General features: G+C 46.0%; 3 protein-coding genes across 8 annotated transcripts in view; 2 read left to right on the top strand and 1 right to left on the bottom strand.

The window, feature by feature from the left end:
* uba5 (ubiquitin-like modifier activating enzyme 5) overlaps positions 1 to 13,516 on the top strand; it is a 21,930-nt gene extending 8,414 nt beyond the window's left edge. For all 4 annotated transcript variants that reach the window (XM_070880292.1, XM_070880294.1, XM_070880293.1 and 1 more), the window contains 9 exons: positions 1,011 to 1,120; positions 5,589 to 5,675; positions 7,707 to 7,791; positions 7,928 to 8,032; positions 9,448 to 9,575; positions 9,783 to 9,918; positions 11,251 to 11,329; positions 12,691 to 12,797; positions 13,183 to 13,516. In XM_070880292.1, coding sequence (XP_070736393.1) covers positions 1,011 to 1,120; positions 5,589 to 5,675; positions 7,707 to 7,791; positions 7,928 to 8,032; positions 9,448 to 9,575; positions 9,783 to 9,918; positions 11,251 to 11,329; positions 12,691 to 12,797; positions 13,183 to 13,269 — 924 coding nt within the window. In that variant the 3' untranslated portion in view covers positions 13,270 to 13,516. The remainder of the gene's footprint in view (positions 1 to 1,010; positions 1,121 to 5,588; positions 5,676 to 7,706; positions 7,792 to 7,927; positions 8,033 to 9,447; positions 9,576 to 9,782; positions 9,919 to 11,250; positions 11,330 to 12,690; positions 12,798 to 13,182) is intronic.
* Positions 13,517 to 28,291: 14,775 nt separating this feature from the next.
* On the bottom strand, positions 28,292 to 103,738 carry nphp3 (nephronophthisis 3). The gene is made up of 28 exons (XM_070880291.1): positions 103,140 to 103,738; positions 101,352 to 101,722; positions 98,590 to 98,715; positions 96,144 to 96,294; positions 92,283 to 92,435; positions 89,729 to 89,862; positions 86,016 to 86,176; positions 77,386 to 77,542; positions 73,650 to 73,724; positions 73,299 to 73,478; positions 70,086 to 70,189; positions 69,510 to 69,624; positions 68,239 to 68,382; positions 67,656 to 67,753; positions 58,630 to 58,732; positions 53,517 to 53,599; positions 52,791 to 52,929; positions 51,319 to 51,483; positions 50,363 to 50,463; positions 49,727 to 49,849; positions 41,385 to 41,574; positions 39,893 to 40,134; positions 39,280 to 39,355; positions 36,694 to 36,821; positions 35,155 to 35,395; positions 33,352 to 33,477; positions 30,239 to 30,354; positions 28,292 to 29,091 (listed from the first exon to the last, which is right to left on the bottom strand). The coding sequence occupies exons 2-28, from the start codon at positions 101,670 to 101,672 to the stop codon at positions 28,911 to 28,913; spliced, it is 3,933 nt and encodes a 1,310-aa protein (XP_070736392.1). The 5' UTR covers positions 101,673 to 101,722; positions 103,140 to 103,738; the 3' UTR covers positions 28,292 to 28,910.
* A 168-nt stretch (positions 103,739 to 103,906) lies between these two features.
* Positions 103,907 to 125,408, top strand: ssr1 (signal sequence receptor, alpha). Of its 3 annotated transcripts, none has more exons than XM_070880289.1 (9): positions 103,907 to 104,099; positions 112,074 to 112,192; positions 113,929 to 114,037; positions 116,522 to 116,649; positions 116,989 to 117,123; positions 117,214 to 117,290; positions 119,371 to 119,449; positions 120,499 to 120,592; positions 124,363 to 125,408. In XM_070880289.1, the coding sequence occupies exons 1-9, from the start codon at positions 104,015 to 104,017 to the stop codon at positions 124,425 to 124,427; spliced, it is 891 nt and encodes a 296-aa protein (XP_070736390.1). In that variant the 5' UTR covers positions 103,907 to 104,014; the 3' UTR covers positions 124,428 to 125,408. The 3 variants fall into 3 exon arrangements, with proteins under 3 accessions (XP_070736390.1, XP_070736389.1, XP_070736391.1); XM_070880288.1 differs by having other exon boundaries at positions 103,911 to 104,099; positions 113,929 to 114,052; XM_070880290.1 differs by lacking the exon at positions 103,907 to 104,099 and adding an exon at positions 106,093 to 106,350 and having other exon boundaries at positions 113,929 to 114,052.
* The last annotated feature ends 18,771 nt before the right edge of the window (positions 125,409 to 144,179 follow it).

Raw genomic sequence — 144,179 nt, 5'->3', positions numbered from 1 at the left:
TTATAGATCTCTCGACCGAATAAACAATAAGATGGCAAAACCATTCTGCACAAATTATTGGTCACTTTTAAATGTGCCGCAATAAATCTCACCTGTGCATGTTAGGCATGAGATTTTATGTTTTCATATTTCATGGTCATTATATCACTTTTTTAAGCCTTTGAACATTTGTTTGGAGATTAATTTGAGTATGAATGTTCTAAACCAGCGCAATACAATAATCCCAGCATTACAACAACAAATCGTATTTATATAGCACCTTTAACGTAGTAAAATGTCCCAAGGTGCTTCACAGAAGCGTTATCTGACACTGAGCCACATAACCAGATATTGGGGCAGGTGACTAAAAGCTTGGTCAAAAGGTAGGTTTTAAGGAGCATCTTAAAGGAGGAGAGAGAGGTTTAGGGAAATAATTCCTGCGCCTAGGGGCCAGGCAGCTGAAGTCTGGAACCTTCACCACATTTAAAAAGTATCTGGATGTGCACTTGAAGTGCCGTAACCTACAGGGCTACGGACCGAGAGCTGGAATGTGGGATTAGGCTGGGTAGCTCTTGTCGGCCGGCGCGGACACGATGGGCCGAAATGGCCTCCTTCTGTGCTGCAAGTTTCGAAGATTGTATGATGTTCAGTCTAAACAGAATACATTATGAAGACCCCACTCAAAATGCTGACAACTCGCTCGAGACTGCACCACCCCTGAGTTACGCGAGCTGGGCACCCATTTATATTCCATGGCTCCTCCTAATGCTTGATGTCGTGGAGTTATTGACTAATGCTGATTCAGTACTGCTGGTACTATTGGTGAAGCCCAGTGCTGTACACAGAGCCCGAGCTGCTCCTTGACTGCTGACTAATTGCAATGTTGCATTACCTTGCTGAAGCTGAGACGTCGATAATAATGGTGCTTGGATAGTGGGTTTAAATAATAACAAGTAAATTCAATTATTGGTTAACTTAAGCCGTTGGTTGGACAGTCAGAGTGAATTTCTGTTTTTCTTTCTAACTTTAAGCTGTTGCTGTTCGATTACGACAAAGTGGAGCTGGCCAATATGAACAGACTGTTCTTTCAGCCTCACCAAGCTGGACTGAGCAAAGTGGAGGCAGCAAAGTACACACTGAGGTAAAGCCACTCATCGTTCCCATCATCACAATCCCCTCTGGGCTGGGAATCCAGAGCTGAATGTACGCTATTCATCTACAAAAAGTGTGTGTTATGTTGGCCCAGAATTTGCGGGGGATCACAATCATGAACAAACTGCATTCACTGTAATTACCTCCGTAACCTGCCGCAACTTCGGGGTCTGGTGCGTGTGCAGCCTAAGGGGAAATCCTGAGGTTGTGGTCTGTCAGTCACTGCTCCTGCTCCGGCATGGGGTGCACTGTTACCACCCGTCCCCTGACACTGGCCACAGCCTGTCCTCCTTCCCCCTCCCCCCACACGGGCCGCCCTGTGTCCTCTCCTCCTCCCCCCTCCCCCCTTGATGCGGACCGCGCTGTATCTCCCCCCCCCCCCCCCACAGAGTCGGCAATCAGTGAAATCTCTCATCAGGAAAACTGATGAAACCTTCAGCTCATACCGCTGTTAAATTCTTCACTAAACGTTAGACCCGAAGGTATTCGGTGTAACTGGGATTTTAACAGCGTATTGACTGCTAAACAAAGGTTATGGCCCTGAAAACTCATTTTAATTTTGTACAATGTCAAATTCATCCATTTTAATAACAATTAAGATTTTTAAGAAACTTAAAAATATATATATATATTTTAAGTTTTTCCGTCTGTATTTCAGGTTTGCCTTCTCCCCGTGTGAGAGCCCCAATCATTGTTTTACTCCCTAACATTTTTAAAAAGCTAGAATCCAAGGAGCTTACCCACTTCTTGGTCTGTGAGAATTCTGCATCGTGATTGGCTGCTTAGACAACCTGTTGACGTCACAGTAGCTTGCGTTAGGGATTCCCCATTAACTTGTGTTCATTTGAATTACTCATGGGAAAACCCAAACGTCTGGCCACAGAGATGGCGAGATCATTGCGGGAAGCTTACTCCGGGGCCAATGGCGAGTGCCTTTGCTTTACCACTGACCGCAAATTCCGGGCCAATTTGCATCTGTTCCGTTAATGTGAGAATGGAAACGCTGCGTTGAGGGTAAAAGATGGACCCCCTGCTGGCTCCATTGCCAACTACAGCACCTGGTGTGTCAAGCCACACAAGGCAACAAGGCCCCAAGTCCGATTTCCCCCGGGGGTGCCGAGTCGGTCACGCTGTCAATGTTTGGGGAAATTCGGTGCAGCATAAGTGTGTGAGACACGCTCACACACACATTTCCTCAATTGGATTTACACTTCCAGCAGGGCACCGGCAGCATTCATCGCAATACCTCCTGACGGAGCGTCCACACCTGGAATGTTAACGTCTGGATTCTCCCCAAATGCTGTCTGAGTGCTTGAATGTTTCCGCCATTTTATTGCATATTGTTTGAAAGAGCTTTTTCATATTCTGTAGAAAAGGGAAGGCTGAGGGATAACCTGATCGAGGTCTTTAGATAATGAAGGGGTTTGGTAGGGTAGATCATCATCATCACAGGCGGTCCCTCGAACGAGGATGACTTGCTTCCACGGGAGTGCACAGATGCCTCAATGAAGGACCCGATGTTCCAGTCCAATTGAGAGGGTGGAAGATACCTGTGGGTGGATTGTTTTAACGTGGGGTGACCGTTGCACACCAGCCACCACACGGGCTTGACAGAGCGAGGTCTTGGTCCAGGGGCGAGGGTTAACCAGGACGACTGGAGACCTGCTCTGCTGCACGGACCCAGTGCACACACATATCGCAGTGTGGGCTGGTCCGTGCTGCCCCTGGGCCCTCGCCTCTTCTGGGCCCCGTACCCTCATTCGCCGCACCTTCGCCATGATGTTCCAGGACTCGACGCTCCAGCTCTGTTTATAGCCCCGACCTGCGGTGGTCTCTCACAGGTCAAGGGGGCCTGTAGTGGTAGGGTAGATATAGAGATGATGATTCCACTTGTGGGGGAATCCCAAAACTAGGGGTCATAAATATAAGATCGTCACTAATAAATTCAATGTAGAATTCATGGAAACATAGAAAATAGGTACAGGAGTAGGCCATTCGGCCCTTCGAGCCTGCACCGCCATTCAATAAGATCATGGCTGATCATTCACCTCAGTGCCCCTTTCCTGCTTTCTCTCCATACTCCTTGATCCCTTTAGCCGTAAGGGCCACATCTAACTCCCTCTTGAATATATTCAATGAACTGGCATCAACAACTCTCTACGGTAGAGAATTCCACAGGTTAACAACTCTCTGGGTGAAGAAGTTTCTCCTCATCTCGGTCCTAAATGGCTTACCCCTTATTCTTAGACTGTGACCCCTGGTTCTGGACTTCCCGAACATTGGGAACATTCTTCCTGCATCTAACCTGTCCAGTCCCATCAGAATTTTATATGTTTCTATGAGATCCCCTCTCATCCTTCTAAACTCCAGTGAATACAAGCCCAGTCGATCCAGTCTCTCCTCCATATGTCAGTCCTGCCATCCCAGGAATCAGTCTGGTAAACCTTCGCTACACTCCCTCAATAGCAAGAATGTCCTTCCTCAGATTAGGAGACCAAAACTGAACACAATATTCCAGGTGAGGCCTCACCAAGGCTTGCCTTTTTAACACACTTTGCCCCTTTAGAATTTTGCTCTAATGTGGCCCTTTTTGATTTTTGTTCTTTGCCTTGGGTTTCTCTGCCCTCCACTTTTACTCATCCCCGTTCTGTCTTTTGCTTTTGTTTCCCTCTGTCTCCCTGCATTGGTTCCCATCCCCCTGCCATATTAGTTTTAACTCCTCCCCAACAGCACTAGCAAACACTCCCCCTAGGACATTGGTTCCGGTCCTGCCCAGGTGCAGACCGTCCGGTTTGTACTGGTCCCACCTCCCCCAAAACCGGTTCCAATGTCCCAGGAATTTGAATCCCTCCTTGCTGCACCACTGCTCAAGCCACGTATTCATCTGCACTATCCTGCGATTCCTACTCTTGACTATCACGTGGCACTAGTAGCAATCCCGAGATTACTACTTTTGAGGTCCTACTTTCTAATTTAGCTCCTAGTTCCCTAAATTAGTCTCGTAGGACCTCATCCCTTTTTTTACCTATATTGTTGGTACCTATATGCACCACGACAACTGGCTGTTCACCCTCCCTCTTCAACAAGTCCTGCACCTGCTCCGAGACATCCTTGACCCTTACACCAGGGGGACAACATACCATCCTGGAGTCTCGGTTGCGGCCGCAGAAACTCCTATATATTCCCCTTACAATCGAATCCCCTATCACTATCGCTCTCCCACTCTTTTTCCTGCCCTCCTGTGCAGCAGAGCCAGCCACGGTGCCATGAACTTGGCTGCTGCTGCCCTCCCCTGATGAGTCATCCCCCTCAACAGTACCCAAAGCAGTGTATCTTTTTGCAGGGGGATGACCGCAGGGTACCCCTGCATTACCTTCATTCTACTGCTCTTCCTGTTGGTCACCCATTCCCTGTCTGTCTCTGTAACCTTCATCTGCGGTAATTCACTAAACGTGCTATTCATGGCATCCTCAGCATCACGGATGCTCCATAGTAAATCCACCCACAGCTCCAGTGCCGCAATGCGGTCTGTCAGGTGCTGCAGGTGGATGCACTTCCTGCACATGTCGTTGTCAGGGACACTGGAAGCATCCCGGACTTCCCACATCGCACTGGAGGAGCATAACACGTGTCCGTGCTCTCCTGCCATGACTTAACCCTTAGATTAACTTAATTTGGCAGCAACAATGCTAAAAGGTTACTTACTGATAAAGAAAAGAAAAAGAAAAACTACTTGCCAATCACTTACCCCCTTGGCTGTGACGTCACCCTTCGATTTCTTTCCACTTCTTTTTGCCTCCCTGCTGCAGCTGCACCTGCTCCGCCTCCCCGACGTCCCGCTCCGCCTCCCCGACGTCCCGCTCCGCCTCCCCGACGTCCTGCTGGCTCCCGACGTCCCGCTGGCTCCCGACGTCCCGCTGGCTCCCGACGTCCCGCTGGCTCCCGACGTCCCGCTGGCTCCCGACGTCCCGCTGGCTCCCGACGTCCCGCTGGCTCCCGACGTCCCGCTGGCTCCCGACACTGTTCCCTGACTGTTGGGCCTTTCCAGGAGAAATTTCTTCACCCAGAGAGGTGAGAATGTGGAACTCGCTGCCACAGGGAGGGGTAGGCGAAAAGCAGAGATGTATTTAAGGGGAAGCTGGATAAACACACACAGGAGAAAGGAATTGAAGGATATGGCGACAGAGTTAGATGGAGGGGTAGGAGGAGGCTCGTGTAGAGCATGGACCGAGTGGCTTGTTCCTCTGATGTAGACTTTATTCTGTCTAAAGAACAGAGCTGTGAAAGTCTTGTACAATCTGTAGCCACTGTTTATTATCAACCTGATCCTTAACTCTGCCACAGGCGAGTACTTCTGGCAGAATGTAAGCAGTGGTGTTAGTTATAACGGTGCTGAAGCAGTTATTTTACAGCCGATACAGAGCTGAATATGAATAATCTCCACCTTGTATTTACAGGAACATTAACCCCGACGTTCAGTTTGAAATTCACAACTACAATATCACAACAATGGAAAACTTCCAGCATTTCATGGACCGAGTCAGGTCAGATTTACCATTCGCAGCCATTCCCCAGATTTACCCTGTACCCCCACTCCCCAGATGTACCCTGTACCCCCACTCCCCAGATGTACCCTGTACCCCCACTCCCCAGATGTACCCTGTACCCCCCCCCTCATGCACAGCCGGCCCCAGCTCAGAGGGAGACCATTGGGCCCACTGAGCCTGTGCCGGCTCTGTAAGAAAGTGACCCAATCGGCTCCCCCGCTCTGACCCCACAGCCCTGCAAATGTATTTATTCGAGGGATGTGGGACTGAGTCACTGGTAGGCCAGACCGGGTATGGGTGGCTGTTTCAATAACTGAAGGATGTTCATGAACCAGGGTTTTTTTTTTGCGATAATCCGGCAACTTCCATGGTCTGTTTCTACTGCCAACCAATAAATAACCAGATTTTTAAAAATTCGATGCAGAACTTGCCGCGGTGGCATTTGAGCTGACGATCGCTGGACTGCTGATCCATCCAGTACCTGCTAGTCCCACTCATATTGTAGCTGGTAATGATACAGCTGTTGTGGGCTGCAGCCGCCCCCTAACGCTGTTATTCCTCATTCTCACTGGATGCATTCACGCTGAGTGGGCCTGCCCACTTGTCTGGGCCAGCAGAGCTGATTTATGGCTACTGAGCTGCACATCCACTCGAGCATTGCAGAAGGAATGGCAGCAAAGGCAGATGTTCTTCTGTTCGAGTGCTGCGCAAACTGACCGAGAGCAGGAGAAAGGTTTTGCCCCGAGGGGTGGGGCGGAGGGGGCCCCGAGGGGTGGGGCGGAGGGGGCCCCGAGGGGTGCGCGAGGGGGCCGCGAGGGGGCCCCGAGGGGTGGGGCGGAGGGGGCCCCGAGGGGTGGGGCGGAGGGGGCCCCGAGGGGTGGGCGAGGGAGCCCCGAGGGGTGGGGCGGAGGGGGCCCCGAGGGGTGGGGCGGAGGGGGCCCCGAGGGGTCGGCGAGGGAGCCCCGAGGGGTGGGCGAGGGGGCCCCGAGGGGTGGGGCGGAGGGGGCCCCGAGGGGTGGGGCGGAGGGGGCCCCGAGGGGTGGGCGAGGGAGCCCCGAGGGGTGGGGCGGAGGGGGCCCCGAGGGGTGCGCGAGGGGGCCGCGAGGGAGCCCCGAGGGGTGCGCGAGGGAGCCCAGAGGGGTGCGCGAGGGAGCCCAGAGGGTGTGTGAGGCTGCACTGCTGGAGTGCGTGAGTGAATGAAGCAGAGCCCGTGACCAATGTTCCCGTTGAGCTGCACAGTTGCAATGCGGTATGGAGCTCCTGTGCAGACTACTCACCAGCTTGTCGATCAGAATAACCGCCCATGCACCAATATCTGAACGGCCCACCCCAAACACAACTACAGGGAGCACTGACCATGATAACATTGAAGAAGGTTAGTGAGATGGATGAAAGAGATAATTGGAACAGAGCGGGTAATGGGATTAGGAGCACTGCTCATGTGGAGGATAAACACCAACACAGACTGGGCCAAGGAGCCTGTGTGTCCATATTGGATAAACCAGGCGAGACCCACACACCTGGGCCTTTGGGCAGTATTGTAGAACCACTTCACGAATCAAATCACCAGCTCACTATTGGGAAATTGGGCCGGTTTTGGCTTCACTTCACCGTTTGGTTGGGTTAACCCTAACCACCCCCAGAGTGTGGGTTTCCCATTCCACGCCTGCTGCTAACATTAATCCTAAATGAGTGCCAGAAATAACTCCCTCCCGGGAAACCCTTCCTCTTCCAAACTACCCAGCTGAAAGTTCACAATTCTGAACTTTGCACCGGGACATATTCAGCTTTTGGATCCTTTAATTTTCTAACCATTTCAACAACAACTGTAGCGCATTTAATGTTAGAAATGTCCCAAGGCACTTAAAACGTTCCCTGGATTTTTGCCGAGAGTTTTCCCGTTGCTTCCTGTTCACGCTCTGCAGCGATTCCCCCTTTATACTGTGCCTCTTTCTGGTGAGAGTAGGCGTGTCTCCAGCTCTTCTCTGCCGAAGGATTAACTCGGTGCTGTGATTTAATTTTCATTAGGAGCGGTGGATTGGAGGAAGGAAAACCGGTGAACCTCGTTCTCAGCTGTGTGGACAACTTTGAAGCTCGCATGGCGGTTAACACAGTGAGTTGACGTTAAACTGTTTCAAAGATTCACAGAACCTGGTGAACTTAGAGACTTTAAGAACAAAATGTTCCTATCAAACAAAGTGAATGATTTGTTGTGGAATTGAGCGTGATGTTTCCTGGTCTGTTTGCAGGCCTGCAATGAGCTGTCGCAGGTGTGGATGGAGTCAGGGGTCAGTGAAAATGCAGTGTCGGGACATATCCAGCTCCTCATTCCAGGAGAAACTGCCTGCTTTGCGGTATGTCCGGTGCTGGTCTGTTAACGTTGTTACAAATAAATCTTTACCGGGTAAAATAGTTTCACAACTTCGGGCATGGAGTTGTGTTTCGCTGAGGACTGGGGAGATTTTGATGCTGATTGCTTTACCAAGATGTATGGCCCATGTTGAGAGAGATTTATATTGAAACTCCGATATATAATAAACACAATCAGAGACTCAAATGTCAACGCTTCTTCCTGGAAACTTTAAACTGATTTGTTCAATCTGAAGGGTCTCCGTGTGATGCCATGTGTATTGCTATCATCATCATAGGCAGTCCCTCGGAATCGAGGAAGACTTGCTCCCACTCTAAAAGTGAGTTCTCAGGTGACTGAACAGTTCAATACGGGAACTACAGTCTCTGTCACAGGTGGGACAGACAGTGGTTGAGGGAAAGGGTGGGACTGATTTGCCGCACGCTCCTTCCGCTGCCTGCGCTTGGTTTCTGCATGCTCTCGGCGATGAGACTCGAGGTGCTCAGTGCCCTCCCGGATGCACTTCCTCCACTTAGGGCGGTCTTTGGCCAGGGACTCCCAGGTGTCGGTGGGGATGTTGCACTTTATCAAGACTTTATTGCAATTATCTAACGGTAAATGCCAACAAAACGTAGCTTTAAAATGTTGTTGTGTAATACAGCCCCACAATCCCCCGAGATCTCTGCTCTCCTCCAATTCTGACCACTTCAGCCTCCTTGATTTCAATTGCTCCACCATTGGTGGCCGTGCCTTCAGCTATCTGGGCGTAAGCTCTGGAATTCCCTCCCTAAACTTCTGCGCCTCGCCACTGCTGGAGTGCAACGTACCTGCCCAGCCGCCACACCGGGGGTCTCCCAGGCCCCAGGAAGGGTCGAGGAGAAGGACACTAAGTCATTCTGAGGGAGCATTTCGAAGTGAATTGATCACCTCTGGAGATTCTGGGGCCCTTTTCCTGACCCTTGGCAGGATTCACACCAGCTCTCGGATGATGCGAGATACACCGAGGCCTTAAAGGGACTGAATGGGCGGAATTTCCTGGGGAAATGCAAGAACTTGTGGTGCCGTGACCGAGGGGAATGGGCAGGATGTTTGTGCAGGGCCTCACCAACGTTGCAAATGGGGTGCAGGGATGGTGTAGAGGGGTTGCGCCCCAAGTTCCCATCGTCTCGGTGGTAATCACCTTTTCTGCCTCTACGGCCGTTGGAATGTCCGGATCTTTGATTCTGATCTCAGGACCATGAATCTTAATGAATGAACTGCACGCGTTGCGTTTTTCCACGGTGAGCCTTATTAATTGCAGTTATGGGCGATGGGTGGTGTTGGTCGTGTTTAACGGATCACCGTGGGTTTAAAGCTGGCGTTCCACCCACTGGCGATCTGGAAGATGTGTGAAATGCTGTGTTGTTTGTTGTGTTGCAGTGTGCGCCCCCACTCGTGGTCGCTGCCAACATTGATGAAAAGACACTGAAGCGGGAAGGAGTGTGCGCGGCCAGCCTGCCCACAACCATGGGCATAGTCGCCGGACTTCTGGTACAAAATGTGCTGAAGTAAGTGAGTAAATAATGGAATTGTGTGTGACAAGGGCAGTGTTACACAGTCGGCCTGGGTCCCAGATGTCTTGTGGTCCTCACAAGGAAATGCCCCAAACTTTTAACGTCCCGGCCAACAAACTGGCTAACAATAAAGTAAAGCAGATTGAACATCGTTTTATGCCTGGCTGTTTAATGAGTAACTCCGTGTTTTGTTTTTCCAAGGTATCTCTTGGGCTTCGGTTCTGTGAGTTATTACTTGGGCTACAATGCACTGCAAGACTTCTTTCCCACAATGGTTATGAAACCAAATCCGAATTGCAATGATGGAAGCTGCAGACACCAACAGGAAGAGTATAAGGTGGCCCTTCTGTTTAATCAGCCCCTGCCCGGGTAACTCTTCCAACCTTTCTTTAAATAAGGTGTGCCGTATTGACAGGCTGTGGTACCACTCCACATCCATACACGCACGTCCCTTCGCTATTTATTTCCTTTTGGTTTCCCTGGGCCTCAGACATCACGTGTTTACGAACTCCTGACCCCTCCACGTTGTTCTGAGCCAAACTTTAGAAGACCCGTGAAAGTGGCCAATGGCAGACTGTCCTTCAATGCTTCTCCCCTGACTGCTGTTAAAACAAAGAGAATAAATCTTCCATCCCAATAATTAGAAACAAAGAAATTAGGTGCAGGAGTAGGCCATTCGACCCTTCGAGCCTGCACCACCATTCAATGAGATCATGGCTGATCATTCCCTCAGTACCCCTTTCCTGCTTTCTCTCCATACACCTTGATCCCTTTAGCCGTAAAGGCCATATCTAACTCCCTCTTGAATATATCCAATGAAGTGGCCTCAACAACTCTCTGCGGCAGGGAATTCCACAGGTTAACAACTCTTTGAGTGAAGAAGGTTTTCCTCATCTCGGTCCTAAATGGCCTACCCCTTATCCTTAGACTGTGTCCCCTGGTTCTGGACTTCCCCAACATCGGGAATATTCTTCCCGCATCTAACCTGTCCAGTCCCATCAGAATCTTATACGTTTCTATGAGATCCCCTCTCATCCCTCTAAACTCCAATGTATAAAGGCCCAGTTGATCCAGTCTCTCCTCATATGTCAGTCCAGCCATCCCTGGAATCAGTCTGGTGAACCTTCGCTGCACTCCCTCAATAGCAAGAACGTCCTTCCTCAGATTAGGAGACCAAAACTGAACACAATATTCCAGGTGAGGCCTCACCAAGGCCCTGTACAACTGCAGTAAGACCTCCCTGCTCCTATACTCAAATCCTCTCGCTATGAAGGGCGACATTCCCTTTGCCTTGTTTTGTTGCACTCACCAAGTTGCGGAATATCAGCGTTGGGGAATGGTGCACTTTCTGTTACTTGGCACCCGGACCCCACAGTCCGGTATAACAGGGCGAGAGACAGCATAACGTTCTCTCTGCTCGGCCCCTCCCTCCTCTGTGGCAGCATTCATCCCCCTCCCACACCAGCTACTCGGAGTGAGATTGCTAACTCTGCCCACTGGGAGCCGGAGTGAGATCTCTCACCGCCGAGACACTCACCCCACCCCTCTGGGTGTTGAGCCCCAGTACCAGAGGTGAAAAGGAAAGTTTACCCCCGCCCCCCCCCAAAATAACTGATGTAGGTTTAGCACTTTCGAGAAGGTGACTAACTGATTTGTGTCTCTCGGACAGAAAACAACAGCGACACGCCCGAAGGAACAACCGGCCGAGGAGGAGGAGGAACAGATTGTGCATGAAAACAACGACTGGGGTAAGTTCAGTTTGAATGTGGCTTATTTTACTGATGTAAACATTTCATTTCATTCTCAAGTGTTCACGACAGCAAGTGGAGCCCAGGCACTTCCCCTGGGAGGGGGTGAAGAGGTATGTGATCTCTGGTGTGTCTCCCCTCTGGGCTGCAGAATGTTGTGCTGCAGATGGCCCGCGGATGGATGTAACTGATGGGGGGGGGGGGGGGCACAGGAAAGTGGGATGTTGGAACTGCACTGGACCCGAGAGTGTCAGAGATGCAGTAAATCACAGCGGCTCTGGCCTTGGCTTTTCCAATCCCTTCCCTCGACACAAACCTCAACTCACCCTGCGCCCCCCCCCCCCCCGCTGTGCCCCACTCCGCCCCGCTCTCCCCCCCCGCTGTGCCCCGCTGACCCCCCCACTCCACCCCGCTCTCCCCGCTGACCCGCCCCCCCGCTGTGCCCCCCCCCCCCCCCCGCTGTGCCCCGCTCTCCCTCTCCCCCCCCCCCCCCCCGCTGTGCCCCACTCCGCCCCGCTCTCCCCCACTCCGCCCCGCTCTCCCCCCCCGCTGTGCCCCGCTGACCCCCCCACTCCACCCCGCTCTCCCCCCCGCCCCCCGCTGACCCCCCCACTCCACCCCGCTGACCCGCCCCCCCGCTGTGCCCCGCTCTCCCTCTCCCTCGCTGTGCCCCGCTCTCCCTCTCCCTCTTCCCCCCCCCCCCCCGCTGACCCACTCCGCCCAGCTCCCCCCGATGACCCCGCTCCCTGAAGCCATATTAATGACACTTATACATCAGTACATGCTCATGGCCCTGGTTCCCCATCACCGAGGTACTGAATACAAAATCCCAGCCACATTTACAGGTCCATCCATGGGCTCGCCCACCCGACCTCTGCAGCAACTCCCACTGTGTGTCCTCTCTCTGATGACGGAGCCATTGTGGTTCTGCATTCTGGGATTTCCTTAATTTGCTGCATCTTCCCCCACCTTTAAAAGCCACCCACCCAATCTGTGTCCCCGTAATCTCTCCAAGTTCCTGATCAATGTATTACTAACGTCATTTGTGATGTCTCTTGTGGCGTTTATATCAGAATAAGTTGTGAGGGTGTTGACCCATGAAGACCACTATCTTCACCTTGGGGAGGACAGTGCCGTGGATTACACATCCGTCTCTTCCCCATCTCGCCTTCCTTTTCCCCCGTCTCACTCGCGCTCTCTCTCTCTCTCTCTCTCTCTCTCTCTCTCTCTCTCTCTCTCTCTCCCTCCCTCCCTCCCTCCCTCCCCCCCCCCCCCGGCTCCCCCTCAGTAACTCACTCCATGGATCGCGCTGGCTGTTGTACAGATCGGGGTAACTGTGTTGTGCTTCTTACTTTGAGCAGGAATTGAGCTGGTGTCCGAGATCTCAGAGCAGGAATTGAGGGCGGCTTCAGGCCCTGTGTTTGACCTTCCGGAGGGAATCACAGTCGCTTATACTGTGCCTGACAAAGTACGTTCCATTGTTAATACTGTCATGACACGACGTGGCATCTTTACACTGTAAATAACGTTAGATAAATGTGTACGTACCGTATACATAGGATCAAAGAAAATGATCCTCGAAATAAAACTCTGGGACAACATTGAAAGAATTTTAACAGCTCAGCAATGTAGATGTTGTTTGAACAAGCTGTAGTTTATTTCCATTTCCTTTCCCTTCCCGTATGCCCACCCCCCCTGGCCAGGGGCCTTTGGGTGTGAGGTTGGACTGGGTACCTGTTTTCGGGCTCCTGCCCCTTGCTGTTCTGCAGCCAGCTACTGAGAAGTATCTGGATTATCTCGGCTCTCCTGACCTCACTTTGCTTTCGCTGTTTGTGTGTCTACCTTATAACCAGGAGGAGGAGGCCGAGACCATCGGCAACACGGTGCCCGAGACACAGCAGAGTCTGGAGGATTTGATGGCTGCCATGAAACGCCTTTAATAGTTTCACCGTCGATCGAGGTTACTGATGTGATGCAAGTGATTAGACCTTTTAACACACAGGCCTTGCCAGCTGACTCGTGCTATTAACTGTTGTTAAATATAGTAAATATAATTAAAGCACCCTAGGTGTAAACCCGAGAGTCGTTTATCCTCGAGGACCATGATACATTGTCAACTCTTTGCATTCCTGCGATGTTGGTGTAAATGTACGAATGTATTTAATTAAACCATGCAAGCTGAAGCGATGCTGTGATCTGCAGATGTTTAAAATCCTTGAAAGTTCGTACCTTTAATGTAAATAGAGCTATAATATCGTGGAACCGCGATTATCCACACTCAGACTCTGTGGGAGTCGGGAGATAGACAAGACTCCGTTAGTTAATGAGCAGTTTAATTCCCTGTACCTCGAGGTTGTGGGTCCAGTGGAAGAAGTATTTGATGTCTGGATATTGGAACCTGGCAGAATTCACTGTCCTCGCAGCTCTCAGCTTTAGCTTTGGGCCAGGACACCAGCAGATATGGCCGTTCCGATCCAGGATTGGGCTGATGGAAAATGTTATTTTTAAAAAGGGGAAAAAACCAGTGATTGCTACCCACACTTGATAAGAACTTGATCGAGTAATCCGAATACATCAGTCGGAAGTTAAAAAACACATGGTTGGACTGTGTATGGGGACTCTGCCAAGTTCCAATATTGGGGCAATCCACTTTGATCAGGAAGGGAGATGCTGAACAGCAAAGTCATCGAGATTAAAGGGATTTGTTTTCTCAAGTCTCGTGCTCGATAGAATTGTCGGGGTAAATATGTTGATGAAGTGAACACAATGAGCGAATCTCCCAGGACATGTCTGTTTTGGCTAGTGCCCTTTGGTGAGGCCTTATTTTTAGTGTAGTGACCTATAACTTCGAAGTGTAGATAATGGTTAGTCTGATCTATACAGTTTCTGGTACATTTATCCAGTTCGAAGAAAGAGCATAAGAACATAAGAATTAGGAACAGGAGTAGGCCATCTAGCCCCTCGAGCCTGCTCCGCCATTCAACAAGATCATGGCTGATCTGGCCGTGGACTCAGCTCCACTTACCCGCCCGCTCCCCTTAACCCTTAATTCCCTTATTGGTTAAAAATCTATCTATTTGTGATTTGAATACATTCAATGAGCTAGCCTCAACTGCTTCCTTGGGCAGAGAATTCCACAGATTCACAACTCTCTGGGAGAAGAAATTCCTTCTCAACTCGGTTTTAAATTGGCTCCCCGGTATTTTGAGGCTGTGCCCCCTAGTTCTAGTCTCCCCGACCAGTGGAAACAACCTCTCCGCCTCTATCTTGTCTATCCCTTTTATTATTTTAAATGTTTCTATGAGATCATCCCAACGAGTAAAGACCCAGTCTGCTCAATCTATCATCATAAGGTAACCCCCTCATCTCCGGAATCAGCCTAGTGAATCGTCTCTGTACCCCCTCCAAAGCTGGTATATCCTTCCTTAAGTAAGATGACCAAAACTGCACGCAGTACTCCAGGTGCGGCCTCACCAATACCCTGAACAGTTGCAGCAGGACCTCCCTGCTTTTGTACTCCATCCCTCTCGCAATGAAGGCCAACATTCCATTCACCTTCCTGATTACCTGCTGCACCTGCAAACTTAAACTTTTTGGGATTCATGCACAAGGACCCCCAGGTCCCTCTGCACCGCAGCATGTTGTAATTTCTCCACATTCAAATAATATTCCCTTTTACTGTTTTTTTTCCCCAAGGTGGATGACCTCACACTTTCCGACATTGTTTTCCGACATTGTATTCCATCTGCCAAACCTTAGCCCATTCGCTTAACCTATCTAAATCTCTTTGCAGCCTCTCTGTGTCCTCTACACAACCCACTTTCCCACTAATCTTTGTGTCATCTGCAAATTTTGTTACACTACACTCTGTCCCCTCTTCCAGGTCATCTATGTATATTGTAAACAGTTGTGGTCCCAGCACCGATCCCTGTGGCACACCACTAACCACTGATTTCCAACCCGAAAAGGACCCATTTATCCCGACTCTCTGCTTTCTGTTAGCCAGCCAATTCTCGATCCATGCTAATACATTTCCTCTGACTCCACGTACCTTTATCTTCTGCAGTAACCTTTTGTGTGGCACCTTATCGAATGCCTTTTGGAAATCTAAATACACCACATTCATCGGTACACCTCTATCCACCATGCTCGTTATATCCTCAAAGAATTCCAGTAAATTAGTTACACATGATTTCCCCTTCATGAATCCATGTTGCGTCTGCTTGATTGTACTATTCCTATCTAGATGTCCCGCTATTTCTTCCTTAATGATAGCTTCAAGCATTTTCCCCACTACAGATGTTAAACTAACCGGCCTATAGTTACCTGCCTTTTGTCTGCCCCCTTTTTTAAACAGAGGTGTTACATTAGCTGCTTTCCAATCCGCTGGTACCTCCCCAGAGTCCAGAGAATTTTGGTAGATTATAACGAATGCATCTGCTATAACTTCCGCCATCTCTTTTAATACCCTGGGATGCATTTCATCAGGACCAGGGGACTTGTCTACCTTGAGTCCCATTAGCCTGTCCAGCACTACCCCCCCTAGTGATGGTGATTGTCTCAAGGTCCTCCCTTCTCACATTCCCGTGACCAGCAATTTTTGGCATAGTTTTTGTGTCTTCCACTGTGAAGACCGAAGCAAAATAATTGTTTAAGGTCTCAGCCATTTCCACATTTCCCATTATTAAATCCCCCTTCTCATCTTCTAAAGGGACCAACATTTACTTTAGTCACTCTTTTCCGTTTTATATATCGGTAAAAGCTTTTACTATCTGTTTTTATGTTTTGCGCAAGTTTACTTTCATAATCTATCTTTCCTTTCTTTATTGCTTTCTTAGTCATTCTTTGCTGTCGTTTAAAATTTTCCCAATCTTCTAGTTTCCCACTAACCTTGGCCACCTTATACACATTGGTTTTTAATTTGATACTCTCCTTTATTTCCTTGGTTATTCACAGCTGGTTATCCCTTATCTTACCGCCCTTCTTTTTCACTGGAATATATTTTTGTTGAGCACTATGAAAGAGCTCCTTAAAAGTCCTCCACCGTTTAGTCTGTGTTTCCAGTCTATTTTAGCTAACTCTGCCCTCATCCCACTGTAGTCCCCTTTGTTTAAGCATAGTATGCTCGTTTGAGACACTACTTCCTCACCCTCAATCTGTATTACAAATTCAACCATACTGTGATCACTCATTCCAAGAGGATCTTTTACTAGGAGATCGTTTATTATTCCTGTCTCATTACACAGGACCAGATCTAAGATAGCTTGCTCCCTTGTAGGTTCTGTAACATACAGTTCTAAGAAACAATCCCGTATGCATTCTATGAATTCCTCCTCAAGGCTACCCCGTGTGATTTGATCTGACCAATCGATATGTAGGTTAAAATCCCCCATGATTAATGCCGTTCCTTTTTCACATGCCTCCATTATTCCCTTGATTATTGCCTGCCCCACCGTGAAGTTATTATTTGGGGGCCTATAAACTACGTCCACCAGTGACTTTTCCCTCTTACTATCTCTAATCTCCACCCACAATGATTCAACATTTTGTTCATTAGAGCCAATATCATCTCTCACAACTGCCCTGATATCATCCTTTATTAACAGAGCTACCCCACCTCCTTTCCCTTCTTGTCTATCCTTCCGAATTGTCAGATACCCCTGTATGTTTAATTCCCAGTCTTGGCCACCCTGCAACCACGTTTCTGTAATGGCCACCAAATCATACCCATTCGTATGATTTACTTTATTTCAAATGCTGCGTGCGTTTAGGTAGAGTGTTTTAATACTAGTTTTTAAACCATGATTTTTAGTTTTGACCCCTCCTGCAGCCCCTTTATATTCATACATATTGTCCCTTCCTATCACCTTGTGGTTTACACTTACCCCAGTGCTACTCTGCTCTGTTGCCTCCTGCCTTTTGCATTTTTTCTTGGAGTCCTGTCCATCTGAACTCTCACCCACTCTAACTAGCTCAGAGCCCTCTCCTGGGTTCCGAATACTCCTCGCATTGAGGCACCGAGCTTTCATGAGAGACAAAGAGTTTATTCTTTGCAGCTAATACATAATTTACAGCAAACACACATTCCTTTAAGGCACAAAAACCCCACAGGAAAACTGGTCCAACCGTGGCTAACGAGAAGTTAAAGATTGTATTAGGTCAAAGGAAGAGACCAAATGTTGCCAAAAAGAGCAGTAAGCCTGAGGACCGGGAGGATTTTAGAATTCAGCAAAGGACGACCGAGATTGATAAAGGGAAAATGGAATGAGAGTAAACTAACACGAGGCATAAAAACAGACGGTAAAACCTTCCATAGTTACGTAAAAAGGAAAATATTAGCGAAAGTAAATGTGGGTCCCCTACAGGCCGAGGCAGGAGAAATTATAATGTGGAGTAAGGAAATGGCAGAGAAATTAAACACCTACTTTGTGTCTGTCTTCACGGAAAAAGACACGAAAAACCTCCCGGAAATAGTGGAGTACCAAGGGAGAATCAGAAACTGAAAGAAATGAGTATTAGTAAAAAAATATTACTGGAGAAATGAATGGGACTGAAAGCTGATAAATCCCCTGGACCTGATGGCCTACATCCTCGGGGTTTGAAAGAGGCGACTATAGTGATCATCATCATCAGCAGCCCCTCGGAATTGAGGAAGACTTGCTTCCACTCTAAAAGTGAGTTCTCAGGTGACTGAACAGTTCAATACGGGAATTACAGTCTCTGTCACAGGTGGGACACACAGTGGTTGAGGGAAGGGGAGGGTGGGACTGGTTTGCCGCACGCTCCTTCCGCTGCCTGCACTTGGTTTCTGCATGCTCTCGGCGATGAGACTCGAGGTGCTCAGTGCCCTCCCGGATGCACTTCCTCCACTTAGGGCGGTCTTTGGCCAAGAACATGGCAAATGGGATATAATGTGGAGAAATGTGAAGTTATCCACATTGGTGGGAAAAATAGAAAAGCAGAGTATTTTTAAACGGTGAGAGATTGGGAAATGTTGGTGTTCAGAGGGACCTGTGTGACCTTGTACACAATCACTGAAAGTTAACATACAGATACAGCAAGTGATTGAGAAAGCAAATGGTATGTTGGCCTTTAGTACAGGAGGATTTGAGTATAAGAGTAAAGACGTCTTACTGTAATTATACAGGGCCCTGGTGAGACCACATCTGGAGTATTGTGTACAGTTCTGGTCTCCTTACCTAAGGAAGGATATATTTACCACTGAGGGAGTGCAACGAAGGTTCACCAGACTGATTCCTGGGATGGGGGGATTGACCTATGAGGAGAGATTGAGTAGATTGGGCCGATACTCTCTAGAGTTTAGAAGAATGAGAGGTAATCTCATCGAAACATACAAGATTCTTACAGGGCTTGACAGGGTAGATGCAGGGAGGATGTTTCCCCCGGGCTGGAGAGTCTAGAACCAGGGAACCAGGGGTCACAGTCTCAGGATAAGGGGTCGGCCATTTAGGACTGAGATGAGGAGGAATTTCTTCACTCAGAGGGTGGTGAATCTTTGGAATTCTCTGCCCCAGAGAGCTGTGGATGCTGAGTCGTTGAGTATATTCAAGGCTGTGATCGATAGATTTTTGGATATTAAGGGATATGGGGATAGTGCAGGAAAGTGGCGTTGAGGTAGATCAGCCATGATCTTATTGAATGGCGGAGCAGGTTCAAGGGGCTGAATGTCCGACTCCTGCTCCTAATTCTTATGTTGTTATGTTCCTGGATCATCACAGGTGGGCCCTCGAATGAGGATGACTTGCTTCCACGAGAGTTCACAGCTGTTTCAACGAAGGACCCGATGTTCCAGTCCTGAACTCTAATTGAGAGGGTGGAAGATACCTGTGCGTGGATTTTATTAACATGGGGTGACCGTTGCACACCAGCCACCACACGGGGCTTGACAGAGCGAGGTCTTGGTCCAGTGGCAAGAGTTAACCAGGACGACTGGAGACCTGCTCTGCTGCACGGACCTAGTGCGCTCACATATCGCAGTGTGGGCTGGGTCGTGCTGCCCCTGGGCCCTCGCCTCTCCTGGGCCCCGTACCTTCATTCGCCGCACCTTCACCCACGATGTTCCAGGGCTCGGCGCTCCAGTTCTGTTTATAGCCCCGACCAGTGGTGGTCTCTCACAGGTCAGAGCGGCCCACGATGGCTCTGTATCCACTTTATCAAAACCTTTCATAATTTTTAAAAGACCTCGAATAGGTCACCCCTCAGCCGCCTTTTTTCTAGAGAAAGATTTGCCAAGGAGTGCTGGACGCTGGAGGAACCCAATCCTCAGTACCATGGGGAGATGGGCAGAAGGCTGGAGACGCCCGGTACTCAATGCCTACTGCCCACCGCAGCTTGGGTTCTCTGAAGCATTGCCGAGGAACTCGGCCAATAACCAACATAGAAGCTGAAACGTGGAAACAGGTTCTTCACTCAACTAGTTCATATCGGAATCCACACGAGCTCTTCGTCCCTTATCGCATTTACTCCCCATGTTCCCATTGGTGTTCTCATTCCCCATTTCCTGTGGCCACCTATCCAACATAATCTTTAACGATGCAGTAAAATCTTTAACAAAATGATCAGTACGAAATGCTGGCCTTAACTTCACAGACGTGTCCTTTCTCGCTGTACTTATTTACTACAAAAGGTGTCACTGTGAGGCGGTAAGCATCAGGTGTACAAGATTGAACATTGTTCACCTAACTGGGTTTTCGAGGACTTTTGGGAAAAAGCCTTTCGAAGAGAGAGATTTGAAATGAAGATTTTGGAAGATTGATTGGATTATATATTCAAGAGGGAGTTAGATATGACCCTTACGGCTAAAGGGATCAAGGGGTGTGGAGAGAAAGCAGGAACAGGGTACTGAGAGAATGATCAACCATGATCTTATTGAATGGCAGTGCAGGCTCCTGCACCTATTTTCTGTGTTTCTAAAGCAGAATAATGATTAGCGGTGACTTAAATCAGCACCTCATCGAATGCACTGCAGTGATGTGCTCCTACCTGACACAAGTTGCATCTATTGGAGTTAAAGGCAAAGCTCGCAGCTTGACCAGAGAGCTTGTTGCTACCATTTTACACTTTGAGCTCGAGTACATCCTGTAACCTTGACAACGGAATTTTAATCTTCCTGTCAGATTAAATCTAATTGGTGTTGAGCTTGAGAGGGAGATTTCCACGATAGGCCGCAATCCAGCGATGATGCCAGCAATGAGTCCATAGTCGCATGACACGGACCACCTTTATGTTCAGGGATCGCTTTAACTTTAGAGCCAAGCTGTGGGCAGTGAACAGGTGATCCCGGTAAATGGGGCGGCTCCTGCACTGAACAAGCCGACAGGTAGGTCCTGTTTTTTTTGGGAGGGGAAAGTGCGGGATCCACAGGGAAGGTGAGTTTGGGCTGACAGCAAGCCAGAGGAGCGGATAAATGCGTCTCCTACCTCCACACAATCCGAGGGAACTCGAGTGAAAATCGGCCTTTTTAAGGACAGCTGGTTTGGCCGCTCAACATCTGGATAACCTGGGGCAGAATACTTCACCCATTTCGCCACCAAATTCGCCTGTGTGAAATAGAAGCGCTCGGAATATTGAAGCAGCATTCTGCCCGTTATTTAAACACTCGCTTGCACATTGGGTCAGCTGAGCAAGTGTCCACGGTCCCTACAAGGTTTTTCTTTGGTTTCTACTACCAAATGTTACTTGGTTATTCATCACTGATCTTTCTGGATTTCCTTAGCGCAGTTATTTTCCACATTTATTTAAAGTCTTCAATTGTATGAGGTGCTTTGAGATGTTTAAACAATGTTAGTAAGGTGGATTATAAATAAAAGTATTTCTCTGGTCTATAGACAATGTTTTATCATGTAGGTTGACAATGTTTACAACCAAGACTGGCTCTGTACACGTACCTTAGACTTTCTGGCTTGTTTGTTCTTGGGTTTGAAGACAAGTTCGAACACTCTGATGCTTCTTTTCACATATAGGAGCTTGGTTCAAATCAACTGATAATTCAGCACTAACTGGTCAATCGTGTTCCAATGATTAAGTTATATCTCTAGTTTCACAGATAAAACAGTGCAATGAAAGGAGACTGTTCGCAGCACATCATTTCCACGGGGGTTCTCCTGATCGCTCACCATAACTTGTGGTAGTTTGAGGTCAATCATCACAGCCCCAGGACATCGCTGCAGGAGTTCCTCAGGGCAGTGTCCTAGACCCAACCATCTTCAGCTGCTTCGTCATAAGGTCAGAAGTGGGGATGTTCGCTGATGATTGGTCAGTATTCAGTTTCTCCAATAATGGAGCAGTCCATGCTCACATGCAGCAAGACCAGGACAACATTCAGGCTTGGGCTGATGTGTGACGCAAATGTTACTTGCCACTTAAGTGCCAGGCAATGTCCATCTCCAACAAGTGCGAGTCAAACCACCCTTCACATTCAATGACATTACCATTGCCGAATACCCCACCAGTCACATAAATACTGTGGCAACAAGAGCAGGTCAGAGGCTGGGTATTCTGCAGTGAGTGTCTCACCTCCTGACTCCCCAAATCACAAGGCACAAGTCAGGAGTGTGATGGAATACTCTCCACTTGCCTGGATGAGTGCAGCTCCAACAACACTCGAGAAGCTCGACACCATCCAGGACAAAGTAGCCCGCCTGATCAACACCCCATCCGCCACCTTCAACATTCACTCCCTCCACCACCGGCGCACTGTGGCTGCAGTGTGTACCATCTACAAGATGCACTGCAGCAACTCGCCAAGGCTTCTTCGGCAAACCTCCCAAACCCGCGACCTCTACCACCTAGAAGGACAAGGGCAGCAGGTACATGGGAACACCACCACCCTTGTGTGTAGAGGCGTTTCCTAATTTCACCCCTGAAAGGTCTGGCACTAATTTTCAGACTGCCCCCTAGATATAGAATCCCCAACCAGAGGAAATAGTTTATCTCTCTCCACCCTCTCTGTTCCCCTGAATATCCTGAAAACTTCCATCAGATCGCCCCTTAACCTTCGAAATCCCAGGGAATACAATCCCAGTTTGTGTATCTCCCCTCGTAACTTAACCCTTGGAGTCCGGGTATCATTCTGGTAAACCCATGCTGCTCTCCCTCCAAGACCAATATACCCTCCCTAAGGTGTGGGCCCAGAACTGCTCACAGTGCTCCAGGTGTGGGCCTAGAACTGCTCACAGTGCTCCAGGTGTGGGCCCAGAACTGCTCACAGTGCTCCAGGTGTGGGCCCAGAACTGCTCACAGTGCTCCAGGTGTGGGCCCAGAACTGCTCACAGTGCTCCAGGTGTGGGCCCAGAACTGCTCACAGTGCTCCAGGTGTGGGGCCGGGAACTGCTCACAGTACTCCAGGTGTGGGGCCCAGAACTGCTCACAGTGCTCCAGGTGTGGGGCCAGAACTGCTCACAGTGCTCCAGGTGTGGTCTAACCAGGGCTTTGTACAGCTGCAGTATAACTTCTCCCCCTTGTAGTCTAGTCCTCTGGATATAAAGGCCAGCATCCCATCAGCCTTTTTGATTATTTTCTGTACCCGGACCCCAGGTCTCTTTGTACACTGTGATTTTAGCCTTTCACTATATACAAAGTGCCCTGTTTGATCCTTTTTAGGTCCAAAGTGGATGATCTCACATTTGTCTACGTTGAAATCCATTTGTTAGTTTTTCCGATTCACAATCTATCAATCGTCTGTTGTAATTTTATACTTTCCTCTACAATGCGGCCCATCTTTGGATATATGACTTTCTATGCCATCATCTGTCGTTATAAATAGGGTGAATAATTGAGGCTCCAACACAGATCCCAACACTACTCCATGCAACAAGGACAGTAAATCCAATTCAAGTTCATTTATGATGGTATAGTATTTAATAACTATTTTCAAATTGTAGGATAACATTACATCTGTACAAAAATCGACATAATTTTGCTTATTGGCATTTTGCAATAAATACCTATCTGTTACTATTTCCCTTTTTATGACCACGGTTTGCTCTGAGGAGAAATGCCAGAATGCCAAGATATGTGGGTCAAAATCCAAGCTGTTGCAGGACTTGCCGGATCAGATGCATTACATTTTAATTCAAACTTCTGTACAACAGACAAGGACAACTTACATTTATATCAGGCCTATAACGTGACACAGGGCTGGGTTTCCCCGATTCCCACCTGCATGGTGAGCACTGTGAGCAGTTCTGGCCCCACACCTGGGAGACGGTGGGGAACCGGCAAGTTCAGCTTTCTCAGCCCACTCTGGACTGGGGGTTTAGACCACAGCATGCGGCAGGGTGCCCGCACGGAAGGCAGAGCTTGACTGATCCGGCCACAAGGATCACCACCCCGAGGCCGAGGTCACCACGTAAAGCCAGCGGGAGTCCCGAGCCCCGGGATCCTCGGCTGCTGCAGTGCAACCTGCAAACAGGCCTCAATACATGTACACTGCCAACCCTCCTCCTGGCAGCAGGTTGGCAGCCTGCCTCCCCCCACCTCCTCCCTCGCCCCTGCCCCGCTCCTCCCTCCCCCCATCTCCTCCCTCGCCCCTGCCCCGCTCCTCCCTCCCCCCACCTCCTCCCTCGCCCCTGCCCCGCTCCTCCCTCCCCCCGCCTCCTCCCTCGCCCCTGCCCCGCTCCTCCCTCCCCCCGCCTCCTCCCTCGCCCCTGCCCCGCTCCTCCCTCGCCCCTGCCCCGCTCCTCCCTCCCCCCGCCTCCTCCCTCGCCCCTGCCCCGCTCCTCCCTCGCCCCTGCCCCGCTCCTCCCTCCCCCCACCTCCTCCCTCGCCCCTGCCCCGCTCCTCCCTCCCCCCGCCTCCTCCCTCGCCCCTGCCCCGCTCCTCCCTCCCCCCGCCTCCTCCCTCGCCCCTGCCCCGCTCCTCCCTCGCCCCTGCCCCGCTCCTCCCTCCCCCCGCCTCCTCCCTCGCCCCTGCCCCGCTCCTCCCTCGCCCCTGCCCCGCTCCTCCCTCCCCCCACCTCCTCCCTCGCCCCTGCCCCGCTCCTCCCTCGCCCCTGCCCCGCTCCTCCCTCGCCCCTGCCCCGCTCCTCCCTCCCCCCGCCTCCTCCCTCGCCCCTGCCCCGCTCCTCCCTCGCCCCTGCCCCGCTCCTCCCTCCCCCCACCTCCTCCCTCGCCCCTGCCCCGCTCCTCCCTCCCCCTCTGCCTCCCCCTCCCCCCCCTGAGTGAAAGGGGAAAGCGGTCGGGTTTTACATTTTTACAATTTTTACTTCTGCCCCCCCCCCCTCACTCCACCAATCCACCCGTTCTCACCTGTGAAAATTCCAGCCATAATATTTCACGGTAATTCAGTTCGAGATCAGATTCAACAGCAACCTGCATTTATATAGCGCCTATAACGTAGTGAAACGTCCCGGGGTGCTTCACAGGAGTATTGAGACAAAAAACTTGACACCGAGCCGCATAAGGAGATATTGGGCAGGTGACCAAAAGCTCGGTCAAAGAGGTCGGTTTTAAGGAGAGTCTTGAAGGAGGAAAGAGAGGCGGAGAGGTTTAGGGAGGGAGTTCCAGAGCTGAAGGCACTGCCACCGATGGTGGAGCGATTATAATCAGGGATGCTCAGGAGGGCATCTCGGGGGCAGGGGAGATTTAAATTGCAAGGGCCAGATGGTTGAACACACTGCCACTGAATGTATATTACACAGTATTTACAGCACAGAAACAGTCCATTCGGGCCAAACTGCTCCACACGAGCCTCTCCATCTCACCCCATCACCATATCCTATTAATTTCTCCCTCGTGTTCATCCAGCTTTCCCTTAAATCCATCGATACTATTCCCCTCAACCCCTCCCTGTGGCAGCGAGTTCCACATTCTCACCGCTCTCTGGGTAAAGAAATTTCTCCTGAATTCCCCATTGGATCTTATATTGATGACCCAGTGGCACCCTGACAAGTGGAAATATCCTCTCCACGTCTAACCTAGCAAACACTCCCATTGTTGTGCTCGCCAAGTCACGTCTCTGCCTTCTCTTGGAGAGTAAAGAGCTCAGAATGTCCACTCTTTCCTGATGGGTATAATCTCTCAGTTCCAGTATCACCTTTGTAAATTTTTTCTGCAACTTCTCCAATGCTTCGGCATACATTTTATAATATGGAGAGAACTGTTCACAGTACTCAACGTGTGTTCTAACCGAGGTTCGATGTTTAATATAACTTCTCTGCTTTTCAATTCTGTCCCTCTAGAAATGGACCCCAGTGCTTTGTTTGCATTTTTCAGGGTCTTGTTAACCTGCGTTGCTACATTTAGCATTTGTGAATGTGTACCCCGAGATCCCTTTGTTCCTCCACCCCATCTAGACTCTTAGTTTCCAATCAGTCTGTGGCCTCCTATCAAAACGCACCACTCCACACTTAGCTATACGGCAGTTCATTACACAGCCATTCTGCAAGTTTATTCTTGTCGTTTGTTGCAGTCCTCAGTATTAACTATACCCCAGTTATTTCTCAGTTATTATTTCTGGCCCATAGATTGGTGATCATGGGCTGTATATTGAGCCCCTGATATTGCTCAGACTGAGCAACAAACAGTATACAGTTACCCTGGGAATATTCTGTAATATAGCACACTGGTGGGACTAATTTGCCGCCCGCTGTTCAGTGGTGAATACATGTGTTCGATTAATAACCAGCCCAAATACTGATCCTTTATGTAGACTTGGAGCGTATGGTTCCAAATAGTTACTTTTGTCTGATCACACTCAGCCATGAGGTACAATAATCTTCATCAAAATAGGAAGGCGTGTGGTTTCAAGTATCAATATTTTTTTAATCCCTAGCAGGGGAGATGAAAGGTCGGAACGATCGAGCTCATTCTATAATTGGTTTATTAGATTAGACAAAAGTTTATTTTAAAAGCTGTATTTTTTCCACTGAACTCGAAGAGGAAAGCTTCACCCGTCCCCGCCACATTGAACGTAGAAATCCCAGAGCTCCCAGTGTCTGGGCTCAACCATTTACTGCCTTGTTTAAGAACTGATTAAATCTCTCCAATTCTATTGTATAATCCAGGGATTTAAGTAACAAATTGGAACCATATGCATCGAGTTTGTGACGTTCTGCTGAGCTACAGCCCAGGGGTCTGGATTCCTGCAAGGGTCAATAGGATTGACTTTCAGATGCTGGAGAAGCTGAATCCAGCACGTGTAGGTGCTGGTGTAAATGTAGAGCAGATCAGCGAGCAAATTGTACCTTGTTAATTATTCACGCCTTGCGGTGCAGTTGTGTCCTTGTATCCAGTTAGCTTGGCAGGTGTGTAACCCTTCACCTCCGTTGCCTGCACTGGGTTTTCAATTCATCATCTGTTTGTAAAGTTAAATACAGCATTTTGACATTTATACCAGGAGAGATGAATCCAGTCTGATTACTAATTACCATCCCAAATTACTGAAGTAAACGAAGAAAATAATTGTGCACAATCTCAGCATTTCACGTCACTCTGGTTCCTGTGTGATCTCCAAATGGCATCTTATTCAGATCTTCCCTTATCGTCGCTGGGTCACAATCCTGGAACTCTCTCTCTAACAGCACTGTGGGAGCACCTTCACCACACGGACTGCAGCGGTTCAAGAAGGCGGCTCACCACCACCTTCTCAAGGGGCAATTAGGGATGGGCAATAAACGCCGGCCTTGCCAGCGACACACGTAGCCCGACAATGAACTGATGGTTCTACATTGGGGAGACCAAGGGCAGACTGGGTGAGCGCTTTGCGGAACACCTCGGTTCAGTCCGTGAGTGACCCTGAGCTTCCAGTCACCCGTCACCCTCCGCTCCACTCCCACTCCGATCTCTCTGTCCTCGGTCTCCGACACTGTTCCAATGAAGTTCAACGCAAGCTCGAGGAACAGCACCTCATCTTTCGTTTAGGCACTTTACAGCCTTCGGGACTCAACACCCAGTTCAACAATTTCAGAGCGTAACCCTGCCTGTCTTTGGCTCCCTCCCCCTCCCCCCCTATCCTATTTTTTTTCCTCTGTCTATAATGGCAGCTGGTCATGACTACACCATTCACACCCTATCCAGACTAACCTTTTACTAACCTCTATCATTACCATTTCAAGTCAGCCCATCATCCCTCTTGTCTCTCTAATCTCTCCTGCCTTCCACCCGATCACAGACCTTCCCTTTTCTTCTTCCTTCCCCTTCCCCTCCCCTATCAGTGTTTAAGAAGCTGCTTTTTTCGAACATTGGACAGCTCTGACAAAGGGCCATCGACCTGAAACATTAACTCTGTTTCTCTCTCCACAAACGCTGCCTGACCCGTTGAGATGTCCAGCATTCTCAGTTTTTATTTCAGATTGCAGCATCCACAGTATTTTGCCTTTGTGTTTGAATGAACTGATGGTACTGGATTCCCAAAGAGAAACCTATTGTTCAAATTTATAGAACTGAAGCAAAATAGGGCAGTGCTGTGGCACTTAAGTGGACAAAACAAATAAGGCACACGAGCACTGATCAACTCTTCTTTAAACCAGCAGCTTGTTGCACTCTGGCCCTTCAAATCCACACATCAACCAGCTATGTCCACCAGTCCTGGATGCCCGCTGTACCGGAATGCCAGGATTATTACAATATGAAAATAAAGCCCCTGCCTCGGAGCAGTCCTGAGGGAGTGCTGCACAGTCACAGGTAACATCGCCCACATGCGACACCAGTAGCGCAGCACCCTTTAGACCAGAGTTGGAGGAGTGAAGGATGCGAGCGGGAACAGGGGTAAGGGAGTGAGATCAGGGATCGGTCTGGAGACAACATGGAGGATGTTGGTCAATGGACTGAAGGATGGAGAGTCAGTGGGTAAACGATAGACTGTGGAATAGATGGAGGCAGTGCAGGTTTGGATGAGTTGGAGGTATTGGAGGATTGGAAAAGTTGAATCTTAAGGCGACAAAGGCACAGATGAGGGTTTCAGTGGCAAAAAGGGTGAGATAACATTAGTGAGAAGCAGATCTTTTAGTGCTGGATTTAATATTGAGGTTCTGACATACTGCCAGTGTTGATTCACTAGATTGCATTGCCAAGAGTTGCTTCATCAGCATAAAAATCTACACCCAGATCATCAGCGTGAGCTACATTCCATTCCAACCACAAGTTTAAGATTCCTTCCAAAATGTTTTCCTTATGAAGAAAGAATGGTAATACTTGTTGCTTCAAGTCTGAAAGACCTTTTGAAACAAATTTATCTTCAATATTAAAGCACTGATATCCAGAATCAGCACTGGTACAAACTTCAAAAGGCACACAGACAATCTCGCTCCGTTTTATAGTAATTTACAAAGTATGTTCTGCTAATTGGGAACATGAGTTAGGCAATTCGATCCCAGTGATTGACCAAAAGGATTACATTTTCCTCTCGATGTACCAGAGGCATAGTGCTCAACCCCAATTCTTCATTCTGATAAATCTCTTCATGTTACACAAATAAAATAACATAATTACTTCCATTTCTTGGGAAATTTCCACATTAACCTTCCACACAAGTCCGTCTTAGTCTTGACGGGACATACTGTGCTCGAGACAACGGTTCCACGTCACAGCCTGTGTTTCTCATGTCCGTTGCTATCTGCCAGTCACCTGTATCCCAATTCCAGGTAAGGATTAGGAGCAAGAGCATTCCTTAAACTGAAAGTGTCTCCATAGGACGAATGCCTTGAAAGAGCTTTTCCACCGACCATCGAGGCCTCTGCTTCCTTAATATCCATTGCTCTCTTGTATAACTCTGCAGCCTTTTCAAAATTGGCCTCCTCATAACTGTAACATCAATTACAAGGTAACATCAGCCTTGTACTCTGGGACACTAATGCAAAAGGGTTTCTGCAAATTACTCATTTTGCTCACTTTAACATTGCAAACATCAAATTAAACCAATCTAATTTTGCAAAATGTTTTACAAGTCTCTGACGGCCCTTTTCTCAGGTGAATGGTGTTACCAGACCACACGATGCCACAGGGGCTGGTCACAGAGTCACACCCAGCATTCCCCAGTCTCCAACCTTCGCTGTGCTGTTACAGCAGGTTAAGTGCAGAGATCGGGCACCATCGCACAGGGAGATGGGGAACAGGTCACTGAGTCACTCATCGCCTGCTGCGTGCTTCAACACTGACCTCTGGCAGTGGCTCAGAAGGCCAAAGCCCTGCCTCCTTGGCCAGAGATGGGGGTTGATGACACCCAAGGAGAGACAAGAAGCGGGGGGAGGGGTAATATTGAACAAATCAGCAACTTAACTTTTTTATTTAAATTGGTTAAAGCAGATCAAATAGACCAGATTGCATAATATTTTAAACATTTTGAAGCATTGTGTAGGCTGAAATTAGTTTGAAATTTAAAATATTAAAAACACCAAAATTACATGAACACCTAAAGCAGATTAGGTGTTTTTTTTTTAAATGGGCTTTTGGCGGGACTTGTGTCCGGCAGAAAATTCATACCAGAATTTAGTCACAATGTTCCCTTTTTCTACCTGGCCCGCTCTTCCCGCTCTCAGATTGCTCGAATGATCAGCCCGACCGCCGGTACGTTGCTCCAGATTTTAACGCATTGTGCATGACATCACGGGTTACACAATATTCTGACCCACCAATTTCCGTCCACTGTGCCTCCCTCACAAAACAGTCAGGATTTACATACCCTCCACAAACGCTGGGTCAGAAGGCCCAGCCTGACGGTGGCCAACCGTATACAAGCCATGAGCCTCTGTAAAACCCTGTAGCTTCAGCACATAGTGCCGCACCATGTTTTAAACACCTGAAAGTAGCTTGGTGCCACACCGTGTGTACGTGGCACAGCACAGACCAGGGGCACTGTCGGCATTTAAAAAGCAAACATCAGCGGGATACATTGCTGCTGCTGACCGGTCAGTGACTGGAAGACTGAGCTCAGTGCCGCGGGAATCCTTACCTCAGCACGGCTAAATTCTTTAGTGTCTCTCCCACTCTGGGATGGCAGCGACCCAGGCTGTCCTCATAGATTTTCAGAGCTCGTTCGTACAGCGGCAACGCTTCACTGTGCTTCTTCTGTGGAACAGACATTTAACGATTATTTATTAACATTTTTTTTACCGTGAGCTTGATAACTTTTACATGAAAACAGTTCACACTTTTATTAATTTACATAATTCAGTATATCTTGCGATTGAACAAATTCATGTCTTTTAATCGGAGACATTCTGCTTATTCCATACACTTAATCTTTCACTCTCCCCAAATCATCGATTGGCACAAAACATGTTCTCAAACATTTGCATTGTCACAAGGACCGGCCATTACAGTAAATGGTCAGGACCACCCGGATCAGCTGGAGCCCTGTCCGAGCCCCAGTACCAGATGGAGCACTGGGCAGTAGTCAGGGGGTGCTGCATTGTCAGAGACAAACTTGCAGCCTTTCCCCAGTCCCACAACAAGTTTGTTGACTTTAACCGAGCCATTCAGTTATATCGCCACCTGCTCAGGCCAAGCAGGGATGGGCAATAAATACCGGCCTTACCAACGATGCCCACATCCAGAGAATGAACATTTTGAAAACTTCTATTAGATCCCCATTAACTCCCACTGGGAAAAGGCAGGTATTCCGAGCTTTTCTTCACAATTATAATCTCTCCTTTCTGGTACCACACAAGTGAACCTTTGCTGCATCTTATCCATGGCTCTGATATCCTTCCTATAATGCACTATTCCAATGGCCTAACCCACTTCTTGTACAAATTCATAATTTCTTTGCTTTTGCATTCAGTGGGGTACCACAAGGTTCTGTGCTGGGACCCCAGCTGTTTACATTGTACATTAATGATTTAGACGAGGGGATTAAATGTAGTATCTCCAAATTTGCGGATGACACTAAGTTAGGTGGCAGTGTGAGCTGTGAGGAGGATGCTATGAGGCTGCAGAGTGACTTGGATAGGTTAGGTGAGTGGGAAAATGCATGGCAGATGAAGTATAATGTGGATAAATGTGAGGTTATCCACTTTGGTGGTAAAAACAGAGAGACAGACTATTATCTGAATGGTGACAGATTAGGAAAAGGGAAGGTGCAACGAGACCTGGCTGTCATGGTACATCAGTCATTGAAGGTTGGCATGCAGGTACAGCAGGCGGTTAAGAAAGAAAATGGCATGTTGGCCTTCATAGCGAGGGTATTCGAGTACAGGGGCAGGGAGGTGTTGCTACAGTTGTACAGGGCCTTGGTGAAACATAGAAAATAGGTGCAGGAGTAGGCCATTCGGCCACACCTGGAGTATTGTGTACAGTTTTGGTCTCCTAACCTGAGGAAGGACATTCTTGCTATTGAGGGAGTGCAGCGAAGGTTCACCAGACTGATTCCCGGGATGGCGGGACTGACCTATCAAGAAAGACTGGATCAACTGGGCTTGTATTCACTGGAGTTCAGAAGAATGAGAGGGGACCTCATAGAAACGTTTAAAATTCTGACGGGTTTAGACAGGTTGAATGCAGGAAGAATGTTCCCAATGTTGGGGAAGTCCAGAACCAGGGGTCACAGTCTAGGGATAAGGGGTAAGCCATTTAGGACCGAGATGAGGAGGAACTTCTTCACCCAGAGAGTGGTGAACCTGTGGAATTCTCTACCACAGAAAGTTGTTGAGGCCAATTCACTAAATATATTCAAAAAGGAGTTAGATGAGGTCCTTACTACTAGGGGGATCAAGGGGTATGGCGAGAAAGCAGCAATGGGGTACTGAAGTTGCATGTTCAGCCATGAACTCAGTGAATGGCAGTGCAGGCTAGAAGGGCCGAATGGCCTGCTCCTGCACCTATTTTCTATGTTTCTATGTTTCTAATGTCCCTGTACAGATATAAAACCATGATCTGAAATTCGTGTTATTTATTAACTAACCTCTCTCATATGGGATAAAGATTTCCTGTGTGCTCGGTGTAGAAAAATTGTAAACCCTTTCGTTATAATCAGTCCGCACCTCGCAGGCACAGGGAATCTACCCACACTATTACTTGCTTATCGTAAAATGTGGAAAATGTGTTCAAACTCCAGATATGCACTCCCGGCTGGTGAGGCTCTGTGGCAAGTTCTAGCCGGGTTAATCTTCAGCTTCCCCCCCACCCCCCCAAGATTCCCTCTCCCCCATCTCAAAAAAAAATGGGCCAAAAGTTTAGCACCTTGCTCCTCAGTAACGCAGCCAAGTTCAGTTGGGTTTGCATTCAACAAGTGTCACTGTAATAAAGATTTGGATCTTGCGGTAATCAGTATTTGATTCAAAACTGCCTGAAATCCACTTTCATTGTTCACCTTTCTCAAGTTTTACATAATATAGTACAAACCGTTCTAAGCTTTATAACTTAAAAGACGAGATAGGACAGTGACCATATCAGCTGAGAGTATAGAGGCGATAGGAGAGTAACGGGCAGGAATACCGTACCAGCTGACAGTACAGAGATCGGAGAGTAACGGGTGGGAATATCATACCAGCTGAGAGTACAGAGACGATCAGACTAACGTACGGGTATACCGTGCCAACTGACAGCACAGAAGAGATCGGAGAGAAATGGGCGGATATACTGTACCAGCTGAGAGTAGAGACGATGGGAGAGAGACGGGCGGGTATACTGTACCAGCTGAGAGCAGAGGCGATAGGAGGGAAGCGAGTGGGTATACTGTACCAGCTGAGAGTAGAGACGATGGGAGAGAGACGGGCGGGTATACTGTACCAGCTGAGAGTAGAGGCGATAGGAGGGAAGCGAGTGGGTATACTGTACCAGCTGAGAGTAGAGGCGATAGGAGGGAAGCGAGTGGGTATACTGTACCAGCTGAGAGCAGAGGCGATGGGAGAGAGACGGGTGGGTATACTGTACCAGCTGAGAGTAGAGGCGATAGGAGGGAAGCGAGCGGGTATACTGTACCAGCTGAGAGCAGAGGCGATAGGAGGGAAGCGAGCGGGTATACTGTACCAGCTGAGAGTAGAGACGATGGGAGAGAGACGGGCGGGTATACTGTACCAGCTGAGAGCGGAGGCGATGGGAGAGAGGCGGGCGGATATACTGTACCAGCTGAGAGTAGAGCACAGCCAGGTTCACCAGGGCAGTCGCTACACTTGGGTGCTTGGGGCCGAAAGATTTCTGACGAATTTCAACTGCCAGCTGACATAAAGGAACCGCCTTGTCCAACTTCCCCTGGAAATTTAAACCAGGATTAATGTGACAGGAAAAGTTTTCAACATTCAGGGCAAAACATTACAACTTTACAAGGAAAGCTGTTTCTGTCTGTTACTGTTTATGGGCTCGAAGGTCTGCTGTTAGCTATTGTCATTTTTGGTTCCTGAAACCCTCATCATTTGGAAACAAATGATATCACACATCTTACAACTTAAATCCACCTGCTATTACATAGACTAATAGGAGTATTAAATAATGTTTTCATAGTTATGGTTTAGCACTGCAATTTTATACTGTAAAATTCTATTAAAATCGCAGGTTATCTAAATGTTGCATTTCTGCTCTCACCCGAGGACGTTCCAAAGTGCTTCACAGACAATTGATCACTTTTGCAGTGTACTCAATGTTGTTATGTAGAAAACACAGCAAGCTCCCACAAACAGCAGTGAGATGAATGTGCAGTTAAGGAGTTTCTGGTTGTTGAGGGATAAATATTGGCCGAGACATCAGGAGAAGTCCTTTCTGCTCTAATGGCCACCCGAATAGGCTCAATTTAACAACTCATCCAAAAACCACGCGTCTGACAATGCAGCACCCCTACTCTGATTATGTATCCATCTCCTGCAGCGAGGCCTGAGCCTACGACCCGACTCCAAGGCGAGATTGCTACCACTGACTAATAGCTTTTTGTTAACCAAAGGTATTAAGGGATATGGGCCAAAGGCAGGTATATGGAGTTAGATCACAGATCAGCCGTGATCTCACGGAGTGGCGGAACAGACTCGAGGGGCTAAATGGCCTCCTCTTGTTCCTGTGTTCCTAGAATATATCATAGTTATTTTCGCCATTACATTTATCAGGTAGCCTCTATAAATGTTAAGATGTAAAAGAATACGTGTTTACTTATCACTAGGAAATAATGATGCTCTTTAATTTTCTGACCTTCAGTGTAATATTAAAATAATCATTCATTCGTAAATCGGATTCATTTCTATTCTAACTAATGTAGAAAGCCAGTGTTGCCACAAGTTACAGAATGTTCAACAATGTAGTTGTGGCTAGGACAAGCGATTAGGCCGATACTCTCTGGAGTTTAGAAGAATGAGAGGTGATCTCATTGAAACATACAAGATTCTGAGGGGGATTGACAGGGTAGATGCTGAGAGGATGTTTTCCCCCGGGCTGGAGAGTCTAGAACCAGGGGTCACAGTCTCAGGATAAGGGGTCGGCCATTTAGGACTGAGATGAGGAGGAATTTCTTCACTCAGAGGGGGGTGAATCTTTGGAATTCTCTGCCCCAGAGGGCTGTGGATGCTGAGTCGTTGAGTATATTCAAGGCTGAGATCGATAGATTTTTGGACTCTCGGGAAATCGAGGGATATGGGGATCGGGCGGGAAAGTGGGGTTGAGGTCAAAGATCAGCCGTGATCTTATTGAATGGCGGAGCAGGCTCGAGGGGCCGAATGGCCGACTCCTGCTCCTGGTTCTTATGTACTTCTCACTCAGGAACTGGCATTTGTACCACAATTTTATATAAATTTGTAGTATTTGATAAGTAAATTGCGCTGTTTGTACGATATGTCCTGGCATATTGTGCTGGGCAGAATCAGCGGCCCTAATTGTGGGAAACAAGGCGGGTGTTTAACAAAAAGATTTCCAGCCTTACATTGCCAAACAGAGTTTTGGCAGCCTCACCCTCTTCTTGTACAACACTGCCAGATGTTTGACGGTGTAAGCCACGGAGGGATGATCAGGTGCTAGGGCTCGGCGGCGAATGTCCAGCGCTCGCTCGTACAGCCCCTCAGCTTTCTCCTGCTCCATCTTCTCATTGTACAAGGCTGCCAGATTATTGAGCGACTGTGCGCAGTCAGGGTGCTCACAGCCCAGAGTCTGCTCCCGCATTTCCAGTGAACGTTTGAAGAACATTTCCGCTGTCCTACATTGAATTTGAAAAAAAGAATCTGAATTAACCCAGGCCTGCAGCAGAATTCCCAAAGGGGCTTGGGTGGGAACATTTCCACATTCTTGCTTCTATTTAAACAAGCACTTCACCTTGGAGACTTTGCTCCCATTTTTTTCACAATTTTATTGTATAGGATACAAATTGCTGTTGAAGATATAAAATACCGTGCACAATACTTATCCATGGTGTCCGGCACTTTATAATCATTGATTCACACAACTGACTTTGTCAAAGCTTTCTGTAAACAATCACAATGCATCCCATTCTGCGGCAATGTTGAGGTCCCAGCTCTCGGGAACACCCCGCTCCCAGGAACATCCCACTCCCAGCTCCCGGGAACACCCCGCTCCAAGCTCCCGGGAACACCCGCTCCCGGGAACACCCCGCTTCCAGCTCCCGGGAACACCCAGCTCCCGGGAACACCCCGCTCCCAGCTCCCGGGAACACCCCGCTCCCAGCTCCCGGGAACACCTCGGATCAATAACAATGACGGAGAAATATTGCATTAAATCATTTTATGGGGCTGATATCAGTAATAGCCTATTCAACAACTGCACCTTGCCTTTATAGTGTCCTAAAATTGTTAGCAGGAGCAATTATTAAACAAAATGTGACACTGAGCCACATAAGGAGATATTAGGGCAGATGACCAAAAGCTTGGTCAAAAAGGTAGGTTTTAAGGAATGTATTAAAAGGAGAGGTTTAGGGAGGGAGTTCCAGAGCTTAGGGCCCAGGCAACAGAAGTTATGGAGGTGGAGCGATTATAATCAGGGATGTGCAAGATTTCATTACATTTTAATGTGGTGCTTTTTCATTTCATTTACCAATTTATTTGTTAAAAATCATGCGCAGAGGAACAATACTTGGCTCCATACTGAAAGTACTTTATCACCAGACTGCGAGAGCATGAGAGGAAGTTGAAGAGACACAGTGCAGCTCTTTTCATGAGCAGTACTGACCCGGAGCGATGGACACACTGCACTAAGCTGACAACTGGAAGCTGTGTTGTGAAACGGGAGGATTTTCAGCACTCAGTGTCAGGACTAACACCTCTACTCACCCACATGCGGAAAACACCAACAAATATTGTCACTCATCCAGATAACAGAAGGTGTCTACAATTTGAGATATATATCGATTATTAGCATACATTGTGATATAAAGGGACTGACGAGAAGTTTGATCTTAAAATAACCAGGGACTAACAGTTATTCTGATATTCAGCAGATGATCAGTGAATGAGCCATACGTTGATAAGATTGTTCACTTACTCGATGTTGTTCTGCAGGTAGTACAGCACCCCCAGCTCATTGAGCGTCCGGGCCGTGTCTGCAGACTCTGTCCCAACAGTCAGCTCCTCCAGCTGTACAACACGCCGGCGAAGAACAGCAAAACCGTGCTGGGGAGTGAATGCAGCATTGTGTCAGTGTCACTACCATCAACAAACCCGCACGCTTTACAGTGCCAATCGTACCAATCATCAAAACCCCTTTGCAGGGGATAACCCTTATTGCAGCCACAGCTACCCAAATCACTTTCCACTAAGGACAAAAAGCAATGAATAAGTAGCGAGAGAGGAGAACAAAGGCAGCTTGGGGTGGGGCTGACAGCAGGGAGGGGGTGGCAAGGCAAATGGAGCTGGGCAGAGTTCCAAGTGGTGGCTAACAGCCTGGCAGTAACGGCAGAGCGGAGGGAGTGTCCGAGGGGCAGAATGTGTATGGGTACACAAGATTAGAAGAGATCGCTAAGGTCGAATGAAACGAGGCCAGGAGGAGCTCTGAAGAGGTTAGCTTGCGAGGTCATGGAGAGGAGGGCTGATGGGCATGGGGGACTTTATATGGGTGAGAATGTGGAAGACTGCCCAGATGTGTCCTACATGGAAAAAACGTGATAAATCTAACCGTTCCAATTACTGCTCCATCAGCCTCACCACCATTATCAGGAAGGAGTTATCAATAATACCACTGAGCAGAACCTACCCACCAACGACCTTCTCACCAATGCTCAGGGCAGATTCCACTAGAACTGCTTGGCTCCAGACCTCATCACAGCCTTGATCCAGATATGGACACAAGAACTGAATGCCGGAGAAGAGACGAGAGGAGCAGACATTGACATCAAGGACCGCTAGCAAAATTGAGGTCAGTGGAGGAGAAACAGAGAGAGAAAGCCCTCCAGTGCTGAAGTCATACCTAACACAAAGTAAGGTGGTTGTGGTCATCACAGCTCCTGAACTTCCTCAGAGCAGCATCCTTGCTTCAATAACCTTCCATAAGGTCAGAAGTGGGGCTATTCGATGATTGTGTAGTGTTCAGCCCCCTGATAATAAAGCAGCGTGTGCCAGCCTGGAGCAGGACCTGGGACACACCCTGTCTTGGGCGGACAAGGGGACATTTGTGCCACATAGTGGCAGGTAATGATTTTCCGAAACAAGAGAAAGCCTAGCCATCTCCCTTTGATCTTAAATGGAACCAGCATTACCGAATCCTCCACCAGCAAATTTTAGGAGTCACCACCAACCACAAGCTTAACCGCATCAGCTACATCATCATCACCATGACTGGAACAGCAGGCAGAGGCTGTGATCAATAGTTCACCTCCTGACCCCTGAAGGCCTCTCTACCATCAATAGGGCTCCAGTCAGGAGGCGTTTGACTGAATACTCACCACTCATGGCAGCTGCACCATTCAGGCAACACTTGAGCTCGACACCAACCAGGACAGAGCGAACTGCTTCTTCATCAGCACCCCTGTCACTACACCTCCAGCGCACCGTGGATGTCGTTTGTACTATCTACAAAATGCACCAAGCTTACTTTGACAGCACCTCCCTTCCCTGTAACCTCTTCCACCGAGAAGAACAAAAGTGGCAATGTCAGGGGAGCACCACCAAGTCATACACCATCCTGACTTGGACACGCATCACCATTCCTTCATCGGTGCTGGGTCAATATCGGAAATTCCCGACCAAGTACCATCAGAAGGATTGCAGCGGTTTCCCAGCAGTGTATGGGCAGAAGAGGGGGCTAAATTATCCAGGGTCTATCCTCAATCATCCACTGCCTAGTAAAATGGGTGTATGGTGCCAGTCGTGCTGACTGCACTGCAACGTGTCAAGATTCCATCTTTCTACGAATGTATTTACCTGTCTGTAGTGAGTTGACTAAAGACTCCAATCCCCATCACTATTGCTGTTGTTACAGTGATGAAGGAATGGCTTCCTCGAGAATAGTGTCCTACCTGACCAGATCAGTGTATGTAGGGCAAGGGATGGGGGCAAGATTCTCTCACGGGGGAGGGGAGTGAAATCGAATCATCATTTCAGATCAGATTGGGGACCAAGAGCTTCACCTGAGGATCTGAGTGGCGACTGAATTCTTTTCACATCAGCATTGTTGATGTCAGCAAGAGAGGCCCAGAAAAGTCGTTTGTACAAACTTTGTAAATAATGGTGCATTGAACTGTTAGCTTTATAACTTAACTGTACCATGTTGGTCCCTGTAGGTTTAGTGACGTTCTAAATAAAAACGGAGTTTCTCTGAAGTTACACTCTGTTTGTTGGTTGTGTTTTTTTGATCGGGATTTTCTCCCTTTTTCTGCGGCTTTGAATAAAAACTGAAATCGACTGAAAAAACCCTGATTCTAAATTGGCAATAAAAACTGACTGCAAACAGGGCCCTGATTATAATCTACTTGCACCATCACCAAGGAGAAAGCTTCCTTTCAGTCCATAGCACATACTGTACAGATAAAATACTATGCCATTGAAATGTTGTACTTTACATGCCTCTGACATTTATGGGCAGACAGTGCACACTGATGATGTAGTTGGACCGGTTACAGCTTTCATCCCTTACCATGTTCCCTTTCTGTCTGGAAACCTTCTGTCTGATCTTCATGGATCGTTTTCTTAATGGCTCCACTTGTTCATACCTTAAATGATAAGACAACAGTGCGTGTAAAACTGAGCGGCAGGAAACCAACAGTACCCCGTCTCGGGGATTTTTGCCACAAAGACTCAGAGTGCTGCAGATTAAAACCTGGCCATCTACCGTAACAGCACAACACCCCCACCCAGGCTTCAGCAAAGGCATTCAACATTCACCAATAAATGACTACTTCTAAATATTGGGAAGGCTTTCAACTTATGATACAGAGCACTACGCATGGAGGAGGAATCTGGAGGGGAGGTTAGAGTTTGACTTTGGTAACAAGAATTTCTGCAAGGAAATTAAAATCTTCTGGAAATATTATAATAATGGCTTTGAACTACTTAACAGCAGCAAAATGCAACTACAAACGACTCTGTCAATGTTCCCGTTAAGCTGCGTCATGCACCAGCTTTGAAATGGAAAAATCCGTGCACGCGCGACAATTTGAATGGGCAGTGCACGCAATAAAAATTACCGAGAACATTTATCATTTAAGATGCAATTTAAAAGGTGCCCTACAGGACCATCAAGCACTTACTTATTTTGCTTTTGATAAAGCATTGCGAGAGCATCCAGCTCCTGAGCCACCCGGAGGTGCACCGGGCCATGGGCGTTCTCACTGATTTCCAGCGCTTGCTTGTACAGCTGCTCAGCATTCCCAAACTTCTTCCACTGCACATACACACCGGCGAGCTGGTGCAAGGACTGCGCCACGCTGGGGTGATCTGGATCCAACGCACTCTCACGGATCTCCAGGGAACGCTGCAAGGGTGCAACAGCCTGCACACGAGGGAAGTAGCAAACAGTAAAGTATTTTGCTGTGATCCAGCCGTATTAATATCCCTGGCTGTGACGAGTAACATTTACCAGGTTCATTTACCATGCAAGGATGGCCATATTTCCAGCAGGCAAGTGAGAATTACAGGCTGTCTTTTGGCATTACAGCATTAGAATGAATGTTTTATTGGACAGCATCGAGTCTAACAGGAGATTGGCCAAAAACATTATAACCAAGATGCTGCTACAATGGAACAATGATTACTAGCATTTATACAGCAACTTTAATATATTAAAAATGTTGTAAAGTGTTTACAGAGGCAAAGCCAGACACTGGGCAGTGATGGGAGCAAGGGTAGGAGAGGTGAGGAGGAACAAGATCTGTGAATCTTGTAGATGAGGACAAGGGGTTGTGGATTTGATGTCTGGGGGACATGGAGCCCATCGAGGTTGGTGAGGAAAGGCTGATATGGAAAAGGGACTGACTGTGGGATATAACGCAGACACAGCCCACAGGGTGGAATGCGGGAGCTTGTGAGGAAATTATTGGAGCAGTGTGGAAGGTGTGGCTAGGAGCTCGAGAAGCAGTGATGGGGAGGCTGGAGCAGAGGATAGACTTGGTTGTGGGGTTTAAAGTTCAGGTCGGTAAGAGAGGTTGGGCGTAGTGTGGGTCAGCCTGAACGGGTAGCAGGGTGGGGGAATGGAATGGGGGGGGGCGGTGAGGAGAGGATGCAGGACTTATTCTGTCAAAAAAACATTTGTATTCGCAAACAAGGTGATGAGAAATACTGTTTTTGAAAGAATCAATCACTTTTGACTCTTCACTCTGTCTCTAGCCGAGGGATGCTCGGGCTAATGGTTTTGCCCCAACTGCTGAAATAAATCAACTGAAGCTTCTGCAGTAATCAGGGTCGTGTGGGTCAGAGACACAGGCCAGCAGTGACTTCCCAGTGAGTGGCTCTCCAAATGTTGCACCAGGCCATTTCATTCATTAAACCACCTCGAACTGAACTCACTCCACTCTCCAAAGTGACGATTGTGCTTCAATCTCACTGGAGGTCACCACAGAGCCAGGATCCTCGAAGTGATACCTACAGTTTGGACAGAGTTGATTCCCATTTAGATTAGTCTGCGTTTCGATTTAAAATATTATGGCTAAATGACTTGGATCCAGGGTAAGGTTACTGTGGCCTCGAGGTTGCTCGTGAGCTTTTGCCCTCGGCCCTCACCACAACCCGGCTCATTAGAAGTACCTGACTCAGGAGGCCCAAGTCTTTCAAAAAGCGTCCGAGCGTTTCATACAGATCTGCCAACCGTATGATCATGTCTTCTCCTTCACAGTTTTTCTCATACTGCTTTAAAGACTCAAAGTAAGCAGCGGCCATGGAAGCTTTATCCATTCCCACGTACTGCCAGTAGTACAGCAGCTCAGCAAAATGGCCCCTGCAAAACAACACAAACATTGTTTAAACGACGGACAAGACAACTGCACCAAACTAACGGGAAAACATTTCCGATCGAAGTACAAAGGATGAAACTACTTGGTGTAACTCAGTACGTACAGACAGTTGTGGAGAAAATTACATGTCAACACATGCAGCACTATTTCACTCGAACTGGCACAAGCATTGGAGAAATGGTTTTTAATTTGATTCATACAGTGCAGTGTGGTCTATTACATTAGGCACCAACAACATGCGACAAAACGGAAAACTGTATTTCTAATTAGAAAATAAAAGTGAGTAATGGACAATCGTCGGGCCTGTGATCTTAAAATTCATACTCGGATGGTGAATGCACGTGAACTTTAACCTCGGTGTGTGCTTGTTGGTAAAATGGTAAGCTGAAAAGATTGCGTAAACGTTCTCTGATCATTGCGAGTGCTTTATTCCTTGGTTACTAAATGGTGGCAGATGTCACAGACGTGAAGTGCATTTACCTGCATTGGGCGAGTATAAGGAACCTGCTCGAAAAACAAACCAACTGAAGCTTCTGCAGTAATGAGGGTCGTGTGGGTCAGACACAGGCCAGCAGTGACTTCCCAGTGAGTGGCTCTCAAACGTTGCACCAGGCCAGTCCATTCATTAAACCATCTCGAACTGAACTCACTCCACTCTCCTAGTGACGATAGTGCTTCAATCTCACTGGACGTCTCCATAGAGCCTGCTTTTTCCAAGTGATACCTACAGTTTGGACAGGGTTGATTAAGAGTCCCATTTGGATACACAGGGCCATTACTGAAGAAGCTTCAGTTGGTTTAGCTACAGCATAGCCACACTGTGGCCAGTCAGCAATATCTGATGGACAACAATGATGTGTGCCCCATCATTTATTCAGTGTTGCTATTCCCAATGTTCAGTCTCCAGGGGCGGTATATAACCAAGGAAGAGCAGGCTCAACTTCTACTCCTATTTCCTATTTCTTATGTTCTCTTGCTGAAAATGTGTACTAGAATAGTCCATTCAAGACATTTGTTTGGTATTACATGAATGAACCAGGTTAATTAAACCTTCATTTGCTGCACAGAAACCCAAGACTGGGCAGACACAGTCAGCTACACAGAACTGAAGTTAATTTGCCTCCATTTAGGTAGCAGTGCATGACAAGCATGCGTTAAATAGCAAGGGTTATCTTTTTCTTTGTCCAGAAACTTGGTTGAAAAATAATTTGCAGAAACGAGTAAGAATGAGCATGCCTTTAACCCACCCAGGTTACAGGGCAAAGTGCCAAGATAGAGAAAGGTGTGGTGTTAGCATAAAGACCTTCACATTATCAATACGGAACCAAAATTTCACTTTTACAAACCGTCAATGGGTCAGTAATACAAATATTTTGTATTGGTCTTCACGGTAGAAGACACTAAAAACATCCCAATAATGGATAATCAAGGGGCTATAGGGAGGGAGGAACTTAACACAATCACTATCACTAATGAAGTAGTACTCGGTAAAATAATGGGACTAAAGGTGGACAAGTCCCCTGGACCTGATGGCTTACATCCCAGGGTCTTAAAAGAAGTGGCTGCAGAGATAGTGGATGCACTGGCTGTAATCTACCGAAATTATGGATTCTGGGGCGGTCCCAGCGGATTGGAAAAGCGCAAATATAACGCCCCTATTTAAAAAAGGAAGTAGACAGAAAGCAGGAAATTATAGACCAGTTAGCCTAACATCTGTCGTTGGGAAAATGCTGGAGTCCATTATTAAGGAAGCAGTAGCAGGATATTTGGAAAAGCATAATTCAATCAAGCAGAGTCAGCATGGTTTTATGAAAGGGAAATCCTGTTTGATAAATTTGCGGGAGTTCTTTAAGAATGTAACGAGCAGGGTGGATAAGGGGGAACCAGTGGATGTGGTGTATTTGGATTTCCAGAAGGCATTCGATAAGATGCCACACAAAAGGTTACTGCACAAGATAAAAGCTCACGGGGTTGGGGGTAATATATTAGCATGGATAGAGGATTGGCTAACTAACAGAAAACAGAGAGTTGGGATAAATGGGTCATTTTCCGGTTGGCAAACAGTGACTAGTGGGGTGCCGCAGGGATCAGTGCTGGGTCCTCAACTATTTACAATCTATATTAATGACTTGGATGAAGGGACCGAGTGTAATGTAGCCAAGTTTGCTGATGATACAAAGATGGGAAGGGAAAGAAAATTGTGAGGAGGACACAAAAAATCTGCAAAGGGATCTAGACAAGCTCAGTGAGTGGGCAAATATTTGGCAGATGGAGTATAATGTGGGAAAGTGTGAGGTTATCCACTTTGGCAGAAAAAATAGAAAAGTAAATTATAATTTAAATGAAGAAAAATTGCAAAGTGCTGCAGTACAGAGGGACCTATGGGTCCTTGTGCATGAAACAAAAAGTTAGCTTGCAGGTACAGCAAGTAACTAGGAAGGCCAATGGAATGTTGTTCTTTATTGTAAGGGGGATAGAGTATAAAAGCAGAGAAGTCCTGCTCCAACTGTACAGGATATTGATGAGGCCACACCTGGAGTACTGTGTACAGTTTTGGTCTCCGTATTTAAGGAGGGATATACTTGCAGTGGAGGCTGTCCAGAGATGGTTCACTAGGTTGATTCCGGAGATGAGGGGGTTGACTTTTGAAGATAGGTTGAGTCGGTTGGGCCTCTACTCATTGGAGTTCAGAAGAATGAGGTGATCTTATTGAAACTTATAAGATTATGAAGTGGATACAGAGAGGATATTTCCACTCAGGAGAAACTAAAACGAGGGGACATAGGGCTAGAACCTCCACTTTTTTTGCCTGTGTCCCACTTAACGTCCATTTTACCGCTGAGATGATGTATAACGCCCATATATCGCCCATTCTGGCACAAAATGGAAACACTTGGGCTTTTTTAGGAGACCTATCACCGAGCGTTATTTTCCCAATGGGCTTAACGCCTGGATAAAATATCACCACCCGCCCACTTTTTTTGGGGCTGAATCAGCAGGATGGGCGAATTCAACGCCCATAATATCACCGAGCGTTACTTTCCGCACGGAATTAACGCCGAGATTCAATATTAACGTCCACCCACTGTTTTTTGTCGTAAAGAGCATTTTTACCCAAACTAGCGGCCGTGAGATCGGCAAGCGTCACTTTCACCACCTCGCACACATATCGGCCACAATATCCCTCGCTCAAAAAACTGCCCAGAAAAAGTGGAACTAACCGGAACTAATCACAGCGTTATGGACGCCATGTTGTAGATCACATGTTGCGTCCTTTAAAAGGCTGCTGTGCTTCAACCTCGGCGGAGTTCGGATATACTCTGCAGGTCGTTGGAGTTGATGTGAACATCTGTAAAAACATCTTGACCACACAGTGACCGATTGGAATTGAAGAGGTCTCTTCGTCGGGGCATTCCTTGTTTGTGAGCAATCGGTGGAAAACAGAGAGCTACTGCAATGGGGCCTGTCCTTTCTCACCCTCTCTTGGTGACCAAATACATGTAGCAGAATCGACATCGCCGAAGGTACGCTCCCCAGCATTATGTGCCCAATGTAAGACGTGCCAGACTGATGAGGAGGACCAGACGTTACACCAGACGTAAGTACAAGGAGAAGCATTCTTACCTCGACTTGCCCGACACCACCTGCCTTCGGAGACTGTGCTTCCACAAAGAGGTTATCACTGAGGTATACCAGCTGATAAGGGCAGACATGCAGCCTGCCAGCACCATCAGAACTGCACTGTCCGTCGAGGTCAAAGTCACCGCGGCACTGTCGTTCTATGCCTCGGGTTCATTTCAGGCCACAGCTGGAGACATTTGTGGACTTTCTCAGCATGCCACACATCGCTGCATTAGGCAGATCACTGAAGCCCTGTACGCACGCAGGAGGGACTTGATCAGATTCCCCATGACCAGGGAGGCTCAGAGTGAGAGGGCTCTAGGATTCTCCAGAATTGCAAACTTCCCCAAGGCGCAGGGAGCAATAGACTGTACGCACATCGCGATGCGGGCACCTTTTCAGGATGCAGAGGTTTTCAGGAACCGCAAGGGATTCCACTCCAAGTGTCCAACTGGTTGTCGACCACCAGCAAATTATACTGGCAGTGAATGCTCAATTTCTGGGCAGCATCCATGATGCGCACATCCTGCGTGAGAGCACTGTACCTGACTTGTTTAACAATGAGCCACAAGGGACATCTAGATAGGAATAGTGCAATCAAGCAGACGCAACATGGATTCATGAAGGGGAAATCATGTTTAACTAATTTACTGGAATTCTTTGAGGATATAACGAGTATGGTGGATAGAGGTGTACCGATGGATGTGGTGTATTTAGATTTCCAAAAGGCATTCAATAAGGTGCCACACAAAAGGTTACTGCAGAAGATAAAGGTACGCGGTGTCAGAGGAAATATATTAGCATGGATCGAGAATTGGCTGGCTAACAGAAAGCAGAGAGTCGGGATAAATGCGTCCTTTTCGGGTTGGAAATCAGTGGTTAGTGGTGTGCCACAGGGATCGGTGCTGGGACCACAACTGTTTACAATATACATAGATGACATGGAAGAGGGGACAGAGTGTAGTGTAACAAAATTTGCAGATGACACAAAGATTAGTGGGAAAGTGGGTTGTGTAGAGGACACAGAGAGGCTGCAAAGAGATTTAGATAGGTTAAGCGAATGGGCTAAGGTTTGGCAGATGGAATACAATGTCGGAAAAGGTGAGGTCATCCACCTTGGGGGAAAAAAAACACAGTAAAAGGGAATATTATTTGAATGGGGAGAAATTACGACATGCTGTGGTGCAGAGGGACCTGGGGGTCCTTGTGCATGAATCCCAAAAAGTTAGTTTGCAGGTGCAGCAGGTAATCAGGAAGGCGAATGGAATGTTGGCCTTCATTGCGAGAGGGATGGAGTACAAAAGCAGGGAGGTCCTGCTGCAACTATACAGGGTACTGGTGAGGCCGCACCTGGAGTACTGCGTGCAGTTTTGGTCACCTTACTTAAGGAAGGATATACTAGCCTTGGAGAGGGTACAGAGACGATTCACTAGGCTGATTCCGGAGATGAGGGGGTTACCTTATGATGATAGATTGAGTAAACTGGGTCTTTACTCGTTGGAGTTCAGAAGGATGAGGAGTGATCTTATAGAAACATTTAAAATAATGAAAGAGATAGACAAAATAGAGGCGGAGAGATTGTTTCCACTGGTCGGGGAGACTAGAACTAGGGGGCACAGCCTCAAAATACGGGGGAGCCAATTTAAAACCGAGTTGAGAAGGAATTTCTTCTCCCAGAGGGTTGTGAATCTGTGGAATTCTCTGCCCAAGGAAGCAGTTGAGGCTAGCTCATTGAATGTATTCAAATCACAGATAGATAGATTTTTAACCAATAAGGGAATTAAGGGTTATGGGGAGCGGGCGGGTAAGTGGAGCTGAGTCCACGGCCAGATCAGCCATGATCTTGTTGCATGGCGGAGCAGGCTCGAGGGGCTAGGTGGCCTACTCCTGTTCCTAATTCTTATGTTCTTATGTTCTTATGTAAGGTCAATGCTGGATGCTTGGTGACAAAGGATATGCCCTCACCATCTGGTTGATGCGTGACACCCACACCGAGGCCGAGTGGCAATACAACGAGGGCCACAGAGCAACTCGCAATATCGTGGAGAAAACCATTGGAGTGCTGAAGCAGCGCTTCAGATGCCTGGACCACTCAGGAGGCGAGCTCCAATACCACCCTGAGCAGGTAGCTCAATTCGTGGTGGTGTGCTCCATGTTACACAACTTGGCTATCAGGAGGGGACAAGAATTGTCTGATGAGTCTGACAGTCCACCTCACCAGAGAGGAAGAGGAGGACGAGGAGGCAGACGTTGACATCGGCCCAGACAATCAGGCTGATGCTGAAGCCATGCCCCCGCCCCGCTGTAGACCGCATGAATGGGCCCATGGTGGCATGATAGCTGCAAGAGCCTTACATCAGGAGCTCATCAATGATCGCTTTGCCTGAAAGAATGTTGGTGTTATTTACAAGGCTGACACACTGCTGGGTGTGCAGGTCATACATCAATGGTGGGCATCACCTTGGTAAGTGTCATTATACCCTTTGATGTTAAGGAATCACCAGCGTGTAATGGTGCAGCTATCTGAGCCAATGAGCTGCAAGGTTTTGTAAAATAAAAAACATTTAAACCGAACATTAGACTGAAATCATCAGTATTTCTGTACAAACCAACCCTTTCCTCCCCACCGCGCTTCTTCTCACCAATCTACCCCTTCCTCTTCCCCTCCTGACCCCAAGGCGCCTGGCCAAGGAGCTCCTCAGGCGACGCTTCATTGTGGGTGGTGGGGGGGCGGGGGGAGGAGGGGGGAAAAGGGCTGACGGCCGAAGTGCTGCTTGGACGGATACGGAAGAGGACAGTCCCGAGGTGGGAATGTGCTCCGAGCCATAAGCAAGATGTTGCTACTGGCTCTGATGTGTGGTTGGCAATGGGGCTGCGTCACCTTGGGGTGTATCGCGGCGATCCGGGACCACTGGGAGCCCTCTGCCACCAGTGTACCTGGCTACCAGCTCCAGGGTCTCCTCCATCCCTTTCATTTTATATCTTATTTGTTGGACAAAAACTCGGTGCCAACTATGTTCTTGGTGCTTAGTGGTCTTTTTGCTGCTGGTGAATCTCCGTCGTGCCTCCCACAACAGCCAGACAAGCACACACCACAGCCACACACACCTTCAGTCCCTCTCAGCTCCCTCTCTCTCTCCCCGTCTCCTCTTCTGCGCATGTCATGATGACCCTTGACCTCCTGAATCGCGGGAATCGAGCGTTACTATGCCGTTGCTAAGGACGGCGACACTTTACGGCAGAGGGTCAGGAAAATTTAAGGCTACTGCCCATTTGATATCGCTCGTATTAACGCCCATTTTCAAAAATGTAAATTAAGTGTTATGAGAATGGGAGACAAACCAGCGATCTGAAGAGCCTTTTTTACTGCCCACGCCAGAAATAACGCCCATTTTTGGGCAATAAGCACAAAGTGGAGGTTCTAGCCCATAGTCTTAGAATAAGGGGCCGCCTATTTAAAACTGAGATAATTTCTTCTCTCAGAGGGTTGTAAATCTGTGGAATTCTCTGCCCCAGAGAGCTGTGGAGGCTGGGTCATTGAATATATTTAAGGTGGAGATAGACAGATTTCTTGAGTGATAAGAGAGTGAAGGGTTAGGGAGAGCAGACAGGGAAGTGGAGCTGAGCCCATGATCGGATCAGCCATGATCTTATTGAATGGCAGAGCAGGCTCGAGGGGCCGAATGGCCGACTCCTGCTCCTATTTCTTATGTTCTTATATAACACGTCAGCGCTGCGCAGAGAGCCCCTGATCCCGGCCCGAAAGGAAGTGGAGCTTGCGACATCGCGCTCCGCTTCCTGTGAGGGACGGTAACCCGGGTTTCGCTTCCAGGGTGGGACTCTTGCAATGGGCGTAGTATATCTGACCCTGGAGAGGTTACTGCCCCAAGCCGGGGCGACGGGGAATTCCGGCTACCCTAGTGTCCGTAATGGTGACCATGAAACTGCCGGATTGTTGTAAAAACCCATCTGGCTCACTATTGTCCTTCAGGGAAGGAAATCTGCCGTCCTTACCTGGTCTGGCCGATATGTGACTCCAGACCCACAGCAATGTGATTGACTCTTAACTGCCCTGAAATGGCGGCTCACCACCACCTTCTCGAGGACAATTCGGGATGGGCAATAAATGCCGGCCTTGCCAGCGATACCCACATCCCAGGAATGGATCTTTTTAAATATAAGACAGAATTGCTTTATTTTTGTCACAAACACTTTCATATGAAATTAACCAGTTTAAATGAAATGGGTTAAACCTTTGTTCAAGTAGAGGACAGAGGAATTCCATATGATTATCACTTTCATTGCTGAGGCTTCACAGCAGATTTCAAACCAAAGAATTGTAAAATGAACCAAACTTCCTCGCTAATGGTGGGCTTCCCAACCGCTTCCCACCTCCCCAACTTTATAGACTTAATATTGCAACCCTGGTTTTAAGAAATCCCCAAAGTAAGGATCCCACGAGATGCATTTCTTTTCTCAAAAAAGCGCTATTGGCCGAGGTGCCAGCTTTCCTACCTCTTGTACAGGTTCTGAGAGACAAAGAGGTTGAGGAGGCAGTTGTGCAGCTTGTGTCTGTCTCCCTGTTGCTGGAAGAGCCAGGGGAGCTCATCGGTATCTCGCCAGGTTACTCTGCCCTGACTGAAAAACATAAGCGGCATAAAAATCACACAGAACATAGCTTGTACACCAAATAAAGGTCGTGGAAACCACTCATCGACTGGTGTTAATCCATGCAGCTACAATCTATTACCAAGATAATGTTATATTTATATATATTACAGTAAGTCAGGGTAGTTACACAGCAGTTTGGTGCTCAGAGTTGAGGGTTCCTGTTTGAGGTTCCACATGTGGTGGGATTGCAATCTCACGGTGGAATTGGGGGTTGTGCTGTACTAAGGCAAACCGAGTATTTCCCTGCAAGGTCGGAGCAACAATGAGAGCGCCAGCGACTATCGTTTACACCTTGTAGCAGCTGGTTACAAGGAACATTGGGGAAGGTTTGGAACCAAGTCGTCTACCCATCCCCACCGTGAGGACCATCCAAGGACAGGACAGAGGGATTTTTCTTTTAAATGGAAAAGGAAGACATTTTAAAAAATGATGAGCTGAGTTACTAGAAATACTACTAATACTCATCGCACTAATAAATACCTCATTTGCTTTGAAAAATACTGCACCAGTTTTTCTCTGTACACCGTGATAGTATCCTTTGCTTCTTTCTCCATATACTGCAATCTCACTGCTTCCCAAGCCTTCAAACAAATCATAAGGTCATAAACATAATACACTAAATACTGTAGATGATTAACCTCACCTACAGTGATAAGTAGTGGAGGGATAACCCTCAAACAAGGTGACCACACAGGAAAGGAGCTGCTCAGTAGGCAGCACTCTCGCCTCAGTCAGGTCATAGGTTCAAACGCCACGCCAGACACTTGAGCACATAATCTCGGCTGGTATTCCAGTGCAGTGCTGAGAGTGCACCGCACTGGTGGAGGTGCCATCTTTCGGATGAGATGCTAAATTGATGCCCTGTCTGCCCTCGCAGTTGGACATACATGATCCCATGGCACTATTCGAAGAATAATAGGGTCGTTCTCCTGGTGCCCTGACCAATCTTTATCCCTCAACCAACATCACTAAATAAAAACTGTTTAATTGGCCACTTATCGCGTGGCTGTTTGTGGGATCTTGCTGTGCACAAATTGGCTGCTGCATTTTCCGACATTACTACAACAACTTGATTGGCTTTGCAGCCACAGAGCCGGCACTGATACGAGAGGCTGACTGGTCTTCTGTGCCGTACGTGTGTATGAATTCTATGAAAAGTGCTTTGGAACATTGTGAAGTTGTGAAGAGCACTACGTAAATGCAAGTTCTCTCTTTTCTGACGAAAGGGTTATTCCAGGTGCTGAGATCTTGCTGCATTTACTCCAAGTGGCTGCGTATTTCCGAGTTAATCGTCTGTTACTAAATCTGCCGTATGATTATGGGAGTGACTAGAAACCCCGCAGTTGTTTCTCTGGCCTAATGCTTTCAGAATTACACAAATTAGCACCGTTACTGTTGCACACACCATGAATGCAATTCGAATGAACTATTCTGACCTGAAGATGCTGAAACTTCAGCAGGCCACAGCTGTACGTTATCACACATGTGCACTGCAAGCTATGCAGAAGGGAGGCTAACACAGGCCAGCAAAGTTCTGGGCAAATCTCCAACAGTTCGCCTTCACTCACACCATTGTGACTCACATAGACCAGACACAGAATCTGAGAAGGAATTAAAAGAACGATATTAGAAAATACATACTCAATGGGTCTGAAATGTACACACACCCATGGGACCCCCGCAAGTTCTGGGTTTAGGTATGTGAAGCACATGCGCCTAAACCTGGCACTTGTGTACAGTCAAAAAATCTCGACAGATCGCACGCATGCGAAGGAAAAGGGCCTCCCTCCGCGGGCGGAGAGTTGGGCTATTTCAAAATAATACATTTTTGTATAAAATATTTAATTAAATTGCATTTTAATTAATTTTAAATATGTAGTGTGATTTTAAACATTTATTTTCAGCGTATGTGTGTTTTGGGGGGTTTCCCATTCATACTCCGTACATAGGAACTCACCGTAAGTATGAATGGGGTTCTCCCACTCTGATAGGTTGGGACGGCCCACGTGATCCCAGTGATCCGTACGAAACCCGTACGCTCCTGGGATATGTGGGTCCCCATGCTGGCCTTCACGGAGAGCCCCAGGGACCGCTACTCTCCAAACCTCGGGATCACCAGGTACTTTTGTAGAAATTATTCCGGTCGGAAGCCTCCGACTGCAAATTCTGGGCCATTATTTAGAACAGAAAAGACTTTGGGTTGTATAGAATTCAAATACAATATTTGTTTTAAAAACTTAAAATGTACTTCAACCATTCAAAACTGCTCTTAACCCAAATTCCTCATGCTCATCAGAGAACAACCACAATGTGCTTCACAACCAACTTAATCACTTTTGTATCCAGGGAAGCTTTCAGGCTATGTTGCATGGCAACTGACTCCAAAACACAAATAGTTTTTGGGGGAATACATTTAATCTTTTTGCACTGATCCCGATATTCCTTAAGGATTGCTGACTCAAGTTGTGACATTAGCTGGTCACCCTTTTGCATCTGACACAAACTGTCAAAACGTGCTTGAAGTGCTCCGCACAGTGCGTTTCAGATCAATCTTTATTGATTGCCGGTCTGTCGTTGCTTCTTACAGGTGGCAGCTATGAACATTGTATTGAAATACTTGAAATGTGGATTACACCAGTGTTAAAATATACCCAGCACTATTGATAGCACGGTATTACAAAGCTCCATAAATTTGAGGAAACATCACTATTTATTCAGATATTCAATTTGTTTCAATTCTTAATTCTAATGTGGGGTTTATTTTTTACATTATAATTTATACCAAGAAACCTTACCCTTTCCTGTGTAACTATTTTTTTAAGCTTGCAACGATCTAACTTTACATATACTTTCTCAGATTGCAAATGAATATGCTGCCTATTGCTAAAAGTTGCAGTATTTCCCTCACCTCTCTCATCAGCTGTCTGTCCCTGTCAGTAGGCTGCGACTGCTGTACAGACTGCAGCACAAGCCGATACAGAGACACAGTATCCGGACACTGAAAACATTGTTGGAGAATATCGTCGATGTCTCCCAGGCCTTTGGCACTAAACAAAGACAAGTACAGTTAAGCTGAGTGTCGGCACCATTTCAGTGTTTAAATATGTTGAGCTTTTCCTGAGTTTACAGCAAATGCAGCAAATTCTCTTTTACAACAGCAACTTTGGGAACCACACGAAGTGAGGATATGCTCTGACCTTGTGTGCACAGTATATTCACGGACATTAAAGAATTCCACCACAGAATCCGTCAATACTTGATACTAAATTTGTACTGGGCCCAGCAGCTGTAGAAGTTGAGCAATAGAAGGAGTACAAAAACAGTGAGGGGGAAGAAATAAAGCAGAACTTCTCAATGTCCCTGTTGATGAATTGTACAATGTCCGCACTGCATCTACAGAGAGCAAGCAAAGCTCAAGGTGATGAGTTACAAGGCAGACGTGACTAAGATTAAAACTGAGCGCTGGACTGTAAGAACTGGACCCATGCAGATGCCTGTATTTGTCTCAAATTTAAAACTGGTTGCAGTAGAATTTCCCACTCATGCAAGGACTAGTGAAATTTGAAAACACTTTACGGGACAAATATTGCACAAAGACAAAAAATATGTAAACATGTAAATGAATGCCTCTCACCCTGTGATCATTTTGGCCAGAAGCGTAACGTACAGTGCATTGCATGTAGTCGCAGATCGACAATGTTTCTCCAGCTTCTTCTCCTACAATTCATTAATGATATTCACACAAAACAAGTCAGCAAACATTTCATTTCCTCACCAATGTTATCCCCTCGTCCCCTAAAAGGATGGCTCCACAGTGGCCAGTTATTGTTGGCTACATCACCCAATTGATGTGCAGGCCTATACAACATGTTCATAGCAGGCTTCTCGGAGTCCAATTGGGTCGTCAATTAAGCATAAGAACATAAGAAAAAGGAGCAGGAGTAGACCATTTGCCCACTCGAGCCTGCTCTGCCATTCAATATCACGGCTGATCTGGTCTTGGGATCAGCTCCACTGCCCTAACCGCTAAAGCCCCCACAAACACAAACTGCAGCATTGAGCAGCATTCCTCGTGCTGCTCCGACTGAAGGCAGCCCTCCCGCACAGCCCTGGGATCAGCCCCGAGATCAGCCCCGGGATCAGCCCCGGGATCAACTCCAGGATCCCCACGGGATCAGCTCCAGGATCAGCCTCGGGATCAACTCCAGGATCAGCCCCGGGATCAACCACGGGATCAGCCCCGGGATCAACTCCAGGATCACAACGGGATCAGCTCCAGGATCAGCCCCGGGATCAGCTCCAGGATCAGCCCCGGGATCAACTCCAGGATCACCACGGGATCAGTTCCAGGATCAGCCCCGGGATCAGCCCCGGGATCAGCTCCGGGATCAGAACCGGGATCAGCCCCGGGATCAACTCCAGGATCACCACGGGATCATCTCCAGGATCAGTCTCGGGATCAACTCCAGGATCAGCCCCGGGATCAACCACGGGATCAACCCCGGGATCAGCTCCGGGATCAGCTCCGGGATCATAGAAACATAGAAAATAGGTGCAGGAGTAGGCCATTCAGCCCTTCTAGCCTGCACCGCCATTCAATGAGTTCATGGCTGAACATGAAACTTCAGTACCCCCTTCCTGCTTTCTCGCCATACCCCTTGATCCCCCTAGTAGTAAGGACTTCATCTAACTCCCTTTTGAATATATTTAGTGAATTGGCCTCAACTACTTTCTGTGGTAGAGAATTCCACAGGTTCACCACTCTCTGGGTGAAGAAGTTTCTCCTCATCTCGATCCTAAATGGCTTACCCCTTATCCTTAGACTGTGACCCCTGGTCTGGACTTCCCCAACATTGGGAACATTCTTCCTGCATCTAACCTGTCTAAACCCATCAGAATTTTAAACATTTCTATGAGGTCCCCTCTCATTCTTCTGAAATCCAGTGAATACAAGCCCAGTTGATCCAGTCTTTCTTGATAGGTCAGTCCCACCATCCCGGGAATCAGTCTGGTGAATCTTCGCTGCACTCCCTCAATAGCAAGAATGCTAGGAGACCAAAACTGTGCACAATACTCCAGGTGTGGCCTCACCAAGGCCCTGTACAACTGTAGCAACTGTAGCAACACCTCCCTGCCCCTGTACTCAAATACCCTCGCTATGAAGGCCAACATGCCATTTGCTTTCTTAACCGCCTGCTGTACCTGCATGCCAACCTTCAATGACTGATGTACCATGACACCCAGGTCTCGTTGCACCTTCCCTTTTCCTAATCTGTCACCATTCAGATAATAGTCTGTCTCTCTGTTTTTACCACCAAAGTGGATAACCTCACATTTATCCACATTATACTTCATCTGCCATGCATTTGCCCACTCACCTAACCTATCCAAGTCACTCTGCAGCCTCATAGCATCCTCCTCGCAGCTCACACTGCCACCCAACTTAGTGTCATCTGCAAATTTGGAGATACTACATTTAATCCCCTCGTCTAAATCATTAATGTACAATGTAAACAGCTGGGGCCCCAGCACAGAACCTTGCGGTACCCCACTAGTCACTGCCTGCCATTCTGAAAAGTCCCCATTTACTCCTACTCTTTGCTTCCTGTCTGACAACCAGTTCTCAATCCACATCAGCACACTACCCCCAATCCCATGTGCTTTAACTTTGCACATTAATCTCTTGTGTGGGACCTTGTCGAAAGCCTTCTGAAAGTCCAAATATACCACATCAACTGGTTCTCCCTTGTCCACTCTACTGGAAACATCCTCAAAAAATTCCAGAAGATTTGTCAAGCATGATTTCCCTTTCACAAATCCATGCTGACTTGGACCTATCATGTCACCATTTTCCAAATGCGCTGCTATGACATCCTTAATAATTGATTCCATCATTTTACCCACTACTGAGGTCAGGCTGACCGGTCTATAATTCCCTGTTTTCTCTCTCCCTCCTTTTTTAAAAAGTGGGGTTACATTGGCTACCCTCCACTCGATAGGAACTGATCCAGAGTCAATGGAATGTTGGAAAATGACTCAATGCATCCGCTATTTCCAAGGCCACCTCCTTAAGTACTCTGGGATGCAGTCCATCAGGCCCTGGGGATTTATCGGCCTTCAATCCCATCAATTTCCCCAACACAATTTCCCGACTAATAAAGATTTCCCTCAGTTCCTCCTCCTTACTAGACCCTCTGACCCCTTTTATATCCGGAAGGTTGTTTGTGTCCTCCTTAGTGAACACCGAACCAAAGTACTTGTTCAATTGGTCCGCCATTTCTTTGTTCCCCGTTATGACTTCCCCTGATTCTGACTGCAGGGGACCTACATTTGTCTTTACTAACCTTTTTCTCTTTACATATCTATAGAAACTTGTGCAATCCGCCTTAATGTTCTCTGCAAGCTTCTTCTCGTACTCCATTTTCCCTGCCTTAATCAAACCCTTTGTCCTCCTCTGCTGAGTTCTAAATTTCTCCCAGTCCCCGGGTTCACTGCTATTTCTGGCCAATTTGTATGCCACTTCCTTGGCTTTAATACTATCCCTGATTTCCCTAGATAGCCACGGTTGAGCCACCTTCCCTTTTTTATTTTTACGCCAGACAGGAATGTACAATTGTTGTAGTTCATCCATGCGGTCTCTAAATGTCTGCCATTGCCCATCCACAGTCAACCCCTTAAGTATCATTTGCCAATCTATCCTAGCCAATTCACGCCTCATACCTTCAAAGTTACCCTTCTTTAAGTTCTGGACCATGGTCTCTGAATTAACTGTTTCATTCTCCATCCTAATGCAGAATTCCACCATATTATGGTCACTCTTCCCCAAGCGGCCTCGCACAACGAGATTACTAATTAATCCTCTCTCATTACACAACACCCAGTCTAAGATGGCCTCCCCCCTAGTTGGTTCCTCGACAAATTGGTCTAGAAAACCATCCCTTATGCACTCCAGGAAATCCTCCTCCACCGTATTGCTTCCAGTTTGGCTAGCCCAATCTATGTGCATATTAAAGTCACCCATTATAACTGCTGCACCTTTATTGCATGCACCCCTAATTTCCTGTTTGATGCCCTCCCCAACATCACTACTACTGTTTGGAGGTCTGTTCCGGGATCAACTCCGGGATCAGCCCCGGGATCAACTCCGGGATCAGCCCCGGGATCTTCCTGAGCTGTCGGACTCCATTACTCTCTGGATAAACTTGCTGAGTAATCGGGCAATTCCAAGAAACATTTCCAACAAAAACACAAGTTTCAAACTATTGTGACTGTAAAGTGATACATTCAATGAACTCTCCGGGGTAAGAATTGGGATCAGCAGTGAGAGGCTAGCTGGTTCTGGTTCTTTGGAGTGGGAGCAGTTTGGGTACGTAACCAGGCAGGAACTTGGGGTGGAGCGGAGAAAGAGGGAGTTTTTAAATGAACTAAAAGATGTACTAAGTTGCTTAAAGGGTAGTTTAAAGTTGTAAGTCGTTTATCAATAGTTTTAGATCAGGGCCGTTGCACAAGGATGGGGAAGGTGAAAGGAGAGCAATGGTCTGTCAATACTGTCACATGTTCCCAATAGTCCGAGGTAAGCAGGCCCATCATTGTGAAAACTGTCGATTGAACAGGGCGCTGAAGAACACAGTGGAATTGAAGAGTGGGATTCAGGTGCTAAGAGGATTGAAGTCAGCAGGAGAGACACTGGAGTACAGGGTGAGCTGGAGGTGTATAAAGAGCATGCTGGAGGGAGAGTTCGGCAAGTAAGGTAGGGATTGAGTTACATTGCAAGGACAGATCAGACTTGGAATATGACGTTCAGTTCTGATCACACCACCACAAAAAGGACAGATAGCTACTGGGAAAGGAACAGACAGAGGAAAGAACTGATCCCTACTGGAGAGGAGCAGTGAGGGAACATTAGAGAAGGGCAGGACGCAAACAATAAGGCATTTCTGGGAGAGAAAGGGAGGGGGAGACACCATCAAGGTATATAAAATGTTAAATACATTCAACTTTCACCACCCCACTATACTTTCTAAATTTTCCATCCTTTTAGTCTAACTGGTCTCCCATGGTGCTACGCCTGAGGAATCAAGGCTGTGTACTCTCCAGGTAAAGCAGGGGTTAAAATGTAGATGGTGTTAAGATTGAATTCCCATTCACACCAAATTCTCTCAAAAATAATCGTCTAATTGCTAAACTTTGCACAAGTATTAATTATGGACAAAAAAGCCCACTGCTGCCCAACAACACTTTGATGCTGAACTCCTGCTGAGGCTAACCTCCAGGGCACTCTGTCCCGAGCGCTCACATTCCACTGGCCTCTCACAGCTCCAGGCTCTTCATTCTCAAAGCCTCTGAAAGAATTCGATTTATTGGGAAGGCATTGCTTCACTTAATCCACTTTAACATGAATCCTACTCCTGCACCTATTTTCTATGTTTCTATAGCAGGAAGGGGGTACTGAAGTTGCATGTTCAGCCATGAACTCATTGAATGGCGGTGCAGGCTAGAAGGGCTGAATGGCCTACTCCTGCACCTATTTTCTATGTCTATGAAAGGGAATGTGTGCGGATTTACCAAATGAACAAAGTTTGTATTTTACAGATCATAAATTCCAACTATAATTTGTAAACACTTCAGTTTACGCAAAACAAAAATGTTTTAAGATTTATTGTTGCTTTACTTTCCAGGGTACAAGGAACAGCATTACAGGCACAAGCCGAAGCTTGGATGGGATAAACAGGGAACGGAGCACAAACCTGCTCTCTGCTCAGTCTCACGTCAGCGTTGCAGCATTCCAGGTTAATCAGAGTCTTGACATCCTTCGGAATCAGTGGATCGAGATGTAGCGTTGGCCATAACCTGATTGGAGCAAAATTAATAGGTGGATTCAATTTATGTGATTCACCTACTGGTGCACAAGCACCGAGTGTCACTCTCTCTCACCATATCACCATTTAGCATATAGCCCAGAAACAGGCCATTCGGCCCAACCAGTCCACGCCAGCGTTTATGCTCCACTCGAGCCTCCTCCCATCTTTCCTCATCTAACTCTATCACCATAACCCTCTATTCCCTTCTCCCCCATTGGCTTATCCAGCCTCCCCTTAAATACATCGATACTATTCCCCTCAACCCCTCCCTGTGGCAGCGAGTTCCACATTCTCACCGCTCTCTGGGTAAAGAAGTTTCTCCTGAATTCCCCATTGGATTTCTCGGTAACTATCTTATATTGATGGCCTCTAGTTATGCTCTTCCCCACAAGTGGAAACACTCTCTCTGTATCCACTCGATCAAAACCTTTCATCATTTTAAAGACCTCTATTAGGTCACCCCTCAGTATTCTGTTTTTTAGAGAAAAGAGACCCAGCCTGTTCATCCTTTCCTGATAGGTATACCCTCGCATTTCTGGTATCATCCTTGTAAATCTTCTCTGCACCCTCTCCAGTGCCTCTATATCCTTTTTATAATATGGTGACCAGATCTGTACACAGTGCTCCAAGTGAGGTCTAACCAAGGTTCGATACAGGTTTAGCATAACTTCTCTACTTTTCAATTCTATCCCTCTAGAAATAAACCCTAGAGCTGGGTTTGCTTTTTATTTAATGGCCTTGCTAACCTGTGTCACAACTTTCAGTGATTTGTGTATTTGTAATCCCAAATCCCTTTGCTCCTCTACCCTATTTAGACATTTATTTTCCAAGAATTATGTGACTTCCTTATTTACAGGCAACTCTCGATTATCCGTACACGGATCCAACGGGAAACCATGGTAACGGGATTTAAAATTCTGTTGCTAACAAGTGAAAAGACAGCTCCAAATAATTTGGAAAAATCGTCTTCCAAACACTGCGCTCATTTGTATTTGCTCATTCTCTTTCTCTCACACTCTCTCTCACACACTCTCTCTCTCTCACACTCACACAATCTCTCTCTCACACACTCTCTCTCTCTCTCACTCACTAAAAATCTCCCTCCTCTGCCCTTACTTTACTTTGTGTGTACGCTGCTGCAACCGGTGTCTCTCGCGGCCGCCGCTGACGTTGGGAACGGGGGCAGGGCCAGTACCGGGTTCCAGGCACAGAACCTGTACATGCATGCTGGTAATGTCTATCTTTTGTTGCTGTTTTTAACTGATTGTATTGAGTCATTAAAGTTTTAACTTCAAAATGTAGACTCACCCTAACGGAAAAATCGTTTACCCGGAATAGCCCAATCCCCGAGGGACCCGGATAATCGAGAGTTGCCTGTATCTTACCACAATATAATACCTCACATTTATCTGTGCTAAAATTCATTTGTCAATTGTATTCCCACTCTGCAAGTTTATTAATGTCCCCCTGTAATTTGTTGCAGTCCTCTTCAGTATTGACTATCCCTCAATTTGGTGTCATCTGCAAATTTAGAAATTGTATTTTTGATTCCAAAGTCTAAAGTGTTAATATAAATTGTGAACAGCAGTGGACCCAGCACTGATCCTGTGACACCACTACCCACCTTCTGCCCCTGTGAATAACTACCCTTTACCCCTACTCTCAGCTTTCTGTCTTGAAGCCAGCTCGCGATCCATTCTGCTACTTGTCCCCTGACTCCGCATTCTCTGACCTTGTTCATCAGTCTATTACGGGGTACCATATCAAAGGCCTTACGGAAATCTAGATAAATTACATTTACTGCATTACCCTTGTCTACTCTCTCTGTTACCTCTTCAAAGAGTTCACTGAGGTTGGGTTGAGCAAGACTTTCTCTTTTGATATTCATGCTGACAATTCATTATTATATTTTTGGTTTCTAGATGTTTTTCTATTTACTCCTTTAGTAGGGATTCCATTATCTTTCATACCACTGATGTTGAGATGACTGGTCTATAGTTCCCTGGACATGTTCTATCTCCCTTCCCTTCTCTTCCTAAATATATTGATTGAACATCCAATGGCATTGCTGAAAGTTTGTTTGGAGTTTTTGGGGTGGGATAAGAATGAAGCAGGTGACAGCAATACAGGGCAGGAGAGGCTGAGAAAGATTACAATGTCACAATGCAGGCAAGAATAACAGATATTCATCATCATCATAGGCAGTCCCTCGGAGTCGAAGAAGACTTGCTTCCACTTCAAAAGTGAGTTCTCAGGTGACTGAACAGTCCAATACGGGAATTACAGTCTCTGTCACAGGTGGGACAGACAGTGGTTGAAGGAAAGGGTGGCTGGAGAGTCTGGTTTGCCGCACACTCCTTCCGCTGTCTACACTGGGTTTCTGCTTAATCTCGGTGATGGAACTTGAGGTGCTCAGATATTACTGTTCTGGCGTTACCTATGATCTCAATAAAGTGGTGGTATTACACCCTTACCAGATCAAAAATTGCAACAGATTACATATAGATAATAGATAGATGCTGCTTAAACCTCAATACAAATTTATTAAAGAGACAATCCCATTCCTTGCCCCACCACAATATCTCCAATATCGCACATTCTTTCATTGAATTGGTCACTTTCATTTGTTTTAAGTTACTGTTTACGAGAGCATCACCGAGCCCTGCTGAAACAAATCAGGAATGGAGAGGTAAAAGATAATGGAGAATGGGTATAGAATCTTAGACATTTACAGCACAGAAGGAGGCCATTCGGCCCATCGTATCCGTGCCGGCCGACAAAGAGCTACCCAGCCTAATCCCACTGTCCAGCTCTGGGTCCGTAGCCCTGTGGGTTACGGCACTTCAGGTGCACATCCAGGTACTTTTTAAATGTGGTGAGGGTTTCTGCCTCTACCACCCTTTCAGGCAGTGAGTTCCAGACCACCACCACCCTCTGGGTGAAAAAAATTCCCCTCAAATCTCCTCTAAACCTCCCCCCAATTACTTTAACTCTATGCCCCATGATTATTGATCCCTCTGCTAAGGGAAATAGGTCCTTCCTATCCACTATCTAGACTCCTCCTAATTTTAGACATCTCAATTAAATCACCCCTCAGCCTCCTCTGTTCCAAAGAAAACAATCCCAGCCTATCCAATCTTTCCTCATAGCTAAAATCCTCCAGTCCTGGCAACATCCTGGTAAATCACTTCTGTGCTCTCTCCAGTGCGATCATATCTTTTGTTATTTAATCTGTCGTCCCCTTCATGCTGCTGGGTGCTGGGCACAACGAATCCACAGAAAGTCCTGTCATTTTATTTTTTGGCCCACTGTCAGGAACTTGCGCAGACAGCGAAGGAACCGGAGTTTAGTGAAGGAACGACGTTTTTCACAAATGTATTTTTTGGCAAAGTACAGAAATTTACTTGAAGTGCAAACAGATGTGAAAAGTTAGCACCGTTTCAGAGCTGCTAATTATGCTTTCATAAGAACATATGAAACAACCTTCCGGATATAAAAGGGGTCAGAGGGTCTAGTAAGGAGGAGGAACTGAGGGAAATCCTTATTAGTCGGGAAATTGTGTTGGGGAAATTGATGGGATTGAAGGCCGATAAATCCCCAGGGCCTGATGGTCTGCATCCCAGAGTACTTAAGGAGGTGGCCTTGGAAATAGCGGATGCACTGACAGTCATTTTCCAACATTTCATAGACTCTGGATCAGTTCCTATGGAGTGGAGGGTAGCCAATGTAACCCCACTTTTTAAAAAAGGAGGGAGAGAGAAAACAGGGAATTATAGACCGGTCAGCCTGACATCGGTAGTGGGTAAAATGATGGAATCAATTATTAAGGATGTCACAGCAGCGCATTTGAAAAGAGGTGACATGATGGGTCCAAGTCAGCATGGATTTGTGAAAGGAAAATCATGCTTGACAAATCTTCTGGAATTTTTTGAGGATGTTTCCAATAGAGTGGACAAGGGAGAACTAGTTGATGTGGTGTATTTGGACTTTCAGAAGGCTTTCGACAAGGTCCCACACAAGAGATTTAATGTACAAAGTTAAAGCACATGGGATTGGGGATAGTGTGCTGACGTGGATTGAGAACTGGTTGGCAGACAGGAAGCAAAGAGTAGGAGTAAATGGGTACTTTTCAGAATGGCAGGCAGTGACTAGTGGGGTACCGCAAGGTTCTGTGCTGGGGCCCCAGCTGTTTACATTGTACATTAATGATTTAGACAAGGGGATTAAATGTAGTATCTCCAAATTTGCGGATGACACTAAGTTGGGTGGCAGTGTGAGCTGCGAGGAGGATGCTAGGAGGCTGCAGAGTGACTTGGATAGGTTAGGTGAGTGGGCAAATGCATGGCAGATGAAGTATAATGTGGATAAATGTGAGGTTATCCACTTTGGTGGTAAAAACAGAGAGACAGACTATTATCTGAATGGTGACAGATTAGGAAAAGGGGAGGTGCAATGAGACCTGGGTGTCATGGTACATCAGTCATTGAAGGTTGGCATGCAGGTACAGCAGGCGGTTAAGAAAGCAAATGGCATGTTGGCCTTCATAGCGAAGGGATTTGAGTACAGGGGCAGGGAGGTGTTACTACAGTTGTACAGGGCCTTGGTGAGGCCACACCTGGAATATTGTGTACAGTTTTGGTCTCCTAACTTGAGGAAGGACATTCTTGCTATTGAGGGAGTGCAGCGAAGGTTCACCAGACTGATTCCCGGGATGGCGGGACTGACATATCAAGAAAGACTGGATCAACTGGGCTTGTATTCACTGGAGTTCAGAAGAATGAGAGGGGATCTCATGGAAACGTTTAAGATTCTGACGGGTTTGGACAGGTTAGATACAGGAAGAATGTTCCCGGTGTTGGGGAGGTCCAGAGCCAGGGGTCACAGTCTAGGGATAAGGGGTAAGCCATTTAGGACCGAGATGAGGAGAAACTTCTTCACCCAGAGAGTGGTGAACCTGTGGAATTCTCTACCACAGAAAGTTGTTGAGGCCAATTCACTAAATATATTCAAAAAGGAGTTAGATGTAGTCCTTACTACTAGGGGGATCAAGGGGTATGGCGAGAAAGCAGGAATGGGGTACTGAAGTTGCATGTTCAGCCATGAACTCATTGAATGGCGGTGCAGGCTCGAAGGGCCGAATGGCCTACTCCTGCACCTATGTTTCGATGTTTCTAATAGGAACAGGAGTCGGCCATACAGCCCCTCGAGCCTGCTCCGCCATTCAATAAGATCATGACTGATCTGATCATGGACTCAGCTGCACTTCCCCGCCCACTCCCCATAACCTTTCACTCCCTTATCGCTCAAGAAACTGTCTATTTCTGTCTTAAAGATATTCAATGTCCCAGCTTCCCCAGCTCTCCGAGGCAGCAAATTCCCCAGATTTACAACCCTCTGAGAGAAGAAATTCCTCTTCGTCTCAGTTTTAAATGGGCAGCCCCTTATTCTGAGACTATGCCCCCTAGTTCTAGTCTCCCCCATCAGTGGAAACATCCTCGCTGCATCCAACTTGTCAAGCCCCCTCATAATCTTATACGCTTCGATAAGATCGCCTCTCATTCTTCTGAATTCCAATGAGTAGAGGCCCAACTTACTCAACCTTTCCTCATAAGTCAACCCCCTCATCTCCGGAATCAACCTTGTGAACCTTCTCTGAACTGCCTCCAAAGGAAGTATATCCTTTCGTAAATATAAGAGACCAAAACTGCATGCAGGTGTGGCCTCACCAATACCCTGTATCGCTGTCGCAAGACTTCCCTGCTTTTATACTCCATCCCCTTTGCAATAAAGGCCAAGATACCATTGGCCTTCCTGATCACTTGCTGTACCTGCATAATATCCTTTTGTGTTTCATGCACAATTACCCCCAGGTCCCGCTGTACTGCGGCACTTTGCAATCTTTCTCCATTTAAATAATAACTTGCGCTTTGATTTTTTCTGCTGAAGTGCATGACCTCACTTTCCAACATTATACTCCATCTGCCAAATTTTTGCCCACTCACTGAGCCTGTCTCTGTCCTTTTGCAGATTTTGTGTGTCTTCCTCACACATTGCTTTTCCTCCCATCTTTGTATCGTCAGCAAACTTGGCTACATTATTTCTTCCTTTCTTCCAAGTCGTTAATATAGATTGTAAATAGTTGGTGTCCCAGCACTGATCCCTGCGGCACCACACTAGTTACTGGTTGCCAACCCGAGAATGAACCATTTATCTCGACTCTCTGTTTCTTTTAGTTAGCCAATCCTCTATCCATGCTAATATATTACCCCCAACCCCGTGAACTTTTATCTTGTGCAGTAACCTTTTATGTGGCACCTTATCGAATGCCTTCAGGAAATCCAAATACACCACATCCACTGGTTCCTCCTTATCCATCTCGTTCGGTACATCCTCAAAGAATTCCAGCAAATTTGTCAAACACGACTTCCCCTTCATAAATCCACATCAATGTTCTCTTCTGATTTCAGCAGCAACCCTCGTATACAAAGTGACCCAAGGCACAGTATAGAGGGAGAATAAGAGGAATGGATGCCCAACGTGACAGAGGTTGGGAGAAGTGATTGAAGGTTAGATCCAGTTCGTGAACAGCAAGTAATCTCAATGCGTATTGTGGCGAAGGGCATTACTGGAATAGTCGTTGTCTGTTCTGAATGATTCAACGCAGGACTCCCGACAATGGCCTGGGGTCAATCACCAAATCAGTGACATTAAAACATTGTTTGCCAGCCTGCCTGCTCTCAAGAGGCCTTACTAAAGTCACAGGGAAACATTTAACAAACAAATCTGTGGAAAACAATTCTGACGGCTCATTGAGTAAATGCTAGGCTCAGTGTGAAATTGAACCATAGACCACAATCATCATCGGAACAGGAGGAGGCCATTCAACCCCTCGAACCTGCTCAGCTCTTCAGTTAGATCACAGCTGATCTGTGCCTCATTTACCCGCCTTTATTGCATATTCCTTGATCTTATGACTTGTTCCTGGGCATTCCTCCTCCCCTCCCGCCACCATTGGTAGCGGAGCTTTAAGCTCCTTCTGGAACTGCATCCTAAACTGTTCCACCTCGACCCCTCTATCCTGTATGGATCTAACCTTCAATCACTTCTCCCAACCTCTGTCACGTTTGGCATCTATTCCTCTTATTCTCCCTCTATACTGTGCCTTGGGTCACTTTGTATACAAGGGTTGCTGCAGAAACCAGAAGAGAACATTAATGTGGAGATGGTCTGTGGAGGAGATTCGATTGAGAAAAATGAAGTCAACACTGTCAAAGTAAGTAGCGAGTCAAAGGTTGAAGTAGCAGAGATGCTGAGTCGTTGAGTATATCCAGGGCTGAAACAGATACATTTTTGAACTCTCAGGGAATCGAGGGATATGGGGATCGGGCGGGAAAGTGGAGTTGAGGTCGAAGATCAGCCATGATCGTATTGAATGGCGGAGCAGGCTCGAGGGGCCGAATGGCCGACTCCTGCTCCTTTTTCTTATGTTTGTATGTTTCTATGTAGTATAGTGAACCATGGTCACAGTCGCAAAGGATTGTGTGGGAGGCTTGGAAACTAGAATTGAGAGGGACTCCATCAGGGAATGGTGTAACAGGTGAGCACACAGTTCTGTAATACGGATGTGTTCATGAACCCTGAAGAAAGGCAAATTGGAAAAAGGGCTTAGTTAGAGAGAATGCAGAAATTGAAGGTGGGCTTTTTATGAGCTGGGGTAATGATGGCAGTGTTGAAAGGGCTGGAGAGTGTTAAGAGGTTAGGAAAATGTTGACAATGGTTGCAAACACATGGCCAAGAAGGGAATGGAGCTGGTTAGAAAGTGGATTGACAAGAGTGGCGGTTTTCACCGGAGAAGTTACAGATTGTGGTGAACGAGAGCTATGTTGGAAGAATATGGGGCAGGATTAAGAAAAAGACTGACTTGCATTTCTATAGCATCTTTCACAACCTCAGGATGTTCCAAAGCCAATGAAGTACTTTTGAAGTGTAGTCACTGCCGTAATGTGGGAAATGCGGCAGCCAATTTGGGCAGAAGAAGCTTTCACAAACAGCAATGTGATAATGACCAGATCATCTGTATCAATGATGTTGATTGAGGGATAACTATTGGCTCCAGGACATCAGGGAGAACTCCCCTGCTCTTTTTCGATATAGTGCCATGGGACCTTTTACGTCCACCTAAGAGGGGCCTTAGTTTAACATCTCATACCAAAGACGGAACCTCCGATACTGCAGCACTCCCTCAGTACTGCCCCTCCAGCAGTGTAGCGCTTCCTCAGTACTGCCCCTCCAGCAGTGCAGCACTCCCTCAGTACTGCCCCTCCAGCAATGCAGCATTCCCTCAGTACTGCCCCTCCGACAGTGCTGCGCTCCCTCAGTACTGCCCCTTTGACAGTGTTGTGCTCCCTCAGGACCGCCCTTCCGACAATGTGGCACTCCCTCAGCACTGCCCCTCCGACAGTGCGGCAGTAGATTTTTGTGCTCAAGTCTCTGGAGTGGGCCTTGAACCCACAACCTTCTAACTCAGAGGCGAGGGTGCTGCCCACTGAGCCACTGGCTGACAAGGAGAGGAAGCAGTGTTGATTGCCTCAACTTTAGAAACAAAGAACTCTTATTAGATCCTCGCATTTAGTATTAAAGTGAGGATAGCGACTACAGGATGGAGACTGGATAAGTCTGGGGTTACCCCGATTCTCTGGGATAACCCATAAGCCATCAGGATTTCTTCACCTCAATAATGTGTACGAGTACAACTTAACTAGCTCACCCACAGAAAGCAAGCAGCTAGTCAAATACAAAAAGCAAAATAAAGAGGTAATGTTTTGCATTGAGATTAAATCACTGGATTGAAGTAGAATGAGTATTACAAATTGTACAAAGCCACAAACTGTACGAAACATTCAGTAACTAACCTCCATGCTTGGGGACAAGTTTCCACATTGACAGAAACAATTACTCTTACGTTGACAGGCAATGGATCGATCAGCCACTTCATGTGCCGCTCGGCTTGCTATAAGTACAGAAATGCAACAATGATTTTACAATGGATAAAGCATCATTTCCTCACACACCAAGTGCACAATCCTTAGTTCAAACGTCACTGCGGGACTGTTGTGATGAAAAAGGTCAACGATGGTATTTTCCACCTTCCCCCAATGTTCCCTACAAACTGCGTGGCCGGACAGCGCCCTGGAGCTCCCGTGCAGCTGGCTCGCCCACTTTTAAGTCATTACCAATTATCGCGTTGTTAAAAAGGTACTTACATTTAATTACTAGACTTTACTTAGTGGCGAGTTTAATGGGAAATTAACATGCAAATTTGCCTATCAATAACGCATATGTCATTCAAACACCGATATTTTTTCTGCAAAATTTGGCCCCAAATCTTTTAAATAAATCTATAAATGACAATGCCAGAACAGAGCAGACACACATTTATCCATTGTAAGTGTAAAAACGGTTGGTATGATTTGCGTCCTCTAGTCTCATTCATACCTCAATCTGGTCAATGGAGTCGATGATAATGATGATGCTGCCTTGGTGGCGTGCAGACAGTTTCTCCAGCCAGCGAGGGAACTCTTCCAGTAATTTACTGGGGTCCAGTGCTAGGCCACACATGGACCACGAGTGCTGCAACAGCTAGACGTGAACAGGAAAACATATCCTGTATTATTATTGGCTCAATGTTTCAAGGTAGTACTCTGGCATGGACCCTCACTCTACACGAGAACAGTTTGGAGAATCTACTCGAGGTTAGTACACCTGATTTGTGGAGCCCCAAATTCTCTGATCAACAAATTAATTACTGGAGAACCGAGTATGCATGAATCTGTGATCTGCTCTCCCCTCGGGCACGCGTCATGCCGCGAGCATAACCTTGCAAGATTTATCCTTCTCATGGATGTGCATTTCATTTAGCAGCAATGTCCCACTCCCTTGCTCTTTCTCCAAATCCCTGCAATGTTTCTCCTTCAAGTATTTATCCAATTCTCTTTCGAAGACTACTATTGAATCTGTATCCACCACCCTCTCAGGCAGTGCATTCCACATCCCAACCACTCATTGCGTAAAACCTTTTTTCATCATGTGGCCTCTGGTTCTTTTGCTAATCGCCTTAAATCTGTGCCCTCTGGTTATCGACCTTTCCGTCATTGGAAACCGTTTCTCTTCATTTACTCTATCTAAATCCTTTATGGTTTTAAACATCTCGATCAAATCTTCTCTTGGCCTTCTCTGCTCCAAGGAGAACAGCCCCAACTTCTCCAATCCCCCCACGTAACTGTATTCCCTCATCCCTGGACCATTCTCATAAATCTCTTCTGCACCCACTCCAAGGTCTTCACATCCTTCCTAAAGTGCGGTGCCCAGAATTGGATACAATACTCCAGCTGGGGCCGAATCAGTGTTTTATACAGGTTTAGGGTAACTGCCTGGCTTTTGTACCCTGTGCCTCTATTTATAAAGCCCCATATACTTTATTAACGGCTTTGTTAACCTGCCCTTCCACCTTCAAACATTTGTGCACAAACACCCTCAGATCTCTATTCTTGCACCCCCTATAAAATGGAAACATTTAGTGTATATGGTCTCTCCTCATTCTTCCTACCAAAAATGTATCACCTCGCACTTCATTGCACTGAATTTCGTCTGCCGTTCCATCAGCCTGTCTATGTGTGAATCTCTAATCAATGGCATTAAAAAAAAATTACCGTCTTCTGTTTCTTAAATACCATGAGGAATTACATTTGAAGTATCCCATTCTCTACCTTCACGGTGAGTCGTTTAATTATTAGTGCTGGCTCAGAGCTGGTGGACAGAGGCCTTCCCACAAAGTGATATAAAATTAGAGTGTTCGGGGAAGCTTTTTGCTGGTGTTCAATCCTATAAAAGTAAAAGACAACAAAAGCAGCGAATGAAAAATACAAAGCTCAATATTACAGATCATGTCCCCTTCACATGCACTGTATTTACAAAAAGGACCAAAGAGGGTTTAGCAATCCTGTGTATTATTTAATCATTGTAGAGTAGGGATGTAATAGGGTGCCTTCCGCTTTGGATTTTGGGGTCACAATACGACAAAACCTTTTCAGAGTACATGGAATATGAAAACTGTTAATCTATTCCTTTTAGCTATTTCAGATCTGTAATGCTGCACAGAATTTTTAAAAATTATGAAAAATTGATAATTATGAAAAACTTTCCTTTCCAATGTAGCAGCCCTCCCCCCACCCACTTCCTCACGACAAGAACAACGTTTACAATGGTCTGGTCACAGCGTATAAGACACATAGTAGGATATAAAGAATTAGAAATATTTTAAGAGTGTTAAAATATGAACGTACCATTTAGATAGCAAAAGAGATTTGCCAGAGCCTGGCCCGCCTGACACGAGAAGCGGAGGTATCGGTGCAGGAGCAGTCACCAGATCATTCAGCCGATCGTAATACTGAAAGCAGGTGAAACAAAGATCAGAGTGCATTTACTGTTTCACGCTGGCTGAATTTCAGTTTACACTTCAGTCTAGCTGATTTTTTGTTTATGAAAGGAGGGCAAAATATCAACCAATATAGATGGACATCTTGCAACATCATTGAACCTTTAGGTCTGCAAAGCATTTCTGCGCAGGACAAAAATGCTACTTCATAGAAAATCTGTGAAGTAAGAATTGTTTCTCCATTCTATCGGTTTTAGTCATTCAGTATTGCATATTTACAGAAAATAATTCTTCAATTAAATGACAATGTTTGCAGATGTTAACAACTGAAAAGGAGATGCAAAGATCAAAGAATTAATCACCATTGTGATGATATTGGAAGATTGTAACCATGAACTATGTGTAATGAAATAATAAACCTATTCTTTACAAGCAAATGTACAATTTATTAGATATAACGCACAGAATAAATCTGCCCCCACAAGGTATAAATAATGCCAATCACCAAAATGCTGACAGATATAATTGCATAGGCTATCTCGATAGCTTTTTTGGGGAATAGTACAGATTAAATATACAGTCTGTGCACAGATTTGATTGAGATTATACCTCATTAATAGTTTTCTAAAGTGCTCATGAATAACTGTTAGAAATGCCATCATAAAATACCAGACTAAAATGAAAAGGATGATTTTCTATGACATGTTAACTAGTGAATGCATCTCAGATTCATATTTGTAATATCTGAAAACTGCATATACAATAAAAGCACAATCTGTCAATTCTTCAACAATCTGACATTTTAAATGATTTGATAATGCAATCTATTGAATATTAGTTTCGGATATTGGATGGCACGCGGTAAGTTAATACACCTCTTCACCTGGTCTGGACTGATGATGGAAAATCTTATGCTGGTTTGAAGGGTCCCAAGTGAATTTTTTTTAAATGGCAGTCTCACGTGGAGAGCCAAGTGCACTCATTGTGGGAGGGTAAAGGACATTGCTGAGGTAAAATATTGGGAGTTTTACAAGGCAGGTAACCCATGTTATACCCTGTCCAGCGAGTGATCCCACAGGGTTGAAATCATACTGTGTGAGACTAATAATGAGAGTTAATGTGTTCATAGGAAATTCTTTTGTCTGCTAAGCCATTAACCTGTTATTCAGCCAACACTATCACGTATCCCTCAATCATCTCATTGCTGTTTGTGGGATCGTGCTCTGCACAAAATGGCTGTAATTTTTGTCTACAATGCACAGTTCCTGCATTTCAAATTAACAACGCACGTGAAGCACATTGGGACATCTCAAGAGACTGGAGAAGGACCGATATAATTGCAATTTACTTTGGTCCTTATTTAGCAGACTGAAATTTCGTATCAACATTTGTTATTAATATTGCTCATGAGTGGGAAAATATTCCATTAGCCAGCACAGATCCACACACAAATTCACCGTTATATAAAAATAACAAACGTTTTTCTATTGGAAGAGTGTTCAGGAGCCGAGTGAATGTGACTTTCAACCCAATCCCTGGCAGGCAGGAGTCCGACCACAAATTGACTGGGATTGGTCACTTTGGGTAATCCCACTGTAAGTTACAGACTGGAAAATCACACTGCTTCAATAATGGATGCTCATCACAGGTTATGGATGTAAAGTGAGCTACCGCATTGCATCTATCCTATGCTATGTTTAATCTGTGACCTGACCAATATTTATCCCTCAATCAACATAACAAAACAGATTATCAGGTCATTATCACATTGCTGTTTGTGGGAGCTTGCTGTGCGCAAATTGGCCGCTGCGTTTTCTACATTACAACAGTGACTACACTTCAAAAGTACTTCATTGGCTGTAAAGCGCTTTGGGACGTCCCGAGGTGGTGAAAGGTGTTGTAGAACAGGACTGACTATTTGTACTGTGTTTTTTCTGTCCTTCTGTGCATGCGTCTGTCGAGACTCCGCCCCTGATGCCTCCCGCCCGATCGGAAATGCGGCCCCGAACCCGAATCATTCCAACCACATTGTCTGCTGAGCCCCCGACCGAGCAGCACCAAGCGTCCGAGAACCCTTGACCCCCGAACGGCCCCGACCCCCGAGCACCCCTGACCCCCGAGCGGCCCCAACCCCCGAGCGCTGAGCACACCTGACCCTCGAACGGCCCTGACCCCAAGCAGCCCCGACCCCCGAGCGACCTGACCCCCGAGCGACCCAACCCCCGAGCGCTGAGCACACCTGACCCTCGAACGGCCCTGACCCCGAGCAGCCCCGACCCCCGAGCGGCCCCTGAGCACACCTGACCCTCGAACGGCCCTGACCCCGAGCAGCCCCGACCCCCGAGCGGCCCCTGACCCCCGAGCACGCCTGACCCCCGAGCGGCCTCTGACCCCCGAGCGGCCCAACCCCCGAGCGCTGAGCACACCTGACCCCCGAGCAGCCCAACCCCGAGCGCTGAGCACACCTGACCCTCGAACGGCCCTGACCCCAAACAGCCCCGACCCCCGAGCGGCCCCTGACCCCAGAGTACTCCTGACCCCCGAACGGCCCGACCCCCGAGCGGCCCAACCCCCGAGTGCTGAGCACACCTGACCCTCGAACGGCCCTGACCCCGAGCAGCCCCGATCCCCCTGACTCCTGAGCGGCCCCCGACCCCCGAGCACCCCTGACCCCTGAGCGGCCCCCGACCCCCCCGATCCCCGAGCACCCCTGACCCCCGAGCGGCCCCGACCCCCGAGCGGCCCAATCCCCGAGCGCTGAGCACACCTGACCCTCAAACGGCCCTGACCCCGAGCAGCCCCGATCCCCGAGCCCCCTGACCCCTGAGCGGCCTCGAGCAGCCCCAACCCGAGCGACTCCAAGGTGACCAATCAGAGACAAAGGGCGGCCATTTTTACAGTACAAATAAACGCGTCCTTGTAGAAAAGCAAGTCTTTTTTTTTAAACCATAAAAGAGAGAAAATCATTCTAATCCACTGCAGTGATCCCTTATTTTGATTACCACAAGCTTCCATTTGAATTCAGCGTTTATACGCGGCCACGCATATTGACAATATGATTCGAGCTCTGTGCCTCGCTGTGGTACTGATAAAGTTATTGTGGGCATAAAGCAAGAAATACCTTCTCAAATCCCAATTCACAGGTTGATCCAACGGCTGCTTGGAAAGCTTCCAACTGTTCCTGCTCATCATGCATATCCCATATCGCATCGCCAACATCCTCTTCCTCCCAGTTGGTGACATCGTCCTCAATCCCAGAATCTTTGTTTTCAAGATCGGTGCTTTCCCAACCCAGCAGTTCCTAGACCAAAGCACAACAATTTTAGTAAAGTGCTCCTTCTTACAGTCTGCATTGTTGCTGAGCAGGGCCAAGCCTTTCTACACATTAGATAATGAAAAGCAGGTTAATGCACTTCAAACTGCACAGAACATTCAGTATTTATCATTCACCAGTATTCGGTCGATACAGCACCTGTTTAATGATCTTTTCTATTTGGAAAAAGACCTTTTTTGCTCCCTCCTCTGCATTTCCATCATGTTCAATGATCTAAAAAAGACAAGAAAATCATGATATTTTAATAAATAAATGATAATTAAAGCTCCGTCCAATACTGTGTATCTAGTCTTTCAATCAGCCTCTACAAAGTGCTACTTAGAATGCGACTGAGCAAGGTTGCGATTTGTGGGTCAGGATCCGTGGAGAAACCGTTTCAAGCCCTTGGCCCGTCAGATACTGAGCGTTTCCAGCTCTCTCCGGTTTTATTTTCGGATATCCAGCTCCTGCAGTATTTCACTCGTTTATTTACTTTTTAACGAAGAGTTTGGTGGGATTGGCGAGCAGATTTGGGGTTGGATAAGGGACTGTGAGAATGCCCATTGGCAGTAGGTAGTTACTAAAGTGAATTGTTCTGCATAGAGGCCAGTCACTGAGGCCCACAGGGATCAACGTTAGAGCCGTCACTCCTCACTTTATTAACGGATTAGATGTCGGTTTTGGGGGAGACTATCTGCGACTTGGAGGATAACAACAACTTACATTTATAGAGCACATTAACAAAGAAAACTTCCCTCCGTGATTTACGCAAGTGAAATCAAACACAAGTGGACAAGCTAAAGGAGGAGAGATTAGGAGCAGAGAGCAGAAGTTTGGCTTTAAGTACGGTCTTAAAGGAGAGGAAGGGTTTAGGGAAAGAAATCCTAATTGCATGGCCTAGATAGCTGAAAACATGGCCAATGGTGGGGCAAAGGAAAGGAGGTCTGCACAAGAGGCAAAGGTCAGAGGCATGCAGAATTCTAGGGGGTGGGGACATGTAGGGTTGGAGGAGGCGACAGATAGGAAGAGATTTAAAGATGAGAATGAGAATGTTATAATGGAGGGGTTGAGGGACCGAGAGTCAATGGAAAGACAGGAGTGATGTGTGAGCAGTACTTGGTTGAGTTTTAGTTGAGCTGAAGTTTACAGAGCATGCAAGGTGATAGGCTAGCCAAGAGACAATGATGAGTTTGGAGGCAACAAAGAAATGGGTGAGGATTGCTGAGGCAGAGGGGGGAAAGAGACAATGTTAGAGGTGGAAATAGGTGGTCAATGTGGTGGAGAGGAGATACCCTTGGGTAGGGGCATCTCTAAGCACGTCTACACCCGGCAAGTTTGTGTGCTGATGGCTGCAGAGCGTAAGAACCCGGGGATGATAATCCATGGCCAATGCTGTGCAGGTTTTGTGAAACTGAGTATGGTAATGAGAACATAAGAAATAGGAGCAGGAGTCGGCCATACGGCCCCTCGAGCCTGCTCCGCCATTCAATAAGATCATGGCTGATCTGATCATGGGACTCAGCTCCACTTCCCTGCCTGCTCCCCATAACCATTTACTCCCTTATCGCTCAAAAATCTGTGGATGAGGATGTATTGCCAGGACAATTAAATATAAAACAAGAAACAATTCCTTCTTTGTACACAATGCCAGGACGGGACAGGCTTGATGCACCAATGGGTCTTTTCCTATCCTGTTTCCTATGTTTGTACACTTGCTGCATTTTATACAGATGAAGGAGGCACGTTTCCATATAGGTGTTAACCATGATTCCAGCCCATACGCTATTTAATTTATGATGTATGTTAATACAATTGGAATTATGCTGCATGCAGAAATCAGCCGGGGCTCAAAAAAGCTGCGAACAATGAGGACTATATAAGCAGTAAAGATGCACCCACAACTTTCACAGATCAGAACATGCCCAGACCTGCCATTCCTTCAGTATATTCATGCATGTTCAATAATGTATTACTGGACAATTACACTTAGAAATATGTAATATTTGTATAGTAAACGCATACCATAAATTCATCCAAGCTGCATCAAAACACAAATGATTGAATGTTACTTTAGACAAATTAAATTAAATGCAGGGTACAGTTGACAATTACTGCAAATTAAGCCCAGTTTTCCTATCCCAGCTGCAGTTCTCAAGTTCCATTAATAATAATTGCTTTAATCTATTTCACCACATCGTGGTTTCTTTGAACATAATTAAACCACTTGTTTCTCAACGATTTTGTCACCAATTCCTGTAACCTGATGCACTTCAGTGTGTCTGCAGCCTCAACACAAATGAAGATTGTAGACATAAATTTTTTATTCGTTCACAGGATGTGGGCGTCGCTGGCAAGGCCGGCATTTATTGCCCATCCCTAATTGCCCCTTGAGAAGGTGGTGGTGAGCCGCCTTCTTGAACCGCTGCAGTCCGTGTGGTGAAGGTGCTCCCACAGTGCTGTTAGGGAGGGAGTTCCAGGATTGTGACCCAGCGACGATGAAGGAACGGCCGATATATTTCCAAGTCGGGATGGTGTGTGACTGGGAGGGGAACGTGGAGGTGATGGTGTTCCCATGCGCCTGCTGCCCTTGTCCTTCTAGGCAGTAGAGGTCGCGGGTTTGGGAGGTGCTGCCGAAGAAGCCTTGGTGAGTTGCTGCAGTGCATCTTGTAGATGGTGCACACTGCAGCCACGGTGCGCCGGTGGTGGAGGGAGTGAGTGTTGAAGGCGATGGGTAGCGTGTCGATCAAGCGAGCTGCTTTGTCCTGGATTGTGTGTTCAGCTTCTCGAGTGTTGTTGGAGCTGCACTCATCCAGGCAAGTGGAGAATATTCCATTACACTGCAAATTCACACGTTTTCTGAAATACTATAGAATGTTCCATAAAAACAAATGTTATAATTGTTGACAAGCCAACAGGTAATAGTTTGCTTTTCATGGAGGTCCACCAGGGCTCTTCTCTACGTATGAGGCTTGTCTAAATGAACCACCATTGAGACAAGCCAGACTACATAGGTGGAAAACTATTCTGCCCACGCTTAACCCTCATTGCATTTAAACAGTTATACGGTCAAAGTCTTTTCTTCCCCCTTTTCGCCCCTTCTTTATTGGAAGCAATGCCACAAGGGGTGCAGCTCCTTGGACACCGTATCCCCGACACTGCCCATACGGGGTATCCGCAGGATATTTCACTGTGGGGGACGCATGGAGGGCATCACAGCTTTCGGTTGAACTTCCCTTATCCGGAACCCTCGGGACCTGGCCTGTTCTGGATAAGGTATTTTTCCGGATGAGGGGTGGTCACGTTAAATTGGATGGTACAGGTACTGAGCAAGAGGATATCGGGGCTGGCTGGCTTGGGGCTGGGAGTGCGGCAGAGAGATCATGGGGGAGGGGCAGTGGATCGCGGGGTCAGGCCAGCGATTGTGCGAGTCGACAGCGAAGAAGGACTTCAATTTGTCCATGTCGGAGTTCTGCGCCTGCGCCACCCGGTGGCCGGGAATGGTTCTGGACGATGGGTGGTTCCGGATATGGGAGGTTCAACCTGTACATCCAAAGCTGTCTTCACTCAATGTCCACACAGGGATTGCTGGACTGAAGACGAGCCCTGGTTGACTGCTCCCCTCTCGAGCTTGGGGACACAGCCGCTGATTGCTACACTCACTGCTGTCCAGGCCGATTAAAACTCAAGGCTCAGAATCTGCCCCAGTTGACAACTTAATACAATTATCACCATTGTCTCTCATCTTGAAAGCCAAAAAGAAATCAAGTCAGGTGTAGAGAGACTGTGAGCATTAGCAGGAGACTTTAATGAATTAGCAATGAGAAGCTGTAACGAATAAGTTAAAACGGCTGAAGCAGATTGATGGAGAAGATTCTGCAATGATTCCACATACTACCTTTGCTTTTCGGGAACTGCTTGCATCAAATACTTTGCCAATCATTTGGAGCGCTACATCTGAACCGGCACTGCTCTCCTCCAATCTGTGGTATATTACCAAAGATCTGATCTCAGCATTCTTCAGGAAACTTTCTTCACAGTCCTCTTCCATACACCTTCCATTAAACACAAGAGTGCAGGGTTATACACGAGGACAAGTAACAATGACTATATCTCAGCGTCATTATACATTGTGTATCCACAGCCCTGGAATACTCCATGGGTTGAATTCAAATATACAAAGTGGAATTGTTCTTACAAAGATTAGCATGCGAAGACGGTTAAAAAGTAAGGAACTCGGTGGTCTGGGGCTTCCATCATATTTTGAATGAAAACAGCCTGCACTTATCCAAGTAAGCCCAGGATCAGTCTGTCTCCGACATGTTGTGGAGCTGAACAGGGAAAAATGTCGACTCTCCACCCAGAACAAATATACGTTCTTAAAAGGTGCTTTCATGTTTAGTTTCCACTGTGTTTCTGCATTTTAAAGACAAAATGTTCGAAAAAAAACTCTAATGAATACTGTACAATTGCAAGAAATGGCCCAACTATGTAAACTGCAAAAATAAACATGTTTCTTGACATGCAAAATGGTTGGATCAAGAAACAAGACAGCAAATGCCATCACTTTAAAATTTTTATATCCTAACAAGAATAGCATTCATGAAATGGGACAGTCCTTAAATGTACTGAACGATGAAAATCTGAAATGATCAAAAAGTAGTTGCTTTGAATGTGTGTCGAGATAAAACATACCCAGAGCATCGCACAGGGGCTATAGCCTTCAGGAGCAGTGCCACAGGGTGGGCGATAATTAGACCAGGGCAAATAGATGCAACTCAGTTCCCACTTTAAAGTCTTACACTCTAGTTTGATTTTGATATATTTACAATATCAATTTCTACATCCACATTTATAGTTAAAATTGTCCACAGAATCTTATACTGTTGTAATAATGCCCCCCCACCATAAGCGGCATGGTGCTGCCTTCACACAAGAACTGCTCGAAGGTTCAATAATCATTTAGTGCCCTTCAGGTGGGATCATTACATGCTTTCAAAATACACCGGTCGCATTTTTTGAAAATTAAACCACCATGAAGACTCTCTCTGACCATCCCCCCACCCCATCGCCCCCCCCCACCCCCATCGCCCCCGCCACCCCCATCGCCCCCCCCATCCTCCACCCCCATTCCCCCCCCCAATCCCCCCCCTCCACCCCTGTGAATGTTTAAAAATGTATAGAGACATTGAAGTTGAGAACGTGGGAATTGTATAGGGACAGTATAAGCTAACAAAGAATTCATGGAGGAATAGCCATGACATCTCAGACTCGAGACTGCGAAATGTTACAACACTAACACGTATTGAAACAAAACCCACAGCTTGCAGAAAAACCGCAAGGTCTTATTAAATCATGTTATTAACCTGAAACATTAACAGAAGGTCTTTGTTTAAAATCAGACCATACTTAGGTCGGCTTATGAGTGGACAAAGGGAAAGAGGGATCAAAAGAGATAGGCTGAACTAGGATGTCACTCTAGCCCTATCTTGTTATCTTTTGCCGAAAATGTATAACCGTCGTCTCTTTACAATGTAACGTCACTTTGTCCGTAGGAAGTTCGAACAGACTTGCATTCCTTCTGTCTGATAAGGTCCCCGATCAGGATTTGCTTTTTAAATAAAAGCTTGCTTTGTTTAAAGCACAAACGGTATTCGTTTCAGTAATTTTGCTGAACCAGATTGAGGTAAAAGAATCCAAGAATCAACATTTGGTGTCAGAAGTGGGATCTCAACGGACGACTGCCGAAAACTTGCGAATTAAGAGCCAGACTAGCCTTGGACGAGACAAGGGGAAAGTGGCCACTGGAGTGAGTATGATTTCAATACTGCTCCAGTTTCCCCCGGTTTCAAAAGTCTGAGGAAAGTTTAGCCACTCACTGTTTCTCAAAAAGTGTCTGAACGAGATCCAGGACAATCTGGTGAATATCTTTCAAACTTAGAATAGGGATAGAGATAGGGAAATTGCGCGGTGACGCAAACCAAGCGGCAACTTGGAAAGATAGGTTAGAATTGCGTGGTGACGCAAACCAAGCGACGACTTGGAAAGAGTAGATCCGTGCGGCGACACGGAAAGTAGGGATAGTTAGAGCTAGATAGGGATAGATGATCAATCATGGATCCAAAAATTAATAGGAAAGAAAAGAGACTCTTGTGAACGTCTGTTTAAATGAGAAATGCTTCTGTGATTTTTACTGTAAAAAAAAAACCGGGGAGTTGTGGTTTGTTTTATCTCCACCTACTTTTTCAAACAGAATGAAAGTTTTTTTAACCCTTCGTAGTGTTGTCCTGTATGTGGGAAGTTTAAGAGTGTGAACCTTATTGAATTACGTATATTCGGATGATAAGTTACGGAGCCAGGAAATGCACAAAGGATAGGTTTGTTGAGTAAAAAAAAAGAAAAAAATACATGGTCCCGGTGGTTAAAAAAAAAGGATTTAACATGCTCACTTACTTGTCGAAAGAAAACATTCAGAAAAGGCACAGCAAAACAACTGAGATGGATTCAAAAGGATTCAAAAAAAATATATTAAATAACACGACCTTGAGGCTGGAACAATTGAGATAACGAAAAGCAGTCCACAGCCTACATGCCAGACTTCTCTCTAGTTATGGAAAATACAAAAAAAAAGTAACGTACTAAATAGGTGCTGAAAAAAAAATGTTCTGAGATTTTAAATTATGAGAAAAATTCCACTGCAGTCTAAAAAAAATCACTCCTGTCCAGTTGGCAGAAAAACTCCATTAAATTAGGGCTTTCATTGACAGAAGGAGGACATATTAAAAACCGTAGACGTCTTAAATAAAGAGTGCACGCACGAGAAACGTACTCAGAGTTCCACTGGGACCTCTGAGAAAGGTATCGATAGACTACGTAGTTAAAATGGTTGGCTTTGCATTGACCAAGGCTGATGACGAAATTGAATTTCAGTAAACAAATGTGTGGTCTCGTTTTAAATCAATTAAAAAATATATATATCTTTGGCAAGTACTTGAACAAGAAGTTAAAAAAATATTGGAGTTTAATCAAATGCTGCCTTTCCTGATGAAAAGATTTTTTTTCAGATGGTTACGTGAAGTCACGTAATGACATCAGGTCTTCTCACAAACCTGTAAAGGAGTTAACTCTTTCCATTGACAGCCGTTTCATACTGAACATTATCAATTTGGATTTCTTAATAGAAAAAAGACTCACCTAACAGAGGAATGGTGCGATAGTCAGAATAAAAATAAAAACAGAACTAGCTTATGTAATAATACTTGCCTGATACAATAAAGAAATAGATACTCAAACAAAACAAATTGAAGAGTTAAAAGGCTAAGATAAATAAGCTGAAAGGGATCCACAAACTCAACTTAACCCTGACCTCCGATTTCACGGAGTGACCTCGACATGCATGGATATAATGCAGAATCAAGGGACCTGTGGGCCCTGGTAAAGCAAACCCTGAGCCCAACTGAGCATGCCCGATTTCTAACTCACCGAGGACGTGCTACTCATGATGCATTGGTGGTTGCTCACCCTAACGATGTCCAGGATCGCCGAAACGCTATCTTTAATGCTCTCACCACGACCCTTCAGAAGCCCATCAGTATGTAGCCGCCTCGGTGGAAGGACCAAAACCTGACCCAAGGGGATGCCAGATGGAACCGTAGTATTGCGTGCAGGGTTGGGTGGATAAACAGGGGTACGGTTATATCAAACACCCAAATGGCCCGGGCCCTGCTAATTACGGACCGCCCTACTGTCCCCGGCCTGGTATGGGAAGAGGTCGGGGCTGGAAAAGACGAGATGGATGCTTTATTTGTGGGCAAGAAGGACATTGGAATAGAAATTGTCCCTCTCGTCAGCACGAAAAAGGAAGAGGAGGAAGAGGAGGGGGGCAAGGGGGGAGAGGACGGGGATCTTACACTAACTTCTCCCAGAACAACCCCTTTGGCCAACCGTCCCCCGATTCGTATTGTCTACGCAGCTTGATTGTGCAGGGACCCTTCCCGGATGACGAACCGATGATATTGTTAAAAATTCGGAATGAGTGGCAACCCTTCTTGATAGATACGGGAGCCTTCATGTCTTCTGTACAATCAAAGCTTAAACTCCCCGCCTTCACTGAAACACAGGGACTGTCAGGATTCCTGGGACAAGTCTCTACATTCCCGGTGTCAGAACCGGTTAAAATGGGTAACCAGGAAGAATCGGTGGAACATCGATTTGTTATCACAACCAATCTGGACTGTAACTTGATGGCTAGAGACATCCTCTGCAAATTCCAGTTGCATTTGGAGTGTGGAGATGATGGGATTATTGTAAAACAGGGAACCCTTAAGCGGCAATATTATACCACTAGAACCCCTCAGTGGTGGTCTCTGGACCTGCCGCAGGCACCCTATCACGTGACCCTAGCATACGATCCCAGTGGAAATGGGAAGACCTCTTCACTCCAGCAATCGATGTCCCCCATGCTCAGAGGCAGAGCAAAACCTCACCTTTGCTTGGGCCAGACACCAGAGAACAGACCAGTGCAGCACCTGAGGCACAGACCATCCATCACGACTGCGTGGCAATGATCCGACTGGAACGATCTAAAAATACCTTCCCAGCTCCAGTGGCAGGACTCCTGGGGAAGAAGATCAATTTCATAGGTACCCTTCCAGCGGTTGTGGCAGAATTGCGGGAGAGAAGGATCAAGGCAGTCGACCTCGAGGACAGAGGCAAGATGGCGTTCCTGCTGCAGCGAGGGGGCAGCGTGGTTGAAAAAAGAGCCCCACCACGCTAAAGATTTGGAAGTTATGGTGCGCCAGGCTATCGACGAGGCTGACCCTACCAGCCGGGATGTGCAAATACCTGACTATGTGGATCCTCATGTGTGGGCAGAGGACCACTCGCAAGTGGGTTATACTCCCAATGATCCGATTGAGATCCCAGTGCAGGGCAATGTAGACTGGCCCTCTATCCGACAGAACCCACTGAAATCACAGGCAATCCTAAACTGACCTTTCGGCACTGTACTGCAATTAATCCGGCCTGTTTTCTTACTGAGCCACCCCAAGATGAGGAAGAACCCAGTCATGATTGTTTATCTTTAATTTAAGAGGCCACATCAGTCAGGGAGAATTTAGTTGATGTACCAATGGAAGATCCAGACTGTATTATGTACGTTGACGGAAGTTCTTCTATTAATCCAGAAGGTACACAAATCTCAGGATACGCCATAGTAAAACAGGAGAATCAAGTCTTGGAATCTGCCGCTTTTGAAACCGCCTATTCTGCCCAACAAGCTGAACTATTCGCCGTCATCCGAGCCTGTATCTTGGCCAAAGATCTCAAAGTCAATATCTATACCAACTCTAGGTATGCCTTTGGGATGGCCCATGATTTCGGACAATTATGGAAAAATAGGGGATTCCTAACCTCACAGGGGAATGAGATATCCCATAAGCAACTAGTATCTGATTTGTTGCAAGCCCTCATGCTCCCCAAGCACATTGCCGTTGTTAAATGTACCGCCCACACCACCGGAAAATCCCCGGTTGATATAGGGAACCACTGTACTGACAAAGAGGCTAAACAGGCCTCTCGTGACCAACAGATGGTAGTGCCCAAAATGATGAGTCAGACTAAAAATCCTGCGAAGGATAAGTTAGCCTCGGAAAAACCAATGCCAACCATCCAAGATGTTATAAAAGCACAGGAGGACGCTCCTAAAAAAGATAAACTGTTGTGGAAATAATATGCATGTACTTATGACAATGTTTCTAAACTCTGGACCACTCCCGCGGAACAGACTTGCATGTCTGACGAGTTGGCTCTATGGGTTATTGATTGTATGCATTTTGCTACTCATTGTGGAGCAAGAACCACGAGTGATACACTTTTGGCTACTTGGTGGCACCCTAGACTCCAGGCGCTCGCCCAGAACATCAGTAGTCGTTGCCTGGTTTGCCAGCAACATAATCCAGGGAAGGGAGTCCCCTGTGATTGGGGTAAAACGCCCCTACCTGAAAGTCCCTTTGAGACATTTCAGTTGGACTACATTGAGTTGCAAAAAGTTCAGTGTTACAAATATGTGTTAGTAATGGTAGATGTGTTTAGCAGATGAATTGAAGCCTACCCTAACTTGGACAATAAGGCTCAAACTGTTGTTAAGGTGTTAATGAGGGAAATTGTTCCTAGATCTCAGCTCGACTGATGACCACCTATGTTCTTTCTCTGACTCAGGCTCTGCGACTAGCTCACAACCAGGTTCAAGATGCTCACCTCGACCTCCCAGTTTTACCCGAATTGTCCTTCGTGGCACCAGGGAAGTATGGATTCGGAAGGGATTAGAGCCACAATGGGAGGGGCCTTTTCAGGTGTTACTCACTAACCCCACTGCAGCCAAGGTTGAGGGGAGGGGTGCCTGGGTTCACCTGCACCACTGCAAGCTCACCACCCTCTAACGAACCTATTTTACTAGTTATTCTAATTCCTGTTTCTGTTCCAGACTTCCTCTTCTCCATAGCTGAACAAGGCCGTTGGCATCCTAATTGGAACGTGGACCAGTTTGAACTTTTACCCGTAGTGATAGACAGCCAGCTACACCAACGGTGACCTAAGAAGAGAGACGGGAAAACTGAACTCTTTTAATCAGCAAAATAATTGGACTATTTATCTGAATCCTGAGACATAAGATGAAACTGTCTGTATGCCACAGTCTGTATAATAGTGTTGATATATGACAGTTTCGGCGCATGGGAGGGGAGACAGAGACGAGAGCTCCATGTAAACACCTTTTTGTACATGTCTTATGTTTATGCGCAAAATGGGAACTTTTCTAGATGTTGGGTGTGTTCACATTCCCTATACATTCCAAAGGGGGAATTCCTTTGCGCCCCGTTCCACTAACCCTAACTGAGACTGTCAGATGGATTCAGAGCCAAACTATCACGAGAGGAGGGGGGCCAATACAATACTGCTGAAGCTCTGGAGGGCATCACAGCCGAAATGGTAGCAATAAGGACCGTAGCATTACAAAACCGAATGGCCCTCAATTACCTGTTAGCTGAGAAAGGGGGAACATGTGCCCTGATAGTGCAACATTCAGATCCTTACATTCCTGATAGTTCAGAAAACATAACCAATCTCGCTGATCACATAAGAAGGGAGGTGAAGAAGTTATCCACACCAGCAGAAGGATCTAGCTGGTTTGATTGGCGATCAGATGGATCTTGGAGATCCTATCTAATTGTTGGTTGCCTTAACCTTTGTTGTAAAGTAATGATGGCAAGGGCTCCCGAGTTATGATCCAACGAACTAAAGAACTACTCGACACTAACAACAATATGATTCAGGAAATAGAGTGTGAACGGATGAATGCGATACTCCTCGAATGATCCGAAGTGTTATCATGGAATGATAAAAGGGGGGAATGTGAATGTTTAAAAATGTATAGAGACATTGAAGTTGAGAACATGGGAATTGTATAGGGACAGTATAAGCTAACAAAGAATTCATGGAGGAATAGCCATGACATCTCAGACTCGAGACTGCGAAATGTTACAACACTAACACGTATTGAAACAAAACCCACAGCTTGCAGAAAAACCTCAAGGACTTATTAAATCATGTTATTAACCTGAAACATTAACAGAAGGTCTTTGTTTAAAATCAGACCATACTAGGTCGGCTTATGAGTGGACAAAGGGAAAGAGGGATCAAAAGAGATAGGCTGAACTAGGATGTCACTCTAGCCCTATCTTGTTATCTTTTGCCGAAAATGTATAACCATCGTCCCTTTACAATGTAACGTCACTTTGTCCGTAGGAAGTGGGTGCGTTCGAACAGACTTGCATTCCTTCTGTCTGATAAGGTCCCCGATCGGGATTTGCTTTTTAAATAAAAGCTTGCTTTGTTTAAAGCACAAACGGTATTCGTTTCAGTAATTTTGCTGAACCAGATTGAGGTAAAAGAATCCAAGAATCAACACCCCCATCCCCCCGTACCTACCCCTATCCCCCCCACCCTCCACCCCCACCCCCATCCCTATCCTCCACCCCACCCCCATCCCCCCCCCCGCCCCACCCTACCCATCCCCCCCACCCCACCCCTATCCCCCCCCCGGCCCCATCCCCCCCACCCTCTACCCCCGCCCCATCCCCCCCACCCCCCCGCCCCATCCCCCCCACCCCTATCCCCCACTCCACCCCCCCCACCCCTATCCCCCACTCCACTCACCCCCATCCCCCCTCCCACCCCACCCACCCTATCCCCCCCCAACCTCCACCCCCATCCCCCCCACCCCTAACCCCCACTCCACCCACCCCCATCCCCCCTCCCACCCCACCCGCCCTATCCCCCCCAACCTCCACCCCCATCCCCCCCACCCCTAACCCCCTTCCCCCATCCCTCGCCTCGCCCCATCCCACTAGTGGGCTATTGCCCATGTTAACAGCACAGAGAGGAATTTGGTACAAGCGAGATAAGCATTCATAGGAGAACAGAATAAATCACAATTTCTACCTCATATTATGGGGGCTGAAATCTCCTTACCTAGGCAGAGAAGAACCTAGAAGGAAAAGACACAAGGAGCTTTTCTCAATCTCTCGCCTCCTCTCGGATAGGTGCTGACTTGGGCTCACCACCGGGAATTGTACGACCAGAAAGAAATGTCCAAGACTCTCGCACATAATATGCAGCTTTGGTAAATACTCCTACAGGCAACGGAACACATGCATTGTAATAAAATCAAACTTCAAACTAGAAAGAGATCAGTAAAATAGATGGCACTCACGTGAGGATCTGTAAAAGGACAGGATTTGATCCATGGGTGAGGAAGACTTGTGCCCAGAACAGAACCTGCAGCCATTGACATTCACCACCAATGGTGCTTTGCCTTCTGCAGTGGTGTCCTGTGACTCCAGAGGCATGCAGACCACCTTGTTTCTGCTATGGAAGTCCTGCCAATGGCATTCGTGTGTCCTAGACACTTCTCCATTAAATACAATATTAAAGCCTGATCTTTTTATACCGCTGAAGAACTGGCTGGGTTTCTACATTTTCCATCAAGTATCCCTCCCAAAAACACCATTCCTCAAAATCTAACAGTGAAAGGAAAGCAAGACCGTGTGTTTATATCGCATCTTTCTCCACGTCAGGGCATCCTAAATTATTGTTACAGCCAATGAAGTTGTTTTTGAAGTGTAGTTATTGTTGTAATGTAGGAAATGTGGCAGTCAATTTGTGTACAGCAAGCTCCCACAAACAGCAAAGAAATAAATGGTCAGATAATCTGTTGGTTAAGGGATAAACGTTGACAAGGACACTAGGAGAACACCTCTGCTCTTCTTCAAATAACACCTGGGATCTTTTACGTCCACTTGGGAGGGCAGACGGGCCTCGGTTTAACATCCCGTCAAAATAATATATACACAATGAGAGCAGCGTAGGACACAATGCGCTGGTCACGATCAGTAATCCAATTTGAAGAAATCAAAGTTACAACTAGTGATGTGGGAAAGAGGATTTTAATTCTCAAGAGCTCAAAGATACTGATGTGAACTTTAGTGCTTTGTTACACGTCTGTGCTAATGCCAGAGAATTGCAAATCTTACGTTGTTGGCAGCAAATTACATTCAGTAACACAAGTGCTATTATGGAACACCACATTAATAGATATTCAGATGACATTATTTACTTGTACTTCCAATGTACCTTACACCCACCTGTAAGTGAGGAAACTGCCTCACATTACAGGAAGGTTATAGAAGGTGTTTTCTATTTGGCTATGGAGTAGCCACAACTTGTAAAACTTCAATGAAAATCGCACTGAGGCGCTGGACTGTTACAATATGATTTCTGACTGAAGCGGTTTGGTGAATTGTGGCCATGCAGGGTGCGAAGAGTCCTCTAGCACCTCTCCCAATGGGCATCGGTTACATGGGATCCTGGACACAAAGTGTTGGAAGGGTATTCAACCAACAGGAAGAGTATTGTTCATGGGTCCATTTAAAGGATGTGTCACTAGATTGTACATTTCCTTTTTAATTTAAACACGGGAGGATGCCTGGAAGTTAGAGTTTGCACTACGTAGAATGATACTGATCCACAGGGTAGGGAGGCTCCAGAGGCAGTCGCTGAGTGTTCTAGTTTCTGCCAAGGCAGCGGTGGGGTGCTACAATCAATTACCTCACTTCAGGCTAGGAAGGGAAGAAAGTTCCTTCAATCTCATCATCACAGAAGAACCCTGTCCTGTCCTCAGCAATTATCCATGCACTTTACTGTCCAAGGATCATGAGATTGCCCCCTTACCGAGTCTTGGCACACGGAGGCCAGTTATAACACATATCCATCAATTCATTAGCTGAAATTATAATGGGGAACAAAGAAATGGCAGACCAATTGAACAAATACTTTGGTTCTGTCTTCAGGAAGGGAGACACAAATAACCTTCCGGAAGTACTAGGGGACCGAGGGTCTAGTAAGAAGGAGGAACTGAAGGATATCCTTATTAGGCGGGAAATTGATGGGATTGAAGGGCAATAAATCCCCGAGGTCTGATAGTCTGCATCCCAGAGTACTTAAGGAAGTGGCCCTAGAAATAATGGATGCATTGGTGATCATTTTCCAACAGTCTATCGACTCTGGATCAGTTCCTATGGACTGGAGGGTAGCTACTGTAACACCACTTTTTAAAAAGGGAGGGAGAGAGAAAGCAGGTAATTATAGACCGGTTAGCCTGACATCAGTAGTGGGGAAAATGTTGGAATCAATTATTAAGGATGAAATAGCAGCGCATTTGGAAAGCAGTGACAGGATCGGTCCAAGACAGCATGGATTTATGAAGGGGAAATCATGCTTGACAAATCTTCTGGAATTTTTTGAGGATGTAACTAGTAAAGTGGACAAGGGAGAACCAGTGGATGTGGTGTATTTGGACTTTCAAAAGGCTTTTGAAAAGGTCCCACACAAGAGATTGGTGTGCAAAATCAAAGCACATGGTATTGGGGGTAATATACTGACGTGGATAGAGAACTGGTTGGCAGACAGGAAGCAGAGAGTCTGGATAAACGGGTCCTTTTCAGAATGGCAGGCAGTGACTAGTGGAGTGCCGCAGGGCTCAGTGCTGGGACCCCAGCTCTTCACAATATACATCAATGATTTGGATGAAGGAATTGAGTATAATATCTCCAAGTTTGCAGATTACACTAAACTGGGTGGCGGTGTGAGCTGTGAGGAGGATGCTAAGAGGCTGCAGGGTGACGGACAGGTTAGGTGAGTGGGCAAATGCATGGCAGATGCAGTATAATGTGGATAAATGTGAGGTTATCCTCTTTAGGGGCAAAAACGCGAAGACAGAATATTATCTGAATGGCGGCAGATTAGGAAAAGGGGAGGTGCAACGAGACCTGGGTGTCATGGTTTATCAGTCATTGAAAGTTGGCATACAGGTACAGCAGGCAGTGAAGAAGGCAAATGGTATGTTGGCCTTCATAGCGAGGGGATTTGAGTATAGGAGCAGGAAGGTCTTACTGCAGTTGTACAGGGCCTTGGTGAGGCCTCACCTGGAATATTGTGTTCAGTTTTGGTCTCCTAATCTGAGGAAGGACGTTCTTGCTATTGAGGGAGTGCAGCGAAGGTTCACCAGTCTGATTCCCGGGATGGCAGGACTACATATAAGGAGAGACTGGATCAACTGGGCCTTTATACATTAGAGTTTAGAAGGATGAGAGAGGATCTCATAGAAACATATAAGATTCTGACAGGACAGGACAGGTTAGATGCAGGTAGAATGTTCCCGATGTTGGGGAAGTCCAGAACCAGGGGACACAGTCTTAGGATAAGGGGTAGGCCACTTAGGGCTGAGATGAGGAGAAACTTCTTCACTCAGAGAGTTGTTAACCTGTGGAATTCCCTGCCGCAGAGAGTTGTTGATGCCAGTTCATTGGATATATTCAAGAGGGAGTTAGATATGGCCCTTACGGCTAAGGGGATCAAGGGGTGTGGAGAGAAAGCAGGAAAGTGGTACTGAGGGAATGATCAGCCATGATCTTATTGAATGGTGGTGCATGCTCAAAGGGCCGAATGGCCTACTCCTGCACCTATTTTCTATGTTTCTATGAAATCCGTGAGCTCAGCCAGATCAGGGATAAGAACAGGGCCTTCTTAATCTGTATGGTTCGCCAGCAATGGAGTACCATTACCTAATCCTTGGGGCCAATCTACAGATAAGTTACTTAACTAACAGCAGATATTGGTCGCCTTACCCGGAGGAGCATATCCACTTCCAGCTGTGTGTCTGCAGTATTCATAAGATAACAGCGCACTGTATTGCTCCACAGGGCCTGGGGAAGGAATGGTGTGACCTGCAGCAAGCTGGCCACAGCAGCATCCCAGTCATCTGGAAAAAGTCAACAACTCAGCTCTTAAACAACATGATTAACACATACCACTAATCATCCATCTTGGCCTTTTTATTAATGATTATAAAACAAGTGTAAAAACAACACATATTAAAACTTATGCAAGATCAATAAATCATGTTAAAGTAACATTTTCCCAGGTACATTTGCTTTCTCCCAGCTCCCCTCAAACATGTCAGAGACTTGTTTTGACTTAATTCCAAACTTATGCAGCTTTAAAAAGATCAGCTCTTTTACATCTTCTCAGTGCCTGTTCACATGACCTAGCATAGACTGGAAACTCCCCAAAGGAGGAACTTACAGGCGAGAACCAACATCCTACCTTATCTAGCACACACACTAAACTAATACCTCACAGCACCAGACCGTTGGGCCAGAATTTGCTGTCAAAATAACAATGAGGCGAATGAATGACACTCTCTGATATTGATGCTCAAATGGTACAGCAAATTGTGGCGTGGGCAGATGCGCGATTAAATGCGGATATCCAAAACTTGCTGTCCAAGATGCGTCGCTCTGTTGTTAGCTTTGCGATAATAGCACACCATTGAAATGCATTGAATATCGTGAAGTTCCTTTACTTGCACGGTTGATACGAACTAAACTCGCTGCAGAAGTCAAGTCTAATCCATTTCAGTCTAAGCACCCTTTTAACAATGTGATGTGTTAATTAATCCCACTGAAAATTAACCATTACAAGTGTTGAGTCTCATTCCTGCAGCTTTTAATTGTTGTTGGGAGATTTTTTAAATGTCAATTTTTTTTTACTATTCCTTTCTCCGTCCCTTATTAGTCTTTATTTCCCCGTCTTTATGTGTCTTTCTGCACCTGATTTGATAATGAATTCATTCATTCTAACTTACACTTCCTTCTCCGTCATTGCGCTGTTAATTTCACAATTGGCTGGAATTTGCGGGGGGGATAATTCAGCATTCGATGTTATTACCCCTTTGAAACTGACCACAACTTCGGGATTTAGTGCATGCACATTCAAACGTGGAAATCCTGAAGTCGGCGTCAGTCATTCACGGCCCTGACACTGGCTGTGCTGTGGGCCCCTCCTCATCGACAGGTCAGGGTAATATCGCTGTTAAAAACCCCACTGAAAGTTAGGCTTTGTTGGATTCGGTGTAACTGGGCTTTTGACTGCTAAACAAATGTTATGGCCCTGAAAAATTCATTTTACGTTTGTATAGTGTCAAATTTCTCCAAAATGATAAAAATTACAATTTTTAAGAAACTTAAAAAAAAAAATTTTTAATTTTATTTTTAAAGTTTGTTGATGATTATTTCAGGTTTTACCTTATCCCCATGAGAGCCCAATCTGCGTTTTGCTCTCTGTATAAGTTGGAGATAAAACCAGGTTCTCATTTCCTGCTTCCCTGTGTGAGAATTCTGCATTGTGACTGGCTGATTAGGAAGCTTGTTGACATCACAGCAGATCGCGCGAGGGATTTCCCCAATCATCATAGGCAGGTCCTCGAAATCGAGGAAGACTTGCTTCCACTCTTAGAATGAGTCCTTAGGTGGCTGAACAGTCCAATACGGGAACCACAGTCTCTGTCACAGGTGGGACAGACAGTCGTTGAGGGAAGGGGTGGGTGGGACTGGTTTACCACACGCTCCTTCCGCTGCCTGCGCTTGGTTTCTGCATGCTCTCGGCGATGAGACTCGAGATGCTCAGCGCCCTCCCGGATGCACTTCCTCCTCTTAGGGCGGTCTTTGGCCAGGGGCTCCCAGGTGTCGGTGGGGATGTTGCACTTTATCAGGGAGGCTTTGAGGATGTCCCTGTAACGTTTCCTCTGCTCACCTTTGGCTCGTTTTCCGTGAAGGAGTTCCGAATAGAGCGCTTGCTTTGGGAGTCTCGTGTCGGACATGCGGACAATGTGGCCTGCCCAGCGGAGCTGATCGAGTGTGATCAGTGCTTCAATACTGGGGATGTTGGCCTGGTCGAGGACACTGATGTTGGTGCGTCTGTCCTCCCAGGGTATTTGTAGGATCTTGCAGAGACATCGTTGGTGGTACTGCGCTGAACGCGTCAAAAAAGGCAAACTTCTCGCCAGAGAGATCACAGGATCTCGGTGAGCAGCTTCCATCAGGGCCAGTGGCGAGCACCTATGCTTCGCCGCTGACCACAAAGTCCAAGCCATTTAATGCTTCAATCTGATTGGTGAAGGAGATGCACAGTTGCTTTCCCTGTTCACTCGGGTCCCAGGTGCACTGTTTCCCTCGCTGCGCTGTAATTAGCTCGCACTTTCAGCATCTTACCACGCAAAGATTCACAAAAAGCCTCAGACACAGCTAGATGCCCAGCCCTGCCACATCAAATTATGACCCAATATATTTAAATGCTGAGAAATGAATGGTCTAATCTCAGGAATAGTAATTAATAGCTTACCCCGGTTAACATTGGCAAAAGGTCCTTCTATATCGATCGAGCTTTGTGCAAACTCTGGGCCTCGGAACGTGTGCTGAAGCTGGGTCATGCTGCCCATGGATGGCTCACTTCCCAGGACCCCACCACTCCAGTACTCACACTGAGTGCCTGTAGCTGAAAGACACAGAGGGCATCAAGCTTTAAGGAGAAAAAACTAATAAAAGAATTGAAACACAAAGTCTGATTTCAACAGAACCAAAAGGAACCGTATAAAGCTGCCGTAGGCAGAGTCACCAGTTTAATGTCATGCTTGCAGCACCAAAGTGAAATACAAATTAGTACCTGAATCACAGATCGATCCTATAGAGCCCAGGTTGGTATGACAATGTAATCCCTAGCACTCCTGTCTAACTATCCACTTAGCTTTTCCTCACCCATCATCACTGCCTTACGGTCACATTAAGATTTTTTTTAAATCTCACTTAACAGAAATATATATCCTTTCAAAAACTTAAAGTAGCAGAAAATGACCTCAACATGGTCATATACACAATGAACATGTCGATGTAATTTGCTGCTACTTTAACTGTTGAAAGGAGAAGGAAACAGTACACGAGATGGGAAGGTGAACCAGTGACCAAAGGATTCACGGAGCGGTTCTACCAGAGTTGAGCGAGACATGAGAGGACAGTTCTGACAGGAATAACAAAGTAGAATCATCATCATCATAGGCAGTCCCTCGAGTCGAGGATGACTTGCTTCCACGTCAAAAAGTTCACAGGTGTTTCAATGATGGACCTAAAATTCCAGAGCCAAACTACATCCTGAAGGGTGGAAGATGCCTGTGTGTGGATTGTTTTAACGTGGGGTGACCGTCGCACACCAGCCACCACATGGGCTTGACAGAGCGAGGTCTTGGTCCAGGGGCAAGGGTTAACCAGGACGACTGGAGACCAGCTCTGCTGCACGGACCCAGTGTGCTCACATATCGCAGTGTGGGCTGGTCCATGCTGCCCCTGGGCCCTCATCTGTTCTGGGCCTCGAACTCACGCCTCTCCCGGGCCCCGATCACGTCCCTCTACAATCTCTCACCACTCCTTCGCCCCGATCTCGCCGCTCCTGCTGTACCGGCCCACACTCCAATCACCGACCTGGACCTTGGTGATGTCCCTTTTCACTGCCGTTGCTCTCCTGCTCCAGCACATGCTGCTCCCTGGAGTGGTACCCCGCCACACTGCTCCTTCCACTCCCCGGCCTGCTCCCATGGTGCTCAAAGTAGAATATACACCAAATGGCATCGTTTAATTATAGTTAGCCTAACATCGGTGGATGGAAAAATGCTGGAGTCCATTATTAAGGAAGCAGTAGCAGGATATTTAGAAAATCATAATACAGTCAAGCAGAGTCAGCATGGTTTTATGAAAGGGAAATCATGTTTGACAAATTTGCTGGAGTTCTTTGAAGATGTAACGAGCAGGGTGGATAAAGGGGAACCAGTAGATGGCATGTATTTGGATTTCCAGAAAGCATTCGATAAGGTGCTACACAAAAGGTTACTGCACAAGATAAAAGTTCACGGGGTTGGGGGTAATATATTAGCGTGGATAGAGGATTGGCTAACTATCAGAAAACAAAGAGTCGGATAAATGGGTCATTTTCTGGTTGGCAAACAGTGACTAGTGGGGTGCCGCAGGGATCGGTGCTGGGTCCTCAACTATTTACAATTTATATTAATGACTTGGTTGAAAGGACCGAGTGTAATGTAGCCAAGTTTGCTGATGATACAAAGATAGGTGGGAAAGCAATTGTGAGGAGGACGCAAAGAATCTATAAAGGAATACAGATAGGCTCAGTGAGTGGGCAAAAATTTGGCAGATGGACTATAATGTGGGAAAATGTGAGGTTATCCACTTTGGTAGGGAAAAAAAGCAAATTATTTAAATGAGGAGAAATTACAAAATGCTGTAGTTTACATTAGCTACTCTCTTCCTTTTGATAAACCTGTATAAACTCTTACTATCTGTTTTTATATTTCTTGCTAGTTTACTCTCATACTCTTATCTTCCCTCTCTAATTTTTTTAGTCGTCCTTTGCTGATTTTTAAAAATGTCCCAATTCTCTGGCCTCCCACTAATCTTGGTAACATTGTATGCCATTGTTTACAAGTTGATCCCATCCTTTACTTCCTTAGTTAACCAGGGATGGTTCTCCCTTCTCTTACAGTCTTTCCTTCTCACTGGAATTTATTTTTGTTGAGTTATGAAATATCTCCTTAAATGTCTGCCACTGTTTATCAACCATCTGCCACTTTAATCTATTTTCCCAGTCCACTTCAGCCAACTCTGCCCTCATACCTTTGTAATCGCCTTTATTTAAGATCGGGACACTGGTTTGAGATCCAACTTTCTCACCTTCCAACTGAATTTGAAATTCAACCATGCTATGGTCACTCTTTCCTAGAGGATCCTTTACTTAAGTTCAATCATAGCATATCAAACTGGAATTTAGATGAATGAGAGGGGATCTCATAGAAACGTTTAAAATTCTGACAGGTTTAGACAGGTTAGATGCAGGAAGAATGTTCCCAATGTTGGGGAAGTCCAGAACCAGGGGTCACAGTCTAAGGATAAGGGGTAAGTCATTTAGGACTGAGATGAGGAGAAACTTCTTCACCCAGAGAATTATGAACCTGTGGAATTCTCTATCACAGAAAGTTGTTGAGGCCAGTTCGTTAGATATATTCAAAAGAGAGTTAGATGTGGCCCTTACGGCTAAAGGAATCAAGGGGTATGAAGAGAAAGCAGGAATGGGGTACTGAAGTTGCAAAAATGATCAGCCATGATCATATTGAATGGCGGTGCAGGCTCGAAGGGCCGAATGGCCTACTCCTGCTCCTATTTTCTATGTTTCTATGAGCACATTACGATAGATTTTAGAATTTATGTGTTATGTTTCACCAGTCAAGAATGAAAATATTTTAAAATCTACCTTTATAACTGTTTGCAATGATTATTAAGTGACCAGGTAAAAGAGTAAACATTGGGACAATGTCCTTGCGTCCCCAAGTTTCGATTTATTTTCTGCAAACCCAGCTGTTTTTGATTCAGTTTGCATATGTGCACAAAGCTACTATTGTTCTTTATCTGTGTACATTCACATGTCGACAGAGACCAGCCTCTCCCATCGCCTCCTGGGTGCTGTTTGACCCCAGCATCAATTGCCAACCCAATCACAAGTTTCTCATTCATTTGTGTATGCTGCACCAGCTTCAGCACAACCTGTCCCCCTTCATGTGACACGTCATCTTACTGTGGGCCCTGAGCTAACACAAAGATAGTGCAGAGAAATTCAACACATTAGTGAAGGAGCATGTGCGAGAACCACACAGGGGCATAGAGAGAAAGAGAGAAAAGAGAGAGAGAAAGAGAGAGAGAGAGACAGACAGAGAGAGACAGACAGAGAGAGACAGACAGAGAGAGAGAGACAGAGAGAGAGAGAGAGAGAGAGAGAGACAGAGAGAGAGAGAGAAATGGAGAGCAGACAGAGGAAAGGAGAGACTTACACACAGAGTGAGAAAAAGTCGGGAATAGAGAGATAGCAATATCGGAGCGAAATAGCAAAGAAGAAATGTCTATATTGAGCCCATACTCAGTGCGAACGAGGTTGAGGCTGCCTAAATTGATTTCACACAAGACCTTTATAGCCAGAGGACACTTTCATCTAAAGCACTGGGGACCAGATTTGGACCCAGCCCCCCCCTGGAATTTTGTTTCCAAAACTGTACAAAAAACTTGTGGATGGACAGCGACTAAACTATGGGCTCATTACAAGAAGGAAAATAAAGAGAGAGAGAGAGATTAAACATGTGTATAACAGTCTTACCCGTGACATCAGTATGGTTGTCATCGGAGTCGGAATCTGCTGGGTCGAACACTTGAATCCCCTGAGCCTGCAGCCTCTGAAGTTTGGCTTCTAACTCCCGCTTAGCTCGCAGTAGGTCTTGAATCTCCTTCTCCTTCGTTTCTCTGAAAATCTGAAATAAAACATGTCACATTTACAGTTAATACAGAGGGATTTATATACATTTCACCATCACCTTCACTTTACAACATAGCAATATCAAAGGGTTGTGGAAATATCCATGAGCTAAATAATCCTACCTCCCAGAGTGATGATAACAAAATACTGGGAAGAAAGAATAGGTGAAGGATATACAAACAATTTTGTTTTTAAACTCGGGTTGCAAGAAAACTTCAATATTTCACAATGATCAAGCAGACTGAAGCCACGAAGCGTACAAAGCATCTTTAGCTACCTACAAAGATTGAGCAAAACAAAAGTAGTCTGTTTCAAATAATAGTTGGATGAGGTTGCAATATTTTTCAGATTTCATTTGATGTACAAGGTGGTTTACAAAGAACAGTGAAGAAAACATCACAACTTAGTATTAAAGTAATTCCTTCTGGACACGTCATACCTGGATACATGTTTTACATCCTCTAAATAAAGAAAAGTAATTTCACAGATCAAAGTTTTTTTTTAAAATGAAATGTAAACCGTAATCTAACAGACTGAATTTTATATGTGGAAGGGAAAAATAAGCTGGTTCATGGTTTGACTTTAAAAAAAGACATGTCAATAAAGGAACTCCTCGTTTCGAGGGACCGCCTATGACTGACATTTGGTGAGAAATACAAAGGAAGCTAAAATAGCAGGAGCTGTGATGTATTCTGGAACAATGTGACGTTCATTTAGTCTGCTAAAACCAATAAAGAGGGCAGAGCCTTTGCTTGTTGCATCCACTGCTTTGTGTACATGGCCTACAGAAGGAGCAGGCTTGATGTTTGAATGCTTTCTCTTGTTCCTTGATCCCCTTTTGTACAATATTAGTATTTAATAACATTTCACAAAAGCAGAAGATGCAATTAATGACAGTGAGGTTGTAATGACCCCCGACAGACATATCTGACAGTAAGGAAATGTTTTTCAGGTATGCGGCTTTGCCAGTCTTTAAAACATTTTCAAACTAATTTTTTGACAAACTACATTAAAATTTGAAAGTAAAACTCAACGTTGCCTTTCTACCTTTCTCCACCATCAGAGTAATTTGTTCCCCTGCTCCTCCCTTTACTCAGGAGGGTGGGTTTTCATCTCCCACATTCCTGCTCAATGTTGAAAAGAAAAGACTTGCATTTATATAGCGCCTTTCACGACCACCAGACGTCTCAAAGCACTTTACAGCCAACGAAGTACTTTTTGAAGTGTAGTCACTGTTGTAACGTGGGAAACATGGTAGCCAATTTGCGCACAGCAAGCTCCCACACACAGTAATGTGATAATGACGCAGATAATCTGTCTTGGTGATATTAATTGAGGGATAAATATTATCCAGGGCACTGCGCATAACTCCCCTGCTCTTCTTCAAAATAGTGCCGTGGGATCTTTTACATCCACCCGAGAGGACAAATGGGGCCTATGTTTAACGTCCCATCTGAAAAACAGCACCTCCAACAGTGCAGCACTCCTTCAGCACTGCCCCTCCGACAGTGCAGCACTCCCTCAGTACTGCCCCTCCGACAGTGCAGCACTCCCTCAGTACTGCCCCTCCGACAGTGCGGCAGTCCCTCAGTACTGCCCCTCCAACAGTGCGGCGCTCCCTCAGTACTGACCCTCCAACAGTGCGGCGTTCCCTCAGTACTGCCCCTCCGACAGTGCAGCACTCCCTCAGTACTGCCCCTCCGACAGTGCAGCACTCCCTCAGTACTGCCCCTCCGACAGTGCAGCACTCCCTCAGTACTGCCCCTCCGACAGTGCAGCACTCCCTCAGTAATGCCCCTCCAACAGTACGGCGCTCCCTCAGTACTGCGTTGCAGTGTCAGCCTAGATTTTTGTCTCTGGAATGGAACTTGAACCCACAACCTTCTGACTCAGAGGCAAGAGTGCTCAGGCCACAGTTGACAGCTCCTGTTGCTCCAAGGGTAAAATGCAGATTGGCCAACTTGGCTTTGGCAATGCCAGTTTTTTGTTCCTGATGGGAAACTATGCTACTTTATGGCACTCCGTCTGGTGTCCCTCCTTTACAGTGAAGAAATACAGCCAAACAAAGTCAGGCAGTCAGGGCATTGAAACAAGTGACTGGCTCCCGGACAGGTTACACCACAACACAAACTGAAGAGTTGGCGATCAATGTAACTGTGTAAATTCACCACTACAATACTTTTACTGCACACTGAAGGACTCCTGTGTTATTGATACACCAACCAGCTTTTTGAAAAAATCTTTCCTGATCCAAAAAGGTCATGAAGATCTGGTGTTTGATTGAGTTTACCTTAAACTGCCTTTTTACTTTATCCCGATCGTGCTCAAACGTAGCAGCTCTCTCCATGGCCTGGTACTTTGCCTCCAGAGCACTTTCTTTCTCTCGAAGTATTTTCTGGTAGGTTTTCTGGAGTGCCTGCAAGATACAGTATCACCGGTTAACCATCGGAACAACACAGCGATAGCTCAACGGGTTTACCCAGTGAGCGGAAGAGCCACTCAAGACCAGGAAGGCCTCGGGTCCAACCTGTGCATGGTAAGTCATTACAGAGAAATCTTTAAACTCCCTCTGCAATGTGTGTAAATTCCTAATACACTGCACTTTCCTAACATCTCTTTCTTCTTCTATGTTGTGATACAGGATCTAGAACTAGGGGGCATCGTTTCAGAATAAGGGGTCGCCCTTTTAAGATGGAGCTGAGAAGGAATTTCTTCTCTCAGACAATCGTGAATCTTTGGAATTCTCTACCCCAGAGAGTGATGAAGGCTGGGTCATTGAATATATTTAAGGTGCAGATAGACAGATTTTTGAACGATAAGGGAGCGGGCGGGGAAGTGGACCTGAGCCCAAGATCAGGCGCCAAGGTCTGATTGAATGGCGGAGCAGGCTCGAGGACACATCCAGGCGAGACAGCCGAGATGAAAGTCTTAGTAAGAACATAAGAAATAGTAACAGGAGTCGGCCATACGGCCCCTCGAGCCTGCTCCGCCATTTAATAAGATCATGGTTGATCCGATCATGGACTCAGGTCCACTTCCCCGCCCACTCCCCATAACCCTTTATCCCCTTATCGATTAAGAAACCGACTATTTCTGTCTTAAATATATTCAATGTCCCGGCTTCCACAGCTCTCTGAGGCAGCGAATTCCACAGATTCACAACCCTCAGAGAAGAAATTCCTCCTCATCTCAGTTTTAAATGGGAGGCCCCTTATTCTAAGATCGTGCCCTCTAGTTCTAGTCTCCCCCATCAGTGGAAACATCCTCTCTGCATTCACCTTGTCAAGCCCCCTCATAATCTTGCATTTCGATAAGATCACCTCTCATTCTTCTGAATTCCAATCAGCAGAGGTCCAACCTCCTCAACCTTTCCTCATAAGTCAACCCCCTCATCCCCGGAATCAACCGAGTGAACCTTCTCTGAACTGCCTCCAAAGGAAGTATATCGTTTTGTAAATATGGAAACCAAAACTGCACGCAGTACTCCAGGTGTGGCCTCACCAAGAGTTCCCTGTTTTTATACTCCATCCCCTTTGCAATAAAGACCAAGATTCCATTGGCCTTCCTGATCACTTGCTGTACCTGCATACTATCCTTTTGTGTTTCATGCACAATTACCCCCAGATCCCGCTGTACTGCAGCACTTTGCAATCTTTCACCATTTAAATAATAACTTGCTCTTTGATTTTTTTCTGACAAAGTGCATGACCTCACACTTTCCAATATTATACTCCATCTGCCAAATTTTTGCCCACTCACTTAGTCTGTCTATGTCCTTTTGCAGATTTTTTATGTCCTCCTCACACATTGCTTTTCCTCCCATCTTTGTATCGTCAGCAAGCTTGGCTACATTACACTCAGTCCCTTCTTCCAAGTCGTTAATATGGATTGTAAATAGTTGGTATCCCAGCACCGATCCCTGCAGCACCCCACTAGTTGCTGGTTGCCAACCCAAGAATGACCCATTTATCCCAACTCTCTGTTTTCTGTTAGTTAGCCAATCCTCTATCCATGCTAATATATTACCCCCAACCCCATTAAATTTTTATCTTGTGCAGTAACCTTTTATGTGACACCTTGTCTTCTCTCTCTCTCACACGCAGATAGTTGCACAAATCGTCTATGGAACAAGTCTACAGCACAAAATGACTAATTGCCAATCTCACAAGGTTAATGCTCGGAGAAGTTATAATTTTACACTGGTGCAGTGGGGGTGCTCTCCCTAACTTGAGGCAAACCAGAGACTGTTTAACTTTGTGTCAATATGTTCCCAATAGTCCACTTTTGGAGCAAACAGTTCACTTTACTAGCTGCCGTTTGTGCTGCTCACCCTGCGGCTGCAAAGTGCTATAATGCATTGCAGCTCAGCTCTTCTGTGCATGTGTGAGATTTCAGCGCGTGCACAGAAAAGTTGAGCTGTGATATTTTACAGTGCCAGTTCAAGCAGCCTCTGATCAGTGGACAATGGAGCAATAGTAGGTATATCAGAGTTGCTTCTGTGGCAATTGGTTGGGAATATAGAAATCTATATGAAAGTCTGAAGTTGTTGCCAGGATATATTATAGCATATATAAATGTGTCAAAAACAGGTCAGTAATTACAGACTAGAGATTATATCCGGATTTCACATCCCCTGCAGCAGCTGCAATCAACAGTGAGCTGACGTGCCCAATGCTGGTGACAAGGCCAAACAGTGGGTTTATGAAACGGTGGGCTTCTTCCAAGGTAAAGCCACACAAATACGTCTGCCTCGACAATTGGGCCTGTACCTCCTCTGCTGCACCAGTCAGATTTAATTTCCTCACTATCTGTCTTTATGGCGTCTCTGATTCAGTGGCAATTTGTGCTGAGTCTGGGCAATTTGCTTGTGTCCACTCACAATCTGGGCTGAAACTGGTCAAATTAATTTCATGTAGGTCCCTTACAAGCAGAACGACAGGAGAACTACATCCCATCTTTCGGAGCTGGATCTAAATGGGAAAGTGCCATTAGAGGGCATTAACTCACTGCGTCAGCCAACCCCGGCCTCTCTGTCAGCAGTTGGTTCCTTACCTGAAGCTCCGCCCTCAGCCTTTTGTTTTCCTTATCAATCTTGCTTTCTTTCTTCTGCATGGAGGCAATCTCATTATTTTTACTGACACGAAAGATTTCATATTCTTTCTTTAGTCGCTCATATTCTGCAGCATATTCGAGGTCGACGGAAGCTGTTGATTTAAAGCTGGCGCCTATTACACGCGGACCCCGTCTAAATGAGCTGCGCAGAAGTTTGGCCTTGGGTTTGACTTCCACCGGGATCTCACAGGCTTCCCCTCCTCCACCATCGGTGTCTTCAATGACTTCATTTGGACCAATCAGCGAAGATGCCGTCCCCATCTTGCCAATGGCTTTCACACGTTTAGCCCATAGTTTCTTCACAGCTACAACTGAAAATACATGACCGTAAACAAGTGTGCAAGCAACTGCAACTACATTTAAATTGGTTCAAAGGGTTTGAATTAACATGCTGGTAAATTTACAACTCCGACATTCATTGAATTGTCCCAAAAATTTTAAAGCCCCGCACGGAAGGAAATTTTCAGGCACCAAACAAGTCAAACCATCCACTCCTGATACGGAAGTTGAATTATCCAATCATTTGAATGAAGCAATGTAAATAATTAGGAGCGTACCGCTGAAAAAACTGAACAGTTCGAATATTGTGCCCAGGTTTCAGGCAATTTACTTTAGGAAGGATGTCAAGGTCGTGCAGAGGGCGCGAGAGATTCACCGGGGATGAGAGGCTATGATTAGAGAAGCTCTCGTATTGGACTGTTCAGTCACCCAAGGACTTATTTTAAGAGTGGAAGCAAGTCTTCCTCGATTCCGAGGGGCTGCCGATGATGATGATGATCTAGATCTGTATTAAAAATCCTATGTCTGTGGACACTTCCTGTCTGTGCCACCCACTCAGTTGGACAATGGAGGAGGTTGGCATGGTTGAATGTGTCAAAGGTAGTTGTGAAGCTTGAGGAGGGATAGTGCAGCACGATAACAGAAGATGCTATTTGTGACTTTGATGAGGGCTGATTCAGAGCTGTGATATGGCAGAAACCTGACTGGAGAGGTTCAAACATGGAGTTGAGGGAGAGATGGGCACGGATTTGGAAGACAACAACACGTTCAAAAACTTGAGCGAGGAGGGAGGTAAGGGTGGGAGAGAGAGGGTTGGATGGGAAGGTTGAGAAAGAAAAGACTTGCATTTACATAGTGCCTTTCACAACCACTGGACAGTCCCAAAGCGCTTTACAGCCAATGAAGTACTTTCTGAAGTGTGGCAGCCAATTTCCACACAGCACATGCAACCAACAGCAATGTGATGACAACCAGATAATCTGTATTAGATGTTGGTTAAGGTATAAATATTGGCCAGGACACCGGAGAGAAGTCCCCTGCACTTCTTCAAAATAATGCCATAGGATCTTTTACATCCACCTGAGAGGGTAGACGGGGCCTCGGTTTAACATCTCATCTGAAAGACGGCATCTCCGACAGTGCAGCGCTCCCTCAACACTGCACTGGAGCGTCAGCCTAGATTTATGTGCTCAAGTCTCTGGAGAGGGACTTGAACCCACAACCTTCTGACTCAGAAGCAAGGGTGCGACCCACTGAACCATGGCGCAAGAGAGCCGGAGAGGGGTGGCAGTGGAAAATGCTTACCAGCTCCTTCTCCCTCCATCCAGCACCTCCCTTCTGAAAAGGAAAGAACAAAGGCAGAGCGAAACAGAGAGAGAGAAAAGGCAGAGTGAAGTTGGCGACACAGACATGGTAGAGGCTGGCGAGAGACGATGCCATCTGACTTACCGTGTGAAGTGGCACAGGGGGCAGCGACTGTGCCCGGACCATGTGGCCGGTCTGTCTAAGGGGCAGACATTGGGAGCGCCCGCCTCGCCTTGCCTCATGCCCTGCACCCACTCTGTGCGGGCGGACTCTTGTAATGGCAGCGGTGGGTGGCAATCACCATCAGCAATGAGGAGCTGGCATGTGCCCGCTTCCACAAGGGGCACACGATGTGAGCTCTTAACTTCAACCAAACATGAAGGCAGGCTGTTCACCAGTGAAACTAAAACTCTTTGTTGCGCTGCGCCCACCGGTCGCTCAGTGACCAAGTGACAGCAAATAACGCAAACTCTTCAGATGCTGTGGCCGTGTGTGCAGGGGGCTGGCAGCTTGTCGATCCACCGGGCCCCAGCGCTCTGCCCCGGTTACTGGGGCTAGGTTAGCGGGGGGCCGGGTTACTGGGGTAGGCCCCGCGGGCTGGGTTAGCGGCGGGCTCGGAGAGGCCGGGTTACCGGGGCTAGGTTAGCGGCGGGGGGTGGGTGACCGGGGTTACAGGGGTAGGCCCGGCGGTCTCCCTGGTTACGCCGCCAGCCTGCAGTGCGCCTGCGCGATGCCCCGGCCGGCAGTGCGGGTTGGGCGGCACTTTGCTCTCAGCCCCTCCCCCTCCCCTAGCCCCTCCCCCTATGTCGGCAGTGTAATCCCCTCTCGCCCCGCCCCGCCGTGCAGAGCACAGCCCGCGGGGGGGGCGGGGCCTGAGCTGACCTGTGACCCGCCGCAAGCCCCGGATGGAGCTCTCCGCCATTCGGAGTGTGTGAGGCGGAGAGACTGCGCGCCGCCCGCCCGCCCGACCCCTCACACCCGGCTCCGGTTCCCGCTCCCCCGGACACGGACACCCCGCCATGGGCCCACTCCGCCAGCACCCACTGCTCCTCCTGCTGCTGCTCCTCGCCTCCCCGCTCAGCCTGCTGCAGCAGCGCGGCCCCGGTAAGCGCCTCAAAATGGCGGGCGGGAGAGGGAGGGAGCGGGAATTGAGACCCTCAGTATCGGGGAATAGCCCCCTGCCCCCGGGGCCGGGCACCCCTCGCCCCCCGGGGCCGGGCACCCCTCGCCCCCCCGGGCGGGAGGCTGGAGGCCGGGAGCCGGGGGCTCGGGCCGGGCCGGGCCTGTCCCGGGCGGTGGGGGAGAGCTGACGTGTCAGTCCTGCCCTCTCTCTCTCTCTCTCACTGCCCGCTTCTCTCTCTCTCTCTCTCTGCTCCTTACTCTGATTTATTCTCTCTCTCACATGTTGAATTACACAAGTGCGAAAATGCATCATTTCTCGGCTTTAAAGTTGTATTTTTAATGAATTGCTGATGCCCAGGAATGGTTTGCTGCACTTCATTCAATTGCGCTCTTTTCAGTAAATGTGGAATTTTAAAGACACATTTACCGCTTTGAGTATTTTTAGCCGCTGCTTTGTTCGATATACAACATGAAGAGCTTCTAATCCGAGAGATTCTCACTTAAATATATCCACTTTTTAAAGAGTTTAATGTTTTTCATTTTTATTTCCAGTGTAATTGTCCCTTGTTAAATGTTTAGAATATAGTTTCATCAGGGGTAGTGTAATTTTAGATATTTTCAGTCTGTTAATTGAGTTAGCAATTCTAACCATACATTACACAGTATACTGTACTACAGATGTGATTCTCTTGCCTTATTTTTCAGTGTTGCTGAGCAGCTACATGATGTTTGAAAAAACTAATCCTAGTTTAATTAAAACTAATGTTAACATGTTATTTTAAATCTCATATTTTTAAAGTTCTGGTAGCTCAGATGAGATGTTAAACTGACTGCGCTCTCAGGTGGATGTAAAAGATCCCATGGCACTATTTAGAAGAGCAGGGGAGTTTATCCCTGCTGCCCTAGTCAATCAAAATCACAAACAGATTACCTGGTCACAATACCATTGCTGTGTGTGGGAGCTTGCTGTGTGCAAATTGGCTGCTGCGTTTCCCACATTACAACAGTAACTATATTTCAAAAAATACTTCATTGGTTGTAAAGCGCTTTGCGATGTCCAGTGGTCGTGAAAGGCGCTATATAAATACAAGTCTTAACTTTTTTGTGAGATAGTTTGACACTGGCTTTATTTCTGCACAAGAAGTCTGCTACAGTAGTTGGAAGCTTGTGTTTGACACTAAAGTTGCAGCCCTAATATTTTGTGACTGCATTAGCTGCCCCTTTTCTGCCTGTTTTCAGCATTCAGTATGATTGACCATATAATTCTCCTCCAACCCACCTCTGACATCTAGCTCTGTGGGACTTCCTGTTTGGCTTTATTCTTGCCTCTACAAATATAACCAGTGCATCTCCAACAAGGTTTTCCATTCTCTTCCCCACACTGTCATCTTGAGTCTCTCAAGGGCCTATCCTCCTTGTCTACATGCTTCCCCTATTGATATCCACAGGCATATTCCACATGCATGGCAATGACTCCCAGCCCTACTTCTCGGTTCCTGTGCTTGTCCTACATTCAGTTCTGGATGATTCATAACCTCCTCCAGCTCAATATTGGGAAGATCAAAGCCAACATCTTCGGCCCCAACCAGTGTCTACGGTTTAACTAGGCTGTTTGTAATCTTGCTTTCCTGCCACCTCTACTATATTCCTGCATCTGTCCTGTCTCTGTTTCTTTGCTGCTGAAACACTTGTGCATTCCTTTGTCACCTTCACACTTGACTATTCTGCCATTCTCCTTGCTGACCTCCCATCCTCAAGACTACTTGCCTAAAACTCTGTGGTGCATATTCTGTTCTGTAGAGTCCCATTTTCCCATCACCTACATTGGTTCCCCATGCTTCAAGTTTAAAGTGCTTGTTTTCACCTTCCCTGGCTGTGCCCCACACTATCTCAGCAATTTCTTCTAGATCTAATATAATCTTTTTTCCTGCCCCCCAGTTCATCTGACTTCAGCCTTTTGTGCATCAGTTCCTTTACGCCTCCAATTGTGACAGAGCTTGGATCCTTCTGTCTGGAATTTATCCCAGGAGCCCCACTTCTCTCTCCTTTAGCCTTTATCCACTTGGGCCCTACTGTCTGGAATTTCTTCCCCAACCTCCACCTCCTTTTAAAATCTTCCTCAAAATTGAACTTGCTGTTCAAGCTTTGTCAGACAGGCCCCCAATTATTTCCCAGCCTGGCTTCGCATCCTCAAGCCTCTGAAGTGCTATGGGCATCTTCTTCTTTGTTCAAGGTATTACATTAACGCAAATTGTTATAGTTTCTACAGAGGTACAAACCGGTGTCTCCAACAGACTTGCAGTTACACTGTTTTTAACCAGAAATTCAGATGTCCCACAGAAAGGGAAACCTGATGCCTGAAATTTGAAATGAAAATAGAAATGGGAGTAATACACAACGGGTCAGTCATAATCATTAAAGAGTGGTGGTCTACCTGCCTGTTCTAATGAAAAGTATGTACCTTTTGCTCTTTAGAGAAGATGCTGACTGACCTATATTTGCACTTCCTGCATTTTTTATTTTTATTATGTCAGGAAAACTTTTTTAAAATCTGCATGCTCTTTAGCTACTGCGAAGGAGCTGGGCTGTTAACATTGAGAGAGCCATGGAAGTTTACAGCACAGGAAGACGCCATTTGGCCCATCAAGTCGGTGCTGGCTCTTTGCTAGAGCAATCCAACACTAATCCTGTTTGTGGTCCACAGCCATGTATCTTCCGCTGCTTTATTTATCCATTGTTCTGTTTAAAAAATGCAACAATACCTGCCACAACTACACCCTGTGACACACATTTCCTTGTTCTACAATTTCACTGCATGAAGAGATTTATCCGAACCACACTCCTCACTTTCTTCGTAGCCATTTTAAAATGATAATAGCTCATCTCAGACTTCCCAACCAGAGGAAACCTTCTTTCCTACTCACACTATGAAAACCCTTCATAATTTAAATATAAACCTTTTCAATCTCCTCAGCTTTCCGCGCAGCATGGAAATAGTGAGTATAAGTCTCCTCATAATTATAGTTTCTCATCCCTGGTATCTTAATAAATCTACATTATATGATCTCTATGGCTTCAACAAACTTTCTATAACAGGGTGTCCCAAACAGCACGGAGTACTCTAACTGTGACCTAAGCATTGTCTTGTAAATATTCATCATTCCCTCTTTAACTCCATGCCCCTATTTATAAAACTGAGTTGCTCTGTTATTAAAACCCCAAATCTTGTTGACTGGCTTTACCTGCACTCGAATTTATAGAAACATAGAAAATAGGTGCAGGAGTAGGCCATTCGGCCCTTCGAGCCTGCACCGCCATTCAATAAGATCATGGCTGATCATTCCCTCAGTGGCCCTTTCCTGCTTTCTCTCCATACCCCTTGATCCCCCTTAGCTGTAAGGGCCATATCTAACTCCCACTTGAATATATCCAATGAACATAAGAATTAGGAACAGGAGTAGGCCATCTAGCCCCTCGAGCCTGCTCCGCCATTCAATAAGATCATGGCTGATCTGGCCGTGGACTCAGCTCCACTTACCCGCCCGCCCGCCCCCCCCCCCCCCATAACCCTTAATTCCCTTATTGGTTAAAAATCTATCTATCTGTGATTTGAATACATTCAATGAGCTAGCCTCAACTGCTTCCCTGGGCAGAGAATTCCACAGATTCACAACCCTCTGGGAGAAGAAATTCCTTCTCAACTCGGTTTTAAATTGGCTCCCCTGTATTTTGAGGCTGTGCCCCCTAGTTCTAGTCTCCACGACCAGTGAAAACTGGCATCAACAACTCTCTGCGGCAGGGAATTCCACAGCTTAACAACTCTGAGTAAAGAAGTTTCTCCTCATCTCAGTCCTAAATGGCCTACCCCTTATCCTAAGACAATGTCTCCTGGTTCTGGACTTCCCCAACATCGGGAACATTCTTCCCGCATCTAATCTGTCCAGTCCCGTCAGAATCTTATACGTTTCTATGAGATCCCCTCTCATCCTTCTAAACTCCAGTAAATAAAGTCCCAGTTGATCCAATCTCTCCTCATATGACAGTCCAGCCATCCCTGGAATTAGTCTGGTGAACCTTCGCTGCACTCCCTCAATAGCAAGAACATCCTTCCTCAGATTAGGAGACCAAAACTGAACACAATATTCTAGGTGAGACCTCACCAAGGCCCTGTACAACTGCAGTAAGACCTCCCTGCTCCTATACTCAAATCCCCTAGCTATGAAGGCCAACATACTATTTGCCGCCTTCATCGCCTGCTGTACCTGCATGCCAACTTTCAATGACTGATGAACCATGACACCCAGGTCTCGCTGCACCTCCCCTTTTCCTAATCTGCCGCCATTGAGATAATCTGCCTTTGTGTTTTTGCCCCCAAAGTGGATAACCTCACATTTATCCACATTATACTGCATCTGCCATGCATTTGCCCACTCACCTAACCTGTCCAAGTCACCCTGCAGCCTCTTAGCGTCCCCCTCACAGCTCACACCGCCACCCAGTTTAGTGTTATAAAGATTTGTGTGTTTAACTGTTCGGCAGGCATCTTTACATCACTTGTCTGCTTGCATTCTGTTTTGCCTCCCAAAATACATATCCTCAGTAGTTGGGACTTAAGGTTAATTGAATTCAAGAAGCTTCATTCAAAAATGTTAAGTTGAGAACTTGCTAAAGATTGAAATTCTTGTGCAAATCTCATTTAGTGTTCACTGAGTGCGTTAGACCTTTTTGTAACAACGAGGAGAGCCAACAGCTTTGATATACTACTTGCTCATTACCAAAATTTACATAAAATGGGGGGGTGGGGGCGAAGGAGAAGGAGAGTGTTCCTGTTTGATGTCGGATGATGTGTTGCGATGTTCCACAGTCTCCCCAAGGGGGAACATATTTCATGGACACGGTGGCACATTTTGGTGCATTTTGATCCCCGCTGCAAGCGGAGGTCAGGATTTCACAAAAGAGGAAAACGCGAGCACCAGACACCTTGGGTTGCTTGATGCACCTCCTCCCCAACCATCTCATAACATTCCCGCTTTTTCCCGCTTTGTATTTCTAACTGTTAGTTTAGGAAAGTGTTTTCCGTAGGAGAACAAATAATCGGGTGTGCTTATCGATCAGTCACCGAGCATCCGGTGATTTTTACTGCTGTTGGCAAGACTAATTCAAGTACTCAGATCTGCCTTGAAGGCATTTAATTATAAACTCCAACCTGTACAATCACTGAGGCCATGTTTAGAATATTGAGTGCAAGTTTAGGCACCCTGCCTGTCCCGTCACTGGACAATTACGTTGCAAAAAGTTTGAGAGCACAGCAAGGATAATTCCGAGATGGGGACTCTAGATTCTGAATAGAGACAGTGGAAGTCCTCTGTTAGAGAACAGCTTGTGGGGACCTAATCCTTGGTTGCAACAAGATAAGAGACCATTTTGTTTGTCGTCTTCCAAGAGTAGGGAAGCTTGGATTAGAATAGGAGTGTCTAAACCTTTCTGTGTAAAATTTTTTGCTTGGTTGTATACCATGGTGCTTCAAGGGCTATGCATAAACTATATAGCGTTCCCCTTGACTTGCATTTCTCAAGCTGCTGATACTGAGAGATCTTGATGGATAAATCTTAAATCCCAATATCAATAGGCTACAGTGCTAAGAACTTCCCTTTCCAACCGTTCAAGCTCATGAATGTGGCAAGCACAAGTAGGATTGAGTTCTCTGAGCCACAAATGACTATAATGTTTTAAAACAGGATGTGTAGTATGTATTTAAGAACATGATTGCAGACTATAGAGAGGGAATTTTCTGCAGTCCACCACAGTTTAGCTGCTGACACTGCAGTTGAAATTATTTGTGGAGTGTGAATAACCGGCATGGTATGATGCTTTTGGCTGGCTGGAATGGTGGAAGAAACTCTACAGAGCAATATCTTGGAGTTGTCACCGATGGTTAATCACCCCTCCACAGAAGTTTGAATGAGTTGAGCAGAGTCCATCATAAAATAAGTAGTGGCTGTGAATGGGAAAAGCTTGGTGGATGTGGGTGGTCTTATTGCAATATGCTTTTATCTTCCTTAGATCTGCAAATAGTTCAATTTTGGGAGGAGTGGTTAACTTTACAAAGTTCTTTTTGCAAGACAAAGTTTTTTGTAATCTTATTCCTGGTAAGCTAATATAGCACTGGATGTGTCTTGGGCTTCAGTGGCACTTGCACTGCTTCAGCTAAACATTTTGCTTCCCTTAATCTCTGTAAGGGAAGAAAAATTGACCATTGACTTGCTAAACGCGGAGGCAAGTTTGAGCAATAATCTTGTCCTTTTAAATGTCTCTAATTGCCGCTGGATTCAAAGACTGGTTATTTTTGCTGGCTTCCCTTCTAAAGAAAGTAATCAAGAACAGATTTCCCCAGTCCCTATCCAAACTACTCTATTCTTCTCGTAGCATTAAAGATCACCCTTTGGTGAAATGTTCCCATATGCAATTATATATTTTTGTCCTTGAAGCTGCTATGTGATGGTTAAACTACATTTAGCATCAACGTGTCCAGTTTTAAAATGGAGCCCTGCGAGTTTTGCAAAATGGAATCTTGTTTATTACACCAGTCTAGCTTGTGCTTCTGTCAACCTGCATCGTGCACTACCTTAATCGCCTGGCAACTGAACCAATTTGAAGTCTTGCTTGTTTTCTGGGTAGTGTAGTGTTGAAGCACATTGATATGCTATATACTGCGCCATGTATTGGCATCGGTTCACCTTCAGAATTCCACAAATGGTGGGTGCCCAATCTGCGCTATGCCAAGAACTGCGGGGAAACACAGTAACCTTGTGATTGGGGGCAGGGGCAAGAAGTGACCGAATACATTTAGGTCAGCCTTTAATTTGAGAACAATTTTGTGTAATGTTTTTCGAGCTAAATCTGAGCATTCTGGAACTGCTGATAGTTCACAGCAAATACAGTCATAAAAACATAAGAAATAGGAGCAGAGGTAGGTCATGCGGCCCCTCGAGCCTGCTCCACCATTCAATAAGATGATGGCTGATCTGATCATGGACTCAACTCAGCTCCACTTCCCTGCCCTCTCCCCATAACCCTTGACTCCCTTATCATTCAAAAATCTGTGTATATCCACCTTAAATATATTCAGAGACCCAGCCTCCACAGCTCTCAGGGTAGAGAATTCCAAAGATTCGCGACCCTCCCGAGAGAAGAAACTCAGCCTAACCTCCATTCCAAGTGGGCAATCCCCATTCTGAAACCATGCCCCCCACCCCCCCGCGCCAGTTCCAGACCACCCACAAGGGGAAACATCCTCTCTGCATCTACCTTGTCAAACCCCCTCAGAATCTTACGCGTTTCAATAAGATCACCTCTCATTCTTCTAAATTCCAAGGAGCATAGGCCCAACCTGCCCAACTCTTCCTCATATGATAACCCCTCCACCTCAGGAATCAACCTCGTAAACCTTCTCTGAACTGCCTCCAATGGCAAGTATATCCTTCCTTAAATAAGGAGACCAAAACGGCAGTGTGTTCCAGGTGCGGTCTTACCAACGCCCTGTGCAGTTGGAGCAGGACTTCCCTACTTTTATGCTCCATCCCCTCCGCAATAAAGGCCAGCATTCCACTTGCCTTCCTGATTACTTGCTATACCTGCATACTAACTCTGCATTAAGGTAGTAATTTAACTGACTCAACCAGAATATGGCAATTGGGGGAGAACGATATTGCCATCCTTTGATTGCTTGGATTGGTGAAGAATAAACCTGCACCAAAATTCCCACCGACCATTTACACAGCACTGGGGAACAAACTACAAGCAACACATCACGGGGCACACCGAAACATGGCTGGTGCACTAAGTTTAAGTTACATTTGGTCCAGCTTTTATCTTTACAAAAGAGACGTTTCAATCTCTGTATAGAAAATACTGCACTTGGAGATGAGTAAAAGACACCGTTTGTGATATCAACAGGTACAGGGCCTTTCGTTGCGGCCGATGACCCAACAGAGGATGAGGAAGGTATCGATGATTCTGTAGTGGAGGATGAAGATGATGAAGTGGAAATAGAAGAGGACGAACCGACAGACATTGTGAGTTCTTCAGCTCTGGTTAAACTGTAATATGTAAGGAATCCACATTGCTAATATTGTCAGCAGTGTATTTGAATAGTTTCCCAAATCTTGCTCTTGTGCAGTACTGTTTGAAGGTGTCATTGTGTTATTGTTGAATGTATAGTGTATTCTGTGCAGTGTGATTTCACAGCGCATTGCAGTTTACATTTAACATTGCAGGGAACAGCTGTTCCTGAACAGTGTGGGTGGATATTGATCTGTACATGCTGAAATCGAGCTGCGCTTGGTGCATCTTTATGGAAGCATCTATGGCCCCAAGTTTCGCCATGATTTGCTCCTGATTTTTAGAAACAACTGGTGTAGAACGGAGTATCTTAGAAATCGGAATTCTCGCCATTTAGTTTGCTCCAGTTCTAGTCAGTTAGAACAGTTTCACTTTGGAACAGAATTTTTTTTCAAAAGGGGGCATGTCCGGCCACTTACGCCTGTTTTCAAAGTTTCGTCAGTGAAAACTTACTCCAAACTAACTTAGAATGGAGTAAGTGAAGATTTTTGTACGCTCGAAAAAACCTTGTCTACACTTTAGAAAATCAGGCCTAGGTTACAAATCAGGCGTAGGGAATGGGGGGGGGGGGGAGGTTTTTAAGGGAAGTTTACAAATGTTAAATACTTCAGTTTTACAAATAAAGAGCCATCATCAATAATAAATGATAAAAACATCAATAAATCAACCTATAAATCAATCAAAAAAAATTAATAATTAATTTTTGGGGAAAAAATCAATAAATAAAACATTTTCTACTTACCAACTGCAGCACCGGGAGCCCTCCAACAGCATGCTGGGATGCCCCCCCCCCCCCCCCAGTGTGTCTATCTCTCTGTCTGTCTGTGTGTGTCTCTCACTCTCTGTCAGTGTCTGTGTTTCTGAGGGCGAGGAGGAGGAGGAGGAGGAGGAGGGCGAGGAGGAGGAGGAGGGCGAGGAGGAGGAGGAGGAGGGCGAGGAGGAGGAGGAGGAGGAGGGCGAGGAGGAGGAGGAGGGCGAGGAGGAGGAGGAGGAGGAGGAGGAGGAGGGCGAGGAGGAGGGCGAGGAGGAGGAGGAGGAGGGCGAGGAGGAGGAGGAGGGCGAGGAGGAGGAGGGCGACCCGCCCCCTGCTGGCCGCGCCGGGCTGCAAACGACCTGCAGGGCGCTGGAGCATCCGGAGGTTTCCTGTAGGCGCACTTCGTGGCGCGGAAAACGGGCGTCCAAGTCGGGCCTGCACCGTTCTATGCACGTCCCGAGACCTGGGCCCTAAAAGTTGTCACTTCTGTAATTTCCAGTTCTAACATTTGTTTAACTTTTCTAACTGATTAAGGTTTTAAATGCAAGTTTCTATTCATAATTCCAAATGCCTAAACTGAGGTTATTCTATGGTACAAGACAATATTGCTTTGATTTATATCATAATTGTATGCTCATTTCTATTTAAAGGATGATGTTTGACATGTTAGTGTTCCAGTTAATATAACATCCCCTTTCAACCGGTGCCGAGTACACCAGGCCGGTGCCGAGTACACCAGGCCGGTGCCGAGTACATCAGGCCGGTGCCGAGTACACCAGGCCGGTGCCTGTTGTTCGGTTCTGAGGAAGTTCTTGTATCTGGGAGCGTTGGGCATATTGTTGATCGGTTTTACAAAAGCTGCAACGAATCTGTCCTAAAGTTTTGTGATTGTATTTAAATTGTGTTGTGATCGTGTGACTTTGTTTGTCGCCATAGATGGAAGATGAGAAAGAGGAGGAGGAGGAGGAGGAGGAAGACGCGACCTCTGGCGAACCGAAAGCTTCTCCCAATGCTGACACAACGATTCTGTTTGTGAAGGGAGAAGGTAGGGACAACAATTGTAAGCATAAATTATATTACATCTATTCTAACCCCAAAATGTATTCTTTTGCTTTTGCACTAATGTATTCAGTTTTCAAATCCCACAAAGGAGCTATGCTTGTCACACCGTGAGTTAACTGTCCTGTTTTTATTTAAATCTGTTTTATATTCCTGAGTACTGTTACCTGGTGTACAGTATTCCTTGGCTCGAGGCTAGGAAGGTGACCTACTGTGCTAAATCTTCTAATAGAAAAGTGACTTTTATTTTATAAATTACAGGTGTCTTTTGAAATACATCATTGGGTTGTCCAACGCTTGTCACCATACACATTCTCAAACTGTGGCTCAGAGATTGCACACACTACTCCTCAGTCAGAAGGTCATGGGTTCAAGTCCCACTCCAGAGACTTGAGCGCAAAATCCAGACTGGCACTCACAGTGCAGTACTGAGGGAGTGCTGCACTGTCGGAGGGGCAGTACTGAGGGAGTGCTGCACTGTCGGAGGGGCAGTACTGAGGGAGTGCTGCACTGTCGGAGGGGCAGTACTGAGGGAGTGCTGCACTGTCGGAGGGGCAGTACTGAGGGAGTGCTGCACTGTCGGAGGGACAGTACTGAGGGAGTGCTGCACTGTCGGAGGGGCAGTACTGAGGGAGTGCTGCACTGTCGGAGGGGCCGTCTTCTGGATGTGAGGTTCATCCGAGGCCCTCAGAGATCCCATGGCACGCTGAGTTATCCCCGGTGTTCTGACCAATATTTATCGCTCAATCAATACCATAAATACGGATTATTTGGTCAATATCTTGTCATTATTACATTGTTTGTGGCACCTTACTGTGAACAAAATGGCTGCCACATTTCTTACAAACTGACTGCACTTAAATAAAAGCATAGATGGTCAGCGTCGAGAGAGAGAAACAGCGTTAACGTTTCAGGATAATGACCTTTCATTAGAACTGGAAGAAGGTAGAGATTTAACAATTGGTATGCAGATGCAGGGGGAAAACAGTGGTGGGGGAAAGGATTTTGATTGCGTGGAAGGTTGGAGACATTAATGATGACAATGGGGATATTGTACAAGTCAAAAGGGAGTAGTGATGGGTCCAGAGGAGATGTAAATAGTTACAGCATAACCATTACTGGCACCTATAAGAAAGCAAAATACTGCAGATGCTGGAATCTGAAATAAAAACAGAAAATGCTGGAAATCTCAGCAGGTCAGGCAGCATCTGTGGAGAGTAACGGAGTTAACGTTTCGGGTCTGTGACTCTTCATCATTACTAGCACCTGCTGGCTGAGGAAAATAGGAGCGTGGTTATGGTCTGAAATTGTTGAACTCAATGTTGAATCCAGAAGCCTGTAAAGTGCCGAATCGAAAGCTGTTCCTTGGGCTTACGTTAAGCTTCGTTGGAACAGTGTAGGAGGTTGAGGTCAGAGTGGGATGGAAAATTAAAGTGGCAAATGACCTGAAGCTCGGTCACGATTGTGGACTGAACGGAGGTGTTCAGCAAGGCGATTTCCCATTAAGCGTTTGGTCTCCCCAATGTAGAGGAAACTGCATCGTCAGCAGCGAATACAATGTACTGAATTGAAAGTACAAGTTAATCACTTGCTTCATCTGGAAAGAGTTTTTTGAGCCCTGGATGATGGGAAGGGAGGCGGTGAAAGGGCAGCTGCTGCATCTCCTGCGATTGAATGGGAAGGAGCCCCAGCAGAAGGGAGAGAGTGTTGGGGGTTATTGGAGTGGACCAGGGTATTAGAGGGAAACGATCCCTTCAGAATGCTGGGGAGGGGGAGGGGGAAGAAGATATGTTTGGTGGTGGCATCACGCTGGAAATGTCAGAGGATGATCCATCTGAGGATCTGTTGAATGTGGCCGCAGGTGAGGTCAAGAGGAATCCTTTCGTGGTTCTGGGAGGGAGGCAGGGGAGCCCTGTCATCCACAGTGGAGGGGAACCCTCGGTTGAGTAATAAGGAAGACGTATCGGAAGCACTGGAATGGAAGGTGGCATCATATGAACGGATGCGCGGAGTCGGGAAAACTGGAGGAATGGAATAGAGTCCTTGCAAGAAGTGGGGTGGGAGTCGGTAGCCTTGTAGTAGATATTGGTGGACAGCCTGGCCCCAGAAACGGGGATCGAGAAGTTGAGGCAGGGAAGAGTCGGAGCATGTGAAGTTGAGGAGTGGAAATTGGAAACCAGTGCTTCTAAGGTACTTTATGGCTGTAAAGTGTTTTCGGACGTCCTGATGTCATGGAAGTTCTTTTGGAGCTCTTTCCCCATAGCCACGGTTTTTGTGTCTCCGTGAAGCTTGGCACTTCCATCTGTCAGGTACATAGTGCTGTCACAGGTACCAGTATTGACTCCGATCTACATTAATAATGTCTGTGTCTGTGAGCAGGTCTGCTTCCCTCATTGCACATTTGTGGGGGAGAAAGGGGAGGTTATTCTGTAGAATTTTTTTTAAATGTCCATTTTTAACCGTCCTTCAGATTTCCCAGCTAACAACATTGTGAAATTCTTGGTTGGTTTTACCAACAAGGGCAGTGAAGAGTTTGTGGTGGAATCTTTGGATGCCTCATTTCGTTATCCTCAGGACTATCAGTTCTACATTCAGAATGTGAGTACTTTCAAATGTTAAATGAAGTGCCTCTGACATTGATATTAAAATAACTTCAATCTGGTTTTACTTTTACCCTTGCATACTTTTACCCACTTCAGTAACTGAAGGGGCAGGTAGAATTCAGTGTGTTCTGTCGCACTTCATTCAGACCCTTATCGCAGCAGTCGTAACTAGCTATTTTGTCCAGCATTTACCCTTCAATCCTCCTAATGCTAACTCTCCCGTAGCAGTGAGTTTCAGCACGCGTGTTCACTCCAACGTGTGTCCTTGATCCGTAGTGCCGAGTAAAGTTACATTTCAGTCAGAAATAATGTAAGTGCATCTTTTCTCTTGCAGTTCACTGCACTACAGCTGAACACATTGGTGCAGTCCCAACGCCAAGCTACATTTGAGTATTCATTTATCCCTGCTGAGCCAATGGGAGGCCGCCCATTTGGATTAGTCATCAACCTCAACTACAGGGATGCCAGTGTAAGTGCTTCCGTCTCCATCAGGTTGGGGGTCATGTGAGGTGGCTGAAAGTGTGGTAATCTGGATCGCTAACCTTTCCTCTCTTTTTAGGGCAATATTTTCCGTGATGCTGTTTTCAACCAGACCGTTACGATAACTGAGCGTGAAGATGGGCTGGATGGAGAAACGTAAGTGTTCAAATCGAAGTTAACTTGCCCATTGCTGTAGCGGGGTCATGGATAACGATTGTTTGTGAAGCTGCATGTTTTATTTCTGGTGATCAGAGAGTGGGTTGTGTTGTAGTTTCTATTGGTTTTAATTATTTAAATACTGCTGGCGGAGAAGTGATTTTGCCCTTTTCTGCTTCCCACCACCATGCTCCAATTTTGTGAACAAACTTCATTTAATCCAGTGTCTTCTGCAATCATCCTGAACTGATTATTGGAAGTAACGATGTGGGAGGCCTTTAAAAGGCAGTTGGGTGTTCTGGGACTAGTAAGATTTTTCTAGTTAAGATGGGCCAAACCTGTGGTTAACTTGTACCTTTAATGTTGGATGTTGCCGTTTACATGCAAAAACTTTCTTCTTATATCCAAGAAAGTATGTGTCTTGTGCACAGTTACATTATTGTACCCATTTGCAAATAGACCCACTGTTAAAGATACATTTGCTCCCATCGCATTAACTGGAGAAGCTGGAATTTAATTTTTTTTAGGGAACAAGTTTTGTATAATACATTTCCCAAAAGTCAGTTGTTCACAATAGTGAGAGATTTTTGTATAGACTGGCCTTGTAAAGGATATGTTTGCATGCTTAACTGGTGATACATATTTTCAATTAAATCATCCCAATCCATGAATAATTGGATATGTCCACAGTCTGTTCAACTTGAAAATGCTTGACAGCTTCTCTGGAGACCATGTGTTTCCATTTGATATCTATATTTTGTAGTTTATTTACTCGAGGAAGTCTGTTATTGAATTCAACTTGGAATGTATGGTATAGTTTTACTGCTCCGTTTTAATCTTTGCATTTCCTACACTACATAGGAAGAAGTCTGCCTAATCTTAAAGCTTGCACACAATCTTGATTTGATTTCAAGTTTTTTCCCCAGCCTGGTGACGCAGTGTAGTTTTAGACAATCCCAATTAATATTTCAGCCCAGTTACACAATAGAAATTGGTGAGTAGTAGGTTATGGGTTAAATTTATCCAACTAAACTGAGGGATGCAATTCATATTTAACGTATTTAAAATCAATAGTCACATTTTTTCTAAATAGAACGGGTATTGGAGTACTTTTGCCCTATACTACTTTTTAACTTTTTCAAACTGTTATCTGTAGGATTATTGCGACTTGTCAGACTAGAATTAATTTTCCCTGATTCACAATGTTTTCAATTACCTGTGGCTTATGACAAAATCAGCATGCAGTCTGTAGTAACTTGAAGTTTAATTCCTTTGTGTTAATGCAGGTTTCACTGTTTAGGGACATAACTATTTATGTGAAACAGATTATATTCTGAAAATACTCTGGGGTGAAACTTTAGTGTAATAATCATCACAGTTTGAACTTTATTTCTAGAGCAAGCAACATGCTCTGCAAGGCATTGCAAAGCAGGGACTTCCTTTGTTATATTTTAAAAATCCTATTCTAATAATTCTGCCAATTTTTGGCATATGCTTGCAGCATGTGTTTTCAACCATAGGATCACTGTGTTGCAGATGTCATTGTATTTCTGGGTATGCACTCCGTGTCCTGGCCTGTGCCCCCTGTCTGGGTAGACTGCCTTTGTCAGTGCTACTCTGCTGTGGCTGCTAAGAGATGTACAAGAGCAACATAAAGAAAGGAAAATCTGAGTGTAATTGCACATCCCACCACCCTGTGTGTGTGGGGTCCATTTCTAATGTATGTGTAGACTTGGGCGCTGAAACTCGAATGGTTGAAACATAGAAACAGAAATTTACAGCGCAGAAGGAGGCCATCGTGTCCGCGCTGGCCGACAAAGAGCCGCACGGCCCTTGGTCAGCAGCCCTGAAGGTTACATATAAACCTATGCACAATGACGGAAAGGCAAAGAGCACCCAGCCCAACCAGTCCGCCTCACACAACTGCGACACCCCTTATACTGAAACATTCTACACTCCACCCCAACCGGAGCCATGTGATAGATTTTTTTTCTTCTGTTCAGGCTGGTGCTTTTTCTAAATTAAAATTTACTGCACACAATCCAGGTACTGAATTTAATATAAGCACTTTAATTTCTAGAATCTTCTTGTACATGTTCCTGACCGGTCTCGGTTTACTTGTTGTGGTCGGTATCCACCAGCTCCTCGAATCTAGAAAGGTACGTACAGCTCATCGGAGTTTCAATTCTGGTGCATTTCACTTTTGTCATCCCTTTCTGAAGTTGTTGGCATCTGTAGTTTGACCTACAGATCTTCTGCCTCATTCCTCCAGGTGTTGAAACCTAAAATAGTCTTCCCTGACACGCTGACCCTTTGCATATTGACACCGTGGTATTGGTTTGACGTGATCTCAGTTACAAATGCATAGCTGTTCTATTTCTACACCCACAATGAAGAATTCCAATACTGAATTTGACCGTGGAATTTTTGTATCCTGTCTAATACTGTCATTTTCTTTATATGTAAAAGTTATAGATATCAGGCAGCAAAGTAATATTGTAACATGGTACTAGTTATTTTTTAACCAAAATTAGCAAATCCATCTATTATAATTGGCTTTATTAGAACATGCACAGGTTTCATGCAAATATTTTTTCAATGGAGGAATGTTCCATATTAGTTTAATATTCAAGTACTTGTAAAATGTCATTTTGTTGCTTATAATCTAGGCATTCACCTGTTCCCCAGCAAGGAGTTGGCAGTTTGCACATAACTCAGGATTTTGCATACTTGACAATCTTAACATTCAGACTCATTTCTGCAAAAATCAGACGATGCCAGCATTCCCATTATGTAGCTTCCATTCTAATCTGAATTAACTCGACATGAAATTGCACTCCGGCTGTTCCAATACAGCTGCTGAACCTGTATTATGAAATGGCACGCTTGTCTTGATTTGTTTTTCTCTTCACACAGGAAAGCCTGCTACTTTTTAAACACTGCGTTGTAGAAAATTTGTGTGCCACTTTACCGTGCCTGAGCATTTTAACACACATTCTGTGATTCTTCAAGCTTAATGTACCTTAATATTCAGTTTAAAATAAGTGGCTCACACTTGGTATGATTTCCATTCAGATGCTGTGTCCTTGCTTTTACCTCTGTAAAATCAACCTGTTTAAAATGTCAGCCTTGACAACTGGAGAATTGTGATCAACTTGTTTGTCAAACCGGTGTATTTTGGTTGCTTTAACATTTTTTTCCCAATCAGAGACGACGACCAACTTCTAAAGTAGAGATGGGTACATCGAATCACAATAATGTGGACATGAGTTGGATTCCTCAGGAAACCCTCAACCAAATCAGTAAGTAACTTGCCGATTTAAGAACCGATCTGAAAGTGGGAAAGCAATATTTCTGTTGCATTTATATCTAACCTGCTTTGTTGCCTGGCCTTGTTTGGTTTGCAGTTCGATTTGTGCAATTTTGAAGCGTTATTTAAAAATGTTGGTATTGCTAAATAATTGAAATGGACTGTTTTCTCAGTGGCCAAGTGTAGTGCTCATGTCACACTTGGGCTGACGGAAGGAGACCATTGTGTTGAGAAATCTTCTGCCTTTGGATTTTGATCCATGGAGAGCTGTGATATTGTGTGACAAACTAAACACCAACACAGTGTGTTAACATTGGCTAAATGGATGTGCTGAGATTGCATTCATTTGAAAGTTGGGAGAGCTGGGTGTTTCTGACCACAGAGCTATTTTCCCCCCCCACCTTTTTCTGGGAGTGGAGCCTTGGTGCTTAACTCGAGCTGTGCGACAGAATTGCCACCAGCTTTTGGTGGGCTCTTTGTATGGGTGGTGAAGAGTTTTATACAAGTGTGTATTAAAATGAAATCGTTTGTGTTTTGGCTTGATCAGGTGGCCCTCCTCATTGGGGCAAGATGCTCTGCATGATAACTTGCTGGCTGAGTGCAGCTGGATCTGCTGTGGACCGCAATAGCTTCTGCCTCTGATGCTTTTTATTTGTCATGGGACGGGGGGAGTGTCCTATGAGGAGAGATTGAGCAGACTAGGCTGATATTCTCGAGTGTAGAAGAATGAGGTGTGATCTCATTGAAACATACAACATTCTAACAGGGATTGACAGGGTACATGCAGGGAGGATGTTTCCCCCTGACTGAGGAGTCTAGAACCGGGGGTCAGTGTCTCAGGATAAGGGGTTGGCCATTTAGGACGGAGTTGAGGAGAAATATCTTCACTCAGAGGGTGAATCTTTGGAATTCTCTGCCCCAGAGGGCTGTGGAGGCTCAGTCATTGAGTATATTCAAGGCTGAGATCGCTAGATTTTTGGATATTCAGGGAATCGAGGGATATGGGGCTAGTGCAGGAAAGTGGAGTTGAGGTAGAAGATCAGCAATGATGACTCCTGTTGGGGTGAGTGTAGATGTTTTTAGTACAAGGGGTGTTGCAGTTGTGTGAGGCGGACTGGTTGGGCTGGGTGCTCTTTGTCTTTGTCATTGTTCATGGGTTTGTATGTAACCTTTAGGGCTGCTGACCAAGGGCCCTGCAGCTCTTTTGTCGGCCGGCGCAGACACAATGGGCCGAGGTGGCCTTCTGCGCTGTAAATTTCTATGTTTCTATGATATTGAATGGCGGAGCAGGCTTAAATGCCGACGACTCTTATTTCTCATGTTTTTTTTTCTGCTCTTTGAGCAAAACTTGTACAGTTTCATTTGAAGGATCTTTGCATAAATTCAGTAATTAGTAGGTCTCTTGCAAATTGTTTCATTGATGCTGCTAACCTTGTATAAGGCCATAAGTCTTTGTCTAATATATTTAAAATTGAACAAAATACATCAATGAACACGTTTTCAAGCAGCACTTGTTATAACTGGCCTTGCTTGCATAAACACCATTTGTAAACTGTTGGTGGCCATCTTGCTGATATAATGGTCATGTTTTTTTAATTGCAAATTAATAGACCTACATAAACCAGTGTGCATGCTGTACTCACATGGATTATGCTGACTGCATTGCAAAGCAGTGATGGCCTCCAAGTTTAGACTGACTAGTTATGAACTGACACACACTTTCCTCCTGATTATATGTACTCCTTAGTTGTATTCACTGCTTTGTGCTCACTCAAAGATGATCTGTTCTGTATTGTCCATGTTTAAACTTAAGCAAAACAGTATATTGCCAAAACAAGAAATGCCATGCTTCTTGAAGCGCTCTCTCACCGTTGCACACCTGAATTGCACACCTTTAAGTACATGCACCAATTGTCTCATTGCAAGGCTTTTGAAAAGCAGTTTGAATATAAAAGTGCTACTGCTTCTGATTTGAACATTTTCTGCTGCTGTGTGCTTATCAGTTGTGAATAGAATGTAGCTGAAATTGGTTTCCTGCATATTGGAGTGGACACATTTCTGCTGTAAGTTTGAGAAACACTTGCATCTTATTGCTCTTGTACAAATCTGCACTTCTAAATCTTTGTTTCAACAGAAAGTGGTTTGTAAGCTCTTGAATCTAATATATTTGCTATCTTTTGCTTTGCCTTTCTTGTGCCTTCAGTGCAGAGTAGACGAGGTGAGATCAAACCTTTCCATTGTTCACGTATAATGTACTAAAAGTAGCTCAAAATTGAGGTTGGAATACTGCTGTTTTATTCAAGTTTTGGGTGGGGTGCCTGTTAACATTTTGGATTCAATATTCTGAAAGGGGTCTGGGAATCCAGTAGTGATTATATGACCAAAGGCCTTTCTGCCACGCCAGTTTCAGTACGGTAAATCGTACACTTTTATTCAGCACGGTCTCTCCCATTTGTACAAATGCACGTTAGAAAGTCACGTTCATTTATGTTACTGGTTCTGTTTTAATGTGTGCATGCTGCACCTCCTTCGGGCACAAACACTTGGTGTGAAATAGGGCAGCACACCATAGAAAATGTTCTTTAATGCAAAATAAAGTGCAGCATTAAAGGGGAATAAAGCATGCTGAGCCAGTGGTGGTGCTGCGGGGCGACTGATGAGGATAGGGGTGCACTAAGGGAGAGATCAAGCTGAACAAAACTACATACAGCATTGTATATTCTCAAACTCTGCAGATATTTAAAGCCCTTGGTTTGGATGGTTTTAATTAAAGTATAAGGTCACCATAATTTTTAAGACCGTTTTGTGAAGTCTCTAGGCATGGCAACAGTTTGAAAATGTGCCCTTTACCTCCATTTCCTTCTATTGAATTAGTGGTGCCAACCTTCACACAACTAAAAACCAGTGAGTGGAACAAAGTAATTACTCTGGGTTTGGCACCATCTTTGAATACTTCAATCCAGTATTATAACCTTAATTGTGACAGTCAAATTTCAGTACCTATCGAATGAGTTTTGATCAGAAGTGCACCGATACTACAGCGCTATTAAACGCTGGAGCCAAAAGCCTGTTCCTGGTTCATGATATTTGACTGCAGACATTTTCCTACTAACTGTTTATAAAAGTTGCGTTTCCATCTTTCACACCATTGTTGGCATCGTAAATTTCTAAATGTTTACTTTGAAATATTATCTAATTGTGCTTCGAAACCTTTAGCAACGTGAAGATCGCTTTAAAATAGCAGAATGCTGAATGAATGGAGTGTGTTACACTCAATCATTGTAACTCTTGTTTTTTTTGTAACAGACTTTGAGATTCCAAATGTTTGATCCAGATTTGATTGAAAATTGATTCCCATTCAACAAGTAGCCTTTCTGCCTAAAATGAGGTTCCATTCATCAGATGGAATAGCTCCGAGTTCTTGGTCTGCACAGTGTGGCTGTGCAGGTCGAGGAGGGAAGTGATGAATTGCTGCACTGGTCGAGTGTCTATAGCAGAAGGCAGAGAGCAGATTGTTTGCCTGTCCTCTTGTTTAACACTGTCGCGAGCCTGGGAAGACCAAGGCAGGAAATGGGAAGTTACACAATATTTAAAAAACTTATAGATGGAAAATAACCAGCTTGACTTTGTCTTGCCTGAGTTGTAGCTGCTCTAAGGTCACATTACCATTTTATACTTGTGTTTTGATTTCTTTTGATCGCTTGACACTTTGATTAGAAATTGTAGCTGTCTAATTCTGTATTTAACTTTATTTCTCTGCAGACAAAACTTCTCCGAGGAGGTCACCACGTAAGCGAGCAAAGAGAACTGTGGGATCAGACGAGTAGTAACTTCAGTTTTTAACCTTCAGTGTTTGATCCTGTCCATTTTTGTTCAACGGTGGGAATAATGCAGAGATGCTATCTAAACATATAAAAAGCAAATCAGTGGACTAAGCAGTAGAACCATTTAAGAATACAATTATTTTTTGGACAAGAACTTTTCATGGACGTGCACTTGGCTGTAGACAGAATTGTGGGTTTTTGCCATTGCGACATGTTTTAAGCTTTTGTTTAAGAAAAACTAATTGCAGTTGGCCAGTATTTTGACAACGTAATGTGAATGATTCTACAAAGAATATGGTTTATGTATACTTTTTCAATGGGGACAATGAATTGAATTCTGATGGGGTGGTTTAATACCTTTTGCTTTCCCTTAAGATGTCAGAACAGAGGGGTAATTTTAAGAGTTTGTTTTTTTTCCTGCACGGGTCATTTAATACGAACATGTTGGGGTGTCATTACTTTATGATTCATAACTGAAATAATATTGGCACATGTACGCAATCATTGCATCATCCTTTTTTATCCTAGCCCTGACTGATTCTGTTCTCGGGTGTATGCTGGGAAAAAGTATGCGTCTAACTCATACGGTTTGGGTAAAAGAAACCATTGCACAGGCTTAAGATTTTGCTTAGCCATTATAATGATATCAAAACAATGAAAATGTACGCGAGAGTTCATCTGTCTCTCAGGAAACAAACCCAGATTGTGACGTGTGTTTTCTAGAGTCAGATACTATCCGAATGAGTATTTTGTATGTTTTTTTTGGACATGAACTTGGAATTTCCCAGCTTAATTTGGTTCTGTGTGTGCCATGGGTGGCTAAATTAAAGGTAACTATTTCAAATGGATAACCTCCTCATTGATCGGAGACCATTATGCAAAATATACACAGACAGTTTCACAAACTCGTGTATTAAGATGTTTGCAACTTCAAATTACCTGTTTTTAAAAGTGGATGAGAAGATATTAAAGTAAACAAACTGAGTTACTTTGTACTTTTTCTTTGACTTTTTTTAAAATCCTATTTTCAGTCGCCTTCCATTCCCGTCTTAAGAAGGCAGGAGCAGATGTGCGTGTTCAACGCTGAGATTCTAATGTTTTGTTGGCCTTCAATGGCTTAATTTTATTCTACACTACTTTTGCATTCCCCCTATATGCACCCCGGCACCGTGAGCCTGTAATTGTACAGGTATTCTCTCCTCCTCCATCAGCTTTGAATTGGCATTTTATTACCCTGCATGCATCTTTGCTGCAACCTGAGGCCACTGTTTGAATTGTCATGGTAACTAAGCAGCCTGGTTTCCGGGGCAGCGAGCTAAATTTCACTCATTCCCATTCTTCTTGTAGATAACCTCCTTCTGCTGTTTGGAAATGTCACAAATATATAACCCAAGTTTTTTGGATGTAATCATGACTTTAAATAATAAAACTACAGTTAGAATCCTTCATTTCCCACCTGTCCAGGGCACAGAGAATTAAAAATGCAAAGCCATTTAATACTAATAATTGCAAGTAACGCTGCTGTCTTTCCCGTTCACTTCTCTGAATTTTTGGAGCTTTAGAATCCATCCCGCGCACCGTTGATTTTTGATTCCCATTTACACTGAAGATACCTGCATTTGTGTTTTTAAGATTCACTTCACGTGGTCTTCAGTTGATTTTTAGTGCTGAAAAGCTAATCTGGGCAGATTACACATAAATGTACATGCCACTTCAGGCTTACTCCAGCATGCTAGCAATGTCAGATGAGTGTGGGGAAATGGACGGAGCAGAGAAATGTTCTGATATATCTATTTCGAAACAGGAAGTCGTTCTCGGCTGGCTACAGGGCATCATTAACTCTGAAACTGCTTCCTCTTTGGGAACGCAATACATCGGTAAATTTAAGATTTTCTAACGAATACTGTGGCTTTTAACTTGTACACAAACTACTTTTTGCCTCGTCTACATTGAGCTGCCAATATCGTTTTGATTCAAAGGTGTGCCTGTACTGATGCGTGTCTCATTTTTCTGTCCTTGTAGCTTTTATTGTTAAGGGTCCTTTATGGTATGCAGAAGTGAAGTTGCCTGGCCTGCTAAATGGGGTGCCAGGAGTTGCTGAAATTAGTACACTTCACTAAATAGGTTAGACCGTCGTATCTTGTAAAATTCCTGTGCCTTGATGTTTGAATCCAATCCAGATCTAGTCTTTAGGGTTCGGGTTAATCATTCAAAACTATTTTGAGGATAATGAAGGTTGTCATGAGGAAGACATTACCAGTCTTGTGTTGCCAACATAGATTATCCTGTGGATTCTAACAGTTAATGCTTGGGGATTTTATTCTATGTTGGTGTTGAAATATTTGTAAATTCGATTAATTTTTTCAAAATGTAAAATATTATGACTGAAAATGTTAATATTTTCTTTTTCCTCCACTTCCTAGTCTCCAAATTGACCATCCTCGGATATCTACTGACTCACCGGCGAATGTAGCTGTGTTTGAGCCTGAATTGGACCGTATAAGTTTTAATACTCAATCCGTGGCAGCCTATTAACACCTGCAAAGCAATCTAAACCAACTCACATAGCTTGTGAGCATTTTATAGCTCTCTGCACAAGTCGTCCTTATTTGATAGATTCAAACTAAAAGGACATCCTGTGTAATAAAGAATGAATGCTGTAAGCTGTGGGTGGAATGGTCTGCTGATTGTCTCCAGATTCCTGCTTCCCACAAAGAAATAGCAGTTATTGTCACTTCCAATCTGAGGAAGGAGAATTGCCGAAGCTACGCACAAGATTTCTATAAATAGCAGAATAGGTGCAGAAACATAGTAATCCTATTTTTAGTTGAGTTATTAACGTTTTTACCTGACCACCTGGACCAGGCAGCTCACCCATGAGGTGCAAAAAACATAGAAAATAAAATGACTGAAGCTTTTACTTTGTAGATTTGGAAGCGATTCTTGGAATGAAAAGTAGCTGATGCAACTTTCCTTTCCAAAATGTTTACAGACTGCTAAATTTAACATCTGTTGTAGGGAGAGTCAAAGTGACCTTGATCCAATGGGTAAATGCTTGGCAAAGCTTAGCCGGTGAAAGGAGAGGTTATGTTTTCCCTGCTGGGACCTACAGACATAGTCGACCAGAAAGTGAACTTCTTGTGGATTTTCGGGACATTTTTACTACGTTCCGCACCTGTATTTAACGTCTAAAGTAAGGAATTACATGAGACGGCAATACAAAATTGGAAAGTAGCCGTGAATGGGATTGGAAGGAGATTATTCTATATTAATGACTTGGGTGAGGATATGGTGAGCGATATCTCTTTGTGGCTGATGCCAAAATAGAGACGGGAAGAATAATGGGTTAAATTCCAGATCTTTCGGGTAATAGGCTGGCGGATGCCATTCAATCCAGAAAGTATAAAGTCACTTGTGTGGGTAAGGAGCAAAAAGAAGAAAGATTAAGTGAAAACTGGTGCCCCATGCTGATCAGGGAACACCTATCAATTGCAGGATGGTGGTGCAGTGTGACCCTTGTGCCAACAAAGAATGGAGCATTAGTTCATGGGTGATGGGTGGGGGTGTTGATGACACACAAGCCTATTCTCAACAGAATTGTCCAGTGCAGGCCTCCCATAACCATGTGTTCCTGGAGAAAGGAATGGAGTTCACTGATTTGTCTCCACACTGGCACCGACTGTAATTTAAAGCCCTTCACTTCTCTCACTTTAGCATGCCATTGTTGTCTATTGCTGGCCAGCTTGGTCACCAAGATCAGAGCAAGAGGTATGTATGACAATGGGGTCAGTGCTTTGAGGAGTTTCTCAATACCATCTTCTATTGCTGAGGAACTGTTGGATGTCCTTCTGCAGGAGGTCACTGTTGCATGCTTCACTGCCCATTGGGCAAATGGAGGGCACCCTGAGTTGGAAGAATGGCAAATGACACGAACCAGATGGCATCCCTGGACAGATTTCAGCTCTTGCTGAGCACTTGAACAAGAATTTGTCTAGCTGGAAAGAGCAGAATGTCCCATAGGACCTAATTAATGCAATCAAGATATGCAAGGACAGGTGAGAAGTCAGACCTCGACAAGGGAGGTGATTTTCATTGCCTGCAAAATTTAGGAGAAATAAGAACATAAGAATTAGGAACAGGAGTAGGCCATCTAGCCCCTCGAGCCTGCTCCGCCATTCAACAAAATCATGGCTGATCTGGCCGTGGACTCAGCTCCACTTACCCGCCCGCTCCCCGTAACCCTTAATTCCCTTATTGGTTAAAAATCTATCTATCTGTGATTTGAATACATTCAATGAGCTAGCCTCAACTGCTTCCTTGGGCAGAGAATTCCACAGATTCACAACCCTCTGGGAGAAGAAATTCCTTCTCAACTCTGTTTTAAATTGGCTCCCCCGTATTTTGAGGCTGTGTCCCCTAGTTCTAGTCTCCCTGACCAGTGGAAACAACCTCTCTGCCTCTATCTTGTCTATCCCTTTCATTATTTTAAATGTTTTTTTTAAGACCACCCCTCATCCTTCTGAACTCCAACGAGTAACGACCCAGTCTACTCAATCTGTCATCATAAGGTAAACCTCTTATCTCCAGAATCAGCCTAGTGAATCGTCTCTATACCCCCTCCAAAGCTAGTATATCCTTCCTTAAGTAAGGTGACCAAAACTGCACGCAGTACTCCAGGTGCGGCCTCACCAATACCCTGTACAGTTGCAGCAGGACCTCCCTGCTTTTGTACTCCATCCCTCTCGCAATGAAGGCCAACATTCCATTCGCCTTCCTGATTACCTGCTGCACCTGCAAACTAACTTTTTGGGATTCATGCACAAGGACCCCCAGGTCCCTCTGCACTGCAGCATGTTGTAATTTCTCCCCATTCAAATAATATTCCCTTTTACTGTTTTTTTTTTTCCCCCCAAGGTGGATGACCTCACATTTTCTGACATTGTATTCCATCTGCCAAACCTTAGCCCATTCGCTTAACCTATCTAAATCTCTTTGCAGCCTCTGTGTCCTCTACACAACCCGCTTTCCCACTAATCTTTGTGTCATCTGCAAATTTTGTTACACTACACTCTGTCCCCTCTTCCAGGTCATCTATGTATATTGTAAACAGTTGTGGTCCCAGCACCGATCCCTGTGGCACACCACTAACCACCGATTTCCAACCCGAAAAGGACCCATTTATCCCGACTCTCTGCTTTCTGTTAGCCAGCCAATTCTCGATCCATGCTAATACATTTCCTCTGACTCCGCATACCTTTATCTTCTGCAGTAACCTTTTGTGTGGCACCTTATCGAATGTCGGGAAGAAACTCAAGACCTCTAATACGGCATTTGTTAACTTGGCCAAAGCTTTTCTTCTTCTCCTCCCTCGTCTCATTCGTTCCTGCTCTTGTTCTCTCACCCTTTCTCGCTCTTTCCCCCCCCCCCCCCACTCGATCTTTCCGTCTCCCTTCTGCTCTTTCTTGCTTTCTCAACGAAATGTGGGTCAATTGGTAGTTTCAAAATTCAATTTTTTTTCATTTTGAGAAGTGATTAACCTTCTGGTGTAAAAACTGAACTATATCGAACACTGAGCTTAATGCTACAGAATACAAAGAAAATGTCACATCTGTGTAATCTATCTTGAATAAAGATTTTAAAATTTGTTGTGCATTTTTTTAAAGTCTCTGTTCTAGTGATGGATCCTGGGAGATTAGGGGCTGTTCCCGATCCAAATTCAACTTGGTCATGGGACTGGGTACAAGGTTAAGGTCCACGTCCAGGCATTTTAGAGCGGCTGAGGTCTGACATTCTAGCTAATTTCCTTAATTAATTAACTCATTGATTTGCTTATTAATACTTTATATAAGCGCATGTGCAATCATACTTTGCTGTGTGTGCTAAGTCACCAGTCACAACCAGCTTAGAAGCAAGGGTCGATCGGAAAATAAGCGAACTTGCCTAACATTAATAAAGAACACACATATTGTGCCAGTATGGGCAATCTAGCATGGAAGGGTACAGAATAGTCAGACTATAGGAAGGGTATAGAAAGTATAAGAATAACCAGGCACAGATGGCCTGCTAGCTGTATAGCAACACAAACCAGTCTGATACACTCTCTCTGTTTTGCTAGCTTATCAACCAAAGTCCTTTTAAAATAGCTCCCCTGGCAAAATACACAAATGAACATGGGTACGGTCAGGTGACAGGAGAGCTGGTGGAAAAGGTTAAATGTAAGTCAGGGAGTGGTCCAAGGACACTCCATAGGTTTCAATTGAAGGTAACCGTGTGAAAAAAAATCCAAGCAAGGGTTAATTGTAAAAGACTGGGCTGGACACCTGCAGGCAAGGACAACAGACCAGAGAGTTCGGTACTCCCAGAGGGTGCAGGGACCTAGAGGTTAGGATAGTGCACTTGGGGTTGGTGCCTAAGGGTGCAGACAACTCGTACCATGATTTTCACCCAATGCATAGCGGGGTAGTATGACTGCTTAGTTCTCACTGCTACAGACACCAATGTTGCACTGAATAAAATCAAGCTTTAATCTCTGCTGCCAATTTGGGTCAATCTCAAATCTTTTTGAATCAAAGATCTGCGAGATCTTGCAGGTCCTCAACAAAAAATGTTAAATGAGCGCATTAAAATACCCACACACAATTAAATGGATTAATTTTGCTGTGGAAATATATATTAAAACCCTTACTGAGGGGAAAATGGCAGATGAAAAGCAATTTATGGGAACCCAATGGCCAGATGGTGCAATCAGGGTGACTACATAAGCAAACCCAATTATAGTGTCAACATAGAAAATAGGTGCAGGAGTAGGCCATTCGGTCCTTCAACACTGCACCACCATTCAATAAGATCATGGTTGATCATTCACCTCAGTACCCCTTTCCTGCTTTCTCTTCATACTCCTTGATCCCCTTAGCCGTAAGGGCCATATCTAACTCCCTCTTGAATATATCCAATGAACTGGCATCAATAACTTAACGGCAGGGAATTCCACAGGTTAACAACTCTTGAGTGAAGAAGTTTTTCCTCATCTCAGTCCTAAATGGCCTACCTCTTATCGTAAGACTGTATCCCCTGGTTCTGAACTTCCCCAACATCGGGAACATTCTACCCGCATCTAACCTGTCCCGTCCCGTCAGAATCTTATATGTTTCTATGAGATCCCCTATCATCCTTCTAAACTCCAATGTATAAAGGCCCAGTTGATCCAGTCTCTCATTTGTCAGTCCAGCCATCCCGGGAATCGGTCTGATGAACCTTCGCTGCACTCAATAGCAAGAACGTCCTTCCTTTAAGAGACCGAAACTGAACACAATATTCCAGGTGAGGCCTCATCAAGGCCCTGTACAACTGCAGTAAGACCTCCCTGCTCCTATATACAAATCCCCTTGCTATGAAGGCCAACATACTATTTGCCGCCTGCTGTACCTGTATGCCAACTTTCAATGACTGATGTACCATGACACCCAGGTCTCGTTGCACTTCACCTTTTCCTAATCTGCCGCCATTCAGATAATATTCTGTCTTCGCGTTTTTGCCCCCAAAGTGGATAACCTCACATTTATCCACATTATACTGCATCTGCCATGCATTTGCCCACACACCTAACCTGTCCAAATCACCCTGCAGCCTCTTAGCATCCTCCTCACAGCTCACACCGCCACCCAGTTTAGTGTCATCTGCAAACTTGGAGATATTACACTCAATTCCTTCATCTAAATCATTCATGTATATTGTAAAGAGCTGGGGTCCCAGCACTGAGCCCTGCGGCACTCCGCTAGTCACTGCCTGCCATTCTAAAAAGGACCCGTTTATTCTGACTCTCTGCTTCCTGTCTGCCAACCAGTTCTCTATCCACGTCAGTATATTACCCCCAATACCATGTTCTTTGATTTTGAACACCAATCTCTTGTGTGGGACCTTGTTAAAAGCCTTTTGAAAGTCCAAATACATCACAGCCACTGGTTCTCCCTTGTCCACTCTACTAGTTACATCCTCAAAAAAATTCCCTTTCATAAATCCATGCTGACTTGGGCTGATCCTGTCACTGCCTTTCCAAATGTGCTGCTATTTCATCCTTAACAATTGATTCCAACATTTTCCCCACTACTGATGTCAGGCTAACCGGTCTATAATTACCTGCTTTCTCTCTCTCCCTTTTTAAAAAGTGGTGTTCCATTAGATACCCTCCAGTCCATAGGAACTGACCCAGAGTTGATAGACTGTTGGAAAATGATCACCAATGCATCCACTATTTCTAAGGCCACTTCCTTAAGTACTCTGGGATGCAGACCATCAGGCCCCGGGGATTTATCGGCCTTCAATCCCATCAATTTCCCTAACACAATTTCTCGCCTGATAAGGATATCCTTCAGTTCCTCCTTCTCACTAGACCATCAGTCGCCTAGTACTTCCAGAAGGTTATTTATGTCTTCCTTCGTGAAGACAGAACCAAAGTATTTGTTCAATTGGTCTTCCATTTCTTTGTTCCCCATTATAAATTCACCTGAATCTGACTGCAATGGACCTACGTTTGACTTCACTAATCTTTTTCTCTTCACATATCTATAGAAGCTTTTACAGTCAGTTTTTATGTTCCCGGCAAGCTTCTTCTCGTACTCTATTTTTCCCCTCTTAATTAAACCCTTTATCCTCTGCTGAATTCTAAATTTCTCCCAGTCCTCAGGTTTGCTGCTTTTTCTGGCCAATTTATATGTCTCTTCCTTGGATTTAACACTATCCTTAATTTCCCTTGTTAGCCACGGTTGAGCCATCTTCCCCGTTTTATTTTTACTCCAGACAGGGATGTACAATTGCTGAAGTTCATCCATGTGATCTTTAAACGTTTGCCTTTGCCTATCCACTGTCAACCCTTTCCTCATTTGCCAGTCTATTCTAGCCAATTCATGCCTCAAACCATCAAAGTTACCTTTCCTTAGGTTCAGGACCTTAGTTTCTGAATTAACTGTGTCACTCTCCATCTTAATAAAGAATTCTACCATGTTATGTTCACTCTTCCCCAAGGGGCCTCGCACAACAAGATTGCTAATTAGTCCTTTCTCATTACACATGACCCAGTCTAGGATGGCCAGCTCCCTAGTTGGTTCTCGACATATTGGTCTGGAAAACCATCCCCAATACACTCCAGGAAATCCTCCTCCACCACATTGCTACCAGTTTGGCTAGCCCCATCAATATGTAGATTAAAGTCACCCATGATAACTGCTGTACCTTTATTGCATGCATCCCTAATTTCTTCTTTGATGCTGTCCCCAACCTCACTACTACTGTTTGGTGGTCTGTACACAACCTCCACTAGCATTTTCTGCCCCTTGGTATTCCGTAGCTCCACCCATACCGATTCCACATCATCCAAGCTAATGTCCTTTCTTACTATTGCATTAATTTCCTCTGTAACTAGCAATGCCACCCCACCTCCTTTTCCTTTCTGTCCATCCTTCCTAAATGTTGAATACCCCTGGATGTTGAGTTCCCAGCCTTGGTCACCCTGGAGCCATGTCTCTGTGATGCCAATTACATCATATCCGTTAACTGCTATCTGCGCAGTTAATTCGTCCACCTTATTGCGAATACTCCTCGCATTGAGGCACAGAGCCTTCAGGCTTGTCTTTTTCACACACTTTGCCCCTTTAGAATTTTGTTGTAATGTGGCCCTTTTTATATTTTGCCTTGGGTTTCTCTGCCCTCCACTTTTACTATTCTCCTTTCTATCTTTTGCTTCTGCCTCCATTTTATTTCCCTCTGTCTCCCTGCATAGGTTCCCATAGGAATTTTTAATGAGATGGGCAGAAGAGAGAGGAATTTTTAAAGTGTGATAACATGAGATTAAGTTGTGCAGACACCAGGTATTTAATAACATTATGTGCGTATGTATTTCCTGTGTTAGCACTCTCAGATTATCAGAGAATGTGCTGTATCATACCATATAATACATGCAATATTCTGCTGTGGCAGTGTAATGTGCCACTGGCAGATGAGGCATCATTATTCCTCCAATGAATATTTGAGTTGATTTCAGCTCCATTCACAACTCCTCAGAGAATGAAGTAGTCCATGCTCGCATGCAGCAAGAACTGGGCGACATTCAGACTTGGGCTGATAAGTGGCAAGTAACATTCACACCACACAAGTGCCAGGCAATGACTCTCCAACAAGCGAGAGTCTAACCACTGCCCCTTGCCATTCAACAGCATTACCATCGCCGAATCCCCCACCATCAACATCCTGGGGGTCACCATTGACCAGAAACTTAACTGGACCAGCCACATAAATACTGTGGCTACAAGAGCAGGTCAGAGGCTGGGTATTCTGCATCATCTACAAGCCACAAGTCAGGAGTGTAATGGAACACTCTCCACTTGCCTGGATGAGTGCAGCTCCAACAACACTCGAGAAGCTCGTCACCATCCAGAACAAAGCAGCTGCTTGATTGGACACCCCATCCACCTCCTTCAACACTCATTCCCTCCACCACCTTCAACACTCACTCCCTCCACCACCGGCGCACCGTGGCTGCAGTGTGTACCATCTACAAGATGCACTGCAGCAACTCGCCAAGGCTTCTTCGGCAGCACCTCCCAAACCCTCGCCCTCCACCACCTCATCATAGGCAGTCCCTCGGAATCGAGGAAGACTTGCTTCCACTCTAAAAGTGAGTTCTTAGGTGACTGAACAGTCCAACACGAGAACCACAGTCTCTGTCACAGGTGGGACAGACAGTGGTTGAGGGAAAGGGAGGGTGGGACTGGTTTGCCGCACGCTCCTTCCGCTGCCTGCGCTTGGTTTCTGCATGCTCTCGGCGATGAGACTCGAGGTGCTCAGCGCCCTCCCGGATGCACTTCCTCCACTTAGGGTGGTCTTTGGCCAGGGACTCCCAGGTGTCGGTGGGGATGTTGCACTTTATCAGGGAAGCTTTGAGGGTGTCCCTGTAACGTTTCCTCTGCCCACCTGGGGCTCGCTTGCCATGTAGGAGTTCCAAGTAGAGCGCTTGCTTTGGGAGTCTTGTGTAGGGGTAGGTAAAATATATTGGGGGGGGTCAAAGTTAGGGCCAGAGGGGGCAAACAATATGGTCGAGTGTGGTCAGTGCTTCAATGCTGAGGATGTTGGCCTGGTCGAGGACGCTAACGTTGGTGTGTCGGTCCTCCCAGGGGATTTGCAGGACCTTGCAGAGACATCGTTGGTGGTATTCCTCCAGCAATCTGCTGCCATCCTCCACTTCTTTCTCCCTCAAACCTTCGTCTCCTCACTGTCTAAGCCCGCTCTGGCCCTCACTTCGACCCCCCCCCCCCCAATGTATTTTACCTACCTCTAAAATCCTGTGCTACAAGGGCCCACTGCCCATCCCCCAATCTCACCTTACATTCCAGGCCAAGTCCCTCCAGTTAGACCCTCGCTTCTCGCTCGCCACTGGCTGACTCAGCTGCTGCAATCGTCCCCCGCCGATCTCAGCGCTGGTGAGCTTCCGACCAGCTTCAAATACAGGTTTGGGCCTACCTCACGCGTGAGCCTTCCCTCCGCCGACATTCGAGCCTTCGTCCATCGGCGACGTCCTGGCCTTCATTCCACCAGCAACATCTACCACCTAGAAGGACAAGGGCAACAGGTGCATGGGAACACCACCACCTCCAAGTTTTCTTCCAAGTTACACACCATCCTGACTTAGAAATTTATCGGCCGTTCCTGCATCGTCGATCAGTCAAAACCCTGGAACTTTCAAAATGGACAAATACGTTTGTTCACCCAAAATCTTGGATCCTGTGACATCTTTCACAACCTGGGAACATCCCAAAGCAGTTCACAGTTAATGGAGTACTGCTGAAGTGCAGTGACGGTTGTAATGCAGAGAAACATGACAGCCAATATGTGCACAGCAATTAGATACATTACAAGCTAATCCAGAAGAATCATTTTTTTTTTGTTTGAAAAGTGAGCGTAAGAGGTGGGACAGGTTTAACATCTTATATGAAAGATGGTACCTCTGACAGTGCAGTACTCCTTCAGTACTACATTGAAGTGTCAGCTGGTGTGCAACGGCCACCCCACGTTAAAAAAATCCACGCACAGGCATCTTCCACCCTTCAGGATGTAGTTCGGGATCTGGAATATTAGGTCCTTCATTGAAACACCTGTGAACTCATCCCTTTTTTGGCCTGGAAGCATCATCCTCGTTTTGAGGGACTGTCTATGATGATCTAATATTATGTACTCAAGTTTCTGGTGTGGGCTTTCAGCCCACGGCCTGACCCAGAGGCAAGTGCGTTTCCGCTGAGCCAAGGTCCAACTACCCCCCAGCCTCTAACCCTGACTCCCCCTGCCATGGGAAATCGACCAGTGCTTGTGCAACTATCCATGTAGGTTTGCCGGTGTCATGAAAACACTTCTCCACAATAGTCGACAAAATAATTGCCCTGAACTCCAAGGTGGGAATGAAAAGTACAGGAACACCGCACGATAGAGGAAAAGTACGTGCATTTTCATGATGAGCATGATGAGGAATGCAAGTTCAGCTGGGTTGTTAAACAATTACAACAAATATTCAGATTAATTTTTAAAGCACATGATATAATGTGTCTCGCTGGAATTTATTTGAATGTTAAATCTTTTAGAAACAAAATCTAGTTTGGAGCTAGAAATGCCGCGAGCATTCTTTCATCGTCTCCCAGTTGAATTGCAAACATTCAGTTGAGCCTGATTATACTGCACTAGATGGCAGCCTATTCCAAATAATAACCCACTCTGTTTATGGTGTAGTGGTTATTTATAAACTTATATCACTCATAACTTGCTAAACTTTTAATTTATCCCCTCAAGCTCTTTTCCAAGTTGTGCAAGTTCTTCTCTGCCTCCCGTGATGCTGTTTTATAACAACAACAACTTGTATTTATATAGCGCCTTTAACGTAGTGCAACATCCCAAGGCGCTTCACAGGAGTGTTATAAGACAAAAAACATTGGCGCAAAGCCACATAAGAGAAATTAGGGCAGGTGAGGGTCAAAGAGGCAGGTTTTAAGGAGGAGCAAGAGATAGAGAGGTGGAGAGGTTTAGGGAGGGAGTTCCAGAGCTTGGGGCCCAGGCAATAGAAGGCACGGCCACCGATGGTGGAGCGATTATAATTGGGGATGGTCAGGAGGGCAGAATTAGAGGACTGCAGACATCTCGGGGGGGGGGGGGGGGGGGTTGTGGGGCTGGAGGAGATTACAGAGATAGGGAGGGGCGAGGGCCATGGAGGGATTTGTTAACAAGGATGAGAATTTTGAAATCGAGATGTTGCTTAACCGGGAGCCAATGTAGGTCAGTGAGCACAGGGGGTGATGGGTGAGTGGGACTTGGTGCGAGTTAGGACACGGGGCAGCACAGGGGGTGATGGGTGAGTGGGACTTGGTACGAGTTAGGACACGGGGCAGCGAGCACAGGGGGTGATGGGTGAGCGGGACTCGGTGCGAGTTAGGACACGGGGCAGGGGGTGATGGGTGGGCGGGACTTAGTGCGAGTTAGGACACGGGGCACAGGGGGTGATGGGTGAGCGGGACTCGGTGCGAGTTAGGACAGGGGGTGATGGGTGAGCGGGACTCGGTGCGAGTTAGGACACGGGGCACAGGGGGTGATGGGTGAGCGGGACTCGGTGCGAGTTAGGATATGGGGCACAGGGGGTGATGGGTGAGCGGGACTTAGTGCGAGTTATGACACGGGCAGTCTTGGAGTTGTCTTGTGGGCTGCTGGTAAATCTTCAGACTGAGACTGTGCCCAGTCACTTTGGAACCCTGAGTGCTTCGCGAAACAGCAAGTGTCCAGTTCTGTCAACTGAATAAATAGGAGGGGGTCCTGGGGCCAAAGACTGATACTAGATCAATGGGCAGCTCTAGTTACACTCTGAGGGCCAGTTCCTCAGCAGAAGGTCAAGAGACCAGGCTTGAAATGGAATGTGTCGAACTTTATGTTCTGGGTATTTTGTACTTCACGCAACATTTGATAGAGTAAATAAGGAGATACTGTTTCCAGGGGCAGGAGGGTGGGTAACCAGAGGGACACAGATTGATGATAATCGGCGATGGAACCAGAGGGGGAGATGAGGAGAATTACGCAGCGAGGTGGGAGCAGATTCAATAGTGACTTTCAAACTGGAATTGGATAAATACTTGAAAAGGAAAAATTTCCAGCGCTGTGGGGAAAGAGCAGGGGGGTGGGACGATTGGATCGCTCTGTCACCGAGCTGGCACAGCACGGGCTCGATGGGCCCAATGGCCTGCTGTGTTGTATCTATGACCATATACATTCGATGGGCCGAATGGCCTCCTGTGTTGTACCATTCTGTGACCCTATTGGCTTCTCTGTTACTCCAGAGAGTGCCATTGTCTGGAGTTTTGACTGTACAAGGGTGCACCAGATTTCGGTGCAAATGGTTGTTTAATTCATGCTGCTGATAAAACATTTCCTGTGAACATAAAAACATAAGAATTAGGAACAGGAGTAGGCCATCTAGCCCCTCGAGCCTGCTCCGCCATTCAACAAGATCATGGCTGATCTGGTCGTGGACTCAGCTCCACTTACCCACCCGCTCCCCGTAACCCTTAATTCCCTTATTGGTTAAAAATCTATCTATCTGTGACTTGAATACATTCAATGAGCTAGCCTCAACTGCTTCCCTGGGCAGAGAATTCCACAGATTCACAACCAACTCGGTTTTAAATTGGCTCCCCCCGTATTTTGAGGCTGTGTCCCCTAGTTCTAGTCTCCCCGACCAGTGGAAACAACCTCTCTGCCTCTATCTTATCTATCCCTTTCATTATTTTAAATGTTTCTATGAGATCACCTCTCATCCTTCTGAACTCCAACGTGTAAAGACCCAGTCTACTCAATCTATCATCATAAGGTAACCCCCTCATCTCCGGAATCAGCCTCGTGAATCGTCTCTGTACCCCCTCCAAGGCTAGTATATCCTTCCTTAAGTAAGGTGACCAAAACTGCACGCAGTACTCCAGGTGCGGCCTCACCAATACCCTGTACAGTTGCAGCAGGACCTCCCTGCTTTTGTACTCCATCCCTCTCGCAATGAAGGCCAACATTCCATTCGCCTTCCTGATTACCTGCTAACTAACTTTTTGGGATTTCCAAAAAGAGTTTCATGCACAAGGACCCCCAGGTCCCTCTGCACCATAGCATGTTGTAATTTCTCCCCATTCAAATAATATTCCCTTTTACTGTTTTTTTCCCATCGAGCCTGTTACATTAGGAACAGGAGGAGGCCATTTAGTCCCTCGAGTCTGTTACACTAGGGACAGGAGGAGGCCATACAGCCCCTCGTTCCTGTTATATAGGAACAGGAGGAGGCCATTCAGCTCCTCGAGCCTGTTACATAGGAACAGGAGGAGGCCATTCAGCTCCTCGAGCCTGTTACATAGGAACAGGAGGAGGCCATTCAGCTCCTCGAGCCTGTTACATAGGAACAGGAAGAGGCCATTCAGCTCCTCAAGCCTGTTACATTAGGAACAGGAGGAGGCCATTCAGCCCCTCGAGCCTGTTACACAGGAACAGGCGGAGGCCATTCAGCCCCTCGAGCCTGTTACACAGGAACAGAAGGAGGCCATTCAGCCCCTTGAGCCTGTTGCACCATTCAGTGAGATCAGGGATGATCTGTGACATAACTCGCACCAAGTCACGATTACCCATCAGTCCCTGTGCTTTCTGACCTACATTGGCTCCCGGTTAAACAATGCCTCGATTTCAAAATTAACATCCTTGTTTACAAATCATCTTAATGGCCTTGCCCCTCACTATTTCTATAATCTTTTTCAGCCTGACAACCCCACAAGATGTCTGCGCTCCTCAAATTCTGCCCTCTTGAACATCCCTGATTATAATCGCTCCACCATCGGTGGCTGTGCCTTCTGTTGCCTGGGCCCTGAGCTCTGGAACTCCCTCCCTAAACCTCTCCGCCTCTCTACCTCTCTTTTCTCCTTTAAGACGCTCCTTAAAACCTACCTCTCTGACCAAGCTTTTGGTCATTTGCCCTAATTTCTTCTTTTATGGCTCTGTGTCAAATTTATCCGTTTGTCTTATAATGATGCCTTGGGATGTTTTACTACGTTAAAGGCGCTATAATAAACAAAAGTTATTATTATAACAGCCATACCATGCCGAATGTGTGGAACGCAAAGTGTAAAATACTGTAAAGATCTAAGAGGAGGCACCAATGAGCACGAGGTGGATCTTGAGTCAAGCTCTGTTGAAATCCCCTCTGCTGGTATGGGTGAAGATCATGGGGCCAGTAACCTTCTCCTCTGCCTCTTCTGAGATCTCAGTCAAAGCTCATATTTGCATCAGGTCGATGCCCAATGGTTCTGCTTATTTCACGCCACAGCCGGTCTAGTAGGGAGAAAAGTTTGAGCAGGTTGGGCTGCTCAATTGGAGTTTTGAAGAATGAGAGGGGATCTTATTGAAACGTATAAGATTGTGAGGGGGCTGGACAGGGTAGATACAGAGAGGATGTTTCCCCTCATGGGGGAATCTAGAACTAGGGGGCATAGTTTCAGAATAAGGGGCCGCCCATTTAAAACGGAGATGAGGAGGAATTTCTTCTCTCAGTAAATCTGTGGAATTCTCTGCCCCAGAGAGCTGTGGAGGGTCATTAAATATTTTTAAGGTGGAGATTGACAGATTTTTGAACGATAAGGGAGTGAAGGGTTATGGGGAACAGGTGGGGAAGTGGAGTTCAGGCCAAGATCAGATCAGCCACGACCTTATTGAATGGTGGAGCAGGTTCGAGGGCCCAATGACCTACTCCTGCTGCTAGTTCCTATTTCTTCGAAAGTATTTATAAGCAGGTGCTCACAGACAGCTGAACACAACAAGAAGTCAAAAGTAGTTCATATAAACAGCAAAACAGCAGCTCCTCAGAAATGACTGCGGGACCAATCATGTCCACAGCTGTTACTTTCATACTCACTAATCGCATCAAGGACATGTTGTGAACAAAATGGTTGCCCTACCATGAATTTTCAGGTAATCCATGGTGACAAGTGTAAAATTATTTTAAAATACACTCTGCTAAATTGAATGAGGGTATGAGACCTTGCCTCCACATACGCTCAGTAAATGACTGTCCTTCAGGAGTCTGATCTCATCTGATGCAGATTTTCTTTCTTTCTGCACCACTTTAGATCAATGCTCCTTGAGTTAGTGATTGCAATTAACACCTTTATTTGGAGGATTGCATCTGCACTGATAGTAGGACAGAGCTCCACTGCTATTCTCCACGAGTGGCTCGCTTTACTCCCACTTTCTTGCTAGCCCCTTGTACCCTTTAATATTCCTCTCCTTCAAGCAGACCGGCAAACCCTAGTGTCAGAAGGGAAGGCATAGCCGAAAGGTTTAGCAAGCTGAAAACAAGCAAGGAGGCAGGCTCTGACAATTGCATTCAAAAGGGCTGGGGTTGGGTGGAATGGGCTGAGAAGATTGCAAATCCATTCAGATAACTTTCAAAGCTAATTTGAATGGATTGCAAAGTAGCAAGAGCAACATTAAAAGGGGGTGAAGGATGAACATTCAAATTACTGACCTGTGAACTTTATCTTCACTGTGCGGAGACAGTTTGAGACAAGGGACCCAATTTTCCCCAACCCCTTTTTTCAGCGCACTTACCCTAAATGCGCCGACTTTGCGCGCTGGAAACGGCGTTGAAAAAAAGTGTCCCCATCCTACCCGCTCTGCCGAGTCTCCGGTGTCCCAGCGTGGCGTAGGTAGTGCAGGGGGGCGGGGGGGGGGGGGGGGGAGAGCAACAGCCCAGCGCACAAAGCACTGCTGGCAGCTACGCGTATGCTCCTTGCCCTCCCAGCGTGTCCTGTGAGCAGGACCCGATGCTCGCAGCCCCTATCCCCGGCCGAAGGGACTTCCCGATCTCGCCACACCCTATCCCCGACCGAAGGGACTTCCCGATCTCGCCACACCCTATCCCCGGCCGAGTGGCTTCCCGATCTCGCCACACCCTATCCCCGGCCGAAGGGACTTCCCGATCTCGCCACACCCTATCCCCGGCCGAGTGGCTTCCCGCACCGGCCGACCGGCTCGCTGAGTTCCCGGGCAAAGGTAGGACTTCAGTTTTATTTTTTATTTATTGATGGTTGTGCTTTGTTTAGTGAGAAGAGTTTTGATTGGGGCGGGGGGGAGGAGGAGAGTTTTGAAGTGGGGGGGAGGTGGAGGGAAGAGTGTTTTGATGGGGGAGGAACTTTAAAAAAAACATTTCTGGCATAAAGGTAGGACTGCTATTTTTTATTTGTTATTGATTGATTGCTGATTACTTTTTGTGGTTTGTTTAGTGCTTTTTAAGTCTTGGTGCTTGAAATGTACTAACCTGCATCGAATTCTTCACTGCCCACAATGTTTTTCAGAGCTGGCCACATACGCTGACCTAAGTCGATTTGGAGTAAGTTTCTGGCCAAAGTGGCATAAATGTCCAAAACTGGCGTAAGAGTCTGGGAACACCCCCTTTTGAAAAAAAAATTCAACTAATAAAAATCGTACCTAACTGAGTCACTCTGGAGCAAGTTTATTGGGGAAAATGCCGTTTTTTTAACTTCGGCCAGAAAAAACAACTTACTCCAAAAAAAGTGGAGCACGTCATGGCCAAAATTGGGCCCATTGATCGGGACTGATTAGAGCAAGCCAGCATTGGTTTAGAAAAGCGTGTCTGTCCAATTTACTGAAATTGTTTGAGGGGGTGTCAGAATTGGTGACTTAGGGTAACGCAGTGGGTGTTATCTATATTGATTTTATGAAAACATTTGACACAGTAACATAACAGCCTGACTCATCAGGAGCCTGCACATGGGATAGACATAAGAACATAAGGCTTGGAGGCTGTTCAGAGAAAGTTCCCTTGGTTGATTCCAGAGATGAGGGGGTTGACTTATGAAGATAGGTTGAGTAGGTTGGGCCGAAACACATTGGAGTTTAGAAGAATGAGGTGATCTTATTGAAACATACAAGATAATGAGGGGCTCAACAAGGTGGATGCAGAGAGGATATTTCCACACCTAGGGGAAACTAAAACTAGGGGACATAGTCTCAGTATAAGGGGCCACCCATTTAAAACTGAGATGAGAAGGGTTGTAAATCTGTGGAATTCTCTGCCCCAGGGAGCTGTGGAGCCTGGGTCATTGAATATATTTAAGGCGGAGATACAGATTTTTGAGTGATAAGGGAATAAAGGGTTATGGGGATCGGGCGGGGAAGTGGAGCTGAGTCCATGATCAGCTCAGCCATGATCTTATTAAATGGCAGAGCAGGCTCAAGGAGCCAGGTGGCCTACTCCTGCTCCTATTGCTTATGTTCTTATAAAAACATATAAGAACATAAGAATTAAGAGCAGGAGTAGGCCATATGGCCCCTTGAGCCTGCTCCTCCATTCAATAAGATCATGGCTGATCTTCGACCTCAACTCCACTTTCCCGCCCGATCCTCATATCCCTTGATTCCCTGAGAGTCCAAAAATAATAGTCCTAGACAATAAAATCTGTTGGTGTGTGGGGAGGTGTAAGAGTGAAAACTGGTTGCCAGTGGAATTCCACAGGTATTGTTCCTAAGGCTGCTGTTTGCAGATAACGCTGCATTGGGTACACTGGACAATGATGCTAACCATTGTGAAAACATTGGCAGGGTTGAGTCTAGTTTAATGGGCAGAGAGGTGGTCAATGCAGTTCAACAAAAAGAACTGGAAAGTCATTGGATTATGTTATTATGCAA

The sequence above is a fragment of the Pristiophorus japonicus genome, chromosome 5, assembly GCF_044704955.1.
Source record: "Pristiophorus japonicus isolate sPriJap1 chromosome 5, sPriJap1.hap1, whole genome shotgun sequence".
NCBI classification, from domain to species: Eukaryota; Metazoa; Chordata; class Chondrichthyes; family Pristiophoridae; genus Pristiophorus; species Pristiophorus japonicus.
The sequence above is the reverse complement of the archived record's forward strand: the minus strand, read 5'-3'. Positions and strand labels throughout refer to the sequence as shown.

What these genes read in the sequence shown, in the direction of transcription:
- ssr1 (XM_070880288.1), top strand. Translation starts at nt 104,015, where the DNA reads ATGGGCCCACTCCGCCAGCACCCACTGCTCCTCCTGCTGCTGCTCCTC. An exon ending in ATCAGTTCTACATTCAGAAT is followed by an intron (nt 116,650 to 116,988) that starts GTGAGTACTTTC and finishes TTTCTCTTGCAG; the next exon opens with TTCACTGCACTACAGCTGAA. An exon ending in AGCTCCTCGAATCTAGAAAG is followed by an intron (nt 119,450 to 120,498) that starts GTACGTACAGCT and finishes TTTCCCAATCAG; the next exon opens with AGACGACGACCAACTTCTAA.
- nphp3 (XM_070880291.1), bottom strand. Translation starts at nt 101,672, where the DNA reads ATGGGGACGGCATCTTCGCTGATTGGTCCAAATGAAGTCATTGAAGAC. An exon ending in GGCTGAGGGCGGAGCTTCAG is followed by an intron (nt 98,716 to 101,351) that starts GTAAGGAACCAA and finishes TGTATCTTGCAG; the next exon opens with GCACTCCAGAAAACCTACCA. An exon ending in ACTTGGGCCTCCTGAGTCAG is followed by an intron (nt 40,135 to 41,384) that starts GTACTTCTAATG and finishes CCTCGTGTGCAG; the next exon opens with GCTGTTGCACCCTTGCAGCG.